Raw genomic sequence first — 132,184 nt, 5'->3', positions numbered from 1 at the left:
CTCCCTGCTCCGCGGGAAGCCTGCTTCTCCCTCTCCCTCTCCCCCTGCTTGTGTTCCCTCTCTGTTGTGTTTCTCTCTGTCATATAAATAAATAAAGTCTTTTTAAAAAAGTAAAAACGTTATCTCTCTCTCCTGGGACTGTTGCAAGGATGAAGTGAGGAACACAGGGGAGGTGCCCAGCACGGGGGTCTGGCACTCAGTAAGCCCTCAGGAATGGAACAGGCTGGAATGGCCTGGCCTAGAGTGTGGCTAGGACAGACCTGTCTTTTTTTTTTTTTTTTTAAGATTTTATTTATTTATTTGACAGAGAGAGAGAGAGCACGAGCACAAGCAGGGGGGAGAGGAAGGCAGAGGAAGAGGGAGAAGCAAGCTCTCCACTGAGCAGGGAGCCCAACGCGGGCTCCATCCCATCCCAGGACCCTGAGATCATGACCTGAGCCGAAGGCAGATGCTTAACCGACTGAGCCACCCAGGCACCCCAAGGACAGACCTTTCACAGAAAAGCAAGAGGAACTGATGATACTGAGCACCATTTCTCCAAGGAAGGGGAAAGAGAACAGGGTTTCTGAGAAGGAAGTGTATGTCTGTGTGTGCTTCACACAGAGTCCGTCAGAGCTGAAAGGAGGGCCCATGGCTTCTCTCAAGCTGGCAAGCATTAACCAATACGCTCTTTGCCTCTCTTGGCTGTGGTTCTCCCAGCTGTGAAATGAGACTGTTGTTTGGATGATTTCTAAAGTCCAATCCAGCACTAACATCTCTTCAGAGTAGGGGGTCCCTTCTTTCTTACAGAGTCCAAGCCTGCTTTTGTAGATAATGATTTATTGGAACACAGACACATCATTGTTTATGTATTGCCTGTGGCTGTGCTCATGATTCAGTGACATGGTTGAATAGTTGGAGACAATATGGCCCACAAGGCCTAAAATATTTACATCTAGCCCTTTAAGAAAAAGCTTGTTGATCCCTGCGGTAAAATGATTCCTGGAGTTAGGGATAGAAGTTGACTTTTGTTTTTATCTGCACCTCTTGGTCCAAGTGAGTCTTGCAGGGGTATCTAGATTTCTAATTCTGCGTCAGGTACTGGAAGCAAGGGATTTCTTTTTTCTGGAGAGGGGAAGCTATTGTAGCTGTCAATCGAGCCACAAAACCACATGTGGGGAATCTCACTAAAAACCACACACAATTTCCTGGAGAAAATACGTTACTCCCAACCCCATGCAAAAAATGGACTTCTGAGGTGATCTGCCAAGTCGGCTGTACCTGGGTACAAATCTACTTCTCCGTGACTGACCCCTCTCCCAGGGCATTTGCATCTCGGTCTTATATTCAATTTGTGTTGCGGGGTTTGAGTTCTGTAAGGAAGAAGGGGAGAAAAGTGAAGGAGTGTGAGCATGCGGTGTGAGTGTGTGCGTGTGTGAGTGTGTGTGTTCATTCTCAGAGGACTGAGTAGACATTATTTTGGAGGGCCCAGGACCTTCCGAGCATCTTTCAACTGTATACCTGGTGCCTGACTGTTCTTGGTACACCAAGTTGTTTCACAATGCAGCGGAAACTTCTCTGGCACCGAAAGCTTGAGGGCATTAGAGGCTGGGTTTTCTACAGAGTGGTTGATGCTGTTCTTAGTAACTTGGCTGACTTGAAGACGCTCTCCACTGTCTTGAGTGGGGAAGGATGCATGTGGCCACAAGGTGGCGCTCCAGCCCTGGAAGTCTGACTCTCTCCCCAGTCTGGTCAGAGGAGGCCTTTGGCTTAATTAACTTCAGTGAATGCCCGCCTCAGAGCAAACTCCCATTAGCGATGCTGGTCTGGCTGAAACTGTCTGTCTAATCCCAAAAGGAACACGGTTCTCTCAGGAACTGAGACACAACAGAACAAATCTCCTTCCTTCCAAAATCTGCAGAAAAGAATCTCTTATTTGACTGAGGGATATTAGTAATCCAAATTACAGGATGAGAGAGTGACCCGAGGAGACAAGAAGTCATCTTTCAAGCTTCTCATATAGTGTTCTATTTCCAAACTCACTAAAATTTTAATTTTTTTCTGCTTTCAAAAATAACAATGCTTTCTGCAGACAACTCAGAAAATACAGAAAATTGTAAAAAAGAAAATAAAAGTCACATCGTTTGATTTTTCAGAGATAGCAACTGTTAAGATTTGGCACATTTTCTTCTAGTCTTTCCCCAGTGTATTTATGTAATAAAATTAAAATAGCACATATGTACCATTTTGTATCTGTTTTTTTCTCACTTAACATTATATTATGTGCGTTTTTCTATTCTGTTAAACTTCTTCGAAAACATTAATTCTAATAGCAGCATAATATTCTTAGAGAAAATGTATCAACATTTATTTTATCATTCCTTTTTTTCTGGACATGTAATTTGTTATTGATTTTTCATTATTATAAAAATGGCACATGACGATCTCTGTTTTATATAAGTTGTTTGTGTCTGTCACATTTTTTAAAGCCAAGTGGCATAGCAAGGTGAGAGTTTATTTCTGGAGACTAAAGACAGATTACACTGGATCCAATAGTTAGAAATGGTCTTTGCTGGTTCAGGTGGGGCATCTATGGTTTTGTTAGTGTCAGAAGGGACTCAGGGGGGTGGATTTTGTGGAAGGTAACAGAAGGTGGCTCAGTAGGTATGTGATCAGCAGCATTTCTGTTTGGGCCTGGCCCTGGCAGAGGTTGGGATGGTCAAAATGCTCGTTTCTAACCAAGGAGGGGAGTGATGATGGAAGGGACGCCAGACAGAAGGAAGGGGAGAGAGCCCAGTGCCAGAGTCAGGGAGCCTTGATGCTGCACAGAGGGCTCGGTGGGTGGACTGCCTCAGAGGGCTGCCTGACTAATTCCATGAGGACATGTCTGTGGAAGCCGGTCAGGTGAGGGGGGTACAGATCCACAGTACCTTATCCAGAACACTTGGGGCAGGAATGATTTAGCTTTCAGGATCTTCCAGCAATTTTAGATAAGTTATGGTCTACGTGTATTATGTAACATCACCAGCAGGGGCTGGGGCAGGAAACTGTCATCAACACATCAATATCTCTGCAGAAAAATATATGACTATTTCCACTAAATGGGATCACTGAACACCATAAATAACTTCACATAAGTTCAGATCAGGTTTTGCTACCAAATTAGTTGAGAAAAGTCAGTGTGCTGCCTAGTCGCTCATAAAGAATGTTGAGAGTATCTTGGGTTTTAGAGGTAGGCCAAAGAATTGTGGACCTGTCTCATCACTAAGGGGAATAATTTCATTTCAAACTATTTTAAATGTGGGCTACAGCATTCCCTGTCTTTTAACTTGTTCTTAAAAGATCACCCCCCAAAGCCTACGGGAAGCTGGGATTTCCTGCAGCAGAGGAAATGGCCAGCATGTGCCGTGTCTCTCAAACGAAGCCAGATCGTGATGCCAGGCTCCCCCCGAGACTAAACCCCAAAGTCCAAACCTTCAGCTAGCTTATCTCAGAGAACCAGAAAACCTTGAAGGGCATTTAAACTGTTCATACAGGCCCCCGACCACACAACCCTCTTCCTCCCTGATCCTGGTCCTCTTTACAGCACAGCATCTACATTTATGGAAGAGATAATGTCAGAACACAGTTGCCGGAACGCCAAAGGTGTCCCTGTGGTTCTCTTCGCAGTAGGAACACTGCAGTGGTGATCCGACACAGTACTTTCACTCACACATAACTTTCCAGCTGGTGTTCAGGGTGGTATCCCCATTGGGTTAAGTGAGAAGCCGCAAACCTATCACCTTTTGTACCCCCCCCACCCCCCCACAGCAGTCAAATTGCCTCAAAAGGCTCTGGCCTGAGGAATTTGAAGCTTCTTCCCTCACATGAGTTGGGGGCCATTCAGCGTTCTCCTGCAGAATGACTCTGAACCCTGGTTCTGAAACTCTCCCGACGCAGCTCCAGCTTCTCCAAGTGCACCGTCACATTCTCAATGAACTTTTAAGTAGCTTTAATTTCTTAAATTAAAAATTCTTTGTAGAGGGGCACCTGGGTGGGTGGCTCAGCCGGGTAAGCGTCTGCCTTCAGCTCAGGTCATGATCCCAGGATCCTGGGATCGAGTCCCGCGTCCAGCTCTCTGCTCGGTGGGAGCCTGCTTCTCCCTCTCCCTCTGCCTGCCTCTCCCCCTGCTTGTGCTCTCTCTCCCTCTCTCTGTCAAATAAATAAATAAATTCTTTTTTTTTTATTTTATTATTTAAATTTTTTATTGTTATGTTAATCCCCATACATTACATCATTAGTTTTAGATATAGTGTTCCATGATTCATTGTTTGTGCATAACACCCAGTGCTCCATGCAGAACGTGCCCTCCTCAATACCCATCACCAGGCTAACCCATCCTCCCAACCCCCTCCCCTCTAGAACCCTCAGTTTGTTTTTCAGAGTCCATTGTCTCTCATGGTTCTTCTCCCCCTCCGATTTCCCCCCCTTCATTCTTCCCCTCCTGCTACATTCTTCTTCTTTTTTTCTTTCTTAACATATATTGCATTATTTGTTTCAGAGGTACAGATCTGAGATTCAACAGTCCTGCACAATTCACAGCGCTTACCAGAACACATACCCTCCCCAGTGTCCATCACCCAGTCACCCCATCCCTCCCACCCCACCCCCCACTCCAGCAACCCTCAGTTTGTTTCCTGAGATTAAGAATTCCTCATATCAGTGAGGTCATATGATACATGTCTTTCTCTGTTTGACTTATTTCGCTCAGCATAATACCCTCCAGTTCCATCCACGTCGTTGCAAATGGCAAGATCTCATTCCTTTTGATGGCTGCATAATATTCCATTGTATATATATACCACATCTTCTTTATCCATTCATCTGTTGATGGACATCTTGGCTCTTTCCACAGTTTGGCTATTGTGGACATTGCTGCTATAAACATCGGGGTGCACGTACCCTTTTGGGTCCCTACTTTTGTATCTTTGGGGTAAATACCCAGGAGTGCAATTGCTGGATCATATGGTAGCTCTATTTTCAACTTTTTGAGGAACCTCCATACTGTTTTCCAGAGTGGCTGCACCAGCTTGCATTCCCACCAACAGTGTAGGAGGGTTCCCCTTTCTCCGCAGCCCCGCCAACATCTGTCATTTCCTGACTTGTTAATTTTAGCCATTCTGACTGGTGTGAGGTGGTATCTCATTGAGGTTTTGATTTGGATTTCCCTGATGCCGAGCGATATTGAACACTTTTTCATGTGTCTGTTGGCCGTTTGGATGTCTTCTTTGGAAAAATGTCTGTTCATGTCTTCTGCCCATTTCTTGATTGGATTCTTTGTTCTTTTGGTGTTGAGTTTGATGAGTTCTTTATAGATTTTGGATACTAGCCCTTTATCTGATATGTCATTTGCAAATATCTTCTCCCATTCTGTCAGTTGTCTTTTGGTTTTGTTGACTGTTTCCTTTGCTTTGCAAAAGCTTTTTATCTTGATGAAGTCCCAATAGTTCATTTTTGCCCTTGCTTCCCTTGCCTTTGGCGATGTTTCTAGGAAGAAGTTGCTGCGGCTGAGGTCGAAGAGGTTGCTGCCTGTGTTCTCCTTTAGGATTTGGATGGACTCCTGTCTCACATTGAGGTCTTTCAACCATTTGGAGTCTATTTTTGTGTGCGGTGTAAGGAAATGGTCCAGTTTCATTCTTCTGCATGTGGCTGTCCAATTTTCCCAACACCATTTGTTGAAGAGACTGTCTTTTTTCCATTGGACATTCTTTCCTGCTTTGTCAAAGATTAGTTGACCATATAGTTGAGGGTCCATTTCTGGGCTCTCTATTCTGTTCCATTGATCTATGTGTCTTTTTGTGCCAGTACCATACTGTCTTGATGATGACAGCTTTGTAATAGAGCTGGAAGTCCGGAATTGTGATGCCGCCAGCTTTGCTTTTCTTTTTCAACATTCCTCTGGCTATGCGGGGTCTTTTCTGGTTCCATACAAATTTTAGGATTATTTGTTCCATTTCTTTGAAGAAAGTGGATGGTATTTTGATGGGGATTGCATTGAATGTGTAGATTGCTCTAGGTAGGATTGACATCTTCACAATATTTGTTCTTCCAATCCATGAGCATGGAACGTTTTTCCATTTCTTTGTGTCTTCCTCAATTTCTTTCATGAGTATTTTATAGTTTTCTGAGTACAGATCCTTTGCCTCTGTGGTTAGATTTATTCCTAGGTATCTTATGGTTTTGGGTGCAATTGTAAATGGGATCGACTCCTTAATTTCTCTTTCTTCTGACTTGTTGTTGGTGTATAGGAATGCCACTGACTTCTGTGCATTGATTTTATATCCTGCCACTTGACTGAATTCCTGTATGAGTTCTAGCAGTTTTGGGGTGGAGTCTTTGGGATTTTCCACATAAAGTATCATATCATCTGCAAAGAGTGAGAGTTTGACTTCTTCTTTGCCAATTTGGATGCCTTTGATTTCTTTTTGTTGTCTGATTGCTGTGGCTAGGACTTCCAATACTATGTTGAATAGCAGTGGTGATAGTGGACATCCCTGCCACGTTCCTGACCTTAGGGGGAAAGCTCTCAGTTTTTCCCCATTGAGAATGATATTCGCTGTAGGTTTTTCATAGATGGCTTTTATGATATTGAGGTATGTGCCCTCTATCCCTATACTCTGAAGAGTTTTGATCAAGAAAGGATGCTGTACTTTGTCAAATGCTTTTTCTGCATCTATTGAGAGGATCATATGATTCTTGTTCTTTCTTTTGTTAATGTATTGTATCACGTTGATTGATTTGCGGATGTTGAACCAACCTTGCAGCCCAGGGATAAATCCGACTTGGTCGTGGTGAATAATCCTTTTAATGTACTGTTGGATCCTATTGGCTAGTATTTTGGTGAGAATTTTTGCATCCATGTTCATCAGGGATATTGGTCTGTAATTCTCCTTTTTGATGGGGTCTTTGTCTGGTTTTGGGATCAAGGTAATGCTGGCCTCATAAAATGAGTTTGGAAGTTTTCCTTCCATTTCTATTTTTTGGAACAGTTTCAGAAGGATAGGTATTAATTCTTCTTGAAATGTTTGGTAGAATTCCCCTGGGAAGCCATCTGGCCCTGGGCTTTTGTGTTTTGGGAGATTTTTGATGACTGCTTCTATTTCCTTAGTGGTTATAGGTCTGTTCAGGTTTTCTATTTCTTCCTGGTTCAGTTTTGGTAGTTGATACATCTCTAGGAATGCATCCATTACTTCCAGGTTATCTAATTTGCTGGCATAGAGTTGCTCATAATATGTTCTTATAATTGTTTGTATTTCTTTGGTGTTGGTTGTGATTTCTCCTCTTTCATTCATGATTTTGTTGATTTGGGTCATTTCTCTTTTCTTTTTGATAAGTCTGGCCAGGGGCTTATCAATCTTGTTAATTCTTTCAAAGAACCAGCTCCTAGTTTCGTTGATCTGTTCTACTGTTCTTTTGGTTTCTATTTCATTGATTTCTGCTCTGATCTTTATTATTTCTCTTCTCCTGCTGGGTTTAGGCTTTATTTGCTGTTCTTTCTCCAGCTCCTTTAGGTGTAGGGTTAGGTTGTGTACTTGAGACCTTTCTTGTTTCTTGAGAAAGGCTTGTATTGCTATATACTTTCCTCTTAGGACTGCCTTTGCTGTATCCCAAAGATTTTGAATAGTTGTGTTTTCATTTTCATTGGTTTCCATGAATTTTTTTAATTCTTCTTTAATTTCCTGGTTGACCCATTCATTCTTCAGTAGGATGCTCTTTAGCCTCCATGTATTTGAGTTCTTTCTGACTTTCCTCTTGTGATTGAGTTCTAGTTTCAAAGCATTGTGGTCTGAAAATATGCAGGGGATGATCCCAATCTTCTGGTACCGGTTGAGACCTGATTTATGACCTAGGATGTGATCTATTCTGGAGAATGTTCCATGGGCACTAGAGAAGAATGTGTATTCCGTTGCTTTGGGATGGAATGTTCTGAATATGTCTGTGAAGCCCATTTGGTCCAGTGTGTCATTTAAGGTCTTTATTTCCTTGTTGATCTTTTGCTTAGACGATCTGCCCATTTCAGTGAGGGGGGTGTTAAAGTCCCCCACTATTATTGTATTGTTGTCAATGTGTTTCTTTGCTTTTGTTATTAGTTGCCTTATATAATTGGCTGCTCCCATGTTAGGGGCATAGATATTTACAATTGTTAGATCTTCTTGTTGGATAGACCCTTTAAGTAGGATATAGTGTCCTTCCTCCTCTCTTATTACAGTATTTGGTTTAAAATCTAATTTGTCTGATATAAGGATTGCCACCATAAATAAATTCTTTAAAAACAATCTTTGTAGAGGATTTTTGGGGGAACACAGTGTTCAATGAGCAAGCACAAGTGTTTGTAAGTTCTAAAATTCAGTTTTGCTTCAAGGATGGAAGTTCATTCTCTGATTCATTTGTTAAACCATCTATTGACTCATCATTCAGTTATTCATCTATTCGTTCATCAATCCTTCACTTATCCATTCCACAAGCTTGATTTTTAGCGTCAGCACTGATGGTACATTTGTGGGCTTCTCTCCTGGGTGTTTTCCTGTCAGGGCGGTCCAGGCTCCCAAGGCTGCCATTGGTCCTTTTCGGTTTGTGACTGGGTCTGTGTCAAGCCAGGGCAAGAGGGACCATCTAAGCATTTAATTAAAGTGAAACCCAGAGGCTCCACAGCGGGTGAAGGCAAGGAGCTTGAGGCGAGGCCAAGGTGAAGGGAGGAAAGTGGAACGAGAAGGAGGGAAGGGACTCCATGGTATCTTTGTATATTTCCAGCTTCACATTTCCTACGCCATACTGTAATTGTCTTACTTACTAGTTTTCTCTTGGCTCTGAGAGACTTGCAACTCATCTTTGTCCTGGTGTCTGGCACAGGTTAGGTGACCAACAAGTATTGATTGACTAAATGAGTAAAAAAGGTAATTGATGACATCACTATAAGAAAAGGGAAATAAATATGTGCATAGGTTGGAGAGTGGTAAGAACCAGCAACTGGTGATTCGTGGACGAGAGGTTGTCCACTTCTGGGAGAGGAGGTGAGGCAGGCCGTGGATGGTGCTGAGAATAGCTGAGCCAGGATGGGATGTGCTCTCTGTGTGAGAGGATGTAGTGGCCTAGGATCCGGCCCAGAGGAGAAGGAGCTGGGCAGTGCCAAACAACAACCATTTTTGGCTCTTTAGGCATCAAGTGGCAAGTGTTTATTGATGAATGACGTTGAAGTTAGTGCAATGAATGAATGATGCTGAAGTTATTGGAGGCAATCTTGGTTCTTGGGGGGAAGTCACAGACAGTGCATCTGAGGACCACTCTTCTTTTCAAAGAGCACTTTCCTTGTCCCCTGAGCAACAAACTCTAGGCGGTTGAAGCTCTCAACCCTGGGAAATGGTTCTGGATAGATCTCTAAAAAGGGAAAAGAAAAACAAAACCCTAAACTAAAAATAGGCAATTTATTACTCATCTGGGTGGGCCAGGCAGAAAAAAATGTCTGCTCTTTCCTAAACAAGGCTCAGCATCCCTTAATGGGGAGTGTCTGCAGGCCGGGGGGTTCCCTGCCCCCCTTGTGTATTTGCTGGGTGGTCCTTTCAGGCCTTGGGACAAGGCTAGGGTAGCCCTGGGCCAGCCCCACCATTGTTCTTGGAAGGCACATGAAACCTTTTCTGGGCTTAGAAGCGAAATTTACAGTGGCTCATCGGAAAGGAGAGGACTGGTAGGGGCCTAGTTTGCGTCTTCCTCTCCCATAAGCAAAAAAGGGAAAAGAACTGTGACAGGAAGTCTACAGTATTTTAATATCTGTTGACAGTAGACAAAGGAGTCCACTACCAACCTGTCCTCCCCGCCAACAATCTCCAGGCTTAGGAGGGGAAGGCTTCCCTTTGGAGTTGCTCCGAGTAGGGACGTGGAGAGCCAAGAGAGGCTCCGAGGTGAAAATAGGTTTGTGCACCACAGTGAACAAAACCGCCCTCTGTTGCCCAGGGAATGGGTTGGGTGAGGGTGGGGCTGGGGTGATGAAAACGGAAGGGACACAGGGGAACTCTCTCTCTCTGTCTCTCTGGATTTTAGAAATATTCCTAGAAACCTAAACCATGAAGTCAGATAATGCTGGATTTCATCCCTCCCTGTGCCACTGACTAGTTGTGGGAACTTGAGCAAGTCACTTGATTTTTCTGGCCCTAGTTCCCCTCCTCACAAGGGGCTGATGGGAGGACCAAAAGATGGAAAGCCCAAAGAGCACTTTGGATAGTCCTTGGCAGACAGTAAGTGCTCAATAAACAGTAGCTGTAAATATTATTGGGAATAATTCCTGCCCTTGCCTCCTTCATATGGCACCCCAAGTTCTGTGGGGTCCCCAGGGTGCTCTGGGTCTCCCCTGACGTGCCCACCCACTTGTGGCCTTCTGGACTGCAGGTTCATCCTACCCTGACTATCCTCTGCTGTGGTCTTGTCCCTGCCCAGCTCCCTTTGCCCACCACTAGATGGCAGGATGAGCCTTCCATTAGAAAAGTTGACATCAGCCTTGACCCACATGGATTTCTCCAGGAGCTTTCTTTGAGAACAAGGCTCCAGGAGACAGTTAGATGGTGCATAATACAGCCCTTTGGTCTCTCTCTTTTAGGCTCTCTCAGTCCCCCTCCAAGGTCATTTCAACAAACATGTGCTGGACACTGTCTCTGCACCTGGCACTGTGGGATTAAGTGCCTTCTCTGTGCCTACTTTGGGATTAAGGAAAGGAAAGGAAGAGCCAGGGTATTATCCAAAGGCTCCAGCACTGGCCTGACCCACCACCATGGAGAGAGGCTTTCGGGTGGAGGGTGAACCTTTTATGGAAAGAGGGCTCCTGCCCCAGGAGCACAGAGCACTGCTCTCCAGCCCAGTGGTGAGGGGGCAGAGCCTGGGTGGTGCTCCTGCAGCTGGCTTCAATGTCATTCTGTCTCCTGCCTAGGGGACCCTTCCAACTCTGTACACCAAAACTGTAAAAGGGGCAGAAACAATTCCCCCAAAGGAATTCAGGGCATTGTTAGGGAAAGAAAGTGCATGCCGGGCAGCCCCTCCGCCCCCTTCCCCCCAAACTGTGCACTCTACAAAGTTACCATCCCCTGGCCATAGAGTCAACTCATGGGCTCCCTGCACAAGTGAATAGGAAAGCAACAGCATGAATTTTAAAACACTCCAGAGAATAAGTTGTAATAGAATTTCTGAAGGAAATACTGAGCTGCTTGTTGCAAGAGGATTAGAAATGTACATCCCTTTTGACTTAGCAATATTACTTCTAGGAAGCTATTTTAAGTAAGTAAACACAAATATTGATAAAATAAAAGTTGCAGGATTTTATATGGAAGTATTGTTCATGAGAGTAAGAAAATGGAAATAATCTAAATGTTCAGCTCTAAAGGAATGGATAAATAAACTATTGAATAGTTTAAAAATTTCCTTGAATTTAAAATTCTTTAAAACTAGCATTTGTGGGGTGCCTGGGTGGCTCAGTAGGTTAAGCCTCTGACTTCCGGCTCAGGTCCTGATCTCAGGGTCTTGGGACCCGCAGGCTCGGCACTCAGCAAGGAGTCTGCTTCTCCCTCTCCCCCCATTCATTCTCACTCTCCCTTTCAAATAAATAAATAAAATCTTTAAAAAAACTAGCATTTGTAAAGAATTTTTACTGCAAAAATGCTTACTATGTTTTAAGTGGAAAATGTTGGATGTGAAACATTATAGTTAGCTTAATTCCAATGATGTAAAGGATACATGTACATAGTAAAATCCTGAGAGGAAAACCACCAAGATGGTAATAGTGGTTTTTATTGAATAGTATGGTTTTTGGATGATTTCTATTTTCTCCTTTTAAGTTTCTCCTTTCCTCTAGTTTTCCATAGTAAACCTAGGTTAATTATATGTTGAAACTTTATGGAAAAAAGGTGACTTTAAAAATTTAACAAATAATCTAAAAAAACAAAACAAACAAAACAAAACAGAAACAGACTCATAAATACACGGGACTGGTGGTTTCCAGAGCAGAGGGTGGGGGGATGGGCAAAATAGGTGAAAGGGGTTAAGAGGTATAAACTTCCAGTTATAAATAAGTCACATATTTATAAAATAAATATGCAAAGTACAGCATAGAGAATATAGTCAATAATACCGTAATGACTATGTATGGTGACGGATGGTAACTGCACTTATCGTGGGGATCATTTCATAATATATATAAATGTCAAATCACTATGTTGTACACCTAAAACTAACATAACATTGTATGTCAGTTATACATCAATAAAAAAAAGTAAAAAATGAAACTTAATAAACAGCATAGATCAACCTAGTGCTTCCTTACGTTAGGCAAGCTATAATAATTGTTATTTATGAGTGTTTACTTGGTATCATCACTATGCTCTGAGCTGTATATACATGCTTTCACGAAGTCTTTGTACCAACACTCTAAACAAGACTATCTCCTCAATTTACAGAGAAAGAAACATGCTTAAGAGAGTTTAGATAATCTGCCCAAAGTCATACAATTAGAAGGTGACAGAGCCAGGATTTAAATTGAAGTCCGTATGTCTCTGAAGTCTGTGAGCTTTCCACCATATAAGAACTTTGATCAACGCAATTCTCAAGTTATGAAAGGCTTGGATCATAACATTCATTCCGAATTCATTTGGCATTTGGGACACATTTGCTCTTAGAAACAAGGTAAAAACGCTAACCGGCCACACTGTACAAAGATCAACCCTCTAGAAGCTGGTGACACCTCATCCACTCCTATGCTCCGAAACCACAATATTCAGTAAGATGTTGCTCGCGAACCCTTTCGCCCAGATGAATAATGAAACCGATGCTAAGGTGAGGACAAGGCAATACTTGGGAAAGTCACGAGCAGGGTATCCCTGAAGCCGTGTGTATGTACAGAAAGAGAAAGCGGAGACAAGGTGTGACTCAGGGTACAGGCAAAACCCGTGAGGTCTGAGGGGCCGACTGGGAATGCATCCAAGAAAAGGGTGCTGGGCTTGAGAGTGGCAGCCCTGCATGGAGACCCAGGGAGCCCCCAGGAGGTCTTGGGGGGCATCAAATCCAAAGGTTCCCAGGAACCAGGCAGGTCAACCAATGAGCCAGGCCGATGTCATCAACAGGAAAGGGTGGGGACTGCGGCAGTGAGAGACTGCATACCCACCTGCAGGCATGAAGAATAAAATTTAACAGAAACACAGTACCACCACCGGTAACTTACCTCACCTGGTCCTTAAGTGATGATTTTCTGACCCTGCATTTAACAGCTGCAATTTCCAATTTCATGGAAGAGTAGGGACCTGGTGAAGCTGTGAAGGCTGTGGGGAGAGTGCTGGAAGATGCGGGGAAGGAGCAGGAGCACGATTTCAGGGTCTCCCGCGTTGGCAATGGGGAAATGTCGGGCGAGGGCGGTGGGTGGGGGTCAGGAGCTTGTTGGCACCAGCTGTTCCTGTTGTGAGTCATTACAAATGAAGATTCTCTCATTGCTTCGAGCAAAAGTTTGGCCCTGGAGAAGGAGAAAGAGAAAAGGAAACAGCCTGTGTTGAGAGCTGCCTTATTTCATAGTCATTATTTCCTTTAGTCCCATTATTGCCCTGAAAAGTTGGTGTAGGTGGCAAAGACTAGGTAGATGGTCACCAAACCTGTTTCCCCATCTTCCTGGGCACACATCTGGACCTCAGTTCTAAGTGTTCTTTGCAATTAATCGCAGCCACATACCTGTGCTATAGCCACTAGTCCGTGAGTGGAAGTGCTGTGTGATGTTTCTAGGCGTAGTATAAAACTCTTCCACTGGCCACAGTCCTCCATCATCTTCCTCCCACCTTTGGATTGACGTCTACAAAGCCTGATGACCTGGAGGCCATTTAGAAAATGGGGAAGCCAGACAGAGAAAGGACGTAGGCATGTAACTCCTCTCCTGCAGGAGAGTAGCCTGCAGATTAGGAATACCTGTTTTGTACTTTATGCGAATCAGAAACGAACTTCCACAATGTTAGAGCCAAGTAACTTTGTGTGTGTGTGTTTATTACAGCAGTTAGCATTGCCTTAACCAATATGCTGTTTTTATGCCCATTTTATAGCAGAAAAAACTGAGGCTCAGAGAGGTCAAGTAATTTGCCCAAGGTCACACAACTGAAAATAAATGAATTTGAACCCAGGTTTATCCAACTCCCAAACCCAGGCTCTTTCTATAATAGCATACTGCTTCCAAGGTAGCCAGTAAATTCTGTAGTGTTTAGTTTGTGATTTCTCATTCTATTGTAACTAAGCTACCCACCCCCAAATTTGATGGGTGCCTCCAAAATGCAAGCAAGTGGGAAGAAAAACGGGGGCCGGGGGAGGGCTGGATCACCATCTCCCTCTAATAGCTCGTTGCAGAAGAAGACATGCACAGGGGGCTCCCAGGTCTTTCTCCCAAGAGCCAGGAGGGGCCGCTGACAGAGCAGAGTGTGGCCTGACAATCCTGGGGAAGTGTTTTGATTCCCAGTGGCACTCTTGCTTGCTCCCCTTGTTCATTAACATCTGTGTCCCTCCAATTTGGGCTCTGGCTTGAACTCTGTGAACTGCTCAAAGAGGCCCTTGCTACCTCTTTGTTCAAACAGACAATGGTTGCAATAACAAAGAGGAAAATCAGATGCAGGTGAAAGCTTATTTTTAACATTTCCGAGGCCAAATGGGGATTTAACATGAAAATCAGAGCCCTCACTTCCGCCTGCCCTCTCCAAAAGTGGCTTGGGTACTTTGGGCTGGCCAGGACTCCAACACGCTTGGCCCCCTTCCAAGCAAGTGCACCACTTGATGAAGTCGACAGTTCAGGCCTTCTAGGGCCTTCTTTTGGCCAGAAAGGGATGTTTTGTTTGGAGATGGTGTTAAACTTGGGCCCACAGAGTGTGATAAGCTTAGGAAGACGTGCTGCTCGGGCCTCTCCAAATTTGTGAGGTCTCTCTACATTTTAGTCAGATGAGACTGAAGTCGGAAAAAATGTAATAATAAAGTGAAAATTCTTGGAAACCATTAGGTAGAAAGCTCCCTTGGGAGCGGGTCCCTAGCTTGTGTCCCTGTGTGGCTCCCCTAGAGGCCTGCAGAGAGCAGAGGCTTGGCGGTTCCTGGGACAAGCAGCAAGGACCACCGGGCCTGTCTTCAGGGAGCGCCGAAGTTGGGCCAAGTCGCTGACCACGTTACACCATCATCATACCGTCTCCCGAGGGCAGTCATTCTCACTGTGTTGGATCAGTGGAGCCAGCAGCTCTGAAGCACAACGAGTCAGTTGTGAATCTAAGAGTATTAGATTCCAGAGTCGATCTTCCCTGCATTGTCTCGTAGTGTGGATGAGCAGTAGCTTTCTTTCCGCGGATTTTCCACCTACCACAGGGAGGCAGAAACATGCAGAAACGGCTCTGTGCCTTCTCTCTTCTGAGAACCCCACTAGAGGCAGTTTTCCTGCAGAAAGGAAGCAGTGAGATGTTGTGGGTTCACAGCAGCCACAATTTGAAATAAAATGTTGCAAGGAAATGAAACAAAAATTAAATGGCGTGTTCTTCTTTTTGTGCGCTTTAAGCAAAATTGGTTTTCTGGTACAAATGGCTTTCCTTTCTGATTCAGTTCTTTCATCGGCAGGTCTTGGGCAAGTATGGACTGAGGAGAAAAGGAAGAGGAGACTAAGTGGTTGCAAGAGCTAAGCACTGCCTTTCTCTAGGACACTTGGTAAATGTGCCTTCCTCTTGCTTGTATTTTACGATTTTCTTGGTAAAGCAGAGAAAAGATGGGGTGACTGCTGGAGGGGAGGGAGGAGCGGAGAAGGGCAGGGAGAGGAGGTAGAGTGAAAGAGGACATCGGGCAGGACCAAGAGTTGGTAAAGCCAGCTCCACCAGATGGATTGGGCTGCCTGGGGCAAAAATGAGGCAATACAGCCTGGGAATGATGGTCCTATTGCTCCATCCAGGGCTCCTCACCATCCACCTCTTTCCTCTCTGCTCTATGCCTTCTTAGACTGGGCAGTCCCTACCCGCTCCTTCTGCTGCCCCTTTCCCAGAAGAAGAGTCACTCATTGAACCCCCACCTCTAGCCGGTACCTCTCACGCCATACTGTCTCGTATGACTCCATTTGCATCACCAGCAACTTCTATGAAGCTCAACAAGGCAAAGTTATGGCTGGATCTTCTCTCACGAACCAACGTCTCCTTCTTTCTTTCCATTTTTAAAGGGTCATTGCCAGTGTCTGGGACCCCGGGGCTGGAGTCCACTTTGACCTTCCTTTCCTGTGAACTCCCACAGTCCCTCATTCACAAAGCCCTATCTGTCCTTTCTTTCGCATGCTTCTCACGTTTCTTATTTTTTCCTAACTCCCTCTCCCGTCCTAACCCAGAGTCTTGCATCTGCCTCTTGCACCTGCTTCTTGGCTGGTCTCTGTATAGACTCTTTCCTCTCCAAACTGTCATTCCACTGGGTGTCATTTATTATTCGTTCATCAGGAAGATATTCACTGAGTACCCACCAGGTGCCAGACAGTGTACTAGATGCCAGATGCACCAGTGAGGAAGACAAGCATGGTCCAGCCGGGGAGGCAGGCAAGGATCAGGCACTTACAGTGCTTTGGGGTGAGTGTGGTGACGGGAGAAGTGCAGGCAGCTGGGGCAGCCCACGGATGGGGTCCTAGTCCACACAGGGAAATGTGTGCGGGGATCCCTGCGGACGCCAGCCACACTCATTGTCATACCACAAACACTTTTATCCTGTTTTAATTAAAATTGGCCTCCTGTTACTCTTTTTCCTTCAGGTTTGCAATGAGCCAAATGTGTCCCACCAAAATTCATATGTTGAAACCCTAACTCCCAATGTGATGTTATTAGGTGGCGGGGCCTTTTGGAGGTCATGAAGTCATGGGGGTGGAGCCCTCAGGAATGGGATTAGTGCCCTTGTCAAAGGGACCCCAGACAGCCTCTCACCGTCTTTCTGCCACGTGAGGATACCACGAGAAGTCAGCAGTCTGCAACCCAGAAGAAGATCCCCACCAGAACCCGACCGTGCCGGCACCTTGACCCCAGACTTCCAGCCTCCAGAATTGTGAGGGAGACACTTCTGTTGTTATAAACAAGCCGCTCAGTCTGTGGCGCTTTCTTATAGCTGTCCGAACAGGCTGAGATGAGGTTCAAACTTCACAAGCTGAGATTCCGACCTTTTCCTCCCCAGGACTCGCTGATGGTAGTCGTAGTGGTAACAACAGTAACAATGGGGCAACAGCAAAACTGCCTGAAGATCCTACGTGCCCGGGACCCTCTCCTCAGCACTTCTCCCATGCTCACTCTTCACAGCATTCTCTGTGGAGGAGGGAAGGTTACTGTCAGCGCCGACAGATGAGGAAACTGAGGCACGGCCGGCTAAATGGCAGAATCTGGGTTCAAATCCTAGTGGCGTGGCTCCAGGCCTGACACATACGACCACAGCACCATCGCACAGCCGAGTAACCTGCACGCGTGGACCTTGGGCTCTCTATCATACACCATAAAGTCTCCCTGAGGGCCTTTTTCCCTGTCTTCTTTCTCCTGAGAATGCTCTTCTCTTTCTTTCTTTCTTTCTTTCTTTCTTTCTTTCTTTCTTTCTTTCTTTCTTTCTTCCCTTCTTTCTTTCTTCTTTCTTTCTTTCTTTCCTTCTTTCTTTCTTTCTTTCCTTCTTTCTTTCTTTCTTCTTTCTTTCTTTCTTTCTTTCTTTCTTTCTTTCTTTCTTTCTTTCTTTCAGAGAGAGAGAGAGAGAGTGAGTAAGCGGGGGTGCGGAGAGGGCCAGAGGGAGAGAGAATCTCAAGCAGATTCCATGCCCAGTGAGGAGCTGGATCCAGGGCTGGATCTCATGACTCTGAGATCATGACCTGAGCCAAAACCAAGAGTCGGACACTTAACCAACTGAGCCACCCAAGCGCCCCCTCTTCTCTTTCTTAGCATACCCTATGTTTTTTACAGAGCCTCACTCTTTGGAAGAGGAGCTGAGTCTGGACGCAGTTCAATGTTCAACTCCCTTCTCCCTGACCCTCAGTTCTCCCATCTCTGCGATGGGACTATCACCATCCTCTTCACTGGGCCTTCCTGAGTGTGCCATGAGAATAATGGATATGAGGGTGCCTTGCAAACTCTACAGTCATATACAAAAGTAAGGGAATTGGCATCATTTTTTCTTTCTGTTTTCCAAGTCGGTCAGAATATTTCTTCCATATGGTCTGCACTTCACTGTGATGAAGTTTGCTTACACATTCCCTTGGCCACATGACTTCATCTTTCTAAACCTCAGCTCTGTCATCTGTGAAATGGGCATAACATTTGCCTTCTAGAGTGATTTGTAGCGATTAGATGCAATGGTCTTTCTAAAGGATTACATGCATTATAGCCACACAAGAATGTGCTTCACATTCGCACCTTGACTTTTCTCAAGCTGCCGGGGTTAAATCATTTATGTCTCTCACTCGAAGACCAAATCATGCCTTCTCTCATTCTCCATTCTTTTAATAAATGAATGAAACCCGTCTTCTTCGAGGCTCACATAATTCGGCGTCAACAGCGGAATATTTACTTAGCAAAGAAAACTCCTCTTTTCACTCTTCTTGCCTGTGTCACACGTACGCACTGCCACACGCCCCAGCTGCCGCCCCAAGCCTGTTCCCCAGCGGCAGGACGTTTTGTGAGCACAGCAATACTCCGTGACCCTCTGAGTGCTTGTTCAGCTGGAATTACTTGTGTCTGGCACAGACCTTCTCTTTTGATTTTGGCAGAACTTCAGGGAGTGAAAAAGCTGGGTTAGTGTGAGGGCTGGGATTAGAATTTGAGACTCAACAGATCATACTGTTAACACTTCTTCTCTTTGCTAACTTTATGAAGTTCAAGAAAAGCTTTCTGGGGAACGGCACCAATTTATTTGCCAAAAGCTGAGATGGGCCAAGGAAGATGTAGTCAGCATTTGGAATCTCCTTGCTTTAGAATTTAACAGCTAAGGAGGGAAGAAGGATATGCTGGGGAGCCGGGGAGCTGGGGGGCTGTGGGGGTAGGTGTGTAAAAGGGATTTGGAAGGATTCACAATGCTGAACAGGCTTGGCTCCTTGTGCTTCCACCCCCAACATCTCTCAAGCCGTCCCTTCCTGTCCTCTCTAGCACAGCCCCCTGTCCTGGCCCTCGTCACCCTCACCAATGACATGTGTACTTTCTGATCTGCCTTCCTGTCCCTCTGGTTCTTCCTAAACACTGCTGTTGTCCAAAGCTCCCTAGTGTTTATCAGATAAAAGCCTTGCCTTTAGCACTGTGTTCAGGCGACCCCAAACTCCCAGCTGTCCCCACCTCATCCTTTACCCTGCACAAACCTCACACCCCCAGGTGGGTAGGTGCTACCCCCCAGTGGGCCAGTATGGTCTAATCTGTGAGCCTTTGCCCTGGCTGCATCCTCTGCCCGGATTGCTCTCACCTGGTTCCCATCTTTGCCAGGTGGATTCCTCCTGGTCCTCGAGGACACAGTTCTAATATAGCTCTTTCTGAGAAGCCTTTCTCCCTTCCTCCAGGCAAAGCTGATGCCGCCTCATCTCTCCTCCATGGGACTGTGTACTGCATTTGCGTATGGGTGCCACTGGTGACTTTGGGGCCAGGACTAAGCTTTATTTATGTCTTCCCCATCCCCACCTAGTGTGTTCAGTGTATTCTACTTTATTTGAACTTTTGAAAGCTGATGGGACAAACTCCCATGATGCTAGGGAGGAGCCAGAGCAGTAGACTGAATTTTTGGCTGGGTCGGGCTCACTGATTCTGCCTTCCAGATGAGTCTCCAGAGAAGTTTAGCACATGGGGTAAGTGCCTCCCCATTTACCATGGGTAACTGCTCCCTGAGAATGTGTCTGTCTCCGAGAAGGTGTTCCAATTGGCAGACATTCTCCTGGGGAAGGGGGGTGTTCTACTGTATCTGCAGCTACTCCTACCATGGCTTTCAGTAGGTGCATCCCAGGAAAATGGCCAGAAATGCAAATTTTAAGACCCCACCCCAGATCTCCTGAATCAGGAGCTCTGGGGGTGAGATCCAGCAATGGCCACCAGCTTCTGATGCACACTGAAGTCTGAGAACTACTGGGCCCCACTCATATAAGAATGAAAACGAAATGCCATGGTGGCTCAAGGAAGGAGAAATAATGTTTGATTAGAAGATGAGGAAAGCCTTAAGAGGCCTTTCAAGAAATAACAAGTGTTCATGAATATGTGGAGAAAAGGGAACCCTGGAGCACTGTTGCTGGAAATGCAGACGGGTTCAGCCACTGTGGGAAACAGGATGGAAGTCCTTCAAAAAGTTAAAAATAGAACTACCCTATGATCCAGTGATTCCACTACTGGGTATTTACCCAAAGAAAATGAAAACACTAATTCAAAAAGATATATGCATCCCTATGTTTATTGCAGCATTATTTATAATAATCAAAATATGGAAGCAACCTAAGTGTCCATCAATAGATAAGTGGATAAAGAAGATGTGGCATATATCTACAATGGAATATTACTCAGCCATAGAAAAGAAGGAAATCTGGCCATTTGTGACAACATGGATGGACCAAGAGGGTATTATGCTAAGTGAAATAAAGTAGACATAGAAAGACAATATCATATGATTTCACTTATATGTGGAATCTAACAAACAAAACAAGCAAACAAACAAAGCAGAAACAGACTCATAAATACAGAGAACAAACTGGTGGTTGCCAGAGGGAAGGTGGGTAGGAGGGTGGGCAATGTAGATGAAGGGAATTAGGAGGTACAAACTTCCAGTTATAAAATAAATAAGTCACGGAGATGAAATAGGGAATGGGAAATATAGTCAATATATAGTCACTACAGCATAGGGAATATAGTCAACAATATTGGAATAACATTGAGTGGTGACAGATGGTGACTACACTTATTGTGGTAAGCATGGTGTAATGTATAGAATCGTCAAATTACTATGTTGTACACCTGAAACTAATATAGCATTACCTCTTAATTATACTTCAATAATAAGAAAAAAAAGGAGAGAAAAGAAAAGTTCTTTGAGGTGGGTTTTGAAGATTGGGTAGGTTGCTTGAAATAACTACAAGTTCACACATAATATTATAATTAATTGTAGTATTGTAAATATAAAAATCTTTTACCCCAAAACATCAACAGTTTGCTTTTACTGATGGTCTTTTCCATTCCTGGTCCGTGAGAAAACTTACACTTTATTTTTTTATAACTAACACAAATACAATTTTCTTATTACCAGTTTTCTTCCTGATACACTATGGTTTTTCTTATTCAAGCGTTTTGACCACTTACAATGAATGGCTTTAGGGAAATTCATTTAAAACAACTTTAGAAATTATCTACGGACTCATCACTGTAACCCAATCATCATGATCATTTCCTTCTAGTCCTTTTCCCGTGGAAATTGTTTCCGCAAGAAGGATGGAAGCAGAGATGTATTACCCACACATACTTTACATTCTAGTGTAAGCATTCTTTTTCATTACTGAGCTGCTTCATTCTGTGTGAGAGGCCAACAAATCAATGTATCATAACTTATTTAATGCATCTCCTATTATTGAACATTTTGGTTGTTTCCAGCTTCTGCTATGATAAACATTTTTGTGTATGAAGTGCTTCCTCCCACATTTTGAGTTATTTCCTTAGAATAGATTTCCAGAAGTGGAATTACAGGGTCACAGGAACAAACTCTTTTATGGCTCTTGATGCATGTTGCCAAATTCCTTCCAAAAGGTTTGTACCGATTTACATTGCCACCAGCAATGTGTGACAGTGCCAGTTTTCCCATATCCTTGGCAGTTTGGGGCATTTTAATTAAAAAAAAAATTTTTTTTTTTTGGCCAATTTAACAGGGGAAGAACTTTACCTTGTTTTAATTTGCAATTTATTACTTTACTTAATATTACTTAATAAATGTCTTGCCATGTTGCTTTAGTGTTCTTAATATGCTCTTTTATGGTTGCAATGTCTTTTTTATGGTTTAAATTTGATGAGTGGTGGGCATTCCAGCTTGGAGACCACCATGAGTCAGAGTGCAGGGCCAGGCAGCTCAAAGATAGCCTGTCAGGAATCGGACTCATTGTTCTCAGCACTTTCCTCCTTCCGGGTTCCCCATCTCAATAACTAGTACCACTAGCCATGTAGTCATTCAAGCCAAAGCCTGGGTGTCATTGATGACTTCTCCCTGCTCTTTATCACCTACATTCAATCAATAACCAAGTCCTCTAAATTGCTCTTGAAACCCTACTGCTACTGCTTGAGTTCAGGCTATATCATCTCTTTTCAAAACGATCGCAGAAGCCTCCTGATGAGTCTTGTTCCCCTCTCGGACATGCTTCATCTTGCAGGCAGACCTATTGTTCTCATATCCAAATATGATTCAAGTCAAGTCTAACAACTTCCCATTACTTTCGGGATGAAGTCCCAACATTTCTTAGTTCATTTGCATGGCCTCCGTGATCTGAACCCTGCCCTACTCTTTTCCAAGTGGTGCAGTTAGAGGGTTGTGTATGTCTCTTTCCCACTGAGCTGTGCAGAGACCATGGCCCAGATCTTTGAGGACCCAACCATGGCTGGCTGGGCTGGGATTAAAAGGTGGGAAGCATTACCTGGTTCATATGAGTGGTCTCACTCTCATGCCCTATATCCAGACCAACCACCTGGATGGTGCTTTATCTGGAGCTACTCAGAGTAGCTCCAAGACTTGTTCATGAAGTGTGTATTACTGGTTCACAATGGGGTGAACACAGGAATAGAAAGTAGGTGGTTAAAAACTGTTCTAGCAATTTGATAGAGTAATTTTATGTTTAGAATCTAATAATTAGGGGCGCCTGGGTGGCTCAGTCGTTAAGCGTCTGCCTTCGGCTCAGGTCATGATCCCAGGGTCCTGGGATCGAGCCCCGCATCGGGCTCCCTGCTCGGCGGGAAGCCTGCTTCTCCCTCTCCCCCTCCCTCTGCTTGTGTTCCCTCTCTCGCTGTGTCTCTCTCTGTCAAATAAATAAAATCTTAAAAAAAAAAAGAATCTAATAATTAAAAAGTTGTACTTTGTGAGTCTTTTAAAAATTCAATTTGTCTCTTACTTGGATTTTCTTGTATTTTACAAATTATTGGTCTATCAGAAGATTCATTGGAAATTTCAAAATAAAAGCTCTTGACCACAGATAGTTTGACTTGAATTCTCCTGGAAATCTTCCCTTAAGTGTGTAAATGCACTTTTTGGAGTAAAGAGATGTTTGAATGCCCACCTGGGAGAGTGTGTTTCAAAGACTGAAGAAAAGCACAGAAAGAAAGAAATCACAACCTTAATTTAGGTTTTAACTTCATGATTTTCATAGAGAAACTGGTTAAAATAAAGAGCCCTGGCTTCTGACTGTCAAGATGTAACAGTACTTGATATAATGAATGGGATGGTAACTGGGAACACCTAAGAGGGGAAATTGGTTTTAAGAAATTCCTCATTTTCCTGGCCTGTAAAATGAAGGGGTGGGATGAAAAAAACTTCTGATATTCCTTTCTGCTCTAGGACCATGTGGTTTTCTTAATTCTATGCTTAACTATTTAGTTTAAAACTTTTCTAATAAAGGTATGTAACATGGAGAAACGAGGGCTTGGAAAAAGCAGCCAATAGAGAATCATTATTCTTACTTACAATTTTTCTTTTCCATTCTACAAATTCAACAACTCTTTAATGGAAGAAGCTGCCAAACACTGAATCATTTATCAGAGACTTGGGTTCTCCACCCCTAACTAGCTGTGTGACTGAGGACAGATGACTTCACTTGTTTGTGTCTTCTGCTTTGTAATCAGGAGATTGGACTGTTACCAGCACCCCTAGAGTGTTGAGGGGTCTTACAGAGGGTGTGAGGGAGGAGGGTGGGGAGAAGATTGGGTCCTTCTTGGCATTTTCCCATTCTCAGCCAGATCAACTTCTCTTTGTATTTAAAGATCAGGCCTTGTGTAAGATTTCATTAGAAGAAACACTTCACTGCTATGAAAGGTTTGGAAAAGCTATCTATCAGTCTACACGATTGCCAATGTTCCTTTTAGATTTATGTCTACCTATTGGCATTGTACCATTTCGTGGGAGATGCCTGACTTGCAGTCATGATGTCTAGGTGGAGGGGTAGAAAATTCAAATGGAAGGAGACAAGCAAGCTGTGAAGAAGGCTGGAGTATAAGCTCAATAGGGAGCAGTGAGGATTGTGGTGAAGTAGGAAGTGCATGCCTTATCTAAAGAGAACCTCAGTAATTCAGCCTCTGCCCATTGTTGCCATGTGGGGATGTGGACACTGGCCTGTGCATTCAGTATGATTTCTGGGAGCAAAATGTGACTCATCTGCGTCCAGACTATGGCCACCTGAAATTCTTAAAATTTTTCATGGTAATTAAGTAGCACACATGAACTCGCAGGATAGTGGCCTGATCATCTTCCCAACTGTTTAGCACTGTAACTGGAACACAGTAAACAGACTTTGGATGTTAGCTATCATTACTATTATCATCATCTTCATTACCTAATAATGATGTAGCAGACTGGGATCTGTTAATAATTGCAACGGAATTGTAACATAATTATACAATTCTGTGCTATTCAAGCTTAATTCCTTTAAAAGCCATATCATAAAACGAGCATTTCGGAGCATTGCTGACAAGAGGAGAAGGGCAATAAAGGACGCCTCACTATGAACTTGAGTCATGTCCAAGATAGGTCCTATACTGTTCTGCCAAGTGTGGTCCTTCAGACTCATCATGGCTCACAGTGAAAAATGTGTGGGTGTCCAGCACCATTAAAGACTTGGATGTACTCGCTGTGTGTGTGTTTTCAAGTCAGACCTATTCCAGTGATAATAAAACAACACAGTCACACTCAGTGAGGTGTTGGGGTTCTTGGCTTCTCTCTCACTCACATAATAACGATAGCTTTAAAGGAAGTTATAATATCTATAAAATAAGGCCCTCTTCCTTACTTTTCTCCAAAAATGTCTTGGCTTGTCATTTAAGCTTATAAATTTATTTTTCCAGATAAACTTGCTTACTCATATGGGACATAAATACCCAAAGCCTGATTTCAGATATCACGGTGAAATCCTATCCAGGCAATTGAGATTCTGCCTTAAAAAAAATTGTAAAACAAAACATAAAAGAAAAATATTTTTTAAAAATGTTCTATCAGTTTCACCAGCCTAACACAATTATTGTCATTTCTTTGCATTCCCCTCATCACATATTCGTACATTGTTAAGTAAATAAAGAATCATGACTGTATCGAATTTTGTTAGTGGCTGGTGAAGGGGTAGGTGGTTACAAAACTGAGTAGGACATAGTTTCTACCTCAAAGGGAAGGAGATGAAGAGGTAAAAAAAATCTTAAAATAGAATAAATAGAGCAGAGGATGACAAGGGTGGGAGGTGGCTAGGGAGAAGGAAGCATAGAAGAGAAGAGCCATGGAATTACCTAGCCTAACGTTTGCCAAATCACTTTGAAACCTGTTCTAGTTGAAGGTTTCTGACGCTGGAGTCCCACCTGGGACCAGGGACTAGAGTTATATTTATTATCATGTACTGTTTTGTGTTTTCCTCTTATTAAATTTTATATTAACAAGTAAATCATTTCTCATGTTGCTACAGAGACTTTCCAATTATTTTTTGTAATCTACTGAAACCTCCCCTTGTATTAGGTATGTATGTCATATTCAGTTTCTCACTAATATAAATGACAGTGACAAATACCTTTAGACATGTAGCTTTTTTTCTTCATTACAATTTCTTCCTTAGGATAAATTCCATGGAATTGGGATCCTGGATTTAGAAGGATAACTATTGTTTTGAATTGTGTCATATTGCCCCATTGTCTTCCTGGAGTCTTGTATAAATTTACATTGCTACTAGATGAGGTGGAGTTTTTAATTTTTCTGTAGACTTCCGAGAATTGGGTTTTATAAGTTTTTGTTTTCATTGCTTTGATTTTGTGTTTTGAAGACTAATGAAATAGAGGATCTTTGAAAACTTCCTGTTTGTTACTCTTTTTTTCTTGTGTTAATTGCTTCATGTCCCTCACCATTTGTCAAATGGGGTTGAGGTGATGTTCTTGTATATATCTGACCCTAGGATAAATAATAGCTCTTTGGTCATTATTTTTACAAATAGTTATACTTTTTAAATCTTAGTGTGACTGCCAAATATCCGCTGGGCTTTCTTGTACTTTGCTCCTGTCTCATTACGGTTCTTATCAGGTTGTGTTGCAATTACTGCTTTATGTACCTCTCTCCCCTATTGAACAATGAGCTCCTTTCCGTACGCCCACCTCACACAGAATCTGGCACATCATTATTTGCTCAGAATTGCTTGTTGGGTTTGGAAGAAAAAGAACGCTTGATTGAAAGAAGTAAATGAAGAATGCTTTGCAGTGATACTACCATTTTGAATTTCTAGAACTACAGGGAGACCGGGTTTTCTTCCTTCAGTCAGGAAGAGCAAAGGAGAAACTTTGGCTGACCCTTGGGGAGGGCTAGCGGTTGGAGAGCAGGTCTTCCTCTCTCCCCTGGGGCTTCACCCAAGACTCTGGTCTTACTTGAAGAGACCCTGGGGGTCTGGGTGGGCAGCTGCTTTCCTTTGGTGCCACTTTCTGGGCAAAAGGTTCCAGTGTTTGGATTTTATTAGCCAGTAAAATTAAGGGGGAAATGCTGGAAAAAAATCACAGCACACTGCTGTTACTCTTGTGAATGAATAACATAACTCGCAACTAGACTATTAATGTCTAAATGGATTTTCTGTGCTCCAAGCCAAAACACATTTCATAAAGTTGCACAGAGATGGATGGTATCCCAGTTAATAAAAACACTTGTGGGCAAAAGATGCATGGTCTGATGGAAGGGAAGCTGATTGATGCTAGGCTGGGGGGATTGTTGCATTTCACTAGCATTTTATTTATTTTTAAATTGAAAAAAGACAACTTTATTAAATAATTGAACTTAAATATTATTATCAAAACTTAACTCAAAAAAGTGAATTTACAGAGCAAGTGTTTAAAGATACAAATACATAGATGGAATTTTATAAGCTATCTTGAGTAATTTTCAACATTGTATTATCAGCCATTTTAATCCAAATCCTAGTTTGTTTCTTTTTTAAAAAATTTTTTTATTGTTATGTTAATCCCCATACATTACATCATTAGTTTTAGATGTAGTGTTCCATGATTCATTGTTTGTGCATAACACCCAGTGCTCCATGCAGAACGTGCCCTCCTCAATACCCATCACCAGGCTAACCCCTCCTCCACCCCCCTCCCCTCTAGAACCCTCAGTTTGTTTTTCAGTGTCCATCGTCTCTCATGGTTCGTCTACCCCTCTGATTTCCCCTCCTTCATTCTTCCCCTCCTGCTACCTTCTTCTTTTTTTTTTTTTCTTAACATATATTGCATTATTTGTTTCAGAGGTACAGATCTGAGATTCAACAGTCCTGCACAATTCACAGCACTCACCAGAGCACATACCCTCCCCAGTGTCCATCACCCAGTCACCCCATCCCTCCCACCCCACCCCCCACTCCAGCAACCCTCAGTTTGTTTCCTGAGATTAAGAATTCCTCATATCAGTGAGGTCGTATGATACATGTCTTTCTCTGTTTGACTTATTTCGCTCAGCATAATACCCTCCAGTTCCATCCACATCGTTGCAAATGGCAAGATCTCATTCCTTTTGATGGCTGCATAATATTCCATTGTATATATATACCACATCTTCTTTATCCATTCATCTGTCGATGGACATCTTGGCTCTTTCCACAGTTTGGCTATTGTGGACATTGCTGCTATAAACATTAGGGTGCACGTACCCTTTCGGATCCCTACTTTTGTATCTTTGGGGTAAATACCCAGTAGTGCAATTGCTGGATCATATGGTAGCTCTATTTTCAACTTTTTGAGGAACCTCCACACTGTTTTCCAGAGTGGCTGCACCAGCTTGCATTCCCACCAACAGTGTAGGAGGGTTCCCCTTTCTCTGCATCCCCGCCAACATCTGTCATTTCCTGACTTGTTAATTTTAGCCATTCTGACTGGTGTGAGGTGGTATCTCATTGAGGTTTTGATTTGGATTTCCCTGATGCCGAGCGATACTGAGCACTTTTTCATGTGTCTGTTGGCCATTTGGATGTCTTCTTTGGAAAAATGTCTGTTCATGTCTTCTGCCCATTTCTCCTAGTTTGTTTCTAATCGTAAGTAGGGATATTTCTTTTTTTTTTTTTTTAAGATTTTATTTATTTATTTGACAGAGAAAGACATAGCGAGAGCAGGAACACAAGCAAGGGGAGAGGGAGAGGGAGAAGCAGGCCTCCCGCAGAGCAGGGAGCCCAATGTGGGGCACGATCCCAGGACCCTGGGATCATGACCTGAGCCGAAGGCAGACGCTTAACCAACTGAGCCACCCAGGTGCCCGGGGTGTTTCTTTTAAATTCACATTTAGGAGCACCTGCGTGGCTCCATCAGTTGGGCTTGATCTCACCTCAGGTCTTAATCTCACCTCAGGTCTTGATCTCAGGGTCATGAGTTCAAGCCCCATGTTGGGCTCCATGCTGGGTGTGGAGCCTACTTAAAAAATAAAATTTAAGGGGTGCCTGGGTGGCTCAGTCACTAAGCGTCTGCCTTCAGCTCAGGTCATGATCCCAGGGTCCTGGGATCGAGCCCCGCATCAGGCTCCCTGCTCAGTGGGAAGCCTGCTCCTCCCTCTCCTGCTCCCCCTGCTTGTGTTCCCTCTCTTGCTGTGTCTCTCTCTGTCATATAAATAAAAATAAAATCTTTAAAAAAATAAAAATAAAATTTAAAAATAAAAAATAAATTCATGTTTATTTGGTGGAGTAATATCTCTCCCAGAATTGATGTGCAGCTCCAGAATTTTAGTCAATACTTAAAAATAAACAACTCTACAGATTCTGATAGCTGCAGATACCTTAGCTCAAAGAATTATTTTGGTGATTATCTTCCTTTACAACCTATTGTGATAATACATTTCAGAGTTTGATTTCTTTAGAGCCTCCATTATGGTGAGCTGAAGGAGGAAAAAAAGAATGCAAGTCACTGTACAGAAAGCCGAAAAAACCTGGGGCTTTCATCTGAAAAGGTAACTTTTCATTCTATTCTTAGAAAACTTCCCATTCCAGTGGATCTCCATGGTGGTTGGTGGCTTGTGGCTGGATTATCACTTGCAATTGCACCTGCCTCTTCCAACAAGGCTGTTTGTAACGAGACTAAGAAATATGTGGTATGGGACACTGCTTAGACAAAATAGTTAGAATCATATATACGTATATGATATATATACATATATATCATATACATTGTTTTCCTTTATCATTACATATGTAGTACAGGCATAATGTAAAAAAAGTGATAAAATATGAAAAATAAATGATGTATATGTGGAAATGCACCAAATGTGAACAGTGGGTTACTTCTATGTCATGGAATTAGGAGTGATATTTGTTTGTTGTTTGTTTGTTCCTATTTTTTCTGCATTAAACCTGAAGTTCTTATATTAGAGAAAAGGGAGCTATTTTTCCTTTTCTTTAATTTTGGAAAATTTTAGACTTGACTAATAAAGCTAGACTGTCACCTAGAGCTGTGCAGTGGATTTCAGACTCGCTTGGGACCCGTGACCCCTTTATGCTTTCGCCCTCTTCTTTCTCCCTTTTGGACTGAGAATACCTATCCCATGCCTGTCCCACCACTGTATTTTGGAAATAGAATTGTTTTCTGGTTTCACAGCTCCACAGACAGAGTGGAATTTTGCGTCAGGACGTACTATATCCCAAGTCTCACCCGTAAATGACTTAGATGATGAAATTTGGGCTTTTCGGAGTTGATGATATTTAGATGAGATTTTGGATTTAGAGCTGATTCTGGAATGACTTAAAACCTTTGGGGACTTTTGGGGATATTTAGTATGTGGGACAGATGTGAATTTTGGGGAGCCCGAGGGCAGACTATACTAGGTTGGCTAGTGTCTCCCCCAAATTCATGTCCTTCCTAGAGCCACAGAATTTGACCTTATTTGGAAATAGGGTCATTGCAGATATAGTTAAGACGTAAGTTAAGACAAGGTCATGTTGGAGCAGTGTGGGTCTGTGATCCAGTATGACTGGTGTCTTTATAACAAGGGAATATATACGTAGAGAGAGACACAGGGAGAAGACCACGTGACAGGGGCAGAGGAAGGAAGAGCAAGGACTGCCATTAATACCAGAACCAGAGAGAAAGGCATGGAACAGATTCTCCCCTAGACCCTTGCGAGAGAGATCATGACCCTTGCCCACACTTTGCCTTCAGAACTGTGAGACAATACATTTCTGAGGTTCTCAGCTGTGCAGTTAGTGGTACTTTGTTACAGTAGCCCTAAGAAACTAATATAATTTGCACATAGGCTCCTGTATGGGTATATTATGCACATTACAAAACGTACACAGAAATAGATATTGAAGGGGCGCCTGGGTAGCTCAGTTGTTAAGCGTCTGCCTTCGGCTCAGGTCATGATCTCAGGGTCCTGGGATCGAGCCCCACATCGGGCTCCCTGCTCCGCGGGAAGCCTGCTTCTCCCTCTCCCACTCCTCCTGCTTGTGTTCCCTCTCTTGCGGTCGCTCTCTCTGTGTCAAATAAATAAAATCTTAAAAAAAAAAAAGAAATAGATATTGAAGAATGTGTAAAGATGAAAAAAACTAACATTTTAAACCTTTTCTTCCTTTTTTTTTTTTAAAGTAATCTCTACATCCAACATGGGGTTCCAACTCACGACCCCGAGATCAAGAGTCGCAGGTTCTCCCGACTCAGCCAGCCAGGTGCCCTGAATAAACTAGCATTTAAAAAATAATTTCAACTTACTTATTGTTCACAAAGAGTTTGGCATAAGAGAGCAGTGGTACTATTTGCCGTTTTTAAATAAACTTATCTTGGGATAATTTTACAGGTACAGAAAAATTGCAAAACAGTGCAGAGAGTTGGCCAGAGACTTGGCTGGTGTGGCTGGGGGTGGGGGCAGGAGACAGGGCCTGCTGGACGACAAGCAGCTGTGATATCTAGGAGAGAACACTGACCTTGGAGCAGGAGACCCACGTGAAAGCCTCACTCTGCCGCCCACCATCTTCCTGCCTCCCTCAGTTTCCTCATGAGGGAGAACACGGGCGACAAAGCTACTGACAGAGTTGTGAGGGTAAACTAAATCCTCACTCTGCCCTGTGTTAGCTAAATGAACCCGGAGAAGATATTCGACCCCACAGTGTCCTCCTCTGTTAAAGTGGGGAGAGTCCTGTCTTCTCTATAAGGTTATAAGGGGGTGAGAGGTTGTTCAACTCTAGGCCACCTGGTCGTCTGTTCTTCCCTTTCTTTGTCCACTCAGCCACGTTTCCTAGGCTTTCCCTTAAACAGAGTTCTTGGTTACAGTTGCAAAAATGCCAAAAGGCAGCTCAAATATTTGCATGGAATGTTCAGACATACCATGAAAACTTGCTCCGAAACATACAGCTTGTGGCACTAACATTATTGACGTGTGTGTGTGTGTCCGGGGGTGGGTTGGTGACCCCTTAAAGACCTTCCAGTCTTAGGATGCTTTGTTTCAAGAGAAGCAGAATCTAGGCTTGTTGCTTTTATGCTGCGAGTAGTCTTCAGCTCTGTCTGGAAAATTCCAGGAGGAGGCTTCTTTAGTACATATGTCGGAGAAGAGCTGATTTGTTCTAAAACTAGCAAGTGCGTGGGATGCTACGCACCATTGCTCCTCAGCACCCGCCCCTCGCCCCCACTTCTGCGACACCAGCCTTGCCTTCAGCTGAGGAACCTCTGCCACCCCCGCTCCTTTCTCCCCAGACTCCCTCAGGGGGAGGGGGCACCCTCCAGGGTCTGGACTTCAGCCCTTTCCTCCTTTTTTCCCTTGACGACAAAGATCACTGAACAGGGATTTTAGAGCAGGTTGTTCTTACATCAGTTAGTCTCTGTTTCTCAATCCTGGCTACACTTTAGAATCTCTTGGTGAATATTGTAAAGCATACAGATTCCTGGGTCTCACCTTCAGAGAATCTGGGGAGAAGCACAGACACTGGTATGTTTGAAAAACCTCAGGTGATGGGGCACCTGGCTGGCTCCATGGGCGGAGCGTGTGACTCTTGATCTCGGGGTTGTGGGTTCCAGCCCCATGTTGGATGTAGAGATTACTTAAAAATAAAATCTTAAAAAAATAATAAAAAGCTTCTCAGGTGATTTTAAAGCCCAGCCAGGATTGAGAGCCAGTCCAGAGTTTTCTGAGCACCCCTCACTGAAGGCAGAAACCTTGTGTCTCTTGTGTACCACCGTATCCACTAGCAGCACAAATATTTGTTGAATTAATGAATGAAACAGACTCCTCAGAGCCGTGGGAAGTTCCTTGGATGCCCCAGAGTGTTGGGAAGAAGAGGGCTACTTTACTGGGCTCCAGGCCCCCATCCTTACTTCACCTGGAGCGCTCACATTTATCTGTTGAATTTTAAATATATACTTGCACATAAGGCATGGAAACCCCTCATTTACCGATGAATTCTGGTTGTTTTAGATAAAAGAGTGGGGACAATGTCTCCTGATGCAGCACAATGGCCTAAGAACAAGTGTTCTCACGATAAAATAAAACTCCAGCACATGTTCATGAACAAGTTTTATAATTTAATAACACATTTGTGGAGTTCAATACAACCTTATAGCCATTTTTCCAAACACTTTAATTTTTAGAATAGTTTTAGATTTACAGAAGAATTGTGGAGACAGTACAGAGTTCCTACGTACCCTGTACCCAGTTTTCCCTTACTATTAATATCTTACATTAGTAATATACTCGGTAGCAATTAATGACCCAATATTGATACATAATCATTAACTAAAGTTCATCACTTTATTCTAATTTCCTTAGTTTTTACCTAATGTCCTTTTTCTGTTTCAGGATCCCACCCAGGATCCCACACTACATTTAGTTTGTCATGTACCCTTATATTTTTCTTGATTGTGACAATTTCTCACATTTTCTTCTTTTTAAAGACTTTGACTAGTTTTGAGGTGTGCTGTTTGGGTTTTTTAGAGTGGTCCTCTATTGGAATCTATTTTTCTCATGGATGGACTGGGGTTATGGGTTTTGGGGAGGAAGGCCACAGAGGTAAAGTACCATTCTCATCCCATCATACGAAGGGCACAGACTCTCAACATGACTTCTCACTGTTGATGGTGACCTCCATCACCTGGCTGAGGTGGTGTTTGTCTGGTTTCTCCACTGTTCAGTTATTCCTCCCATCCCTGCCCTTGCCCTACTGTTTTCTTTGGAAGGCAATCACTTTGTGCAGCCCACACTTGAGGGGTGGGGAGTTATGTAACCCTCCTTGAGGGGGTAGTATCTACATAAATTATTTGGAATTCTTCTACTCGGGAGATTTCTCTTTTTCTTTCTTTTTATTTATTCAATCATTTATTTATAACAGTATATCATATATATACTCTGGATATTTATTTTATGCTTTGGGCTATAATCCAATACTTCTTTATTTTGTTTTGCAGAATGTTCCAGCTTTGGCCATTGGGAGCTCTTTCAGTTGGCTCAAGTGTCCCTCTGACATATGACCATCAGTTTTTTTTCTTTTTTTTAAACACTTCCTTACTTTTTGGCACCACAACATGCCACAGGCTCATCATGTCCTAGATTGTAGCCATCTAAAAATGTACTTATATTGTTGTTGTGCACTCCTTGATTTCAGATTAATGTATATTTTTCTCAGAATAATTGAAAAATTTAAAAAGTATTAGACAAGTGTGTCAGGCTGTTAGAGATTTTACGATGTTGGTCAGCTTTTAAAATTCGTAATTTGCTGTGCTTTCTTTCCTTGGTCAAAATAAATATTATTTTTGTACCTAATTCGGTATTCATGATTTTGTTTGTTTTTCTTTTAAAAAGTCCCTCCAATTATAAAAGTTTTAGGCCCTGGGGAGCCCTTGGTGCCCCTTGCTTCTTCAAGTGAGCCAAGACATTTAGGAATGAAATCTAAGTCTTCAATAGTCAAGGTCAAGTGAGAGAATGACAAAATACGAACATGGGAAAAAGCTGGTCCAGCCCATGGGCCAGGACAGCTGAGCCTTCTCTTAAACTGGTTGCTGACCATGGGCCTTTGCTAAGAGCACTTCTTTGCCAATAATGTAATTCAGTTGTTATTTTACTAAGCACATGGTTCTAGTGACTCATTCAATAAGTACTCAGTGAGAACATTTATGTGTTAGGCATCTTTCTGCATAGCTGGAGATAATAAGACAAAGTCTCCAACTCAAAAGATGGGAGGCACATGAATAATTACAAATGGAATGTGACAGGTGTTCTGGGGCCATAAAATTCTCCAGGAGAGACTTATTCTCTCTTGAGGTTAGGGAAGGTTCCATAGAGCAAGGGATATTTGGATTGGGTCTTGACAGATGGGTAGAAGTTTACCAGGCAAAGAAAGGGTCATTTAGGTTAAGGCGTAGGGTGGCTGCATGAATAAGACTTAGGGTTGTGACAGGGCTTGCCAACCACAGTAGGAACCTTAGGGAGTCTAGCGAGCCCAAAGTATAATTACTGATTCTTTCAGTGTCCTTGACTCGATTAACAGGCCCTGTGCCAGATTCATCGTTGTAAATTTAGCATCTACATGGTTCACGGTGAAGAGTAGGTGCTCAAGAGCAGTGGTTGAGTGAAGAAATATGGCACTCGTTCTAAACTGACTCCTTCAATGTATGTGAATATTTGGCTATAAAGATGTCCAGTGTAGCATTATATATAATAATAAAAATCTCAAAAGAACTTAGATGCCCAAAAAAGTGGATTGGTTAGACCAAGCATGGTATCTTCACTAATGCAATAGAATTCTATATAGCCATTAATAACAATAAAGATAATACTTATGAATATGGAGCAATAGTTATAACATGTTGAGTGGAATAGGAGATTACAAAAACAAAATATACAATATGAACCCAGTTTTGTAAATTATGTGTGTGTATAGGTGTGTATATGAAAATTGGGCAAGGATTTTTACAAATTATAGATTATTCCAATTTTCTCCTTTTGGTTATCCACTCTTCCTAATTTCTCTATAATGCATGTATGTTAAATATGTAATAAGAAAAATGTTTCCAGAAGACTCAAATTTTGAGAAAAAATGTTTCTTGAACAGCCATAAAGCAGTAACCAAAACGAGTTCTCTGTTGAAATGCAAATCCTTGTGTGTGCACGTGTGTCCGCATGCAGGGGCGTATGCTGGTGTAGATGGTGTGGATGTACCAATATTTTAACACCTTGTTGCCCCACATTGAATGGTCTTTTCTTAACCATTGTCTGATTGCATTCTTGCTGCAGTCCTTGGTTAGAGGCCAGGCTGGCATTACTGTGGGTGGGATTCTGTAAATGTTATAAACTCACACTCGCAGCCTCAGCCCTGCCTCGGCGCACAGAGCACTAATTACCTGGCTGAGCTGAAACTCGTCCAGGGCCTTCTGATGCCTGGGAGCCAAAGCATTCTTCTTTCCCGGTCCGGAGATTATCTGATTGGGAGGGGGGCAAAAACCAGCCATATTAATATCCCAGGGCTTTTTCCTGCATTGTAGCCTTTAAAAGTCATACCGTAGAATATTTGATCATACACAGACATGTCCATAAAACATGTTTAAGTGAAAAAAGCCCAATTACCAAAGTGTGATCCTGTTTTAGTAAAAACTAAAATGTTTGCAGAAACACAGGAAAATATCTGAACTAAGATTTACGATCAAGAGCAAAAAGCAAGATGCAGTATATGTGGTCTGATGCCTCTTATGGTAAGAAAGGTGTAAAACAGGAAGTTATGTTTGTACTTGAATTCGCATTCAGGAGCCCTACAAGGATACACAAACAACCTAAAAGACTTCACCTGAGAGGGTGGCAGGGGGTGGGAAACGTAGCTGGGGTGGGGGCAACACTTCTCAAGGAATATCTAGTCAATACCACTTTGTTTTGAACATTCAAAAAAAACGAAAATTACATTAAAAAAACACGAGAAGACATACCAAAATGCTAATTTTGGGTGCTGGAGAAACATGTCATGTTTATTTCCTTCTTTTAGTGCATCTGCATTTTCTCAATGTTTTTCATGTGTTCGAAAAGGAGTTATTTAAAAATCTTTTTTTCTAAACTTATTAAAGTCTTTGTACCCTTGGTTGAAAAGAGGAGCTGAACGAGATTTCTAACGGATTTTGGGGAAAAGTGGTTGTGTCGGATACCATAAATGCGAATCCTTCTTTCACCTGACGCTGTTTATTACTTCAGGCTGCCAGGCTGCAAAGAAACATTCTGGACATGGTTTCCATTGTAAGAAGAGCAGTAGGCCCCAGAATTCTCTCCAGAATTGCATTTGAAATCCAGCTCTGGCTACAAGATGAAATGCAGATTTTCCACCGCAGGCCCGTCCTTCCCACTCTCCGCCCCCAAAAGTTGATTCAGATGATACTTGAAAAAGAATCCCACACCACCTCCTTTCAGGGAAATGCAAGAAGTCTAGTCCAGAGACATTCTCTGGGCCTTTAGCATTTTTGATTGATTGTGAATTTAATATATTTTTAACTCAATTCAAGTGCTTCTCTCTCAAGAGACTGCTCCTCTTTTTTCTCGTCTGTGTTGTCTGGATTGTAGTCAGTGGAGTTTGGCTGCGTGTTTGTTGACACATTTTCTGGGCAAGGCTATTTGAGAAATACTGACATTTCCTCTAACTTTCTCTTTAGGCATCAACCCAGTTTGTCTCCCCATCCCTGTTGGGGCTCCAGTCTCTCTTTCTTGGAAGAGAAGAATCCGCTTTCGTCTTCACAATCATTTTCAGATTTTTTTCCTCTTTCTTTCTTTCCTTCTCCAGACTTGTCTCTATTCCATGGCCTGGGCATCTGCCCAGCCAGCTTCCAAACCATGCTGTGTCCTGAAGCACGGGGTCCTCTGCTCTCAGATGTGGAAGGGACCTCAGAGATCCTTTTAATTTGCATATTAGGAATCTCCTCTACTACATCCTTGCCAGATAGTCACTCAATGTCTTTTTAAACACCTCTAGTGACAGAGGACTCACTACCTTTCAGACCAGTTGGCCATCTATTGTTGGTGTTAGAAAGTTGTTTCCTCAGGAAGCTGAGAGCAAGCTTGTGGTCCTCTTACTTGCTCTTTGGGTGATTTCTGATCCGAAAAGAATCACCTGAGACAGGAGGATGGGGAACAGAGATCATTGCCCAGCCTGGACCAAAGGGACCAGAAGTCTGGCATTTGCCCCGAGGGCAATGGTGAGAGTGGGGGTGGGGCGGAGGGGAGGTCAAATCTTCTGGATTTGGCCTTAGAAGACAGGGCTTCATCCCTGCGCCATCTTTCACTTACTGACCAAGTTATCTGGAGAAGTCATTTGTACTCTGAATCTAGTTTCTCTCATTTGTAAAACTGGAGTTGTAATAACTACTTCCCTGGGCTAATGGGACCACTGAATGAAATAACCCAGGCGAAAATGCTTTGTAGCTATAGACTTTTATGGAAAGCACAGTTGTCATCTAAATTCTAGATGCATAGCTTAGTAAGTCCGTGAACCAGCCCAGCCTGAGGAGGTTACAAAGTGGAGGGTTTGGGGATTAACTTTGCCTACATGTGTGTATCATTGGCAGGATCAGCTCGTGACCGTTGTTTGTTACCTCTGGGGGGCCAACCCAATGTGATGACAGAATCTGGGCATGTCAGAGGCTGAAGGATGTGAGTTCCCATCTGGTAGAAAATGCTCATTTTCAAGACGAATGAGAATTGGTGCCTTGCCCAGTCACATGGCTCAGTAATGGTGGGCTGGCTGACCATTGACCCCAGAAGCCTGATTTTTAGGCATAGCTCTTGTCAGTTTTTCCGGTATTTTGGACAGTACAATCTTCATTGTGTAGGATTTCCTGGATCACTGTAGCAAGTTTAACATCTCTGCTCCCCATCCACTGAATGACGGCAGCGTCTTGTCGTCTTTTTTTTTTTTTTAGATTTTATTTATTTATTTGAGAGAAAGAGTGAGAGAGAGAGAGAGAGAGTGAGCACGAGAGTGGGGGGGGGTAGAGGCAGAGGGAGAAGCAGACTCTCCGCTGAGCATGACCCCAGCCAAAGGCAGACAATTAACCGACTAAGCCACCCAGGCGTCCCTCAACCTTGTACATTTATTCTCTTTTACAGTCTCAAGCAATTCCTCATCTTCTGTTCTTACTCTCACACTTGTTTGCTCTTCCTCACTCTCGTGCACACTCTCTCCCCCATTTACCACCCACTCCTCACTACTGCTGTCTGTATTTAACTATACTTAAGTTTCTCTCATTAAAAATACCCCTGGGGGTGCCTGGCTGGCTCAGTCCGTGGAGCATGTGACTCTTGATCTCAGGGTTGTGAGCTGGAGCCTCACGTTGGGTGTAGATATTACTTAAAAATAAAAAAATCTTAAAAAAAATACTCCCAAACCCCCAATCCTTTGACCAACTTCTCTCTCCTTCCTCATCACAATCAAGGCTGTTTAGGAAATGACAAGAGTAGTACAAAGACTTCCCACATACTTTTTGCTCAGACTTCCCAAATGTTTCCATATTACCACATTTGCTTTCTCTCTCTGCATCTAATTTCATCTAAACATATAAATGATATGTTTGTATTTATATATTTTATTATTTTCTCCTTAATTTATTTATTATGTTTTTATTTATTCTTATTTCTACTATTTTTCTGTGTTCTAACACATTGATTTATTCTTTTTTTTTTTTTTTTTTTTTTTTTTTTTTTACAGGGGGTGGCAGAGCAGAGGGAGAGAGAGAATCCTCAATAGGCTCCACACCCAGTGCAGAACCTGAAGTGGGGCTCAATCCCAGGACCCTGAGATCATGACGTGAGCTGAAATCAAGAGTCTGACGCTCAACCCACTGAGCCACCCAGGTGTCCCGCACATTGATTTATTCCTGCATATATATTTTTTTCTGAACTGTTGCACACAGGATGCTCATTTACCGCTATACATTTCAGTGTGTATTTTCTAGAAACATAAGTCAATGGTCAAAATCAGGAAATCAGGGGCATCTGGGTGGCTCAGTGGGTTGAGCGTCAGACTCTTGATTTCTGCTAAGGTTATGATCCCGGGGTCATGAGATTGAGCCACGCTGAGGGTTCCATGCTCAGCAGGAAGTCTGCTTGTGATTTTCTCTCTCCCTCTGCCCTCCCCCAACCCCACTCAAGTGTGCTCGCTCTCTCTCTCCCTCCCTTTGAAATAAATAAATAAATCTTTGAAAAAAAAATCAGGAAATTAACATTAATATAATGTTATCTGATCTATAGATCTTATTCAGATTTATCCATTGTCCCAATAATGTCGTTTATAGCAAAGGAAACTTCATTTGTCACGTTTTAGTTGTGTTTTTTTTTTAAATCTGAAACAGTTCCTCAGTTTTTTCTTACTGTTTTATGACGCTGACATTTTTAGAGTAGAGGCCAGTCTTTTTAGTAGAAAATCCTTTAGTTTAAGTTTGTCTGATGTTTCCTCATGATTAGGAGTTCTGTAGGAATACTACAGAAGGGAGGCTGTGTTTTCTTAGTGCATCATATCAGGAGACATGGGGTGTTGATTTGTCTTATTATCGGTGACATTAACTTTCATCACTTGATAGTGTTAAGCAGGTTTTCCTCTGTAAAGTTACTATTTTTTTCCATTGCAATTAATAAGTATCTTTGGGGAGATACTCTGAGACTCTGCAAATATCCTTTAGTCCTCAAACTTTTCACTTACTAATTTTGGCACTCACTGATGGTTCTTAGCTTGCATTAATTATATTATTGTAATGGTTGCTGAATTATGATTTTCTAATTCCTTTATTCCTTCTACATTTATTAGTGATTTAAATGCATGCTCTTTTGTCAAATGCCTTTTCAGCGTAATGGGAATGATCATATTATTTTTCTTCTTAGATCTAGTAATATGAATTATACTGATTGATTTTCTAGTATTGAACCATCCATGCATTCATAGAGTATCCTCATGTAGTCTTTTTTTTTTAATTCTGCTGGGTCTATTTGTTAATATTTCATTTAGGATTTTTATATCTATATTTATAAATTAGCTTGACCTGTAAATTTTGTGTATGCAATCCTTGTTATTTGTCTGTATCAATGTTAAATTCTCATTGTAAGAGACATTTACAAGGTTTTTATTTTTTCCAAAGCTGTGGAACTGTTTAAATAACATTGGCATTAGCAGCTCTCAAGAAGTGTAGTAAAAATTCCCTGTGTGTACGTGTGTGTGTGGGGGAGATTCCCTGTGAAATTCTCTGAGTTTGCTGCTTTTTGAGGGAGTAGCTCTCTGATAAATTTCTCACCTCCTTTTATGGAAATTGGTCTATTTTTATTTTCTACCTGTTCTGAGGTTGATTTTAGGGAATCATATTTTCCTAGAAGTTGGTCAGGTTTTCAAAGTTAGAAAATCAGTCTCATGACCTTTTAGTGTTCTCTAATTTAGGTGTATTTCTCCCTTGTCATTTCTTATTTTGTGAAATTGAACTTCCTCATTGTATTCGTTTTGTTTGGTTGCTGTAACAAATTACCACAAGCGTAGTGGCCTATTATCTCACATTTTAGTAGGTGGAAGTCTGACTTGGGGACTGCCAGGCTAAAATGAGGATGCTGACAGGGCTGCATTCCTTTCCAGAGGCTCTGGGAGAGAAGCTCTTTCTCTGCCTTTTCTAGTTTCTATAGCTGCCTGCATTCCTTGGCTTATGGTCTTCTACTTCCATCTTCAAGCCAGCAATAGCACACCAAATTCTCACATACATCTCTTGGACCCTTCACCCATCGTTACATTTCTCACTGACCTCAACAGGGAAAGGTTCTCTGATTTTAAGGACTCCTATGATTAGGTTGAGCCCACCTGGATAATCCAGGATGCTCTTCTATCTCAAGGTCCTTCAGCTTAATCAATATGTGAAGTCCCTTTTTGCCATGTAAAGTAACATATTCCTAGGTCCTATGGATGAGAGTGTAGACATCTTTGGGGGGGCCATTATTCTGCCTACTATACCCGTTTTTTCCCTTAATAAGATTGGCAAATTTTAATCTATTTTATTATTTTCCCCTTATTTATTCATTGTGTCTTAATTTATTCTTATTTCTATTTTTTCTGTTTTCCAACTTGGATTTATTTTTCTTTCTAGTTTCCTATAGTTTATGTTGTTGTTCTTTTTTAAATTTTGGAGTCAGATGTTCAATTAATTTGTTTTTCTTCTATCTTCTTTATCAGTTTAAATAAAATTATGAAATTTTCACTGAACACTCTTTTAATACTAGTCCATAGGTGCTGCTATGTTGTTTTCGTTGTTATTGCTTTTAGATGGACTAGAACTTTAGTAGTTACTTTTCCTTAAACCCAAGAAATGTTTAAGACAAAATTCTAATATTTTTTTAATTTTTTTATTTTTTAAAAATATTTTATTTATTTATTCATGAGAGACAGAGAGAGAGGCAGAGGGAGAAGCAGGCTCCCAAGGAGCAGGGAGCCTGATGCGGGACTCGATCCCAGGACCCTGGGATCATGGCCTGAGCCGAAGGCAGATGCTTAACCATCCGAGCCACCTGGGCACCCCAGAATTCTAATATTTTAAAAAAATTTCTGAAGGTGGGGGGCTCTTGGGTGGCTCAGTTTAGCATCTGCCTTCAGCTCAGGTCATGGTCCTGGGACCCTGGGATCGAGCCCCAAGTTGGTCTCCTTGCTCGGCGGGGAGCCTGCTTCTCCCTCTCCCCTGCCTGCCGCTCCCCCTGCTTGTGCTCTCTCTCTCTCTGTCAAATAAATACACAAAATCTATGGGTATTAAAGAGGGCGCGTTCTGCATGGAACACTGGGTGTTATACGCAAACAATGAATCATGGAACACTACATCAAAAACTAATGATGTAATGTATGGTGATTAACATAACATAATAATAAAAAAAAAAAAAAAGAAATTAGGGCCTCCATGCAAAGAAGGGTCTGAGGTGAGATTAAAACTCTCCAAGAAGTATTTCCAGCTATATTCTACAAAGCTTTTGACCTCTGTTACATTTTTCTTAGTATATGGTCTGTAGAGTTCCTAAAGTGTGCTTATTTAAGGAATCTCAACCTTTCTGAAATAAAAGAACCTACCAGTTAGTGTGATTAAAAAAATAAAATAAAATAAATACACAAAATCTTTTTTAAAAAGAGTTTATTTAGAAAAATTTCTGAAGGTGGAAGGGTCTTTTTATTTTCTGATTTTTTATTACTGGTATTACTGTACATTGGTCTGAGAATGCTTTCCTATGGTCCAATACCTGATCAAGTTTCATGAATGTTTCAGGGGCCCTTGTGGGGAACAGGAATGTGTTCTTTATTTTCAGGGTATAGAGTTGAAATTTTATCTATCAGAACTTGTTTATGAATAATTACATATGTAAGGTCTTATCTGTCATTGCTTATCTATCATCGTTTATCCACTTGACCTGTCATGGACTGAGAGAGGTGAATTAAAGTCTCCTACTAAAGTATTTGTGTTTATTTCTTCTTGTATCTTTTCTGACTTCTGCTACATGATGGTCATTATTACATTTCTTGGTGTATAGATTTTCATAACTATTAGATCTTCATTGTAGATCTTCCTTACCTCATTCAGTGTGGTATTTTTGATGTATAAAAGCTTTTAAGCTTTTATGTAGTCAAGTTTTATCAATATTATCCTTTTCGGTTTCTGTGTTTTGTGTCATGCTTAAAAAGGCTATCTCTATTCCCAGTTTTTAAAATTATTCAGTCATGCTTTCTTCCAGTACTCTTGTGGTTTTGTTTTTTGCATAAAAATTTAAAAAATCATCTGGAATTTATTTTGATGTAAAGAGTGAATAGGTGCCTAGCTTTGCTTCCTACTCTTGAACGCTGGTCTTTTCAGATGGCTTATCAGATGTCTAAACATCTTTATTGGATAATCAGTTATAGGAGACATCTGTTGTTTCTGCCTCCTGCCCAGCATCCTCTGCCTCGCTCTTTAATAACAGCCCGTCCATTTTCCCTGGGGAACTACCTCTCAGTCCATATGGTTTGTCTGGAACTGGTACTAACTCCTGCTGCAGGGCTGGGTATATAAATCAAACTTGGTGTCATCTCCCTGGCCGCAGTCACTGACTTGCGGATGGGGCATGACCTAAGCTAAGACAATCAGATCCAAGAAGACTTAGTTCTAAGACTTTTATTGATATTATTTCAGAAGACATCATCTTTTTCTATTGGACTTGAAGCTCTGCAAGTGTAAGCCTGGGTTTAAAGGGACCACCATCAGGTATAATCCAAGAACGAAACCAACAAAATGAAAAGCAGAGCCTTGTGTGATAGAAAGAGAATAGGTACTGGTGAATCTATCTGAGCCTCTGGATTCAACTTTGGCTTAGTCCTGGACTTTTCTGTGATGTGAGCCAAGAGGTCTACTCACCTTTTAAGATATACCAGAAAATTAACATCTGACAACCACCAATGTGTATATTGATTTACTCAGGCAAGATCATCAGAGGATGATAAAATCATCAGGGGAAATTTAATTGGGGAATGGTCTACTTATTAATCCCATAGGGGAAAGAGTAATTTTAAAATAGAAAGAACTAATGTGCCATGGTGAGCGCTGTGAATTCTGTAAGACTGATGAATCACAGACCTGTACCCCTAAAACAAATAATACATTATATGTCAATAAAAATAAATACATAAAATAGAAAGAACTGGTGTTACCACCTTAACCACGTGATCAGCTTCAGGCTCAGCCCTCTCAGGGTAAGCTGACATCATGTGCCTCTCAAGGTGATGGGATAGGAAGTACACCAACACTTAAGTAGTAATTCCTGCCCAAAATGTTTAGTAGAATCTAATCACGAGAGACTATCAGACAAATCCAGCTTGTGATGTATTTTCCTAGTCAATAGGCTTGGTAAAGTTCTTACAACTTAGGCACTTTCATTTTATATACTTTTATAAATAGGTAGAAGGTTAGATGAATTTAAGTGAAATGTTTGCATGTGTCTATTATATTACTCTTTCATCTTGTCATAGATTTGAAATTAAAAAAAAAAGACAAATTTGCAAACAAAGTATCCTTCATGCAAGCACACTGAAATAGGTACTATATAAAAATCTCATGGGCTTTCAAATTTGGTATGCCTCGTTCAATAAAATAGTTCAAACCTCTTTTGTCAAATCATATTATGAAATGTGCATTGCAATTACAGTCAATACTCATCTTATTTCAGCTTATAATAAGATTTTCCAGTTCTTATTAACAAAAAATAAAATTATACGCTAGCCGCTGGACCAATTAGTTTTAGCAGTATATACCTTTCTTTTTCATTAAATACATGGGAAATTTAATCATAATGTCTAATGAAATTAATGGAGCTATTTTGGCCTTTTTAATGCATTATTTTATTGCATTATCCCCCCAAAGCTGTCCACCAGAGTTCAATACCCACGTGAACACACATTTACTGAAGGAATATCTTGTTTTCAGTAATACTCATCACATTAATAGTAATTGATAACTTTAGTCACACATCACACTGAATAATTATAAAGTAATGAGTACTACCATTATCATCTCGTTCTGGTAACTCAGACGTGATCAATTATATTAGACATGCATCAGTTTGATCTCGACTGATTTTAGTAATCTTTCTTACCATACGTGCTATAAAATGTATTATTTCAAGTTTTTATGTATTTCTTAAATTCTGTATTAACACATTTATCTGAGCTGAAAAATGACATCTGACGTTTACTGACAGAAAGTAAGTCATAATCTGGTTTGGCTGGTGGGTTTACCACGAGACCCAGCTTTGCAAAAAATTATTCTAGTAAATATTTTTCAGCATGTTTATTATTGAATGATCTAAAGGGAACCTCTGAAGTTCTATCAAATAGAGTTCAAGCAAGTGATGCAACAAAGGCACATAAACAAAAAGTCCTGAGTGATGCAGCAGACAGTTTAGGGCACTTCCCTGGTATTCTTGCCCCCGTGTAATATCTTCCCCTTCTGTGTGGGCGGGACCTAGAACTTGCTTTTAGCTAAGGGAATATGGCAAAATGATGGGATGTACATGACTACGTTTATATGATTTTGTTACATAAAAGCATAACTCCAGTTTTATTAGAACAGACTTTGCCTTGCTGGCTTTGAACCAGCAAATGGCCGTACTGGGCTGACGTCAGTGTGGCAAGGAGCTGAGGGTGGCCTCTAGCTGGTTGACAACAGAGAATTTTCTCTGTGAATTTAGAAGGGAATCCTGTTCCATTTATGCTTCCGATGAGACTTCTGTCTCTTCTGGCACTTTGCAGCCTTATGGGACCCTGAAGTAGAGGACCCAGTTTAAGTCATGCCTGGACTCCTGACCCACAGAAATTGGGAGAAAATAAATGTGTGTTGTTTGAAGCCACTAAGTTTGAGGGTAATATTGTCATGCGCTAATAGGTAACTAATACAAATGGCAAAGATATGTTGAAATTCATATTTCAATATTTGAATGCTTTTGGAAACTATCAGATTAAATACAGGTCCAGGCAAAAGAATTACAGGTATAACACACAGTAGTAATTCTCAAACTGGAGCTTCAGAATCACCCAGAGGGCTTGTTTGGTAAAACACAGACTGCAGGTCTCATCCCCAGAATTTCTGATTCAGTAGGTCTCGGTGGGGCCTAAAATTTCTAACATTTTCTAACATAGAAATTCTAACATTTCTAACAAGTTGCCAGATGATGCTGATGCACTTGTCTGGAATCCACACTTTGAGAACCACTGATGTAGAAGCATTTGGTAGCTAAGTCTTGGTAAAACCTTTTCGGTATACTTACCAGAAATGGAGGAAATGATTAGACTCTAGTGACTGGTAACTTCCAGTTTGTTTGTTTTTTTTAAAGATTTTATTTATTTATTTGATAGAGAGCACAAGCAGGGGGAACAATAGAGGGAGAAGGAGAAGCAGGCTCCCCGCCAAGCAGGGAGCCCAATGCGGGGCTCGATCCCAGGACCCAGGGATCATGACCTGAGCCGAAGGCAGATGCTTAACCATCTGAGCCACCCAGGCACCCACAGTTTTGTAAGTTAAATTGATTCCAATCTTTCCTTTTCAACGAAATTGAAGGAGGACCTAATGGAATTGTCAATTGATAGATCATTTAAAATAATTTCTGATGAAGATCAGTATGTGGACTTTGGCATATAATGTGGAAGGACTATTCTATAATGGAGTGGCATTTCAATTAAATACACACACACACACAGCTTATTCCATTCTTAAGGATTTGTTTAAGTGAACAAGATATATTAGTTAGGGTAAGTTAAACTGCGGTTACAGATAGACTTAAACATGGTTCAAACATTATCAAAGTTTGTTTCTTAACTGGTGGGTGCTCTTCAGCATGTGGTGAGTCAGAGACCCAGGCTTCTCCCATCTTGTGCCTCCGCCATCCGCCAGGGCCTTGTCATCATCTACATCCAACTGGAAGAGGGCATCGAGGAGGTACTCACGCTTTTCTAATAGCCCTAATCCAGAGGTAGCTTACATGTCCACTGTATCTATCTGGGTCCAATCAGAGGAGAGAAACCATAAGGTAATTTGAATAAGGAGAGTTTAATATGAAGAATTACTAACCAATACAGGAGACTGGAATAACGGGATTGGCAGTTCAGAAGTAAAGGAATAGCAGATACAAAGAGTGAGTACTAGCCCTAGGATGAGATAGAGCACCAAGGAAGGGTCCCAACACCCTCCTCTCCCCTCAGGGTTGAGATTCAGACTTTACTGGAAAGGCATATATATATTTATTTTTAAAGATTTTATTTATTTATTTGAGAGAGAAGAGAGCACAAGCAGGGGGAGTGGCAGAGGGAGAGGGAGAAGCAGGCTTCCCGCCAAGCAGGGGCCCCGATGCGGGGCTCGATCCCAGGACCCTGGGATCATGACCTGAGCCGAAGGCAGATGCCCAACTGACTGAGCCACCCAGGCATCCCTACTGGAAAGGTATATTTGAGAGTTCCCAAGATCACCCTCAGGTTTCATGATTTGTGAGAAGGACTAACAGAACTCAGAAAAGCTGTTATACTTAAGGTTATGGTTGATCACAGTGAAAGGCTACAGATTAAAATAAGCAAAGGGAAAAGGCACACAGGGCACTGAGTCCAGGAGAGACCAGGCACACTCTTCCAGTTGTCCTCTCCCAGAGGGACAGCACATCATTCTCCCAGCAGTGATGTGTGAAAAACACTCATGGAACATTGCCAACTCAGGAAGCTCACCTGAGCCTTGTTGTCCAGGGTTTCCACTGGGGGCTGATCATGTATGCTTGGCTTACTGCCCATATGGCTGACCTCAGTTAACCCTCCAGAGGTCAACTGAGTCTACATGGTCCAAAGCCCCCCAAGTATAAATCACATTGTTAGCATAGACTATGTGGCTTGGCCCAAGGTCCTAGGTAAACAAAGACACTCTTCTCAGGCAGGATATTCCAAGGGCTTAGAGGTTATCTCAGGAGCCAGGCAAAGGCCAAACCATTTTTTGGAACGTGCAAGGTTTGGAGAATGCAAGCCTGCTAAGGTAATTCTTTACTGTCTTAGAGGGTATGGCGATGGCTCACTGTAGGACAGAGAGTTCCTGACTGGTAGAACTTGCTGGAAATCCACCCTCTTGGGTGCCAGAGAGAGCTGCTCAAGGTCCTTCGCTACAGAGCTGACCGGGAGGGTACAGTACCGAGGGAAGCTTCTGGCCGCTGGTTGCTGCTGGCTACTGGGCACCACGGGAGCCTGCGCAGGGCCTGGAGGAAGTGTGAGCACGGTGGGAGTTGCAAACATTCTGCTATAAAACCACTGAAGGTAGGGGCGCCAGAAGAAACCGCTGGAAGCTGCTTGCTACGCAGCAGCTAGGTGCTAGAGAAGCTGGGATAATGTCGGGAGCCCACACGCAGGAACTGGGAAGCAAAAACTTTCTCCTTCAGGGTCACTCCGGGTCACACAGCCTTCTGCTGACAAAGCATCACTGCCTCCTGGCAAAAAAGGAATGCATGTGGGGCCCAGATTCATTTCACAAAGCAAACAAAAGGGATGAACTTGAGCTGAGAAACAACATATTGATAATGGGCACGGCAATGGCAAGGGATGCTGGGGAATGTAGTGTAGCCACGTTATGGCGACAATCTTATTACCAACGGAGAAGAAGAAAATGACTTTGGTGGACAGCTAGCACCGTCTGTCCCACAGTGTATCTTTGCACTTACTTAAAATTGAAAATCAGGACTAGAATTGACACTAAAACCCATCTCATTCATACAGTGAACTAATGGAAAAACAGGAGTACCCCCATCTCAGGGTTCGCTGACAGATTCATTTTTGATAAATTTTTACTTTTTAATTTTAATAAATATATCCCAGATTTGGTTATATAGTTATATTGTTTTGATCAATTGTGAACTATTAATTTAGTAATCACTCAATACAGAATAATTTTTCAACATGTAAAGCCTTGTTGCCAAAGGAAATTATTTAAAACAATTTATGGTATATAGGTATGACAGAGTAAGATTAAAAGGCAGGATAAAGACTTCCCAGCATAAAAATAGATTATATCGGGATAAAATTCTTTTGGGGGTGTACATGGAAATAGGATTCAAGCATAAAAAAGAGTGACATCAGGGCATCTGGGTGGTAGGTTGCTTAAATGTCCAAGTCTTGCTTTCAGCTCAGGTCATGATCGCAAGGTTGTGAGATCGAGCCCTGTGTTGTGCTCTGTGCGGGCTCAGGATTCTCCCTCTCCTTATGCCCTTCCCCACTCTCTAAAAAAAAAGAGTGACATAAAAGTCTGTGAAAGAGATTGTATAGTTTGGTGATAATCAATGATGAAATTTAGTAATGGTGGTAATTAAATTGGTAGCATTATTGAATCCATTGTTAAATTGGAATAATTATATTTTAAAATGTCAGAATTTACAATAAATTGGAGATTATATCCTTTTCAACTTTTCATAATATGATAGAAAATATTAAATGTTGACTTAAGACAGTGCTAACAGGTGTCTGGTTTTTAAAAATTCTTTTCTATGGTATGTGAGCAAAAAATGTGAAAACTACTGATATCATTCATCACTGAATTCTAAGTAGCTGGCTTGGTGCATGGTATGTAATAGGTGCTCAATAAATAATATCTGAATAAATAAATTAAAGAAAAGAAAGAGGGAATGGCAAATTGAGGTGTAAGCATAAACAATGTCTTGCCTAGACAAAGGGTATAAGAATCAAGTACGAATCACAGTCTTTTTGGTGAACCTTTTGCAGTTCACACAAATAACCTTGAAATATGCCTATCCTTTGCTTAAACGTCCATCTTCTAGGAATTTATCCTGAAAGTCATAAAAGAACAAAGACGCTGATTACTGTATTTACTTGTTCAATAGATCTTTTTTTGTTTGTTTAAATTTTATTTATTTATTTGACAGAGAGAGAGAGAGGGAACACAAGCAGGGGGAGTGGGAGAGGGAGAAGCAGGCTTCCCGCCGAGCAGGGAGCCCAACGATGCAACGATGCAGGGCTAGATCCCAGGACCCTGAGATCATGACTTGATAGAAGGCAGATGCTTAACCAACTGAACCACCCAGGCGCCCCTCAATAGATCTTTCTTAATCACCCCCTCTGTATTGGAGATAAAGCCGTTAGCAAAGTATACAGGGTCCTGCTTTCATGGAATTTACAGTCTATTGGGAAAGACAATCAACTAATCTTGCAAAGAAATGAATAAGAATTGTGAGAAGTGCCATGAAAAAAAGATAGTGTGGGAAACGTGGACAATGGGAGATGAGAGCAAAGGTAGGAAGGCCAGGAAATTGAAATTACTCACTTACTTGTGAGCGTAGTTGATTGTTTTCCCCTGGGGTGACTTTTGAATTGAGATTAAGGTCTGTGTTGAGGTTAAGCTGGTTGGAGGTCAGGGATGGTTTTGAAAGCAGTGTCACATTTCAGGTCCAGGGAATCGTTTGTGTCTGGCTGGAGCGGGACGGGGCAAGGTATGGTTGAAGCACCAGGAGGCCTGGTGGGGGGCTGGAACATCTACAATAAGAGAGAATGGGGCAAGATGAAGCTGAAGAGATAGGCAAGGACTCACGTTGTAAGGCCAAGTTAAGGATTTTGGTTTATCCCAAGAAATGACTAGAAACATTCTTTTGAGGACTACTTCACGTGACATAAAAAGCGCAGACTTCAGGTGTTCAGTTTGCCAAGTGCTGACAAATGGACGCGTAACAGCCCCCGAAACCAACATCTAGAGCATTTCTACCACCCCAGAGCATTCCCTCCACCCCTTTCCAACCAGTTCCTGCCCATCCACACCTTGCTGTCACTTTCTGATTTCTATCTCCACAGCTCATTCTTCTTCTTCTTTTTTTAATTGCTGAGTAGCATTTTGTTGTATGGATACCACAACCTGTTTATCCGATCTTCCCTTGATGGACCCTTGGGTTCCTTTGGTGGCTATTGTGAATCAAGCTTCTCTAAATGTTAGCGCAGAGGTCTTTTTGTGAACACATGTCTATATCTCTCTTGGCTAAATACTTATGATTAGAATTGCTAGATCATAAAATGGATGCATGTTTACCTTTATAAGAAACCACCAGTTTTCCAAAAGAGTCGCACCATTTTATATGCCCTCAGCACGGTATTCTCGCCAACATCTGGTGGTATTAGGCTTTTAAAATTTTAGGTGTTCCAGTGGTTGTCGATGGAAAGGCGCAAGTGAGGGAGTGACTTGGGCTTAAAAATCATCACTCTGACTACAGTAGGGAGAAGGGGTTGGGGGAGGTAAGGGTGGATGTGGCAAGGTGTGTTACGGGGTGATGGCAATAGTCCAGTGAGAGGTGATTGTGGATCAGTTATGACAGTGATGGTGGATGTGGATTTGAGAGATATCTAGAAGGTAAAATTAGTAGGAGTTGGTTGTTAATTGGGAACATGAGAAAAAGCCCCAATTCTTTTTCTTTAAATTTTTAAAATTAACATATAATGTATTATTTGTTTCAGGGGTACAGGTCTGTGATTCATCAGTCTTACACAATTCACAGCGCTCACCATAGTACATACCCTCCCCAGTGTCCATCACCCAGCCACCATATCCCTCCCACCCACCTCCACTCCAGCAACCCCCAGTTTGTTTCCTGAGATTAAGAGTCTCTTACAGTTTGTCTCCCTCTCTGGTTTCATCTTGTTTCATTTTTCCCTCCCTTCTCCTACGATCCTCAGTCTTGTTTCTCAAATTCCTCATATCAGTGAGATCATATGATACTTGTCTTTCTCTGATTGACTTATTTCGCTTAGCATAATACCCTCTAGTTCCATCCACATTGTTGCAAATGGCAAGATTTCATTTTTTTTTTTAAAGATTTTATTTATTTATTCATGAGAGACAGGGAGAGAGAGAGAGAGGCAGAGGCAGAGAGAAGCAGGCTCCCCGCCGAGCAGGGAGCCCGATGCGGTACTTGATCCCAGGACCCTGGGATCATGACCTGAGCCGAAAGCAGATGCTTAACCATCTGAGCCACCCAGGTGCCTGAAGATTTCATTTTTTGATGGCTGCATAATATTCCATTGTGTATATATACCACATCTTCTTTATCCATTCATCTGTTGATGGACATCTGGGCTCTTTCCATAGTTTGGCTATTGTGGACATTGCTGCTATAAACATCGGGGTGCCCGTACCCCTTTGGATCCCTACATTTGTATCTTTGGGGTAAATACCCAGTAGTGCAGTTGCTGGGTCATAGGGTAGTTCTATTTTCAACTTTTTGAGGAACCTCCATACTAAAAGCCCCAATTCTTGTTTTTTGTTTGTTTGATTTTTGAGGATAGAGATCACTTGGCTTGGTTTTGGATATATATTTGTGCTGCCTTAATCTTCAGCAAAGGGACTGCTCAAAAATGGTATAGTACATATGTACTGTGGAATATGATGCAGGCACTAAAAATGATACTGTAGGAAAAGACTTCCTGATCTGGAAAGATATTAAAAATATACTATTTAAATAAGTTAGAAATCTATGTTCACTGTACAGCATGACCTTATTTTTATAAATAAATAACAATACAGAGAAAAGTCATGTGGATGGGGCTCCTGGGTGGCTAAGTTGGTTAAGTGACTGACTCTTGATTTCAGCTCAGGTCATGATCTCAGGGTCCTGGGATTGAGCCCCATGTTGGGCTCCTCGCTCAGTGGGGAGTCTGCTTGAGGATTCTCTCTCTCTCTCTCTCTCCCTCTTCCTCTGCCCCTCCCCCTGCTCATGTTCTCTCTGTCTCTCTCTCAAATAAATTAATTAAAAAAAAAAAAAGAAAAGCCATGTGGAAGGATGTATGATAAAGTGTTAACTGTGATTTCTAGGTGGAGTTTTCAGAATAATTTTAAATATGGGCTAAGGTTTTTCTGTTTTTCTACAAAGAACATATGCTAATTGTGTAATATGAAAAAAGGTTATTTAAAAACACTTAACATTTCAAAAAAAGAAATTTAAGAGCACAGAACAAGAACAGAGTCCCATAGGAATGGCAAAGATGGTGGTGACAGCAATGTAATCTCTCCTCCTCTATCCCCGAATCGCTCACCAATACCTTCGGGGCAGGACACCTGGCAGGGATACCCAGGGCTCTTTCAGACTTTGAGAGTCAGGGAATAGAAGGGCTAGTGAGAGAGTCTGAGCTGAACTCAAGCCCAGGATTCTGAATCCATGGAGCCTTCTCTGATCCCTGCCTCAAACCGCCTTCGAATCATTCGGTTGTGTCTCTTTCTCTCACTCCGTGGAAATGAGCAAGTAATCCATGACCTCCATGTTGCTAATTCCGTCCTCACCCTACTGACAGGTTATCAGAAGCATCTGCCATATTGATTTCTCCTTTCTCCTGGAAATACTGTTCTGATTGTCCCTACCTGACTAGCCACTTTCCCCCCTTCTCCTCTGACGGTTCTTCTCCATCGCCTCAACCTCTTAATCTTGAAGTCCTTAGGGCTCAGTCCTGGGAACTTTTCTTTTTTCTATCTAGACACATTCCCTTAGTGATCTCATCCAGCTTCAGCTTTAAATACACACTGACGACTTCTTTGTCTCTACAGTCTGGATCTTTCCCCTGAACTCCTGACTTGTATATCTGAATTGATGTTCCCATTTGGATTTCTAATAGGCATCTCAAAGTTAATATGTTCAAAACAGGATGCCTGTTCTTCCCCCACTCACACCCCCAATTTCTCCTCTTCTATCTCAGTAAGTAGCTGTAAATGGCAACTTCGCAATTCCTTGTACTCAGGCCAAAAATCCTTGGAGCCATAACTGACCCCTCCCTTTCTCTCACTCTACACATCTAAAACCTATTGGCTCTACCTTAAAAATATACCCAGACTATGGCCCCTTGGTGCCCTGGACCAAACCACATGTGACCTCGCCTGCATTACCATATAGCCTACTACTTGGTTGTGTTTCCTTCCCTGTTCCCCTAGGACCTATTTTCAACTCAGCGGCCAGAGTGGTCCTTTAAAATATAGGTCAGATTATGTCACTTCTCTCTCAAAACCTCTAACAGCTAAACATTAACAGAGCAAAGGTCAGAGTCTTTAAAGAGCCTGCCTGGCCCTAGATAATACAACCACAATTTCTTCTTTCTGTCTTTGTCTCTTAGTACGCTCCCCATCTCCCTCCCTCTGATCTGGAGTCACAGGCCTTGCTATTCCTAAATATTCCACATGTATTCAAAGTTTCAGGGCCTTGCACTTGCTCTTCCCTCTGTCTACATGCTTTTCCTTCAGATATCCATCTGGCTACTTTATTTTTTTCAAGTCTTTGCCCAGCCGCGAGGTCTTCCCTGACATCCCTACTGAAAATCGCAACCCCCACACTTCACCATTCACTATTTCCCTTTCCTACTTTATTTTTCCCCCTAGTACTTAACACCATCTAATGAATACTGTGACTATTTGTTTCATGGGTTTTTTACCCCCTTCCCCAGATGTAAGATCCCTGAGATCAGAGACTGGTACCTATTTTTTTCCCTCCACTAATCCTAGAGCTGTGCCTGGCATAGCATAGGCCCAACTTATTGGATGAGTAATAGTAAGTTATAACTTGTATTCTAGCTTCACATAGACAACCATTTTCCCCACTAGCCTGTGAGCTGTTTAAGGGGAGGGTGGGTTTCCCTGTGTGACCCTCACCCCCACCCCTGCCTCAGGGCATCTATTGCAGGGTCTTATACAAAAGAAATGCTTGCTATATGTTTGTTAACAGAATGAGGGAAGCAAAGAATCACCCACCTTAAGTATGGAGACCACAAAACCAAGGTCATCCAGGAGAGCCCTGCTCATGTGAGAAGTAGGTGTAGCCACCTGCCCCCTACCTGCTCCATGTCCCCTCAGCCCACCTGAGTTACTACGTCTACCGACAGCTCTCTGCACACAGACCCCTGGGCCTACCCTCTGCTCCTCCTGGTAGGAAGTACACCGAAGAGTTCACATCCCTGGGAACAACCCTCAGCCAGCTGGGGCAGGAGTTGGTGGAGAAATGCCCACCCTCCTCAGCCTCTGGTCAGTGTGGTCCAAAGAAGGTGGGGTCAGCGTCTTTTGAGTCTGAGCCGCCCTGAGCTGGCGACTACAGCATATAAGGAGTCACTGAGGTATTACCGTGCCACGAACAGGGCTTTATTTGAAAAATGCCATCTGAAATCATTTGTTTTCAGCATCCAGCAGTGCCTGGCTTCTCGCAGGTGCTCAGTAGAGGCTTGGGAAATGAACGAACATATATCTTTGATGGTGGGACTCAGCAATCTTCAGAGCTTCCTTAAAGGTAATGACTTGAGGATGTTTTTAGCTGTTAAACCTTAGCAGACATGTGTACGCAGACACACACACACACACACACACACACACACCCTTTGAATTCCCAAAGGAACTCCTTTCTCCCATACCTCCTAAGAGATCCCGAATATCGGCTCGTCTCGTCAGTGCCCTCACTGATCTGGGAGGTTAGGCCAGGATGGCCCTGAGATCACTGAGTTAATCCAGTCAGTCCCGGAGCTGGGGCCAGAAGCCCCATGTCTAGTCCTCGTCCCACTGTAGCTACTGTGAACATTCCAAGAAAGTACTTTGGGAGGCTCACAGCCATATTTTCAGATTCAATTTCAACAGAGTGTTACCATTTAAGAAAGTCTGCCAAAAAGATAATGGGGACAAAGAAGTGCTCTGTAAACTGTTAAGTGCCATTCAAAGGTTAGCTATCTGAGCTTCACTGCCAAGGTCAATAAACCAAGGCTTGGGTATCGATTCAGGTCTTAAACTGGAGGAGCTGAAGAAAGGCTGGTCGCTCAAGGCCTGGTGTCTGGGACGTCGGTGTATTTGCCGGGATCAGAACCCCCGGGCTGGTTTGTGCTCCACTCTCACTCCCACCGCCTACTTCAAGTACAGTGCACTTACGCTAAATAAAATCAATGCTTACATATATATGTACTAAAACTGATGCTTTTCTGGCCTTTTTCCCTTTTGCTTGTGTTCCAGAAGCCACACACGGAGCACCAGCCACCTGCACCACCAGGCATCGGATTGTGTAAGGTGTCCAACCGTCTGGGGACATGAGTGTTTTTCTTCCACATCAGTTTACGTTTGTCCCAGCTGCGTTAGAATTTAGATTCTGCGCATACCCTGGCTCTCATGACCACATTCTTTTGCCCTCACACTACCTCTTTGTCATCTACCAACTGAGTAAGCATTGTTTGCCTGGCCTGGCTCATGAAAGGGGACCTCGATGAAGAGTAAACTTCACATTTTCTGGGCTTCCTTATCCTAGTGCCCAACGCTAGAAGGGCGGCCCAGTGTTTGGTGACCTCCCGCATTAGGTTAACGATCTGGGTCTGGGCCCGGGCTGGATAATGAGCCCGTGAATAATGGGTAACTGATTGTCATAGCCTTATCGTGGTGAAGCTCGCTTTGTCCTCGGCTCCCCTGCCTTCTCTCCAAGCATCTTTTCTTAATCTGTCGAAGCTAATGGGTTTATGTGGCAGGCATTCAGGCCTCACAAGCTCCAATTCGAGCCGCTGTGCACGGATTCAGTCTCAGATGTTTGTACACTTACGGGCTTGTAAAAGAGTGAAAGAAAGATGGTAGATAAACTTACAGAAAGCCTTCTGTTAGAGGCCTGAAAAAAGGTTCTACTTATTTCTCTCCTGTAACAGGAGTCTTGAAAAGCCCAAAGGAAGGTGCGGAAAAGCGTGAAAGAGGAACACGGCATGGTCCCGCCCTGCACACAGCCCGGCACCCTGTATTTCCTTCCACCACACCTGCCCCACGCAATCAACCGATACATGCCCACCAGGAGGAGATGCACTGGGAAAAAAAATTCCTTCTGCTGCACGTCTAGGAAAATCACAGGCCAAGACTTTCTGAAGTCTTTGTTGTCCTTCCCAAAGGAACAGCCTGATATTGGTAAAAATTTTACTTGTTATGATTAAAGCTTGTTGGGGGAAAATTAGTAACGAAGAATTTCTTAGGTGCTTACTGTTTTTGCAAGTATATATCCAAGGGGATGAGCTAGAATCACTCTGGAACTCACAATCCTAGCCTAATTAGTAATCTTACACACAGTCCAGGGTCCAAACAGGAGCTAGGCTTTAAAAAATGGTTACTAATTTTGAGCAGGTAGGTGGGCTCAAGGAGATGGGGTGGTCTCAGCTCACCATTGGCTGAGGAAGAGGACCTCTCTACCTCCTAGTGCTTCGGATTCAGTTTTTATCCAGAGTTTAAGAGGTAAGGCCAAAGAGCACTATGCACTTCTATTTCCAGGTAACAGTTCCTTTAATTAGTCTCTACTCCAGTCCACTGGTAAGGCTAAACAGGCTGAGAGGGACAGAGGGAGAATGGGGTGGGGGGGGGGGAGAGGAAGAGAGAAAGAGAGAGATAGAGAGGGAATTAGAGAGAGGAAGCCAGGTGGCTTCTGCTTGCTTTCAAATTAGACCACAGAGGGCAAGAAAGAGGCAGGTTTCAGGCACTTGGTAAACTGAAAGCAAACTTCTTTATTGTACACAGTACAGAATATAACGCAGCTTGGCAGGATGCATACGGCCCTGCGCAGGGGAAAGTACTTCAAATCAACTGGCAGGTTAAAGCCTTTCTGCACTGTAGACTTTCCACACTCTGGAAAAGAAGCAAAAAAAACCCAAAACAAATAAAAAACCAAAACCATCCGGGAGGTGCATGAGTCCAATGGGAATGCAACGGTGATGCGCCATCCTGTGTCCCGTGACAGTACAGGCCCCATAGTTATGGGGGGGCGGGGGGGGGAGCTCAGGCTACAGAGGGTTATTTTCATACTTGCTAAGACAGCATAAATTCATCAAAAAAAGAAAACCCAAACCAGGATAAGAAAGAAAACAAAACAAAACAAAAACAAAAAAACCAAAATCCTATACAGCATTTACAACAAATAAATCTCTAGCCAGCTGGGGGTAAAATATGCATCTATATATAGACTATGTGTAGGTTAGAGAGCTATAAATATGGTTGGGAAAGAGTCCTTTGATTAGAGTACAATGCTAATTAAGGCCCAAGCTAGAGGTTCAATACCTTGGCGGGCTAATTAGCTTCCAGTAGAGGAAAACCTCGTGTGTTCGTTGCTATAAAACGCACCCCTTCTCCCTATGAACCTCTTCACAGACGTGCGGCTGCTGGTCAGAAGGGGGACTGGCGGAGACGGGCGCGCGCCCCAGTCAGAGGCAAACAACTCAAAGCGTGTTTCTTCCCCTCACCGAGTCGGCACTGTGCGGCGCGGCGGCAGACCAGCGGTCATTCTCAGCGTGCTAAGTGCCGCGGGGGGCGCGGGGTCCCACAGCGGAGCAGGCAGCAAGACTCTACCGCTTCCTAGGAACTTCTCCTCTACTCTGAGGCCGACTTGCACATCGCTTTAGCTGGGTGGTGGAAAACTTTTCCAATATCATACAGCAACCGGAGTAAACCTTTTTCTTTTTCTTTTTTTCTTTTTTTTTTTAAGGTGGTGGGAAACTAAAATGCTAGCACTGTTTTTTTACCTGTCAGTGTCACACATACATCTCAAACCCTATTGAATCATATGCAGGGTTTAAAGTCCAAGGATTAAAGAAAAAAAAAAAAGAAAAGAAAACAAACTGATGAAATGGAAGTTGTCATCGGTCATGCCCGGGGAGACATCCCCAGGGTTCCCACCAGGTGGCCAGGTGTCAAATGGACATGACGCGTATTATGTACATATGCTTTCCAGAGAGGGCGTGTTAGAGGACACGGGGAACTATACACATAGAATCTAAGCGGTGTGTCCGGGCTGCCCTGCACACCTCAAAAATGTACAACTCAGGTGCAAATGTTCCGTCAGGCTGTCTGGTGCAGAAAGCACAAAGCAGGCAATAGAGTGGGCTTGTGCGCGGCTAAGGGGGCGCCCCCAGCAAAGCCCCTTTCAAGCTGCAGCGTCTTCATCAGTCGGCACTGCCCTGCTAAGGACGCAGTGCACAGTTACCAAAAGGTTTGTTTTTTTTTTTTTGCTTTAAATACCAAAACTACAAAAATCAGTTTATAAACTGTTTTTCCAAAACAACCACCAAAACAAAATGATCCCCCGAATCAAAGCAAAACAAAATACTGTCAAAAGTGTAAATCACCCTTCTAAAATGAAAGCCATCGACACACAGCCGTGTGACTGGGAAGAGAAAGGGGGCTTGTTCTACTTGGTGACCACATGGCTAGAAGGTTCCCAAGAGTAGCAACGGTTTATTATTTGAGAACCATGGAGTGGGTAACAGCTGTTCTGACTTTCCCCCCTTCTTTCTAGACCGAGGGGGAAAACATTTCAGCTTGAGCTAGAAGAACTCTCCGAATTTTAAGATCTACTTTTAACCCTTCGCGGGTTGAGCCTCCCCAGCTTCTTAGCCGACCGTTCTACAGGTTTGTCATTTCTTTTTCAATAAATTGTGCAAATCAGAGCCCTTCTATGTAAAGGCAATTAGTAGTCCATGATCAATGCAGATTGTCACACACTCTTGTCCTGGTTTGTGGGCACTAACCTGAACAAGGTATTGCTTTGCATATATTGTCCATGGGAAGGAGGCTCCATTGCAATCTCTTCCCAGAAACCTTGTCAGGATCAGAGCTGAGGCACCAGCCTTTTGATGGCTTTTCCGCCCCTGCCCTGTTCCCACTCCCCAGCCAAGGTATCTGTCTTTAAGGGTGCCAATCCAGAGACAGCTTGGGTTCTCCCGATAATACTCAAAGGGCAAGCTTTAGGAACAGCCAAAAACACAAACAAAACCACTGCCCTCGTTTGCCTGAATGGGAACTGCTAGCTCTAGGGTTCGGCCGCTCAGCCACTCAGAAACTTAGTAAGCAAAGCCCTCGGCGTAGGGGAGGCTGCTGCAGCGATCCATGTCCAGGAGGTAAGCCGGGTTGTCTTCAAAGTGGGTCAGCGGCAGGGTATCCTCCTCGCTGAGGTGACACTCGGACTCTGCTTTCAGGAACGGACGCTGGTTGTCGGGGAAGGCCATGGAGAAAAGGGCATCCGGGTCACAGACAAATTTATAGACGTATCGCTCCCCAGCCACCTGAGAGAGAGAAAACACACCTTCTCAGGCCCAGCTGGAACAGGGCACGGGGCGAAGGGGAAACCCAGGGAAGGATGACGAGGTATTTTTACGTCATCAGGTTCTCAAGGAGCCAGGGACCAAAGGAGGCTCATTAGTAACTGATTGTCCAAATCATTCAGATTTATTTTGATAAATCTCGGGGACCTGTTATCTGCCAAGTGTTTTGTTGACACCATCGCTTAGCAGTTGAAGACATCTGAATTTCAAATTCACAGTAGATAGGCTCGACATTTATTTATTTATTTATTTATTTATTTATTTATTTAGGTCCTTTTAGAGGAAAATTCTCACTGTGTCGTACTCACAGCTTAGAAAGAAAGGTTATGTCGAGGCTGGTGCTTGGTGTTACAAGGAGGATTGAAAAGTGAAAGGCAGAAGTCAGACCCTGTTTTCAGTTACCACCGAAGTTCACAGTCCTCACAGTACTGCTTTGTTATTTGGAAGGGCTAGGAATTTGATCAGTAGAGCCTATGTAGAAATTTAAATGTGTTCCAAAGCCAAATAAAATTGCTTTTTGGCTTAGCTGCAGTTTTAAATTATGCATTCCATGGTTCTGCTACACCGAAGAGCTGCTAACTACCTTTTTATGAATTTTATGCATTATAATATTATTAGAATCAAAGGTTTTGATTCGAAGGCCTCATGATGTAGTTGATGAGCCATCCAGGTCAATGGGATCACTTATTCTCTGCTGGTCATTTAGCATCAGTGCAAGAGGACCCAACCACTGAAAATCAAACCTGATAACGCGCTTTGCTTGGGTAATGCAAAGGGGCAAGGGAAGGCAGCTGAAATTACTGATAAAATATTTTTAGGCTCAAAAATTCAAAAGGTTGAAGTTAACCCTGCCCTTTGGTCATTCTGTTGTGATTCTAAAATCTCTTTTAATTGCAGAAATATGGCTTTGCTTCCAAATCTTGGGTTTAAAAAAATCCGTTGCTACAGTGGCAGCTTGTAGAGGTAACAGCAGAATTCTCCTAATAGGTCCGAAAGCTTATTTTATGGTGACATGTCTGTCTAGTCACCAGAACATGGCTGTCTGCGCCAACGTTCTTTGGAATTCAAACACTAGGAATCAGGGGCTGTGGGAGTGAAACGGGACAAGCAACATCTTCGCCAAAGCAAGTCTTAAGGGTAGCAGATGTACACGATCCATCAACCCTATTTAGTTTTTTAAGCTACACACTTACCCTAAATCTCTTGATGCCCCACCCCAAAAGCCAGTACATATACACAGCAGAGGGAGGCAAAAGGGCATAGTGGAAATAATATGAGATCAGGGGCCAGGAGTGGATGGCTTCCCCTCCTCGTTCAGTCACTAATGAGTCTTAACCTCTGTGCACTTCAATCTTCCCTTTCAAAAGCTGAGGGTTTGGGACCACAGCTTTTCTACCTCTCTCCCCACACGGGCATGCTATCATTCACCTTTAATCAGTTCTCTTTCACTCACGGGTCATGTCATAAATATAACAACAACCCTTTACATTGGGTAGCACAGTATTATCTCTGGAACATTTTCACATATATTACCCTGTGAAATTACAGCAGGGTTTTTTTTTTTTTTTTAATCTCCACTTTTATTAGGAAGAGAGGCTTTGGGAGGTTAATATAAAGCACCCAACTAATAAATGAGAGCATTAGGATCTGAACCCATCCAAGCCTCATTCTTGTGCCTTCCTGTACTCTTTGCCTGTCTTGTTCTCAGAAATGAAGTTCTCTTCTACTTCCCGAAACAACTGACGACCTAGTCACAGGGACAACTCACTGTCGGTAGTTCAAGTGATTATGTCTTGTCACATTCCCTCAGGTTGGATCTGGAGTTGGGAACAGCAAAGGAATAATAGCACTTCTTCCTGAATTTTAGGATTCCACCTAATAGTATTAACATTAAAAGGGGAGTGAGTGTGTGTGTGTGTGTGTGTGTGTGTATGTGTGTGAGAAGTTTGGGGGAAATGGAAAGTGATTGCTAATGGGTTTGGGGTTTCTTTCTGGGGTGATAAGATCTAAAATTGATTGTGGTGATGGTTGCACAACTCTGTGAATATATTTAAAAAACCACTGAATTGTACACCTTACAAAAAGGGGAAATCAAGCAACCACCCTTCCTAGATTATCTATCAACTCTGTGCCAAGCACTGAAGTCAAACCCTCCGCTCTGCCCCACAGGAGCTTACATTACAGTACAGAGAGAAGGGCTGTGATAGAGAGGTGTGCAGGTGCCACTGGAAGGAGGAAAGGACACCCAGTCCCAGGACTTCAGATTCTTGGGAGTGATGCAGTGATGATCGGCAGGCCAGGTAATGAAGGCATTCGAAATGTTCTGGTTCTTAAATAGGATGATAGCTTAATAGGTGGGTTTTTTTTTTCATTTTCAAATATGCTTGATGACTTCCATGCACATGGTGTATATTCTTTGGTAAACAAATCCTACATTAATTAAGAGAAGATGACCGTGCCAGCGAGAGCAGTCAAGTGTGGGTGAGGAAACAGGAATTGGGTGATGGTGCCCAGACTGGGAATAGCCTTACGGTCTGTATGAAGCACTAGGAAGTCCGTAAGACTTTATCTTTATCTTCACCTTTCTTCTTTATCCAGAGGACCGTGGCAAGCTGTTTAATAATTTTTCAGATGGTGAGAGGAATATGGGGTCACATTACCACCTGCCTATGAGAAAGATCAGCCTGGCTTCGGCATAGACAAGTTCTCAGCGGCAATGGCCATATGCTTCTGCCAAGTGCATCTTATTGGCCACCCACCACACAGACTGCCTAAATGTGTAAATGTTAGAATCTGGGTAACAGTACGGCATAAAATATGGTGGCTTAAGAAAGATGAACCAGTGATTAACCATTCCCAACTTCTGCCTATCCACGGGGTTTTCAGATTTTGTGCCAGTTTCCTCAAAATACGCCTTATCCTTTATTTTGCAAAGAGCGAGCTGGTACTAGGTGATTCTGCTGCCATTTTACAAACCTTGGGTTTTTTTTTAACTTGCGTTCCAGTTTTTTCTGTAAGTTCTGAAAGAGAAATAGGATTTCCTGACTCCTCTAATGCTATTGAGAGTCTTTAACCAAGATATTTAGAGGTCTGGGTGTTTTGACAGCTAAAGACTTCAACTCAGCTCTTATGGCAGCGGAGGCCTTCAGGTTGATTCCTTCATGTACTCCTTTATGGATGTAATTGTTGGCCTGTGTTTCTGGACATTTCTGTAATTAGAGGCAGTTTAAGTAAAACCAGGGAGCCTAATTTTCCTATAGTGTGTTCCACGTGCAACCTCTGGTGTTCGTTTTCCCAAGAGCATTAAAGTATCCTTTATATCTCATTTGACTCTTAAGTTTGTTCTCCCAAGATTTTTTCCTACCACAGAATCACTTACAAGGCTAACATTTTCTCCTAGCCATTATAAACAGTCACATTACAGAAGCCCTTGACATTTTCTTTGAAAGTGGTCAGAGTGGTCTAGGTGCTTCTTATAATGGCTCACCTTCTGCATGATGCCCTTTTCGTAGTAATAGCGTAGAGAACGGCTGAGCTTGTCATAGTTCATGGCTGGCCGGTTCTTTTGGATGCCCCAACGCCGAGCAACCTAAAGAGACAGGAAAGTAGAGAGCAATGCAAACTCATTCCCTGGGCCTAGTGGTATTCTCCCAATCCCAGGAGCGCCAGCTCTGTGATTTGACTGCTTTGGTCAATGGTCCACTTCCCTGACCTGGAAGCAAAAATACTTAATTCCCTCAAGACCCAACATTCAACAAAGGTGATGATTCAGTCACAACCGCTAAGAGAGGTGAGATCCAGAGGTGGAAGAATCCTAGCACTTTAAGATTGCAGAGGGCTTGGCTAATGTCCCAGAGGAAGCAGGCTCTCTACTGTTTCTCCACATATGAATTATTGACCAATACCCATAGACCATTAACATGTTGCCATTAAGTGCTATGGTTTCTGTAGCAGTCAATAAGGAATAATTAGAATGGTCATTCCTGAAACATTAGGAACACACTAGTGAGTTGCTAATGGGCCAGCAGAGCAAAAGTTCAATTCTAATAAGATTGGCGAGGGGCTGGGAGCTGTTTACTTACTGCAGCTCATGGAGTAAGGGGGAACCAGATCATTCCAGCCCACTGCCATCCAATCCCCTGCTCCCAGCAGACTTGCAGAATGGACATTAAAACATGCAGCACCATTATCCACTTAATGAAAAATTAACAGGGCTTCCCAAACAGTTCTGAAGTGCATTATATCCAACCCAGTCCACCTGAGGTGCAGTGATGGGGAGATGTAATTGGAGCTTTGGGCAAAGAAGCCTTATAGCAAGAAAACTTCCTAGTGGACTTTACCCAATTGTCAGGACAGCCAAGCAATTTCTGTTCTCAAGTATCTCAACATCCAAATCCTACTTGTAAGGACGACCGTCCGTGTAGGAGAAGAGTAACTCTAGAAATGGGAGTCTCCTCAGAGGTCTTTAAATGTATGGAAACCAGGGGTCATGTTTTGAATATTTGAGGTCACTTTTGGAAACTTAAAAAAAACACACACAAAATAACTATATTCCTTTCAGCTTTAAAAAAACAGATGTTACACATGGAATGGGTAGTAGGGAGACTGCAAATGGGAAAAGCGGATCATGAAAAAGCATTTCACTTAAAATACTTCCTTAAAGCATCTGGGCAGAATGAAAGCAACATCTTCTGAAATCAGGATTCTAAAATGACCTTTAAAAATACCAGAAATGATCTGATAAGCAAGGAAGAATGCGTCTGTCCTAATTACATTAGAATAATTCAATAGGCATGATTCCTCTCTGCCTTGCAACAGACCGTGTGAAAGCGAAGTTTCCATTCGTTTGCCCTGGGCCCCGTATGGCACGCATGATGTCCCTGGCTCTCCTTTCTCCATACTGCACCCATTCCAGTGTCTCTTCGAAATAGCCAAAAAGGCACAATTCACCAAAAATCCATCCCTTGGTTAGAGAAGATAAACATTTTAAACCAACAGAAACAGCGGTGCAAGGGAGACCTGCTCAACCAATACATGTCCTTCCACCCTGTTCCAAAGAAATGACACTACGAAGCTGTCCTTGAACTGCTGTGAGCCCGCAAGTGATGCAGGGCACCCGAAAGGAAGCCTGGCCTCATCGCCTTACTGGATTCAGTGGTGGAAATCAATTCTGGAATATTCTTCGACTTCAGCCTTGACCTCTCTTTGCCGTCACTTGCATAGGCAATGGCTTACTGGAGCGAGGTTCTGTACATGCACCGACTTCCAAGCAGTTCTGGTAGCCATAGTTACTGACTCATCCTCTTGGGCCGGGGCCCTGTGATTCAGTAGCCTTCCCCAGAGCTGCTCCTCCTGCAGTAATGCATGATGCGGCACAACCGTAAGCTGCTGGAAATGAGGGCTGCCCTACTTCTGGGGGGAGGGGAGCAGGCAAGAGCTTGTTAGCAGCTCTTTCTTTCATTTTCCCATTCATTACTTCGATCACACGCATCTTGAGGACAGAGGCCGAGAAAGAGTTAAAAAAAAAAAACACCTCACATTTTTTTTCCCTCCCTTTTCAAGAGAGAGCAAGCCACAGCACGGGGAGCAGCTCTTTCTCGCAGCCCATCCTTTTAAACCTCCCCATGGCATCAGTTATCTGCCACATGTTCAACAAACAACCCTACCCCCCAAAATATTCATTAATGCAGATTCACAGTTAAAATGGCTCCAGATTAAAGCCGAGTCAGTCATAATTGAGAGGGTGCTAAGCTGGATGACTATCAAAAGACATTTGATTAGGGGGCCTGCCAAAACGCAGTTCTAAAACCACAATTTCCATGCACAGTGTAATGGATATTATGGATAATTACCCAGAGTGCACTACTCAGCCACACAGCTGCCTACAATTACGTCCCAAACAGCTTCCTCCTCCGCTTCACCCTTCAAGCTCCCCCCATGACAACGTCTTCCAGCTTTCTCGAGGAGTTGGTATCATCCTGACTTTAACAAAGAGTGGGGACGGCAAAGTTATACAACCAGTAGGGAAAGAGCTCAACCAACGCTGCACGCTGCATGTCCTGCGGCCAAAGTGCGCACACGGAACAGAAGCGGTTCTGGAACGTCAGAGAACCGAACACTCAGAGCTCGTGGAGCGCTGGGGGATTTCAAGGTGGGGTGGAAAGAAGTACTTCCTGCAGGAACGAAGCGGTCCCGTCAGCCGAGGGAGGTGCAAGGCCACCACAGGCGTCTCGTGTGACTTGGCTACTTGGCATTTATGAGCATTTTGGATTAATATTAGTTTCTCTATGAAGTACGAAAGCAGGCGCCCTTTACCACCTGTTCATCATTGTCTTTCCTGCTGGTAGGAGAGCAGAAGATTCAATAACAGCTTTACAGAGGGTCATAACCAGGTTTACCTGCAACAGCGCAGGCTCTGCTTAGGCCCGAGGCAGTGGCAATAAAGTAATAAAAGCTCCTGTTTGTGAAATGAGATAAATCAATAAGGACTGCCCCCATGACAGATGTGCTTGCAGCAAGCCTCAGTGGGTCCAGGCAACACGCTTTCTTCAAGCCGCCTACCAGCCAGGCCAAGAAGGTGGGGGGGATGGCTCTCGAGCATGGCGCCATTTCCACCTGACTTGCCCCAGGAGAAAACTTCGAGAAACACAGGCGTACCAAACTCTGGCTTTGAAGGGAGACTCAGTCTTAACGGAAACGGCTGATGATAGGAGAAGTTGACACACTTTCATTTTTATGAAGGATACAAGACAGGGAACACCACAGATCCTTCTTTTATAACTGCCTTTAGTGAAGCCTTCCTTACCCTCCTACCAGCCAGGATTCTTTAGACTTTCCAATCCACATAGTCTCCTTTTCTCATTTTAACTTTCAGACCATTTTCTTCTTCCAAATCAAGTGCCAAGTGGCTACTTCCTGCTGTTAACCCCCCGGGCCAACTGATACCCTTGGTGGGCTGAAGTGAGCCCCGGAGTTAACTGAACATCTAAAACTGCCCTTCTTGCTCAAATGCCTTCCAAGGGGACTGTTCCCATTTCATTTACACCCAACCCAAAGATACCTTTTGCTCTGCTGGTTTAGCATATAATACCTAGGTATACGCTACCAAAAGAAGCCTACATCAGATTTTCAGGGCATTTTTTTTTTCCCATTTATAATCTCTCTAGAGTCTAAATCAAACAGAAATTTAAAATCAACCCCTTTGGAATATGCCTAACTGAGAACATGATTTAATTTACTTTGCTATGTGATATTCAGGAAAGGGGTTCTGTAGATTCTCCCCATTGAAGAAATGGTACTGGTGCTGTCTGTAGGCCTTTCTGTCTATAGTTCTGGTGGTGTTTCTTTTTCTATTAAAATAATGAAGGTTTGGGCTACCTCTCAACTATTGTGATGCCACATAATACACAAGAAAAATCTAGGCTCATAAGATTGACCCATTTCTGATCATTTTCTCGCTCTAGGGCAGAGCCATTTGAAATATATGGTGGGGTGGTTGCGTCTGATATTACCAAAATGTCATACAATATGTTCATGTAGCCTCAAATATAGCCTGTGACATACGAGGACCCACACCAAAACAAGTTGGTATCACTGAAACAACACTTGAAAAAGACTTTCCAAGATGGAAAACAGATGCTATGTGGATGCATGTCTTCATGGCCTCACTCTTCTGATTTTGCAGACGTGTTACTAATACTTTTTGTGTTTTCTACAGTGGAGAACTCTGCCTGTTCCCAAATTGTAAATTGTCCTATTACTAGGAAGAGAACTGCCAAGCCCATTGGCCAGGCCAGAATTTGAATGAGAAGGAAGAGCAAACTTAACACAGTAAAAAGCCTCAGTGGAGAACTAAACAAGAGCAGACATCATCATCATCATCATCACCCAATCAAATATCCTCCAAGCCCAGCACCAGTGCTTACCTCCTCAGGCTCTATCAGCTTAAACTCCATGCCACGGCCCGTCCAGGCAATGAAGTGGGCATTGGCTGGGTCATCAAGCAGGGTAACCAGGAACTGCCACAGCTGAAGAGAACCTCGCCTCTGGTAAGGAGGCCCCTCCCGATACATGGTGGGTTCTTGTTTGACTTTGCCTATTTGGGACGAGGATATACATGCAATACTTTAGTCTTAGGTTTCTTGGACAATCTGGGCATGACGGAGTTGTTAATGCCAACCTGGCGTTCGCAAGACTGAGGCGTTCCGATACCTGTGCCATTCTGGCTCAGCAACAAACTGGAGGGGCTACTCACCTTCCAGTCTCTCAGGAACAACACAAGTGTCGTCAAAGTACAACCGGGGATCTTTTTCATATGAAAAACCTGAAGGAAAATTCAAAAAGAAAGACCATGTTGCTTAACAAATTCTATCTGTATTCTACTAAAACTCCGGCTTTAAGGACTAAAATGGAATTCTACTATTTCAGGTCCTAAGCCCTACTAATTGCCATATGTATGCCAGACTGAATTTGGGGGGCTTCAAAAGGACTTAGGTGTTCGTGTTCTGATGTCTCAGTCAGAGAAGCGTCGATTCCTGCTATTCAAGCTAAGAGTGCAGGGAAGTGCTGAGTCACCAGTAAGTTCCTTCACATCTTGTTAGGAGGTCTGTATAGGTCAGTGTTGCTGTGACTAAGCTTTTATATCTGAGAAGACACCTCATCTATTTCAGTTAGCCTAGCCGGGAGGATTTGGTTGATCTGTACTTAGTCTTGCCATTTTCCTTTTAGCAAATATTAATTTCAACCTTTCTCAGGACTTGTCGAGGCTGCCCGTGTACCTCATTCAATTATGAAAGAGCGTGGAGGGCAGACGATGCTGCCAAAATGAGGAAAGACTTGGGCCTGTGGAGGGTTGTGAGCAGCGGTAAGTTTAAAAGCAAGCTGCAAGTATTATCACCAGACATAATGGAAGAAATCTGAAGAGACTTTCTAGCAATAAAAATGTATTCATTATAGAGACAACAAAACAGAGGTCAAAAAAGGGGAACTGATGGGCTCAACACATGTAAGTGGAAATGAAAGGAAAAGAGGGCAAAAAGTGAAAGGGGTCAAGGAGAAGGAAGGATGAAGGGGGCGCCTGGGTGGCTCAGTCGTTAAGCGTCTGCCTTCGGCTCAGGTCATGATCCCAGTGTCCTGGGATCGAGTCCCGCATCGGGCTCCCTGCTCCGCGGGAAGCCTGCTTCTCCCTCTCCCACTCCCCCTGCTTGTGTTCCCTCTCTCGCTGTCTCTCTCTGACAAATAAATAAATAAAATCTTAAAAAAAAAAAAAGGAGAAGGAAGGACGGCCGGCACTCTCAATCCACACACCCTTAATGTGCACTCCGCGCTGACCACCCAGTCATGTCACCAGGGACCCTGACAAGATCAGCGGTTCAAATCAAAGTCAGTTAATAGGCTTGATGGGGACCCTATCCCTCCCTGTGGTCGAGCCTGCTCCTCTTCCAGCACACTCCTCGGCAGAGAGCCCCGGCAGCTCCCGTGTGCTCAGCCCAGTGCCCTGCTCCATCCACCTGGCTGGGGACTACAGGGGTGTGTGCGTGTGCCTGGGGTGCGGCGGGGACAGGCCGCGAGGCTGCGCTGCAGTGAAGGACTAGCCTGAGATTCTGAGAGGGATTTGCTAGCACTTGAAAAGTCCACGGGTAAAGACGCCAAGAAATAAACGGCTGTTCTTTCTTCACAATTGGCCAAGATCAAGTTCTTCTTGGCAGGACCAGTGCCATGTTTAAAAGGCCTGGGACTGGGAAAGCACTGCCCAACTTGGAAGAAACTGAGATTATCTTGAGGTTTGTATTATGCATTTTTGTTTTCTCAGCCCCAAGCACTATTTCTCTGTTTGCTTCACGATATCAAAGGAAGTATATTTTATTGACATTTATTTATTATTTAATCCAATAAATATTTATGCCAGGCACTAGAAGAGGGTGGATAACAAGAAGAATAGAGACTCGGTTCTTGCTCTCATGGAGCTTGTACCCCAACGGGAGGAGATATAATAATAAAGCAGGGAAAGAAAACTGAGCCTCAGGGTACTGTGGAGCATTATAGAGTGTGGGCCATGGAGCCAGAATGATGGACCTGGATGGGCTGTGTGACCTCTGTGCTCCAGCTTCCTCATTTGCAGACAGCGGAAGATGCTCATTGTATGAGAATTAGTTGTGTGAGAATATTATGAGTTATTAACATATATTCTGTTACACTGATCTGTTTATCTTTATACCTCCATGTCAAGAGTAGTTCCTGGCACATAAGTATAAAATAAATGAATGTTAAAAAAATTAAGATAGTAATTGTACACTGTGATAAGTACTATTAAGAAATGAATTGTAGGGGTGCCTGGGTGGCTCAGTCGGTTAAGCGTCCAACTCTTGATTTTGGCTCAGGTCAGGGTTGTGAGACTGGACCTGAAGATTCTCTCTCTCCCTCTCCCCCTCCCCCAAAAAAGAAATTAATCGGATAATGTGAGAGCTTTATCTTATATAGTCTCCGTTATGGATTCTAAATTCCTTGAGGATAAGGACCATGTCCTGAATATCTTAGTATCCTCATATCACCTCGTACATAATAAGTGCTCAACAAATATTTGAATAAATATGAAAGATTCTCCATTAAAAAAAGATTTAAGAATACAATGCTAGCTTTTAAGTCAGGGTTTCAGTGACTCCTATGATAAATTTATTTTCCAGTCTGGTACTAGGAAACTGACTCTTATGACAAATTGTTGTACTTTATATTATCAACAAGAATTACATAATCCCTTTTTTCTTCCTTCCTTCCTTCCTTCCTTCCTTTTCTTCCCTCCTTCCTCTTTTTTTTTTTTTTGCCTTGGCTTCCAGGAAGCTATAAATTTCCTGACTTTCCATTTGGATTTTGACACTCCAGTGATGTTTTAATTGCCTCATTATGAAGTCATTATAAGTAAACTCCTTCAAAGTTTACACATCTGTCAAACTTGCCATGTTATTTTTAGTGCTCTTCTTCCTGTTCTTCCTCTAGGTAAGGATAATACATTCACAGTATACAGGAAAAAAAATGTAAATCTCAATGAAATTCTAGGTTTGGTTTTCAAACCAATCAGATGAGGGCCTGCCCATGAGTGTCGTTTCAGTGTATCTGCGGTTTCTCGTCACTGCCCCACGAGGTCCTCTAAAACATCTGCAAGATGCTGTTGGCTTAAGTGAAATTAAGTCAGTTGAAGTTGCCCCAGCAGTACAGCAGTTGTGGCCACAGCCATCCCACCACTCAAGGTGGCAGGAAGGAAGGACCTGTTTGAGGAGCCCAGTGGAGAGGAAAGATTTACCCGCCGCGCAGAGATTCCAGGTGAACGAGCACTAAGGCAGGATGGCTATCTTAGTAATCGCAGATGCCAATCAGAAACACTTGTCTCACTAACTGGCATCCGTGGTGAAGCCTATAGAAGAAGGAAGGAGAAGCCACATCATGGTAATTTAGAGTCATTAAGAATGCAGGTCTCTCTGAAACTAGCTTCTCCGATGCATGGGGGGTGGTCAGGGAGAGGAATGGGAAAGAGTAGGGGGGAAACACACAAACTCGCCAGATATTCTGTGTGTTGTAAGCAGTCCAATGCTTTACTAAAAATATTTCCTGTAAGAGCATGCTCCTTTCTAAATGTTGTAATTATGCACAATGTTTTCCTCCCTCTCTTCCCCCACTCCCTCCCAGTTTGCCTGCTGCAGACATCAGTTGCTGCCGCAGAAACATTCGGGAACCTGGAAGAGAGCCCCACACAGCTGTGCCGATCGATCACAGTCAGAGGTCCGGTAGACAGCTCTTCCTTCCCAGGGCTGGACACACATTCAGAATATTCTCAGGCACCCAGTGCAACCCCATTGGGTGTCCCCTCTTACCAGGTCAGCGGGAAGCAGCTACCCATAGAAATCACGCTTGTGAACCAATCACTTAAAAAACGAGCAGATGCTTCCTAGTACTGTTTTATGAGCTTTTCAATCCTCCTTGGATACACACTGGAATCACCTGGGGACCTTGAAAAAGGACTAATGCCTAAGCCCCACCCCAGAATTTCTGATTTACTTGTTCTGGGTGAAGCCCGGACACCAAAAGTTTTAAAAGCTCCCAGCTGATTCTAACGTGCAACCAAAGCTGCGACTCTCCATGCTAGAGCAGTTCTCAAAACTGAGCGTGCATCAGGACCCCCTGGAAGGCGTGTCACAACCCAGAGTGCTGGGCCCCTGGAGCCTCTGAGTCAGCAGTGTGGGGTGGGTCCCGAGAACCTACATTTCCAACAGATCCCAGGTGAAGCTGATGCCATGGGTTTGGGGAATCACACTGCCCTGGGTATTTAAGGACAGATGTATAGGACAAAAAGCAACTCAGTCGTTAGGCGTCTGCCTTCGGCTCGGGTCATGATCCCAGGGTCCTGGGATCGAGCCCCGCATCGGGCTCCCTGCTCAGCAGGAAGCCTGCTACTCCCTCTCCCACTCCCCCTGCTTGTGTTCCCTCTCTTGCTGTGTTTCTCTCTGTCAAATAAATAAATAAATAAATAAATCTTTAGGACAAAAAACAAGATGTACTTCTGGGAAAAATGTTGTAAGAAAAAAATCCCTTCCCCGTTTCAGTGTTCAGAGAAGAAGTCCTAAACGTACCATCTCAAGTATTCACACAGTTCCCAAGTTCTAGTTCAGGCTGATAATGTTATAAACAGCTACATACACCTCCCTGGATGGAAATGGGGGAACCAGATTGGTTTATTTTTTCTTCATATTATCCTGTGACCTCTGAAAAGTGAGAGCCATTACTATTGAAAATGATGGTGGCCCTCACTGCATTCAGGAGTGTGCCTCAAAATAACTGAAGGTTACCATCAATTAGCTCTCATTTTCATGACTTAAGAAAGGTTTAACCTATCTATGATCCCAAATCTTAGCCTGGAAGCTGAGAAATTTTAAGTTTGCTTGAATATTATCTTTTTTTAAAAGTTACTTACCTTCATGGCTGCTGGAGAAATACCCCCCTCTGATATAGGACGACTGGCAGTTAGGCACTTCTGAAAGAGAAACAGACACATACTCTGTCAGTAGCTTCTGTACGTGAGTCAGCACATCTCTTGAACTGCAGCCCCGTAGTGAAGCCCCTAGACCTTCTCCTGCTCCCAGGTCATGTCTTTCTGGTCTTGACCTGGGAGAGAGGTGCCACCCTAACTGGCAACATGGGCAACACCATCACCCACCATTTGAAAGTAGGACTCTTGGCTCCTGATCAAGAGAACGAGAAGGAAAAAATGATGCTTCATTCTTATAACTTGTTCATTTTAGAAATTAGTTAACACCAAATCTGGGGAGAGAGTTAATGGTATAAAAAGAAACTGGCTTTCAAAAGGCCGAGCTTGGCCTTCTGTCTCTACTGACTCAGGGGCTTTGGGGGTTAGAGTGGGATGAGGGGTGCTTTAGATCTTTCCCAATTTGCTCCCCTTTACAGCTGGTGGTCACATCCAATTCTGTGCCAATGGATGAGGGTGCTTTTTAGGCCAAAGAGGTTAGGGGATTTGAGGTTAGGAGCGAGGGCAAGGCCATTTGCAAGGACGTTTCCCCATGTTGGAAGTGTTGGAATGAAACCCGAACTCAAGTGAGCTCTTTTTCAAGCATCAGGTTATCCAGGTGTCCACTGAGAGGAAAGCTGGTAGGTTGAGTTGTGCCCATGCGGGACACATGAATTACAGATATGGTAACATCTGCTGAGTGTCTTGCTTTAAGTGGGGTGGGGTGGGGTGGGGTGGGGTAGGGTGGGGTGGGGTGGGGTGGGGTGGGGTGAAAAAACTCTTCAGGACGGATTAAAATGTCAATCCCCAAGGAAAAATATTGCTGGTCATGCCTGTTCCTGAGAAAAATACATCAAAGCTTTTAGGAGGAATGCCAGTGAGAATTTTACAAGCTATCAATACCTATACGCTTGGTAATTTTTTTTATCATAAAGCAACAGATGTCTCCCTTCTGTCTACCTCCCAGCCTTTCCCATAATCCATTTCTGCCTGAATTGAGCAATCTATGTATTATCTCCCAGAAGGCCAAGAGCAAACTATATAGCCTATTTGCAAAAGTCATTCAAATACATACTGCCCCACCCTTCCCCAGGGTCTTCAAGAAAAACTGCCATGGAAAAGGCTGAAAACCTACCCACCACCCTCAAATTCCTTTAGCACCAACTGCAAGAAAAGAGTGAGAAAGTTTAAGTAATTTCTGAAAGAAGAGGAAAAGAAGAGGAGGAAACAGTTTCTAAATGTGCCAAATGCAGAATTCCAACTCTTCTTACCCCTAATGATCTCATTTAATATGCCTGGCCTATAAGATACGTAGTTCGTGAATGAGTGTGTGTGGTGGTGGCAGAGGAGGGGGGAACCCCCAAGCACAGCTTAAACTTCTTGATATGCTTATGTTTCTAGACAAGAGGTAACCCACAACCAGACAAGGGTGCCCTAACATGTTACCTCTCCCCGTGTACATCAGCAGCCTCTGAAGGACACCAGCAGCCTCCTTGCCCAGAAAAGGAATGCAATAGGGCAGTGAATCCCATGAGGCAATCAACAAGACAGCCTTTTCCATGGTGTACCCAGCACCCCATATAGTCATGACGTACCAGATGATTTCTCAGAATACCATTCATTTCAAGAATAGAAAGAATCCCATTCTACGTGTAGACTCTCTTCCTTATGCTCATATTGGGAGTTTGTGAGTCTACCCTATTCAAAAGGAAAGCCGTAAAGCTAGGGGCAAGGACTAAAATGCAGAAATGATATTTCCTAGGTCCAGTGACCCTTAGATAATAGGTCTTAAAAAGGGCATCGCCACGATTGGATCTTTAGGCTTGGACTCAGAGGTGTGCTCCCCACCACTTTTGAATAACTACTGCACTTCCTCCCACTGGATGGCTTTTCTGTTTTGTTTTGTATTTAGTTATGAATAAACAAGTCGGCTTTAGTAGCTCCTAAGTTCTTTGAGGGTGATTTTTTATAAAACTATTCCCTAAAGCCCTGCACACAGAAGACAATAACAACCAGACAGATCAATGAGAGAATGAAGGAAGAAATGGCATGACTTTGTGCTAACCTGAATCAACGCAGTAATCCCGGGGCTCCTGCTTGATTCCCATTGGTGACTGGAACCCATGTGCCGGGGGGCCTGGCATGCCTGGGACCCCATGTTCATAGAGTGGATCATGGTATTCTTGTTTGAATCCCTGAGGGGGCGGGGGAGCTGCAGGGACAATCGGTTCTGACATTTGCCGGTGGTAATTGGGGCGATTATCTCCAGGAACTCCCGACTGAGGAGGGAAGGGGTGGCAGGGTTCAGACAGTTGTCTCTGAAATCTGCAAGAAGAAAGTAGTTATAGTTTTTAGCTAAGAACATGATATATGCCTACTCTGATTTAGCACTGGGAATTAGAAGTTCAGATAAATGAAATTATTTGCAAAGCACTTATTAATGCCTATTTCTGAACATTTTACCCTCTTTCCAAAATTATAGGGCATATTTCAGACCTCTTGAGTCAGGGAGTGGCAAAAAAGCAATCAAAGCAATGACACGGTAGCCTCTTGTCTCCCATGCATGTTTATTTCATACAGTCCCTCTGTACAGTTGGGCCAGGTTATGTGTCTAAATATATAAGACCACTTATTTGCAAATAGGACTAACATATACATATATTTATTAGTTCATTCCTTCTTTTACCTGTAGATAGAATCAAATTTTAAAGACCAAAGAGTACAAATTGACCAGTTAGAAAATGTAATTTAAAAAATCCCATTCGTAATAGCAATGAAAAACAGAAAATCTCTAGGAATAATCAGGAAATGTGTAGGCCATATAAGAATAAAACCTTAAAACTGTTTTCTTTTTTTTTTTAAAAGATTTTATTTATTTATTTGAGAGAGAGAACGAGAGAGACAGCATGAGAGGGGGGATGGTCAGAGGGAGAAGCAGACTCCCCGCCGAGCAGGGAGCCTGATGAGGGACTCGATCCCGGGACTCCAGGATCATGACCTGAGCCGAAGGCAGTCGCTTAACCAACTGAGCCACCCAGGCACCCCAAAACTCTTTTCTGAGGAAAAGAAAGAAAATTTAGTTAAAGAGAAAACATTTAGAGGACTTTGAAGCTATTGGTTCACTGACAATTATTCTTTAAAAGCAATGCCTTCCCAATCAACTTGATAAAATGATTCTATACTTTATTTAAAATAGCAAACAATTTTTGAAAAGAAATAACGATCTTTTAGATATATTCACAAATTTTCTAAAACTGCAATAATTAAAACAGCAATATAAGGAATGAAAGATAGGCATATCTAAGGAATTGAATGGGAAGTCAAAAACTGTCAGGTATATTCTAAAATTTACTACTTGTTAAAGTTAGCATTTCAAATTAGTGGGGGGAAGGTCCCTGTTTTATACCACATGTCAAAATAAATTTCATATGGATTCAAGATTTCAATGTGAAACCTTAATGACAGAGAAAATATATGTGGAAACATATAATCTGAGAGTGAGGGAAAACCTTTTTACACATCATACCAACAGTGGAAATTATCAAGATAAATATGGATATTCCTCATTGTATAAATTTCTACAGTTCAAAAAACACCAGAAACAAAATCAAAAGAAAACAAACCGAGGAGAATGTCTCTAACAGTCAGAAAACATCAGAAACAAAAACCAAAAACAAAACAAGCTGGAGAAAAATCTCTAACAGGTACAGCAATATTGCTGACATAAGCAGCTTTTAAAAATCAGTAGAGAATGAATATCCCAGCAGAAAAAAATGGGTAACAGACATAAATAGGAAAATCACTAAAGAAGAAATACTAATGATCGTAAACAAACAAGAAGTTCAACGTCATTAGTGATCAAAAAAGTACTAAGAGAGAAAAGGTTTGTCCTGGTTACTTGGAGGATGAATCGGTAGTTAATAGATCTGTGCCTGGCACATAAAAAGCACTGAAATCATAAATATGATGAGATCTAGTTACAAGGATGGTCACCAGTGCAAGCCTCCAACAAGGGAACTGGCTAAGCACATTGTGATATAGCTCTTTAGTTGAGAGCAACAATCAAATATGATGTAATACACAAATATGTAAGAACCTGGAAAGATATTTTTGACATACTGTGGAAGTTACAAAGAACATCAAATTTTTGCAAAAATAAAAATTATTTATGAAAAAAAGTACGGTGTCATACAAATCTTGGGAGAGAGCTGCATAACTAAATGTGAACACTGTTTATCTTTGGTTGGTTATGATATTAGGGGATTTTCTTTTTTTGCTCATCTGCAGTTTAATAAATATACACTACCATATAATAAGACAGAGCAATAAAAGCCTTTTGTTATTAATTGGGTAGCATTAATATCCTTCAGCTGTCAGAAAAATCCAAAAGTATGTCAACTGCACCTTCTCTGTTGGAAGGGTGGTATAGTAAAAGGGAAAGTGATAGAGGGCAAATTTTCTTGGCTTCAGTTTCCTCATCTGTAACATGGGGGTGTATTATGCATCAAAATGCTACTGGAATGATAAAATAAAATCATGTCTACAAAGCATGGTTTGCACCACAGCTGGAGGATAGGTGTAGAAGTTAGAGATGGTAACCCTCAAGGTGAGGTCTCGATCCATGAAATATGTATAAGACACTCATCTCTGTGTATAAAGAAAAGCATCTGTGAATATATGCCCTCAGGTAGAAAGCAGGAGCCGAGGTTCAGGTTCAAAAATCAAAAATTTACAACAATGAATTCCAGTGGGTTATTTAAAATCAACAATAGAATCCTGTAATATTAAGGTCTTACTCTAACTTTCACTTGAATCCTATGAATAGCTTTCATAAAATAACTTGAATTTGATTTGAATCAATCTGTGGCAACAGGTGGCCAACAGATTTCTAGAATATCAAGATTCAAAATCTTTAACTGAAGAGATTTGGATGCAGAAGAAACACTGTTTAGATCAGGGTTTAGCAAGGCACTCACTCTGTGGGGATCTTTACTACCTTACCAAAAGCAGTACCGCAAGATCATGTCATAACATGAAGATCATCAAACAGTTTTACATATGCTTATCCTTTTATCCCAGACACCAAAGGCATCAGAATCTGCCTGGCCAATGTATTAAACAAGTTGTACAAACTATTTAAGGTTCACGGGGTTGAGAGCCTTTCCCAGCGGCGCTGAATGCATTACAGCGGAACTTCTTCAGGAATGCGGATTTTCAAGGTTGCTGTTATTTAAGGAAACCCTTCCAGGGTCTTTGAAGAAGTGTAAATTTGAAACCCGGGTTTAGGCTTGACATTTAGAATACAGGCAGCAGCGGCCCACTGCAAACCTGATTTTTGAAGCGAATTCTGAAGAAGTGGGCAGAAAAGAAAGATGAAGATATTCTCAAGGCCTTATTTTTATAAAGTACCAAACCTCCCAGCCAAGTACTAACGAGGCCCGACCCTGCTTAGCTTCCGAGATCAGACCTTACACTAGCAGGAAGGAACAGTAACAGAGGCACCCATCTTCCACATTCTCTCCCCTCTGCCACCATCTTGGCTCCTTCAAAGGTGACCTCCACAAATCACTTCCTTTGATGGCTCTGGGAGGGTGCAGAACCGCTCAGTTCTGTAACCAGAGCCCCTGCAGCTGACAGGCCCAAGCCCTTCACTTCCTCCTGGTGCCTAGCTTCTCACCTTCCAGAATGAAACTCTAGAGTCGGCTTCAGGAAGAGGTACTTCCATATGGGTACCAGCCAGCAGCCCCTGCCCCTCCCCCAAGCCCCACTTTAAGGGTGCTTGGAGCTTAGGGGCCGGGGATCTGCAGAACAGATTCTATAACTGGGATGGTTCAGTCCTGGTTTGTTTTGAGGGAGTGGCATGGCAAAGGGGATCTTAAGGGTAGGTCACAAAACCAACATGTTTGGAGAAAGATTCGCTCAGAGCTTGCTGCTGATAATGGCTTTTATTTGCAGAGATTAGTAAAGTAATTCCGCTCTTGTCCTCAAAATACATTCTGTGAACTTTACTCACTGACCTTCATTTGAACCCCCTTCCCCTTTCCGCAATCCTTTTGAAGTATCTAAGAATGTGTTGTATATATAATACAGCTAGGACAAAGATGCCTCTTGTTTACTGAGGCAGGCAATCATTTTCAGTGGAGGAGCGGCTTGGTTCCTCACAAACCCCTTCTGCTCACCCCCCTCCCTTCTCCCTCCCACACCCGCCATCCCAACAGAACTCCTCAGGCCGTAGTGAACTCACAGTTGGTAGTTGGTGAGCAAAAGGAGATTTCTGACTATCAAGTGAGCTTAAATTCAATAGGTTACAGATTAAAGCTTTTTCGGTGCCAGTTTATTTAAAGAACCAGTTATTTATTTATTTGTCAGATTTATATAGCGCCTTTCCTCCCAAGAGCTCACCCACGCTACCAACATTTGGTTTACGTTATGAAAACCGTTAGATGCTTTTTCTGCATTTCCTTTTCGGTTTCTGCTGCCAACACACAGAGTAAACACAATGCTTAGAGGAAGAATGGAGAAAAGTGTGGATTGGAAGAAGGCTACGCAGTGGCTACGGGTGCCAGGTAAAGTAGCCGCGGTTCAGAGGCCGCCGGGAGATGATACATAAAGTCGGCCAAGAAACCAACACCATGTACTTAATGTTTCCATTAAGGCTAAGAGAAGATAGAACAGGGAAGCAGCATAGCCGGGTAAGAGGCTGTGGCTGTGAAGGCAGAAGATCCTGGGCTGAAATCCAATCTTTACCACTTACTGGCTGTGTGACCTTGGGTGAGTTATGTAACTGTTCTGAGCCTCATTTTCCTTATCAATAAAGTAAGGACAACCAGGATACCTGTCCAAAGGTTTGTTGTAAAGGTTACAAAAGCTAATGCATGAAACAGGGCCTGGCTCGTTGTTCTCAGTATACGTTACCTTCAAACACCACCATCAACTGCCCATCTCCTCCCCCACCCCCCAACAAGCGAAATTCAGAAGCTGGACAACCATAAGGGGAGATTAAGGAATTGGGAGAAAACTCTCACACACATATAACAGAGTCCACTAGTTGCCTACCCAATATCCACTCTCCTTTCTCAGAATGAAAATGCTGATTTTTATTCACATTTATTTCACACTAATGTTTACTTTCCTGCCATATTCCAAGAGCCAGACACTGTTACCAAACAGAACTCGAACACTCCCTAAAAGCCCACCACAGAACTCTGAGAAAGCTCGCAGGGCTCTGTGAGGTCTGTCAGCACTGCCTCGACTCAAATTTGGCCCATCTAAACTGTGATAAAACACTGATAGATGAGGAACAAAATATGTCCTTTAAAGGCCTAGATGTTTGTCTGATTTCCTAACATCAAACACAGAAGAAGGACGGGGATGGAAATACAGGATGTCCTCAGAATATCAGCTGGTGAGAGTATTATTAGCTTTATATGTACAACACTAATACGTCTGATGATGAAAAGATTAGGAATAAAGGGAGCTTTACATGGTAAAAACTTACCCTTAACCAGTGAAGCAACAGAAGTTTCTACGCTGTGCTATCTGCATCATTTTAGGAAGATTCCTTTATGGAATACGAGAGTGATCTTTAAAAAGTGTCACAGAAGCTAGCATTTACTGAGCACCTTCTCTGTGCCAGTACGACGTCATTTAATCCACCCGATGATTCTAGGTGGTAAGTAACTACCATTCTCCCATTTCCAGATGAAGAAACCAAAGCTCAGACAAAGTTAAGTGTCTGCCTGAGGTCATACAGATAGGAAGTAGCAGAGGTGGGATTCAATCCCAGGCCCAACTCCAGAGCCTACACTGTTTCTATAACTACTTTTAAATACTCTCTTGATGATATTTAAATAAAAATCATATAGTCCAGACAACTAGAAAACTCCCATATGTTTGGAAATTAAGAAATATATTTTTAAAGAACTACAGGATTGAGAGAAAAAAAGAAAACACTTAGAACTGAGCTTTTAAATTAAATCAGAATTTTAATTTAAATCAGAACTTGAGGGATGCAGCTAAAAAGCAGGACTTGGGTAGGGAAATCAAATAACTGATTGTCCAAATCAGGACATCTGGGGGAGTAAAAAGGAAAGCTATGAGCAATAACTTCCATTAGGCATAAACTATAAGTGACCTGGGACAAACTCCAATATCTGGTCATTCCAGCCTTAGGAGAAGTTTTATTTGGTTATATGTTATACTATAAAGAAAAAAAGCTAAAAAATTAATGAGTGAATCATCCAACCAAAGCAGCTAGGAAAAGAAAAACAATGAAAGAAAGTAGAAAGAATAAAAGATTTTAGTAAGAGCAGAGAGAAATCAACGAAAAAACATCTAATAGAGAGGATGAACAAAACCGAAGTTGATTTGTTGAAAAGACAGATGATATTGTCTGCCAAGGACTAACTAGAGATTTTATGGCAATTAATTGTAAAACTCAGACAAAATGGAAAAATTCCCAGAAAAAGTAATTTATTAAATTCACTCAACTAAACAGAAATTCAGAGCAACACCAGAAAAGTGAAGATTCTTAACTGGTAATTAAAAATCTGCCCACAAGGAAAATATCAGGCCCAAATGATTTTACTTATAAATTCTTCCAAAAATTCAAGGAATAAAGAATTCCAATTTCACATGCGCTATTCTGGTATACATAAAAAGGAGGACACCCTCTACTCATTTGAGGAGAATAACTTCAATGCTAAAACCCAACAAGGATAATATAAGAAAAAAAAATTATACCTTATTCTCAATCATAAATACGGATGCAGACGTTCTCAATATATGTTAGAATAAAAAGTCCAGCAAAAAAGGTAACATATAACAAAAAAGTTAGGTTTAGCACATGAATACAAGGTTGGTTTCATATAAACCAATGTAGCTCACTACATTAAGAAATGGAAGGAGCAAATTCATTTGATGATGTCAACAGACAGAAAACATGTCTGATAAAATTCAATATCCATTCATATTAAAAACTCTGAGTAAACTAGGAATAGAAGGAAATTTCCTTTAGCTTGATATAAGGTAACAAGCTAAAAACAATCCCTCTTAAGATTCAAAACTAAAAACACCCCTCACTCTAACCATTAGAAATACATCATTCAGTCTGTCAAAGAAGGTTCTATTAAGCATCTCCAAAACTCAGTTTCGGATCCCAAGTGAATTTGTGCTGCCATACATAACATGCTATTAACAGCAGCGCGTGGAGAGGGGATGCGTCAGACACATTCACTTCATTCCAGGCCAGGCTACAGATATGACTCACAGTCAGGTTCTTCCCTCTCTAAAAACTACAAAATCTGAAGGACAAAAATGAATGGCAATTTATTGGGGATGGACTTTAAGGGAGGAAGTAGAAACAACAGAAAGCCTCGAGGATATTAAATCTCTTAAATCTGTACAGCATCTTCAGGGAATGAATACTTATCTATCAAATCACAATTCCACCAAATGTAAGCTCATTCCTTTAAGCTTTGAAGATGTGATCATAACGACTGAGGGAGAGAATTTTCTCAAACAGGTTAGGTTATTCACATAACTGACCCTTTCTTGATGACTCTGGGGCGTTCTATTCTATCAATTCAGCAGGACAGCCTATGACAATACTGATCCCTTGGGGAACATCAAGAAGCAGAGGATTTTTCCACCAGCAGTACTGTCTTAAATGCTGTCATTTCTTGAGATCTGCCTCTTGATGCTGAGTGAGAGAGCAGCAGATCCCAAAATTTTTAGATGATAAATTTCCTAGCGGAGCCTCTTCAGTTGAATTGTGGGGACTCCTTCAACTTGAGATGTAATGAGAAATGGTATAACAGAGGACAAAATCATACCTGGCCAGTACGATGGGTATAACATAGGAACATTTTCTAAATTCCTCCACTTAGCCCATGTAAACATCGTAAGCAGCACGATGAAAAAACTTTTGAGATCGGGATGGCTGAACGAAAAATACGCCTCCTCTTTAAGGAGCAGCTGGTCTTTAAGGATAAATGGAACATGTCTCAACATGCCAAATTACATGGTTTTTTTTTTTTTTCCTCCTTGAGGGGGAGGAAATCACGAATATAAATCATGGCTTCCAAACACAGTATTTATCTTCTAAAAATAACTTATGACTTGTGAAAAATTATATACTAAGATTATATAGAACATTACGAATGTACTTTTGAATAGATTATATTTTATTTGTTTAAAGTATAATTCTAGCAAACTGTTATCACTATCAATAAACATACACTGAGAACAAGTAAGATACTGGGCTGAGAAGGTTCTAAATCATGGTTTTTAAACCTCAAAAAGTTTATTCAACTGCAGAGGCATACTGTGAGCAAAACAAAAAAGATAACTGTCACAACATGAGTTTAGACGAGTGAAATAGGAATTTAGTAGGATTTTGTAATGTAAAACAAGGACAGAGTTCTGGTGGTTTAAGAGAATGTTAGCAACCCCCCCACCCCCCAAATCATAACCAAAACAAATGGTGCAGTTATAAATGCTTTGGTTTCTAAATGTAGGCCCCTGTAGTTGGCTATGTGACCATTAGGAAGTCCCTTAGCTGCTCTGAGGCCTGATATTCTTATCTGTGGAATAGGGTTTTTTACTCTGCTTTGGTTAGAGGATTGTTAAAAAGCTCAAATAAGACTATTTCCTGGGGTGCCTGGGTGGCTCAGTTGGTTAAGCATCTGACTTCGGCTCAGGTCATGATCTCAGGGTCCTGGGATCAGGGCCCCATGTCAGGCCCCGTACTCAGCAGAGAGTCTACTTCTCTCTCTCCCTTTGTCCCTCCTCCGCTCATGCTCTCTCTGTCTCTCTCTCAAATAAATAAACAAAATCTTAAAAAAAAAAAGACTATTTCCTTCATATCTTACAAAATACCATATATTTTTTGGTAGGGGGTTATTTTTGAAGTAATATTCTTAGATTGCATTTAATAAAAAGTTAGCAAAGAACAAACTCTAATTACCAAAAAAAGTAATCTGCTCCATTTTAGGCAGGCATAATAATTAGGAGAGGTGGGATTATGAGGCTTGTTATCATACACAAGTGCAATTACTATTACTTTTACAAAATCAGACCAAGGCTTTTAGTTTGCCTCATTTTCTGTGTGCTCTCTAGTATCTACAAGCAAAATCATTTGTCACGTCTTTGATGTACTTTGCATCACCCAAATAGCACATGGATACCATCATTAATAATAGACAAGGGCAATAAGAACAAAATTCAGAGTCCTGGGTATTTGATACTTGAGGAAAAGGTGGGCTGGAGTAACGATGGAGTAGAAGAAACAGCTGGATCATGATTTCTCAAAGTATGACAATAAAATATCCAGGCCATGCCCCCAGACCCACCAACTCAAAATCTGGGGCAGAGTAAGGAACCTGCATTTTTAATAAGCCCCTGTGGGAACTCCTGTACACTTGCAACTTTGCGATTACAGTGCCCTAGGGTAGAAGACTGAGTGTCCCAGTGTTGCTTTTCTTTTATCGATTCAGGACTCTGCCCTTCACCCCAGTTCTCTCAAGGATCTCTGTATCAGCCCAGTGTGTGTGAGGTCTTTTTATTCTAGACCCACAGTCCTAATGGCAGAGTGCAGGGGAAGTAAGTCTAAGATACACAGGCAGATGTCAGGGAGGAATCGCCCCCTAAAAAGAAATACCTGGTTTCTGGTTCCTACCTGTCTCTTTGGACACCTGAGGGCAGATAGTCCTACATGTCAGGGATCAAACCTTCCCCTTTTGGGGGGAGGGGGCTGGGTAGCCTGGTGACAAACCTATTTCACCACTGAGACTAAGGCTTCCTGTCTGCCAGGGCTGCAAGAGGCCAAACATTCTCCTTACACAAGCCCTCTGGGTAAGAAACAGGGATTGAGGGGGAACTAGGAATAAAAGGGATTTAACATGAAGTAATTTCCCTTTACACGCGGTATAACAAATACAAGGTTTGTTAAGTATTTCAAGGACCAAATATATGTCCCCCTTCATCCCTCCTCCTCAATTAATAATCCTTGCAGGAAATCAGGAAGATACTATTAAAAAGCACAAAACCAAAAAACTATTGAAATAGAAATGGTATCCAGGCCCGAGTGCACAAACTGGCAGCCTTGCAGAGTGATTTTGCCCAGAGAGGTTTTGTTTAGTCTGCAAAGTGCTGCTGTTGTTTTTAATTTGAATTAGTTGCCAACTTAAAAAACAAAACAAAACCACACAGCCTGGAATTTTTACATGAAAATCCAATTTCCGAATTCTCCTGAAGAAGTGCAAGGCTGTTAACAAGGTAATAAACTGGCAAAGCTTGGTGGTAGCTGTCTCCTTCAGATGAACTCCCTCTTGAAACCAAGGCCCACCATTGAGCCAGCCCCCGAGTCAACGCTCACCCCTTGGGCCCTATGTGTCATTGGTGTTCATGGCTCTTGGCCTCCCTAGGGGAATAAAGACTACCAGCCAAATTATGTAGTTCTTCATGGTGACTTTCACAGCCAGGGGGACAGGGGATCAGAATCAGACAAGAATGTCTGCTTTCTTTTCTGTATTTCATCTAGAAATAAAGTGACCCCTGAGAAAATACCAGGAGGTATTTGGGTTGGACCAGGCCTGAGGAAAGTATACTCATACATCCTCCCTCTCCGGCCCCTCAGCCCCACCCCCAGCCAATGCAGAACAAGAAAGAGAGGAAGGAAATGCAACGGTCACCATCTTTCGACCCTTGGTAACATCACTGACAACTGCCCACCTATGTATGTCCCAGACAGACTCGAAATAAAAAGATGGGTCTCCAGAACAGCCTATATAAAGGAAGGCCACAGGCATCCAAACTTCTAGAATACCCAGATAATGGACTTACAAGGCTGGGACCTAAGAGGTTATTAAGTTTGGTGTTAGAGTAGGTTGCCTTTCCACTTTAGTTTGTTTGATGAGTGAAAGACTCTGGGCAAGTTATTCCTGATGCCTCAGTTTCCTTATTAGGAACATAGAACCTACCTGGAGCAAAACCAGAAGATTTCTCTCTCAAACGTAGGTAATTACAAATAAGGTTTTTAGCTAATTTCCTGTTAAAATGTGTTAAAATCAGATGAGTAATAATACGTTTTGTAATTTAGCGATTTTCCCTAATATGTAAATAAAATGCTAATTAAGTATTTGTGGGTAGCATAAAGCCAAGTTCAATGCTAGTAGGCAGATTCCAGTGAGAAGCCAGGAAACCAGCCCTCGATGAGCATGGACAGACTGTCTAACCTGGTCAAGTCTCTCTTCTACCTCCATAATGGGGGGATGGTACTAACCATCTCTCCTTTATCTACTTCATAAATTGTCTAGAGTACAACAACAGAGTGCTATATAAACAGGTCATATTCCTATTATTCGTCTTACCTCACAAGACGCCTCAACGCAATGGGAACTTTACAGGTACCTGGTAAATATGACTAACTGCTTCCTCTCTCCCCGTGGGGTAAAGGGGAGGGGATGGAGGCAGCGAAAGAAGCCCAGATCAGCACCCACCTCTGTTCTGATGGATACTGGTTTTCAGGCATCATCTTTGGCATCTGCAGGGGCTGATGTGGTGGCCGGGGGACCGCAAAGGTTTGCTGCTGTGGTCCAGGTTCAGGAAGTGAGTGAGGGGCGGGGGCGGGGCCCACACCTGGGACCGGGCCAGCTGCAGGGGCGTGTGCAGAGGTGGGCAGAGTTGCCTGGGGTGGGGGGAATAGGGAGTTCTGATGGGTGGGTGACAGGGGGGTGGTGGGAGGGGTTAATGGCTTGAACCCAGAGGGAGGCTTCCTATCATAGGCACTGTAAACAGAAAGAGAGAAGGAACCATTAAGCTGCGATGAAGCCATGAGCATGGTCGCCAGGTCCAGCAAGATGGCTAGGCTAGGTTGCAGACCCAATCGCCAGGAAATGACAGCATTAACATAGTTAAATTGCTGGCAGCCCCGAGGGAATATTTGTACCTCCGAAAAGTGACAAACACTCTGCGTCACAGGGACTTGTTTAACACTTCTAGTGATTCTTCTCCAAGATAATTTTAGCCTCTGTTTCCGGTTTCCTTTTCCCCCCTTCTAAAAGCATTCTCCATGTATGCGTGTGGAGGGATGGATGGGGTGGGGGGGCAGAGTTTATGCCCTGGGGGGGTTTCTGGCCCCCTCTCCCAAGTACTCCAGGGTCCCCAGGAAGTAGTCAGGATCTCTGTGGAAGATAAATTTCTGCTGTAACAGGACTTGAATTAACGACTCTTCTCCCCCTTTCCCAGGCAGTCTGTGTTTATCTTCTAGAGCAAAGAATGATTTAAAATTAAAGCTTCATTCCTGGGGCCTGGATATTCTTAAGTAAAGGGCACAGGCACGGGTACTTTTTCATATATTCTGATTTGAAGATTACTTCTTTGGTGCTTAAAGTTCACATTAACATATGATAGACATGAAGAAGTATATATTCCCTCCCTAGAAGCCACAGATCAAATATCCCAGTATTCAAGGTTCTTTCCCTCAGGAGGGCTCAGTACCCCACGCGCCCAGTTCCCCCGTGGAGCCGGCTTCACAGTTTTGCTTTTCATGTTTTGCACAAAGGCCCCCGGTCTGTACTGGCCTACACCTAGAGGACGACATTGCCGTGGGAGAGGACTCTGAGCGCTGCCTCTGAGTGTCTGCTGGAGTCCTGGCAGCAGCCGGCCCCACGGCTCCTCTCCAGCCAGCCTTTCTCTGGTGTCACTTACCAATAGCTGAAGAGGCACTTTTCTCCATAGTTAGCACCGAGAGCCTGCTCGTGGCTGCAGGATGACAGCTCGGAGGAGGGGCTGTGCAGCTCCCGTTTGATCTTGGTTGGAGGTGGGGCATGAAGCACCACTGCAATCAGAAGAGGGATTGGGGGGGGGGGGGGCGGAGAGAGAGAGGAGAGCCGATTAGCAGGGAGCGAAAGGCTTTCCTTCTGCAGCCCCTGTCACTAGTGGATGGCTCTTGGAAGTCATGCCGAGTCACATGCCCAAGAAAGCCAAACACTGAAACACAGAGCCTTCCATCTAAAACCAATGAAAAGTTCTTTCAAAGTCGGAAGTCATCATCTGACACTTTTAATTAGCTGTGGGTTTTTTTCCCCATTTCTTTCGTGTTGGGTCTACTACCTCAAAATTCCTGCAGGTGATGGTTCGTCAAGAAAAATGCAGGTGCGATAGAATACCAAGGGTTGCAGACATGAAGAATTTTGTTTCCAAAAGGGACAAAACAGTCAGAGATACATTGGTAGACATTACACATTAACTTGTCAAAGGCTTGAAACTGCTCTGGCAAATACATTTCTTATTCAGAGGCATATAAATTAAATACAGGACTTTTTAAAAGTCCTTTCTCAAGCAGCTCTAAATATCAGCTCTGAGTAAGAAATACTTAACTATAAGGCATTTCAAAAAATTTAAGAGCAAAGGAATAAATACAACAATGGACCAAAGCACAACCTAGCTTAGGCTAACTGCGTAAGGACAAGTCCTGGAAACCTTTGAGCTTATGCCGGCTCTCTGTGCCTTTCCTGCCCCAGGAAGGGCAGGTTTTCATAACCAATCTTTTCAGATAAGTGCCAATTACTTCTCCAAAACTGATGAAATAGTACACAGAGCTCTTGCATAACGTTTGGAAATCAAGTGCATATTCCATATGTGGTTCTGAGAGGGGAAAGTTTTTCAAATCAAGGTGACTTACATGGGAGTGAAATGAAACGAAATAAAACCAGGTTTGCCTTTTCTGTCTTATCTAGGAGCTGACTCATTTTAAAATGAGAGGGCATTTTACCCAAAGTAGAAGGACAAACTCTAAAAGATGCTACACCATTGGGCTGTCTACTACTCATGAATTAGGATTGTTGTTCTCTGCCCAGCTCTCATGAAGGGTGGGGGAGAGACGAGTTAAGTTTTGTGCCAGCAACTCTCCACTCTATCCAAGGTCTCATTAGATAGCTAACCACAATCAGTGCGCTGGTGCCCCACTAAAATTTCGGTCTGACTCAATGCTTACTCCTAGAACACTTTCAGGAGCTTAGTTCATTCTTAGTGATTATACTAGGCAGAATGAGTGAAACGATCATCTGTTTTCTGCTGAGAAGACTGAACAATCTTCTGGACAACTGCTTGCTCAGGTGCCACCTCCAACCCCAAGTTCAGGTCTCAGAAGTGAACAAATGCGACAGATGACTCTATCACAGATGACAAGTTTATAAAGCAAAGTGCTGTCAGTGACTGACTGGAAAAGCTACGTTTTTATAATCCCTTTCCTACATAATGCCAACTGCTTTTCCTAAATACATGGAGTAAGTTTGGAGCTGGAAGATTTTATTTAGAAGTCATTAGAGTCTCTCTCGTGATTTTTTGATGGTGACATCATGGCAGCCAACCCTCAATTGTTATCAAATGTTTTCAGACATTCAGACACAGAAAATGGCTAAGCTTGTTGTTGTTAGAACGTTGTTAGTAAATGAAAAGGCAGAGTCAGACAGCTTGACACAGAAAAGCACTTCTCCAATGAAGTGGATATTCTGGTGGTTCTCAGCACGATCCCTTTGTCATCGCCTTTCCTCTCATTAGCCTTCTGCCATCAAAGTTTTGGGAAAATCATGAGGAAAGGTTGATGATGCCCCAGTGTAAACAAAAGTTAACATGTCCTTGAAAAGTCTACTTTTCTTTATCTAAAGAAAATCCCTTATAATCACGACTTTACCTACATTTAGAAAGTAAACAATTATGGTATCACTCAATTTTCTTATTTCAGGTTTTGGAAATGTATTGACATTTTCACAGGATTATTTAAAAAGTTACCAGTTCCAACACCAGAAGGTAAGCCAAAGTTGTCCAGAAAGAAACATTTTCTAATGGCTTTAGGAACAGCATATACCCATTTTGAAAGAGAATCTAAACTGACCGCTGAGTCTGATGTCCTGCTTTCTTTAGATCTACGCAGTACTCTTAGTGTGTGTCCTATCATTTTGCCTCTAAAGTAAATGGTATCTTCTATCACCCCCAAACTGTCTTATACCTGGAATCTTATGTTCTCCACACACAGGAGGAGTTCAAGAAATATCTGGTGAGTGCTACGGTCTGAATGTTTGTGTCCCCCCCAAATTCGTATGTTGAAATCCTAATCCCCAATGTGATGGTATTAGGAGTGGGGGGCTTTGGGAGGTGATTAGGTCACAAGCGCAGAGCTATGTGAGGACAAAACGAGAAGAGAGCCTTCACCTGACCATACTGGCACCCTGATCTCAAACTTCCAGCCTCCAGAACTTTAAAAATAAATGTCTGTTGTTTATATGTTACCCTGTCTGTGGTATTTTGTTATAGCAGCCTGAATGGACTAAGACAATGAGTGACTGATTGGATTGTGTTTCCAATTAATTCTTAACCTTGAAGGCTGGGACCGCATCTACCCTACAAGGCGAGGCAGTGTTAGTCATAAATATTTTTTCCCCAGGAATGAGCCATTCGAAAGAGAGAGAAGAAAGTGGAACACGGCCAGAGCGAGAATTGAAAGTTTCACAGATCAGTGACAAGAAAACCATTAGGGGCCGTTGGAGTGGTAAGGAAGGAGGCTCAGCTCTCCAAAGGGACTGCTGGGCCAGAGGATGTGTGAAGGAACCTAATTATGGCATACATTAGTCAGAGATAGTGGTGTATTTAAAGCAGGAACTTAGAAGCCCAAGGAATGTCCTTGCTTTCAGTCTGTTCCCTCCTTTGTAAAATGAGATATGTGATGCTGCCTCGAGAAATACAGAAAATGGCACAGCACCTTGCAGATGGTGCTATGATGTTGTGTAATTATACACTGTGCTTTCAAAAATAGAGTATTTAACTTCGCACAGGCAACTTCCTAAATGATGACAGAGACCTAGGAGTACAAAGCGTGGCAACGGATTGGAAAGAAAAAGGGTCATGAACTGCTAAGAAAGTTGGAAAAGAAATGCCAAGAAAGTTGACTATGTAAGTTGATAAATACTACAATTAGAAATTTTTTTAAAGATTTTATTTATTTATGAGAGAGAGAGAGAGCACAAGCAGGGGGGAAGGGTAGTGGGAGAATTAAGTTTTAAGCTCAGAGTTTAAGCTCAGAGTTATAAAAATAGGCCCATGACAATAATGGTGCCCTGACAATAATTCCCACTGAATATAGATGACCTTTGTTATTATAAAGATAACATTCATTCATTCATCCATTCACCCACTCACTGAGCATCTTCTATGGGCCAGGCATCCTAGAGATGCTCGGGACAGGATGGTATGCCCAATAGCCATGGCCCTTTCTTCATGGCATGCACAATTTAGTGAGGAATCGGGACTTTTAGCCTCATCTCCTAGATGCACTCACAGTTAGACCAGGGCCTCACAGTCCTCTTCATTCAGGACCCTACATTTATAAGGACCGTGAGGCCCAAAGGAATTAAAGTAATTGCTCAAGGTCTTGGAGCTGCTATTAGAGGGGACAGAAATCAAGTGCTTCTGTCATTTCGGTAATCTACTGCACTGACAGAAATGGGAGACATTTCACTCACCCACTTTGTACACTAAAAATAGAGGACATAAACCTTTTTTTTTTTAACAAAACAACAAAAGTATCACATTACACCTGGTTGAAAGTACTCTAGAACAAAGAAAAAAATGAATAAAAACTAAGACCTCTGGAAAACAACAAGGTAGACAGACAAGAAAGAGGCAGCCAGACAGAACCCTTAGCATTTACTTTGTGACAAGTTGCTCTAGCATACATTATTTTAGTCCATCTTCCCAACCCAATGAGAAAGCTACTTCTAGTATCCCCTTCTCATAGGACAGAAAACCCAGTCTCGAAAAGGTAAGTAATCTGGCACAGTCTCATACCTGTAAGTGGTCAAGATTCCTACCTAAACAGTGCTTAGTGATTCTATCACATTGCCTCCTGAGAGAATCTGAGAGAAAAAGACTAAATTAAAAAGGCATTAAAAGAAATAGGGAAAGATGGAGAAGAAAGACAACACCAGAGAAGAGAGTGGAAGAATACTTTTTGCCAGCTCTCAGGGTCTGTATCCTCATGTTTACTCAGCACTCTCCAGCTGGAAGCACACCTGATACACCTGCATCCACCCGACTCCCACCTTTCCTGTCCCTAGGCCACCAAAATGCCCAGGATCCCTCTTTCACTCCTACTGGCAACCAACATCTCTTGACTCCAGTAGCCTTTACTTCTTATCAGTCCTTGCCTTCTATTCCCCTAAAAGATCTCCCCTCCCTTCTATAATCCAGCTGACCAATATCTTCTGCTTATTAAGACAGCTATAGGAGTTTGAAGAGCTGGTATCTTCCACAGCCAGTCACTGACTGGCCAGATCCCACATTATTGCCATGGATATCATCTCTCTCTCTAAATGCCCTGCCTCTCCTGAAAGTGCTTCTAGACAATTCCCTCTCAATGCCACCTGTGAGACAAGAACACTTTGAGTGAGCTGTCTGGACTCTTACTGAACTTCAAGAACTCTGTTAAGGATCCTTACACAAATACGTATGAGAGTCTCTGCTTGTTAGGGGTAGGAAAGACAAGGATGCCTGTCTGACCAGATTTAAGTCTGTATCTGTGGTCGTGTACCACAAAGTATAATATATTGCTTTGTAGACCACCATAACACCATTTTAAATCTAGATCTTATGTTCACAGATCAACCAACTTAACTTTATAGTTGGTTTTCTTATTAGGGAACTCCTTGGGAGATTTTTCTATCTGACACAAAAATCAGGCCTGAGGGACTCCTGGGTGGCTCAGTCGGTTAAGTGTCAGCTGTTGGCTCAGGGCATGATCCCAGGGTCCTGGGATCAAGTCCCGCATCTGGCTCCTTGCTCAGGGGGAGCCTGCTTCTCCCTCTCCCTCTGTCTGCTGCTCCCCCTGCTTGTGCTCTTTCTCTCTGATAAATAAATAAATAAATAAATTAATTAATTTAAAAAATCAGGCCTGATCCTAGCCAATGCAATAAGTCAAGAAAAAAATAAATAAAAAGCAAATGGATTAGAAAGGAAGAAATACAACTGTCATTATTCAAAGATGGCCTGATTTGGTATGTAGAAGGTATAAAAGTATCCTCAAAATATAGGAATCAATAAGCTAATTTACCAAGATCAATGGCTACAAGCCTAATATAAAAAAGAATCATTTCTGTATACATGTGAAATTTTAAAAAATTTACAATAGCAACATATGACATCAAATACCTAGGAACACATCTGATAAAAGACATATAAGATGCTTAAACCGAGAACTACAAAACACAAGAACATTAAAGAACTCTCAATATATGGAAGGATATATCATATTCATGGGTTAGAAAGCTTAACATTATAGAGATATCAATTCTGCCCAAATTTGGCTCGATGCAACCCCAAACTAAATCTCAGCACTACACAGAAATGAGAATAAAGAAATTACAATTACATTGAACAACACGGAAATTTCACAAATATGCTGAGTAAAAGCCAGACACAAAAGAGTACATACTGTGTGAATCCACTTAGGTAACATTCAAAAGGACAGGAAACTAATATATGGTGTTTAATGTCAGACTGGAGCTTACCCTGAGGGTAGTGCCTGTTCAGGGGGCACAAGGAATCTTCTTGTACTCTGATAAGTTCTGGGTCTTGATCTAAATGCTTGTACAGTTTGTCAAGTTGTACCCTTAACAACTGCTATACATTATATCAATTAAAAGTTTCTCTTTTCTTGTATTAAGTTTTTTATTTTAATTCCAGTATTGTTAACATACAGAGTTATTTTAGGAAAAATATGGAACGCTTCACGAATTTGCGTGTCATCCTTGTGCAGGAACCATGCTAATCTTCTCTGTATCGTTCCAATTTTAGTATATGTGCTGCTGAAGGGAGCACAGGTTTCTCGTTTTTAAAGCAAGCAGCCCAGTTAAACAGGATTCCTGAGTTAATACTTATTAAGATTTCTCAAATTTTAGAAAATCTTTCTTCTGTGATGGTATAGAAATAGTCTTCCAAAGAACCCCAATTGTTTTGAAATAGAAAAAACAGACAAACTGGCCCATTCAAGAGAAATGATAATTCCCTCTGCTGACAAAATCTGTTTCCTGCACACAAGTCCAGGCTTGTGGACTCTGTCCAAGGCAGCTACCCCATGCCCCTGCTGGCTATTACAGCACATACGATCAAAACAAAGGAAAACCCTTTTGTTGAATGTTATGATGAACGACAGTTCGATTTAAAAGGAATTTTTTTTTTACTAAGACAAAACCCACCTCCTCTAATAAGGCTTTCCTGGGGTGTTCCCATAATCATCAAAGTTTCAATTTGCCACTAACTTTGTTGTGCATACATATAACATTTATGTAGCTGCTGAGTGTTAAAGAAATTGCTGATCAGTGACACTGCAGTCTGAGCGGGAGAAAGACTAAGCCCGTCGTTATTTCTTTCGCTTTACACACAGGCTTTGCCTACTTTCCCCCAGTGGTTGTGGCTCAGGTTGTTTTGGAGTTTTCCTCCCTCCTTCTTCAGTTTCAGTACCTTCATCTGGGGCAGACTCATCTTTCCCAAATCAGCTGTGCGGGCCTGCCCTCGGGAGAGGACCTTATTTGGTCACACTCAACAGCCATGACCTTCTTACTTTACATGGAAAGTTGTGTCTTATGATGGAAGTTGACCAGAACACCAACACCTGCCTCCAAATGGCATGTCCATGAGGCTATGTCTAGGTGGCCCAAGCTTATGTCTCTAGAGCCTCTCACAGCACTTCTGAACGTGGAATGTATGTAGTCATGGTAAGAGACTTCTTGAGATTCCAGAGTGATATTCCTACAGTGAAGGTCTATTCTTGAGCTTTACTATTCCCTTTGCCCCAGCTTTGGGCACTGTTCCTCTCTTAGGCCACTACCATCTCATCTCATTTCCCTCCAGAGTAAGGAAATATGTACTGTTTAGTTCAAGAGTGGGGGGCAGGAGAGCCCAAGACATCTGCCCATACTGTTCTTTGGTTATGGCAGTGAGTAGAGCATGAGGAAAGAAGGCAGGGGGAAAAACCATCAAGCAGAAGGACATGTGAATATAAACATGATGCAAAATAGAACCAAACAAGCCACCCAGAAAGAGCAGGTGTGACCTCTTCTCTCCTCATGTATTCTTAACTTGTCAGAGTACCCCACTAGCAAAGACCAAAGGGCTTTAAGTCACCAGATGTAGTGTCCCTTGGGACTTGTGGTTTGAAGAGCACAACAAAGCCAACAGGCCTACTTTCCAATATACTGCTGCCTTTCCTTAGCTCTGACCTTTTTTGGACAAATTTTGAGACAAAGTGCAAATAGCCAGTTAGTAAGAAAAAAGAAGTAGATAGAATGAGGCTTATTTTTTAAGTTCTACCATATTACCAGAAGAGGTCAGAAATAGGTCTTTATTTTAGGGTTGAGTAGATTAAAAATTCATTTCAAGCATAAAATATATTCCTAATGTCTTAATAGTCTTTGTAAGTGCTATAGCAGTACTAGTGAATGACAGGGACAGGTGATGATACTCTGTTCTGGGAACCAAGAAGGTTCAAGGGAGATAGATAAAGTAAGTGGATAGGTTCTGGCACTTAAAAAGAGCATCTGGAAAAGGAGATGCCTTTTGGATTTCCAAACCAAGTAAGAAACATGCTCAAACCCATTTGAACAGTTAACATTAATTCTGCCTGGCAACAGTTTCCAAAAATAAAAATCTGAAGTGTTATCAAATGTAGTTAGGGGGCACAAGTTCTAAAAGCAGAATTGGAGGAGGTATGGGAGAATGCGCCGTTTTCTTTAATATCTGACACAGCCAACCTTGCTAAGCATAAATTTAAAAATTGAATATAGTGAAAAATCATCCATAAATAGTAAAATGAACTATTTAGTAAGCTGTGCTAAAAAAATTTGAATGCTTCCCTCAAAAGCCCTCTCCTCAAACATGCAAAAACTATCTCCGACCCAAATATCTAAATCTGACTCTGTTCTTTTACACTAGTATTTTAAGGTCAATGCAATAACATGGATATAAGAGTAAGGGAATCAGCAACATAGGACATTTCTGGGCCTAAGGCCAGCATTTTTGTGTGTTGTTTGCATTGCTATGTATCCTTTAAAAATGTACCCCCCAGGGGGACTTGGGCGGCTCAGTTGGTTGAGCATCCAACTCTTGTTTTCGGCTCAGGTCCTGATCTCTCGTGACATCGAGCCCCGTGTTGGGTTCCACGCTTAGCATGGAGTCTGCTTCAGATTCTCTCTCCCTCTCCCTCCACCCTTCCCCCTACTTATGCACACAACACACCTGTGTTCTCTTTCTTTCAAATAAATAAAATCTTAAAAAAAAAATGTACCCCCCCAAAACAACTGTCTAGGACCCTTCAAAAAAAGGTCAATGTTATGGGGCAAAAAAAAGACAGAGTGTTATAAAGAAGATAAAAGACAACAAGAAATGCAATATGGGATTCTTAATTGAATCCTAGATCAAAATAATATTAATATCAGCTATAAAATACATTTGGGGGACAACTGGGGAATTCTGAATATTACTGTATAAAAGTTAATTTTCCTAGGCTATGTAGAATATCCTTAATCTTTGGAGATGCACACTGAAGTATTTGGGGGTGAAATATCATAAGACATTTGGGCAACAACTGGGGAATTCTGAATATTACTGTATAAAAGTTAATTTTCCTAGGCTATGTAGAATAGCCTTAATCTTTGGAGATGCACACCCTAAAGTATTTGGGGGTAAAATATCATGTCTGCAACTTGCTTTTCAATGGTTCAGAAAGAAAAAAATAATCTATACACAGAGAAATGAAGCAAATGTAGGAATATGTTTTAAAAATCAATCAACACGGGGGTGCCTGGGTGGGTTAGTCGAATGAGTGTCTGACTCTTGATTTTGGCTCAGGTCATGATCTCAGGGTCAGGAGATCAAGCCCCATGTTGGGCTCCATGCTCAGTGGGGAGTCTGTTTGGGATTCTCTCTTTCCCTTGGCCTCTGCCCCTCCCCACCGTGTGCTCTCTAATAAAGAAATCTTTAAAAAAATAAAAAATGACACTACAGATAAAGGGCTAGTATCCAAGATCTATAAAGAACTTCTCAAACTCAACACCCAAAAGACAAATAATCAAGTCAAAAAGTGGGCAGAAGATATGAAAAGACACTTCTCTGAAGAAGACATACAAATGGCTAACAGACACATGAAAAAATGTTCATCATCATTAGCCATTAGGGAAATCCAAATTAAAACCACATTGAGATACCACCTTACACCAGTTAGAATGGCAAAAATGGACGGGGAAAGAAACAAATGTTGGAGAGGTTGTGGAGAAAGGGGAACCCTCTTACACTGTTGGTGGGAATGCAAGTTGGTACAGCCACTCTGGAAAACAGTGAGGAGGTTCCTCAAAAATTTAAAAATAGAGCTACCCTATGACCCAGCAATTGCACTACTGGGTATTTACCCCAAAGACACAGATGTAGTGAAAAGAAGGGCCATATGCACCCCAATGTTCATAGCAGCAATGTCCGCAATAGCCAAACTGTGGAAAGAGCCGAGATGCCCTTCAACAGATGAATGGATAAAGAAGATGTGGTCCATATATACAATGGAATATTACTCAGCCATCAGAAAAGATGACTACCCAACTTTTACATCAACATGGATGAGACTGTAGGAGATTATGCTAAGTGAAATAAGTCAAGCAGAGAAAGTCAATTATCATATGGTTTCACTTATTTGTGGAACATAAGGAATAACATGGAGGACATTAGGAGAAGGAAAGGAAAAATGGGGAGGGGGAATTGGAGGGAGAGATGAACCATGAGAAACTATAGACTCTGAGAAACAAACAGGGTTTTAGAGGGGAGGGGGGAGGGGGGATTGGTTAGCCCGGTGATGGGTATTAAGGAGGGCACGTTCTGCATGGAGCACTGGGGGTTATATGAAAACAATGGATCGTGGATCACCACATCAAAAACCAATGATGTATTGTATGGTGACTAACATAACACAATAAAATTAAAAATAAATAAATAAAAAATAATAAAATAAAAATAAATCAGTAAGACAGATATTATAGTCCATCTCCTCTGAGATACTTGGAGAAAAAAAAAAGCCTTTGTCTTATGGTTGACTAACAGGTCAAAAGTAGATGTGCTAAGAACTTTAAAACCTGGCCCATTACCAAATTGGAAGGATACTATCCTGTTTATCCTTTACCATGTTTGGATAATACAACCCCAGGAACTAAAATTACACAAAGGCAAATGTTGGTCACATTCTAACATCTAAGCCTGTGGTTCTCAAATACTTTTTTGGCCCTGGTCCACTTAGAAAGGAGAAAGGAACACCCAAGAGAGGGCAAAATGAAAATCGCCACTGCTATCAACAGGAGTATGGCCCATGGCCACCTTTACCATTGCCTGGGTAAAAAGACAGTAATTACACAAGTAAAAAATATTAATAAAAGTAAAATCTATCAGTAATTCCACATACATATCAATACACACGTAACAGAAACTAAAACATATGCCCAACTCAAGACCACAAAGCATTCTTGGAAAAAGATGGGGAATGTCTACCCCTTGTAAATATATGTGCACAACAGGTTTAGAACATTACCAGAACAGCTGGACAACTCCTTAGATTTTATCCCCAGAGTCCTCAAGAGGACACAATGTAGTCATCACCAATCTGTGAAGGTTGGCAAAATAAAAAAGAATTACAGTCCTCTTCCTTGAGGTTCTCCTTTGTTTTTTTCCTCTCTAAGCAGCTGGTTTGGCTCCTTCTGTCCATAAAGGCTGAGCAGAGCCAGAAGAAGCAGCTTGAAATGGGTGGCCTTGGCTTTTGGTGCTCTGAGCCTTAGGGAAAAAAGGCACAAGAGTTTCTGAAGGCCTCAACTGGACCAACCTAGCTTACCTGGCTAGATTAGAACGGGATGCGGACTAAAGCCCTAAATTGTGTTTTAAAAGTATGCTGGCTTGGAGAATCCCCTGTGCATTTATGTTTTGGGAATCAAAGATTCCCAAAACATAGCAAGCAGTAGGACTCTGGTGTGGAATGAAAGCTCTCTACACAACTCATGGGAGATGTGACAAACAATCTGAAGCAGACAACACCTAGGTGAACATACACTACTTCAGGGCAGACTCTTTCTGCAATCTCAGCAAGAATAGTTTCATTTGTCCTGGGCAAAGTCCTACATGAAGAAAGCAAGGCTTCCTCCCTGGGATAGAATCTGGTATCAGTAGGTACAAGGAAAGTTCTCTTTAGGATTGGCACGGTGGCAATATTTAGGACTTTAGATTGGTGATTAATCATGGTGGTGGTGGGGGGGTTATGGTGTTGATTACTCCAGGTTATTTTTTACTACTTGTCCTGTTGCTAGTCAGGGACGAGAGGACTGAGTATCATCACCCTGGTGGTATATTTATGGGCCCCAGGGTACAGAATCAACCATGAGGTAGCATAATTCATCAATTAACAATTCTAGAAGCCCTTCCTATATGGCCAATATTATCTTCTGTACGATAAATATCACAAGAGCCAAATTAGGAACTGATAAAGCTAGTTCCCGGAACATCTGGCTTCAGGAATCAGATTTCTTCTATGCAGTGGGAAAAACCTACAGTCAGCAAAAGAGAGGCTTCAGGAATTAGTGTGTGGACAAAAAAAAAACAAAAACAAAAACAAAAAAAAACCCCCAAAACCCCCACTCTATTTTTCATGATTGAGAGCTAGAAACTTGGGGTAATATAATAAGTTCAAAAAAAAAAAAAGGACTTTGACCTTGCCATCATGACATGGACTATGGGAAAAAGCAGATCCAACAAATAGGGTTGGGGTTACACTGGTATTCAGAAAGGATCATCCAAAAGTGAGATTCAAGTCATCTGACCCTGCATGAACATGGTCGGGGAATACCAGAGCAAAAGAATAACCAGTGAAACCACAGCAGGTCTTGCTCAAGGAAAAGAAGTGAGGGAAGAAGATACCCTTTTTCGCCCGTAAGATAGATGAGGTTACACCAAGTATTTGGAAATTAAGAGCTGGCAACTTTTTTGGGATGCAAGCCCAGGGATTCACATTGGTGAGCTCCTATTAAACATGAGAGGCACTTACTTGAAAGATGGTGTGGAGACTACATCTCCAGAGAGACCACTCTCAATTCACAAAGGGGGCGGCGGAAAAACAGGGTTAGCGGGGACATCAGAAGATTACTTCAGACTTCTGAAAATGGCAACCCAGAGGCCTTGAATACAAGAGTTAGAAATTAAAGGGAAGAAAAGGAGCTTAGAAAAGCACTGGCCCAACTTTGAAAATGTATAAATATAGCATTAGTGGAAAGTGGTATCTGAAATATCTCTAAGTGGCTACCTGCAAAGGCAGGAGAATTCCTCCCAGGATACAGGAATGAGAGTTATTGATAGAATTTCTCCCACCTAGGTTTTAAATTAGACAACGGAGTTGATACCATGAAGCAGTTAAAACCATGAAACCATGCTCTGTAAGCCTCTCCATCTTCTGTTTACCTGGGATAGCCCTAAATCTCTGCTATGGACTGGAGCTGACAGCAACATGGGTCTAGGCTGGGCCATAGATACATACTGAGCTCGCAGAACATTGCTTTCTCTGGGGAAATGCTGGCTGTTTATAGGGTTGCTGTTGGATCAACGACAAGAGGCTGCAGCGCTCACCCTGGCTCTGGAAAGTAAAGTGTTTCTAAATTTTGTCTTGTATAGGGCCGGTGTTATGGCATTTTATGTCCTTACTGCTCCCTGGAATGTGGAATATATGACAGGACACAGATTCAACAACAGAGAAATCCAGCTTCAAAGATGCCAAAGCACATCTGCAGTTCCAGCTCAAGGGGCCCCCGGGTGGAAGCTTCTGTTAGAACTCCCAACAAAGCCCTTCTGGCAAGGGTAAAAGCAGGAAAAGATAAAAACTGGTGGTTTTACACTTACAAAAGGATTTACATTTCTCTGTGATTGACCTGACAAGGGGTCATACTTTACAGGAAAGGGCTTTATCGGGGGTATTCTTACACTGCTGGGATCATATTATTTGAACTATAATGTTTGTATCATCTAGTGACTTCACATAATGGGGAGGGGAATGGGATGATTTGGAGGTTTGCCTCTGCTAGGCTCAGAGCCATGATTACAACATCCCACAAAAAATTTCCTCCCCCCCCACCCCCAGTCTCTTCCAGCAATGGCAGCAGCTGGCCGGCAGAACTCGCACACGGTATCCCAGAATCAAATCACCAGCTGGAATACTCTTGGTCAAAAGATGAAAAACTCAATTTTGCCCATGAAAATCAGTTTGGGAGGTCACTGTGTAATGCACAACTGCAACCCAAAAGGTGGGATATTACCATGCAAGCTGACCACTCAGAATATGGGGGGGCACCCCCACCTCTGGGGGGGCTCAAGGCTTTCCCTACCTCTTTATTTCCCCTCCAGAGAGGAGAAAATGTGATCCAAGCCAAGGATGACATCCAGGTTCTAAAGGAGAGACAGTTGGGGGGATGGGGAGAGCTTTCACTAGGAAGAGCCAAAGTGGTCCTCACGGCTATTTGCCTCTTCTGTTACAAGGGGCTGGAAAGTGCCCCCCACCTTCAAAGGCAGTGTGGGCTCTGGGAAGAGCTCAGGGTAATAACCGGCCTGTTGTAGGCCTTAGGAGCAAGAGTCCTCACGGGCTGACCTATGGTCCAGTGGCAAGTTTGCCAGGGTAAAAAAGTTGGCTGGTCATGTCTTTCCTCGGTCATCAAGTAAGAGGACCAGTTGCTAAATAGAATTAGGGATACTGACCTTGCCCTTTCTTTAAACTTTATCAGTACTAACAAGAATGACACTGGTGATTTTTGAAGGTTTCTATTCCAAGTCTGGCTAAAATAGAAGGAAAGAGAGTCTTTGTATGGATCCTCCTTGAAAGAAGTGGTCGTGTTAGTAAGAGGGACCCACTTTGGACATCGGTACTGAATCAGGGATGTCCTGACTCACAGATGCGGAAGTGTGGGTAAGAAAAAGTGTCTATCCCAGAACAGCTCCTTCTTGTTCTCGGTACAAAATCGCAAATCTTTCAAGTAGTCGTTTCCAAACAGAAAACCGCTGTTATCAAATTGGGAAGGTAATTTAATGCCAACGGTAGCAGAGAGGTGTTTGTTTTTTTTTTTTCCTTCTGACCCAGATGAACTAGTTTCAGATTTACCTCAAGTTCACACTCTCCACACCTCAGTATTATTTTTGAAACGGCTCGGATCTGTGCAGTTTCTTTTCTTCAAAGGACTCATTTATCCTAACAACTTAGGATTATTACTTTAGAATTTGAAAATGGAAACCCAGAAGCCTTGAATAGAAGAGCTAGAAATTAAAGAGAGGACAAGCAGGGTGCCTGGGTGGCTCAGCCTGCGTCTGCCTTCGGCTCAGGTTATGATCCCAGGATCCTGGGATCGAGCCCTGCATCGGGCTCCCTGCTCAGTGGAGAGCCTGCTTCTCCCTCTCCCTCTGCTTGTGTTCCCTCTCTCGCTCTCTGTCAAATAAATAAATAAAATCTTTAAAAAAAAAAAAAAAGAGAGAGGGCAAGCTTCGAAAAGAACCGGCCCCACCCTGACTGAGGTAAGGCTTGTGTATTAACTAAGATGGGGCTCTTCCACCAAAATATTTTGTACAGAATGCATATATCTAATTGCATCAATGTGTCACATCCCCAAATTTTGGGCGATTGGAGAAACCAGAGCATGTGACAGTCAAGGAAAAGGCTTGTGCGAGTGTACAGAGCTGACTCAGAGGAGAGTCAAGATAAAAATAAGTGGTTCCCCTGGCTTTGAATGAACATCCCATTTCGACTACCACCGGGTGGGGCTTTTTAGACCCACAGCCTGGAGAGCTGGTTTCCACCTGGGGCGACTGGTTACTTTCAAGCTTAAAGAGACTAGTAGGATGAAACGGTGACTTACTGGCCTGCTTACCACAAAAGGAAAATTTGAGCATTATTCATCCTAATTCCTTTCCTGGGGGAGCTGCCCAAAGAATTTCAATATTCAACTTTCACCAATGTGATAGACAACTATTTGTTTGATTTTCACTTGTGAGAAACAGGTCTGAAGAGAGCCTCTGCAGTAGAGATGACAGGATGGTTTCCTCTCCTGTGGGCCTTACGTCAACCACAGATTTTACCATGAAGGGCTGCTCACAAGGGGGCCCACACCGTCAAGAAAAGGGGAAACAGGGCATTTTTCCTGAATGGGGAAAAAAACCCGCAAAACTACACTTTCTTTAACATCCTTCCTATAATTTATTCCCAATTTACATGATTCTCATCTGAACTAGCGTTTAAGGAAAGTGTTAATGATACTTGAAACAGGACTTAAGCACGGTGGAAAATTTTATCTTTGACTTCAAACTTAAAAATCTGACAGGAGAAAACCCAAACTCTAGAGAAATTAGGGAAATCAGCTTCTCTGAGAACCATTCCTCTATTTATGGCCCTCCTTCTCCTAAAAGCAGAAACTCGGCAAACGTGTCAAGGGTGTTTACACCGTGACTCGACTCTAGCACGTGCAGTCTTACTGGGAAACAGAGCATTAGCTGCAAGAAGTCTAAACGCAGCCTAGGAAGACTTGGCTTGTGTACGGGCTTAAAGGAGGAATCAGAAAATGAGAACTAGTCCTAACTAGTTTTTTGTCCTATATATCTCTAAGGTCATCCCAAGGACTCTCAGAACTCTGGTTTTGAGATCCTCGGCTTCTCTGAGCAGTTAGAAGCTGGTGTTGGGGGCTGTTGAAAGATGGGGCGGGAAGGGAACCTGACAGAGAATGTGGTGTGCAGAATACATTCACCAAGGACTGACCGTGTGCAGAATACATTCACCAAGGACTGGCTGTGTGCAGAGCTCAGTGCTAGAGCTGCAGCAGAGAGAAACAGAACACAGGGCTTCTCTGCTTTGGGAGAGATTGTTTCCCGTTTTAACAAGAATGTAAATTGGGAAGCAGGGATGAAGTTTAATATTTGTCAAAATAGAGATGACATTAAGGCCCTCTGCGGCTGTCTCCTTACTCCTCAAGAAAGAGCCCATGGAGAGGGAAGGAAAAGAAAAGGGAGTTGAGGGGCAGAAATCTTCTGACCTGAGGAATCCTTCGGCACAGGGAAGCTATCCCTACTAAGTTATTCCCCATTAAGATTCTGATTAGGACAACTGGGGTAGGTATTCCAGGATCTGGTCTTTCCTGTGGGCGGGGCAGCCGCGTAGAAGACACATCCCCTTCTTCCACTCGACCTTTTCTATGGGAAAAGTACCAAGGACCCTCATTAATTGCCCTTTCAGGCAGTCACAAAGCCTTTCCAGGCACTCAGCTGAAAAGTGTTTCTGGAAGCTGAAGTCCTCCTCAGCCCCACTAGAAAAGCACAAATATCAGCATCCTCTTACACAGCTGATATCTAGGGTTACGTCCTGAGAGGTTTCAAACTCTCTCACAAAAGGACGATCTGCCCAGGCCTGTTCTTTTTTTAATAGGGAAAGGAAGACATTCTTGCAGGCTCAATTTATAACAAAGGAAATACTTCAGAAAAACAACAACAACAACAACAAACCTTGTAGTGAAACACAAATGCCAACAGCCTCATTTCAGGTGTGAGGATGAGGAGCAGGAACTCACAAGAGCTCTTTAAAACTCCGAGGAAGCTGCACTGAATCAGTATTATTAAATTTTGTTTTGCTTTTTAACTGATTGTCCTTTTCATGCTTATCCCATGGCCCTGGTCTAGCGCACATAGCCCTTTCGGGGTGGGTCTGTGAGCTGTTGGCCAAGATGGTGGAGGATGTTTCGAGTGGATACTGAGGCAAGCGTACCCCTAGAACCTGGCCTCATCTGGGGTGAGGAGGCCGCTCTGGTTTTGGGGTTGCTCAGAGGCTGGGTTCTTTCTGGTACTTCCTGGGATGCTCGTGGGGAGGCAAGGCATTTGACGAGTGCCCGGGCGGAAGGGTCACAGCCAGAGTGAGGCTCCCCTGGAGCTGAGTAACAGTCCGAGAAGTATCATTTTAAAATGACATGGATCTGACCACAGTGGGAAATTAAACAGGACAGAGAAGGCCAAGGAGTAGGGAAATTACAGCTTTGTCATTCCCGAGTCAAAATGCACGCCTAACCAAGAGATCTCTGCGCTGCCGCAGACATCGATCCTCGGGCCTGGAGTCCGGGCTGGAGCTGACAGCAGAAGATCAGGCAGGAATCTTCAGTGGGAGCTAAAGCCACCGCCCCACGGCAAGTGGCAGATAAAAGGGTAATATCTTCAGATCAAGTCTCAACACCTCTCTCTCCAGGGAAGCTAAACCACCCTCTTCTATTAGCAGCCCCTTTGGACAGCTCCAGTGTAAAACGGGAGGAAAAAAGTGGGGGGGGTGTGTGGCCTCATTGGTCAGTAGCAGCCCTACCCCAGAAGCCCAGACCATCTGCCTGGCAGTTGCAGGGTTAAAGCCAGGACTTAAAAGAAAACTGGAACCCCATTAAGCCCAGGCTCATTAAGCCCAGGCTCAGAGAACAGGGAGCAGCAGGGAAGCCAAAGGAAACTAATTTTGGAGGTTCTCCAAGCTGCCAATCACAAGCATATTTCTAACAGTCCCAGTGTTGTTTGAGTTGGTTGTTTTTCCACAGGCTGCACAATAGGGTCTGGTTATTCATTGAAAAAGTCTGCAAGGGAGCCCCGCCCTCCATTCACAACCAATTTGGAATGCTCCATTCAGGCAGGAGGGGGACTCAGCAGCTCAGCTCGCTGGGGCAGACGGAGCAGAGCCCAGCTGTCGCCACAGGGACGCTAGCTCGCCCAGTGCGCTGTGTTTATGTAAGAAATTCAGACACTGCAGGCGCCTGCCTGCTCTGCACCCTCCCTAAGATTCAGATGGCCAAGACCCTGGCTGAAATCTGCAAGGATGTGCAAGTCAGCTCCAAGTAAGGTCGGCAAGTGCCCTCTGGCAAAAGGGGGAAAGGCAAAAGAAAACTATCTAGTGCTGCCCTGTTCAGAATCTGACTGTAGCTACCAGCTGAGAGAAAAAGACTTCACTGTATTTCTCCTGCCCCCAGGCAAGCTGGTTTGCCTTAGAGGACAGCTCTCTATGGAAGTCAGCCTTTCCAGACTCCTTGCTTTTCCATTCACTGCCAATAGCTACATGGGGAGCCACCTGGCATCCTCCCCAAGGGAGAGGGTCTCTGGAGACACTACTAGATTCTCTGGCTGCAGAGGGGGGAGGGTGCGAGCTACCTATTATGAACAGCTTCACAGTTCCTTTACCGCTTCACATCCGGCTTGAAAGCTTTATAATCCTCCCTCCCCACCCCCCCCCCCACCCATGCCCATGAGACATCAAAAGGGAAGAGCATGGATATCTTGGGGTTGGCGGGTGAAATCTACTCCAAGGACAACGCAAAGTACAAGGCTAAAAACTGGTTTGGTTTCTTAGAGATTTTTTTCAAATCTTCAATAATTACCCTGAAGAAGATCTGATGAAGCCAGTCTGACAGCCAGAGTTTATTTCAAGAAAAGCATACTACTTTGTGAAAATCAAATCCAGGAGATAAATTAGCTCTTGGGTTGGTTCTTTTTTTTCATAACATATTTGGCTATTTTCAAATATCTTCTGTTTACCTCTTCTCATTGCCTGCCCCACCCTGCCCACCAAGCTAGTGAGCTCAGAGGGCGACATGGGAAGAATTTCTCTATAGTTTTTCTGACCACAGAATCTCCATTCAATGTCTTGGCTGCTCTGCAGACCAGTGGCAAACTCCTGGCCTCTTGATAGCTAGATCTTATCCTGCTCCCTGGAGTCTTTGTGCCCTGTGCTGCAACTTTCTACCAATGCTTCCTCATTCTGGGCAGGGGAACACCCTTTATTTGCTTTGTGGGGGCTCTTCTCCCTGAGAAGAGCTGCTACTCCCTTGCCAAGCCTAAAGGAGTACTTACATTGTGGTTACACACACACACACACACACACACACACACACACACTCTCTCTCTCTCTCTCTCTCTCTCTCTCTCAGGCGCGCCCACCCGCATATACACTAGGGACCTAGTATTTGGCCTCTCCTCCAAGCTGAGCCTCTTAGAGGGCTGGGACAATGATAGAAACTGACGACCAAAGCCTCTGTTAAATGAGCTTGATGAGTTCACAAAATGAATTTTTAAAAAAGCAACCTAATCCCATACTGGCATCAGCATGCCTGGCGCTTGTCCAAGAGCTGGGAGCTGCAACATGACAAGACTCCGAGCTCCTTGGATTCCGAGTGGAGAAGCACTGTGTGCCAGGGCACAGATGGGGCCCAAGCTGCCTCAAGGGCAGCCGTGCGCCTGAGAGGGGGCTGTCAGCCTCTGAGGCTGGATCTACTCTACCACCATTAAAACTCGAGTAACATGTGGAGGGGACAGTCTCTTGGTAGAGAAGCACACACCCCACCCAAACCCCCCCTCCAACGAACATTTTTTTCTGAGACTGAAATTAAAACAGTGATATTCCTAGATGGTAGAAATGGCAGATAATACAAATCCCCAGCTTTATCATGCTACCCATGTCTTAATCTTATAAAAGTAAAGAATGCTGAAACGGGGTAGATGGTGAGTTCTTGAATGATACCAGGATTTTGTTAGCTCTGGAATCTACATCAGTGGTCTGCCGGGCAGACACACATGTAATTCCCTGTCCCAAGTTCTTGCCAAACACAAAGGACTGGAAAGGTTACTGGGTTTTATTAGAGGGCTAAGAGCAGAAAGACATCAAAGAGGAAGAGAAAAAGTCATTGTCTGTAATAAGCCTAACTGAATTAATGTTAGAGAAAATAGATTTTGTGGGAACACTTGGCTCTCTTAGATAAACGGGGACTCTAGGTCTTAGAGCCTTAAGAGTCCAGGTCTAAGGATCTTGGAGGCTATCAAAACAGGAAGGATTTCAAGTCACTTAGCACCTCTCAGTGGTAAGGTAGTGGGCTAGCTAACAAAGACTTTGAAAGATACACTGTAGCCTGGAGTCAAATGACCTCTCCCCTCCACATCCCCCCGCCCCCCCCCCCAGCAGCACTCCTCTGTCTTCTCCTACCTTCAGAACCTCTGGCTCTCAAAAAGGACAAACTGATAACCTTGACTCCCTCACATCTCTCCTTTTCCAAGTGCCTACTGTTACTTTCTTACCAAACAAAAGACTTTGGGACAACCTTTTCAAATAGAAATGGCCCATGACCACAAAGCAAGTAAACTCAAGAGTTTTGCTCCAAACTGGGCCCCAAATGATGTACCCTCTCCAAAAGGAAGGCCCGGCCTCTACTCTATCAACTTCATATGTAGTTAAAAAAAAAAAAAGTCCAGCTGAATAATCTCCTACTAAAACAGGATTAAGATCAATGTGTTTTAGGCTCAAGGGCTGCCATAACAGTTAATTCTATTTCCCGAGTCACCTATTACAATGTATTTATGAAAAGTCGATTTTATCAGTTAATTAGCCAGTCCTTAGGAAATTACTAGTACTTCCTTCAATCGGTCCATTCTTTTTGAAACACAGATTTAAAAAAGAACACTTCAAGGGGAACATAAGGTCATTTGGATTTTCAAACAGTTCTCTAAATTATATTTGCTTTGGAGGCCACGGTTTTAAAATAAGATTTTTATCATGACTTTTCCCCAGTGTAAAATATTTCTGTTATTCAAGATGCTGACAGGTAAACATTCACAATATCACAACTGAAACAAATGAGTGTGATTAAAAGAAAATTAGAACTGAAATCTCCATTTAAAAAGTACTATTTTTATATGCTAAAATCTAGTAATACCTTTAAGTGCCAAGTTAGTCCAGAAAAATTAATGTAAGCTCCCCAAACCTAAGCACTTTGAGTTCCAATCTTATCCATGGTTTTGATTTGTAGTTAATTCTATGAAAATGTACAGTGAAAATGTAGAGTAAAAATGTATACACATCTAACCACTGACTCAGATTTCCAGGTTTGTAGCTCTGTGTTAATACACATACACACACTTATTTATATTATATAAGATATATACATACACACAGTTTTATCTGTATGTACACCAGTATGTCTTATAATAAAGATGTCAGTTTTATAGTTTTTCTGTTTTATAGGCTTCTTCCAAATCCTAGATGGAAAAACTCAAAGCACCAAGATACTTAATAAGTTTTTCAGGATCATGGAATGAAAAGAACTGAGGTGACAAACTGGGTGGCCAACAGTCTCCCTAAGTCTTCCCTGAGGGTTGGCTCTAGGTTTTTGAAATCATGAGAGAGAGCCTGGACCACACCTGCATGTGCCAGCACCCCCGGCTCTGCAGCTCTGTGAGAGCTTCTTTAAGGATAATATTTTACAATTTCTTTTTCTCATTTCACCTAACCCCTCCCATTTGCCCCAAACCACCAGTCAGTCTCTCCAGTTATCTGGACCTTATATTATCCCCTCTGTAAAACGAAGGGGTTGGGAAGACTATCTCTACAAGGTACCTGCAGCCCAGTCTGGGATCTTCAAGGTTACTTCTCAGGACCAGGGGACAATGGGGGGCACTGGCAGAACCCCTCTTGTCTATAGGTTGCACTTTCTGTTGCCTTGAATTTGACCTTTAAGAATTTCCAGATGGGGGGATACTTTATACTAATGTCTGTATTTGTGAGGTAAGGTGAAGTCTATATAGCTAGAAGTAAGTTGAACATTTCTATAAGACTTAGAAGAACACTGGTTTAATTTATTCAAATCACACTCATAGATAGATGCCTATGGTTAGGAACCCAAATCAGGAAAATTTACAAAATATAATCTCTTTAGAAGCTGAGCTCATAGCACTTACTGAAAAAAGTAAGCCATAATCTTCAAAACTGACATTCTAAAATAAAAATTACCACATTACTTAGTATTTCTTTTTCTCTTACACACACACACACACACACACATACACATACACACCCCCCCACACACACATATAGAAAATTAATCAAATCATCATTAAAAGGACAGATTAGAATCAGTGTGTCAGGCCACAGAAGAATATTTGTTACAAATGCTTTTGCTACTACAGGGAAAAGGTTTGCTTTACTGGGCAAGTGCAAGTTTGGTTTACAGTTCATTGATTGGCTGACTCAAATCAACTCATAAGGTTTTATTAAATTTGAATGAGTTTCTCCCCCTCCCCTGGGATAATCATGGGCTCTTCCAGAAGGTGACTGCGGTGAAAGCTGATCCTCAATCCAAGGCTGGGAGACGTGCTCACAGAGAAGTCTGCCCAGCCCCGGGCTCTGCCAGCTTCCATGCATCTACACGGTCAGTCACAACTGCAGGAAAACCAGTCACACATACCAGTAAGGATGAACGGCTCCAGAACATACCACCGCATCCTTGTACTCTTACTGAACCTCTAAGGCAAGCTGATCTATTTGAAGCCCTCCTTCTTAAACCTCCATCTCCCAAAATAAGAGTCAGAGAAGGGGAAAGAATTATTAAAACACTTTTGAGGCTACTCAACCATCTGTTTTATCCTTAAAGGACAGAAAAGCTCAACCTTAAGAAGTTAAAGCAAAAAGCAAACAAAGTAAAAAACACATCACACTTGGTAAGCAGAAATATCTCTGAAAGCATCTCCATTTTAGGTAGGTATGGCAATTTAATTAAAGAATTTAGCACATTCTATTGGCTGAGTGGGAATTATTTCTAAGGAGCCAAAACACATTTATTGATTCCTTCACTTTAGCCTATTCCTGCAGAGAAACATCTCTCCAAATATAAATCTTGTTTACTGACATCTTTCTCTAAAGAGCATACCTTTGCTTCAGCACATGAAATCAATCTGAATGCAGTCATCTCAACTCCCTTTTAACTCTTTGGGTTACAGAGAAACAAACAAAAGTGTCATAAAAGCATTTCAAAGAACTTCTGCCAAGAAAGCCACCTCCCAAACAGACTGCAGTTTTTGCTGCTCTGAGTAGGAAATGGAAACGCTGGGCCAAATTGTCAACACAGAACAAAGTGGGATTACAAATCCCGTCTTTTATCTTGCAACACACACACACACACACACACACACACACAGGCACACACACAATATTTGGGTTATCTTTATTTAGCCTTTTAGTGGCAAGCTTCCCAATCACTTGTAAGCAATCAAAGGGCAATAATTAACATACATTTACTTTCTTATAGAAAAAACAATAGCAAGCTGTGACATCGCTAAGGTAACTATGCATTTGTGGGTTACAGTTTATTCCCTTTTAAAGTTTCATGGCATTGTGCCTTGAATAGGAGGTATATCATTAAAGAATGTTTAGCTGGTACCTCTAGGCTTTCATCTAATGACTTAGAACAGTCAGCTTTTACTTAAATACAAAGATACCCTCTCTCTCCTGTGGCATTTACACACATAAACACACACACACATACACACACACAAGATCAAACAAAGCGGGAAGAACTTGTTGGGCAAAATGAGAAATCGAGTCCTTGCCTGGCTCAGGTGCTTGCTATTATAAACTATGACTAAGAGACATGAATTTCTCTATGATGCAACTCTCAAGAGAGGCAGCATTTTCTGCAGGCCTCTCTTAAACCAGCTCACTCGCCAGTGACTAATGCTCTCTAGAGCTGCCCCGTGCTGCTCACATTTCATCAGCCAGCTTTGTCCTTGAGAGCTCTGCCTGGACCATAAAAGCTCCCAGACCTGTTGAGGACAGCCCGGAAAGATCAGTAAAAAGCTAACCATGCCCTTGCCAGCACCGAGAGCCATCTTTTGAGCTTCCCACTGCATTTATTAACTCAGTGATAGGTGCACTTAATGATCATTTGAAGAATAAGTTTTTACTCCTCTCTGAAAGATAAAGTCCTGACAATTACATGAAAAATAAGAGTAAATCAGGTCACACTGTGACCACCCTGTGTCAACTTAGAAGTAGAGACAAAATTGACAACATGTTGGGTGAAGCCACAATTAACTGGAATCTTCCATTAACTATTTTCTGCACCTTTAAAAGAGAAAAAAATGTCAGACTCATGATCTGCATCAAGGACTTAATTTATAAAACAAACAAACAAAAAAAACACCATAAAATAACGTCTGGTTAAAGGATGTTAAGTCCAACATCCTATACATATAATGTCAGCTGATCTTTAATTTTGAGCTTGAAGCCTTGCAATATTCTTAGGCAAAAAGAAATTTAGGATGAAGTTATGTTCAGTAAATCTTATCTGCAATAGAGTAAAAGCATTTTAGAAATAACTCCAATAAAGAATTAAACAAAAGTTTTGAGGGTTAACTTTGAACTATTTAAAGAAACTAAATGCATTCCACTGTCCAAATATGCTGGCAATGGCTGAAAAAAGTCTTCCAGACATGGATGTTCCAAGACCAAACGTTTTCAGAACAAATGTGCCACCACCAGAAAGGTACTTACAGTTATCAGACTGGAAATCTGGGACAAACTGTTCATCATCAGGAACTTGTGCTGGAAAAGAGATTTTTATTTTAGACATTTAAGTTTTATTACAAAACGCAGTAAAATGTTTTATATGGAAAATCGGACAGCCAAGAAACTTGCCTTCAGCTAACCAAGCCTCTTGAAGTTGACTGAGATCCTGAAACAACTCTGGAATTGAAAACAGAAGACACCAGAATGAGAACTCCTGTGCTGGGGAGAACACGGAGGATGAGTCTACATGCGGCTCTCACAGGGGGCCATTTGAAGAAGCCACAAACCAAAGGGAAAGCTTTACTACCTTCAGAATCATGGGCCAGATCTGTGTCCAAAAACTTCCTCTTTCTGTCAATCACAGGCCGCCCTCTACATTCCTCTGAGCGAGATTTCTGAAAGAGGCCAAAAGACAGTGAAGGCTCAGGGGTAATAAAGGGGTCAAAGGGGGTTGTGCCACTAAACCAATGAGGAGAAGACTCATATTCGAAGAGGGAGAACAAAACAAACCAAAGCCACATAAACTTACCCCTGGGACCATAAAAGGGACTTGCTGATCATAAAACCCATCCATGGTGCTTCCAATGCCTTGAATATCACTTTGAAAGGTTTCAGCATTGAGTAATTTCTGGGGGGAAAGGGGTCCTCCTGTAATAGGAATTTGGGAGATTTTTAACTGAGAGGGAGCAAAGAAGAGAAATGAAGTAATTTTTACTGCTCTTTCTTTAGGACCTGTGCAAAATTGCTACCTTTCTCTGAGGTACTTAAAGCCCACTCAGAGTGTAAGCTTTACAGACTAAAGGTGTGCTTGATTAAGGGCATCAAAAGTTCATAGTGTACTTAGTGTCAAATCCATTTACCTAGCCCTCCTACCCTCTCTCTCTAATCATAAGTTTGCTACTATCTGTTCCCTATAAAAACGAAAACCAAAACCCCTTATTTTCATTACAAAAGGGTGATTTCAAGATTCTCTCCAATAGAAGATTCTCCAGAGCATTTGTAATGTTAGGTCTTTTTTTTTTTTTTTTTTTAAGAGATAATTTAATTTTTGACAGTACAGTGACAGGAAGTAGAGAAAATGGGTTTAAGCATTCCAAATTATTGGCAATTAAGAATTTGACATACATAGTGTTTCTAAAAGTAGTTTGTAGGTCAGTGGTAAGACACCATATATAGTTCCAGGAATATATCGATCAGAGATATACTTATCTTCACAGAACACTCTTTTAAAACCTAATTCTTCTGTTCAAACAGACATAGGGTCTGTATTGTCACAAATATTCCTATGGCAACTTACAGAGATATCTGTGCTATCAACAACTTCTAAAATAAATAAAATAGCCATGAAAAGTAATGGATCAAGGAAACTAAATTCCATCACACAGACTTTAAATGCATCTCTACCACAGATCTTAAAAAAATATTAAAAGCAAAAGATCCATGTAAAGAAAATTCAGTTTGTTTCTTACAGTGAAGTAATTTTCCCCAAACTTGCCCCCCCCCCCCCCAATTAAACTTGTTCCGGCACTGTCAGGTCTTGGGGCTGGGAAGAGAGGTTGAGGGTCAAATGTAAAGGAGGGAACGCTTTCTAATTTGGGAGGAATAAAGTAACAATTTTAGGAAGGTACCATCTTCCTGAACCCTTTGTTTCATTCTCCAAATAGAAATGCAGTTAAATCAACAAAATGGGGAAAACAGTAATTTCATTTATCCCCAGCTCTAAACAAAGCAAACTGCTTAAGGATAATTCTTTTGTTTACCCTGCATACAAATTTTAAATAGGGAACTTTTTCTCAGTGGACAATTCCACGCAACTTGTTTTTCTTAAGTGAGCAGGATACAAGAAAACCCTTCGTGGTCAACCTCCTTTCAGCACTCTGGCCCAACTAGTCAGAAATTTTCAAAGTCAAAGAGAGAGAGAGAGGAGCAAAACTGCACACAGTCCATAATTTCCTAGAAAAACATGCCCGCTAGCTTGCCTGTATGCCTTCCAAACAGCGCTAAACGTTCAGAATAAAGCCTCTTTCTCAAATGTCATCAACCCGTATACAAAATCTGAGAAACGTCGGCAGTGAGTTGAGGGCCATGAAAATGAGTCCTCTGTAGACTTCAAAATCTGTCCGATTAAATCGTGACCTTAGAAATTCTGTCAGTGTCTATGGGGGAAAGGGACAACGGGGAAGAGATAGGAGGGGGGACATATTTCCGAGCCTCACGATGAAATACGTTGCAAAACACTTCACCACGAAGAGCAAAAATACCTTTTTAAAAATGAAATAAAAGAAGCTGCCATACGCGAACCAGAAAGAGGCATAGAGGATTTTTAAAGCAGCTCTCAGAGTTCAAGGGCTAGGAAAATCTTGTTTAAAGTATAATTTTTTTTAAAGCCTTAAGGGAGTTTAAACCACTTCCTTTGTGGTCCCCCCTTCCCGGTGCCCCCAGGAAAACTTTAACGCGGCGCAGCGGCGCGATCGAGGCCCCTCCCCCGCGGCGCGCAGCGGGCCTGGTTTTATGAATGGGAGAGCGAGCCGCGGCCGCCACATCAGGTAAAGGCTGTAACTGGATCCCTAGCGCTGGGCCCCATTCACAAAACAAGACACACTTCCACCCAATTCCCAGCCTTCCCCATTCATGAAAACTCCTTCAGATGCGCCCCCGCCCCCACTTCCAACACGCCCAGCCTCCGACGCAGGCCCCTCACCCCCAGAGATTTCGGAAGAAAGCTCAATGCTTCATTCACAAAAAGGGAAAGAAAAAAAAAAAAGCCGCAGGGAGCAGCGAGCCAACGAAAAGAAACCCGCTTCATTCATAAAGTCATCCACATTCATAAAACCGAGCTGCGGCGCCGGGCGCTACCAACCACCCCCAACCTCCAAACATCTCTCCTTGGCACTCCTCAACCAGGAGTTCGGTTCCCTCCAGAGCTCTCCTCTCCTCTGAAAATGCGGACAGATCGCTAATCCAGTGAGAGGCTCCAGCATCTCTCCATCCCCCCACCCTCCGCACCCGTTTTTTCCCCTACTATCCCCAGGCCGCTGCTCTGATGCTCCCCGACTTCTCGAGAACCGCGATGCAGCCTGACGCCCTCAGGCTGCTGGGGTGGGAGTTGGGGGATTGAGTGTCCACTTCCCACAATTTGAAACTTGCAAGGCCTGCATAAGTTCCTGGCCAACCCCCAACCCCTCAGGCTGCACATGCCTGTGTCACTTAACCCCTCCTGGTGCTTTGGGGGGGCATCACCTCTCAAATATTCCCCTTCAAGCTGCTTCCCGCCCCCTCCTCCCCACTGCAAAGCTCCGCCGGGCGTCTCTTCTCGCGAGCCTCCAAGGCTCCTCCGGGCTCTCAGACCTCCAGAGACTGTAAAGCCCCGCAACTCCGCGTCCCTCTCCCCCCATCCCCACCCGAGAGCCCCCGCACCTCGCGCCCGGCCGCGCCTCCCCGCGACGTGCGGAAACCCGCTCTCCGAGCGCTCCGGAACCGTTAGCTACCCCCACCCTACGCCTCCCAAGAACCGAACCGGACCGGGCCACGAGAGCAGGGGGTGGCCAGCCCGGGGGGGGGGGTACCTCAGTCCAGATAGAAAGTGCACCCGGACTTTGAGGATTCTGAATCAGCCAGTGAACTCTTGCGGGCTGAGCCCTTCGGAACGGCTCCTGAACACCCCTTCCGATGCCCTCCTGCCTCCTCGACGCCCCCTCACCTGAGGCAGCCGCTCTCCTCCGGTTGCAGCGGCCCCGGGGCGCAGGCGCGCTCACGCACGCGCGCACCGGGCCTGGGCGCCTGGGCGAATGGCTGGGCCGAACCGCTCGGGGGACGCTGAACCGCTCCGCGCACCAGCGGCTGGACTCTGCGCCGCAGCTGCCAACCAGGCTGGAGCGCTGGCCCGGCCCCCCGGGGCCTGCTGCTCCGCCTGCCACCATTGGCCCGCGGTCCTAGCTCAGCCTGGTTCTCATTGGCCCGAGGCCGCTCCTGCGCCTGTCCATCACGTCTTGTTTACCCTGTCTGCGGGCAAATCCAGCCTAGCCGCCCCATCCACTCCAGCCCCCATTGGTCAATATCGCTTTCCTCTCCACCCCCTCAGGGGTCTGTTTTACATAATTTATGCACCGGGGGCCATTGGCCAATCAGCACAGGCTTGTTTATATAATGAATGTAAGGACGTTTTTCATTCATAAAAAACGCGACCTGAGGGGGAAGCTTAGCTGAGTCAGTGAAGCACTTAAAGGGGCCGAAGCCGCGGAGAGTCGCGTTTACTTCCCTCCTCGCAGCTCTCCCAACTTTTCACCGAGGCATGGCTCTTCCCCGTCTCCATTCACCCCTATTACCCCACCCCCACTCCCCGCCCCGCAACGCCACCGCCAGGATGGGCCACTGGGCGCCAGACGTTCGCAGCTGCAGCACCAAGCAAAGTTATCATTTTAGAATTCAGGCGAGAGGAATTCGTCATTCCACCCAGAGAGAAACTCGCTGACCGACCTGGGCGTTCGGCCCACAGAAACACAGAAAACGGAAACCGAGCCCTCTAATCTTAGTTACCTTTAAGAGAGGCCTTAATTTCCTTTAACCAGGTTTCCAGTGGGGAAGAATAAGCAGTATCTCCCTTTAAAATCTGAGCTCTCAAACAGATTTTGGTTACTATTTTATCCTGGCAAGGCCTAAGGCCCAAACAAATTCCGTTTGCTCCCCCTGTTTAATTGCAGTTTACAACCTCCGCCAGAATAGGTTCTGGACCCGAGATGAGATGAGAGAGGGTCGGAGCTCAAAGAAATCCTCTCCGGGGATGGCACCAACCAGTCAACCGACCTAGAAACGTAAATCCCTCCGAAACGGGCCTGCAGAGTTAGACCGCCTGCCTCCCTTCCGGGACTGCTTGTTTTCCATTTAAGTGTTGAATGCAAGATGGTGCATTTGCGAATTAGATCCCGTGCAGCTGGGAACGGCGAGAAGCTATTCTGCCTGCCAAACGATCGGGCACTAACTGCAATTGCTGAGATTCTTAACAGGGTGTTCCAGGAAACAAATAAATAAGCAAACCTCTCCCCACTCTGCCCCCTCTACCCCCTCCTGTGAAGGCGGGGCAGCTCTCTGCGCTCCCCCAGGATGTTGGGGTGCCCTGCCATTCACCCTGCGTGCCCGTGGTAGGGAGGAAAGACGCCAAATGTTAGGAGAGAGCCCCTAGTGAAGGGGGTAGCCGACTGTGGGGTACCACCACCCCTGCCTGGGGAATGCAATGTGGATGTTGAGGGGAAAAATTTTTTTTTAAGTCAAAATTTGCCCACCTTCTTTTCGGCTTCCATTTGTGTATCTTAAAGAGAGAAGCCACTTGGTTTGTCATTTATAGCCCAAGAAATGTTGGGGTTCACCAAAGGAACCTGGAGTACCCTGCTTGAGTCCCGGACCCAGCACTGGTCCTTCGTGAGCTGTTGGCTTTTGCAAGAGACTCGGGGAACATGAGTTGATGGGTGGGAAGGTGCTCTGAACTTTCAACAAGCAGTTCCATGATACTTAATTTCCTAATAGAGCATTTTGCTTCTGACGCCAGCTCAAGGACAGTTTTTCCCTTAGTGCCTCTCTTCATTCCCCAGATAGTACCGTTTCTGTTTGGTGGCTGGAGATTTTACCCCAGTCCTGCTGTGCTGCCACTGGGTTGCTACCAGCCCTGAGGGCTTTTTCTCTCCAGCTAGACTCCCAGCCCAGGTTAGCTCCCCAACCACTTCCTCCCCTAAGGCAGGCAGGCCCCAGAGTCCCTATGTGAGAGAAATAGCATGTGCCTCTGTTGCTCAGCAAACCACCAGGAAATATCATTTGAACCCCAAATGATGGAGGACAGAACAGGTTGACACCACAGGGAAACAGATTTTAGCTTAGTGTAGCATGAGGAAGGACTTTGGGATGTTTGGAGTGGCCAGTGAAGGAACACTCCCACTGGTAATGAGTGTCCTGCCACAGGACACATTTATGCAGAAAGATTTAAGGATAGAGCAGAGGGACCACTGCAGTGGGTGGGATAGATGCACGCAGAGGATTGTTCTAGCTCTAAGAGTCTATGATTCTGGAATTTGGAGCTTGTGTTGGAGAGGGAGGTCCTTGGGCCCAGGCACCGTATCTGCAGTGTGAAATGTGATGGTATAACTCATGATGACCAACCTTGGCAGGCTGACTCCTGGGCACAGAGTTGGTTCCTTTTTGTTTAGTGTTTCTGATGTCTTTTCTCCACACCTCTTCCTTCTTTTTTTCTGCTTCTCCTTCTTGGTGACTTATGTCCTCTGCTCCCATCCCTATTCCACTCCCCATCTTCTCTTGTTATCTTTGCTTTATAAGAGTTCCTTAACTCTTAGGGGGTGCCCGGGTGGCTCAGTCGGTTAGGGCTCTTGATTTCGGCTCAGGTCATGATCTCAGGGTGGTGGGATCAAGCCCTGCATCAGGTTCCATGCTCAGTGCAGAGTCTGCTTGTCCCTCTCCCTCTGCTCCTCACCACCCCCCACTCACTCTCTCTCTCTCAAATAAATAAATAAATAAAATCTTTTAAAAAGAGTTAAGTGTCAGTATTTAGAAGTTCTTTGTCTAGTACATTGAGTCTTTCCTCCTTAGAACATTACTTACAGCATATGTTCTAATGTACAATTTCTTCTCTTCCAGGAGAGTAACAGGACTGGAAAAGATAACAAAAAGAGTGACCAGCCCTCTGGAACATTCATCTAGGGGCAACCTAGCTTTTGTCCTCCAGTGGTAGCCAAACTCACTTAATTACAACAGGATAACTTGCACCTTGTTCTTCAATGTGCAGTGTGTCTTCAGGGAAACAACATGGAAAAATGGAAAAACAAGTCCCTTGCCCCAAGCCTGAAAACGTCTGTTCCCTTAGAGGACAGCTTTTAAAATTTTCCCTAAAATCCCCAAAGCAGTTTAAAGTGTAAAGCAGGCAACTCTGCCTCCAGCCGATCACCAAGATGGCAGTGGGAAATGTGGCCGTGTCCTGCTCTCGGTCCCTCACCTTGAGAAACTGCCTCCCATTCCGCTATTAGAACTGTTGTGGTGAGTGTAGCCCTGGGTGGAGGCTGGAGCGTGGGCTACATGGTCCCTTCCGGTATACTATGGAGGAAGGGACTTGAGGGCAATGGCAAAAAGGTAAGGAAATGTTTGTTCGTTTGCTTGTTTTGTCTTCAAGGGAGAGATAAAGAACTCTATTTGGCTAGCACCTCTTCCTTTCTCAAATTCAGGAGTAAATACCCTAAAAATGGAAGAGAGAAAAGAAAATTTTTTAGATTCAATGTCTCTTTAAACAAACAGGGGCCATATTGCCTTCAGGGTTCCTTATAGCCAGGGAATAATAACAGCTGACATTTACTGAGTGCTTAATATGAGCCAGACACTTTCCCAAACCCTTCGCATGTGTTAAGCACATTTAGTCCCAACAACCGTCCTCTGAGGGAGGTACAATTATTACCACCTCCACTTTTCACAGATGAGGAATTTTCAGTCCGGGAAGGTTCCATAAATCACTCCAGGTCACAAGAGCCAGCACCCAGTGAGAGGGAGAGTGTACCTAAGGGGGCCCCTCCGGAGCCCGCCAGTCCCCACTCTGCTGGGCCGCCTCAGCCCCAGGGAAGGAAGCTGCAGGACCACAGCCAGCGATGAAAGAGTACCTCGCTGCCGCAGGCTGGTTAGGGGATTTGCTTGTACTAAGCCACTTGACCTTCCTAACAGCCCTGTGATGTCCACACCATTCCTATACCGGTTTTACAGACGAGGAAGCTGAGGCACAGAGAGGTTAGGGAATTTGTCTAAGATCTAAGAGTAGGAGTGGGGAGTCAGGAGCTGAAAGCAGATCTTGAATGGAGTCCTTGCTCTGAAACACTTCGCTATGAAGTCTCCGTTCTGGCTGTTTTCCCTCTGTGCCTTTCCCTCATTTGCCTTCGGGGCTCTTATTGGCCACTCCCACGGAAGTCCTGGTGCTTCCTTGGGAACTCGCTCCAGCAACTCCCACCTGACTTATGAATGACTCTCCTGGGCCAAAAAGACTTGGTCTTCAGTGAAACCACTTTTAGAAAGAGAATGGAAATTTCGTTCACTGAGCATCACCTAGATGCCAAGCTCCATGATAGACGCTTCATGTACATTGTCTTGGTTGATACTCCCAATCCTCTTCAGAGGGAGCAACAATACCCAATTTGCAGCTGTGAAAACTGAGGGTCAAAGCGAGAGGTTAACAAACACGTCTGAGGTGTCATAGTGAGGAAGGAACAAGCCAGGCCTCTGACCCACGGGCCTAGTGGGAACTTACTCCTCTCCTGGTCCATTTCCTAAGCTTGAGGACATCCTCTGTCCTGCCTCCTTCTCTTAACTTTCAATTCTTAGATTGTAGAAAACATCTATTCTCCAGGAAACCTGGGGACACATGTCATATTTAGATACCTGTTGGCTGAGGGATTTCTTCCTTGAGCCCAAAACCTTAAAAAGAAAAAAACAGTAGAGTGAAGTCTTCAGAAACTTCCTAGGCCTCCCATAGCCTCCAGGAAGGAGTCAGCTCTGCAGTGGGCTCTCCACTGTGTACGAGTGCCCCTGCTGTCTCTCCCGAGCCTCCTGGGCCCTCTGGTCGGACCAGTCACAGCCCCACATCCTGCTCTACCTCCCAGGCCCAAGAAGGAGCCCCCCAAGCTGCTGGAATCTGGGGGAGGGGGGAATCCCGAGTCTTATCTTTCAAGTTTTCTTGCTCCTGTGCCACATTAGTGTGTCAGTCAGAACTTGTCCGTATATTAAGAACATGCTTCTCCAGCAGCCCTTCACAGCTACTGTAATTTTTTGCCTCTGATCCGCCAAGGGAAAGCCACCAACCAAGTGAGTTTGAATTGGGCGTAGAGAAAGGGTCCGTGGGTTCTGGGTGAGAGCCACAGGGCCCCCTCCAATGAGGAAGTGGATGAACTTGAATGTGTCGACTTGTCAAAATCTATTTTGACCACTCAGAGTCCTCTTTTTGCTTCCCTTCTGCCATTAGTGGAGAGTTCCTTATGGCCGGGGGTTGACACTTACTGCGACATTCCCAGTTCAGCCCCCCACGTATGAGTAGCAGGCTCAGAACTTGCCCGCCTCAGGCTCTGCAAGGCCTCGCTTTGGCATCACCCCTTGGGCCCGCTGGAAGAGCAGGCTGGTGGGGCTGGAATGTGGATTCTCTCAGGGGCCTGCTTCAGCGTGGCAGCTGGAGAGCGGGTGGTAAGGAGGGTGGTCCTTTCAGCTCTTGGCTTGGCTTGTTAAGCGCCCACCTCTGCTTCAGCTCTGTCAGGCCTGTGGAGGGGGCTGCATTTAGTTTGAGTTGGACAAAGGAAAGATCAGGCATGGCCACTGGTAAGGGAGCCCCCAGGTGAAATGTCCCATCCGTGGATTTGATCATATGACTTCACCTGGGCATCCGGCCTGCCCCTTCAACCTGAGGCAGTCCTTCCCCTTTATTACCACACGGAGCCAAACAATCAGAGTGTTTAAAAACAGGTAACGTCCCCTTCTGTCTCTCCTCCACCATGATTCTTGCTAGTAGTCTGTCCCCTGCCCCTTACCTCTGGGACATAAGGCAGCTTCTATTTAAACCAGAGCCTGCCTAAAAACCTCTCCTCCTCCCTGCCCCTCTCCCTTCTCCATATTCTCTCCCATTAAGTAGCCAAATTACATAAGCAAAACTGCAAAATATGAGAACAGCTTCCCATCCCAGGAAAGCTCGGACTTCTCTGCCCCATGGAAGGGGCTCCAGTCCTCTGTCTGTTCCTCCTTGCACGTGGGGTCTTCCTCGGGGCAGGACACAGGTGCTCATACAGTTTGGCTCCCATCTCTGTGGTCCCATCGCTGAATGTCTAGGAGGCTGGAAGGTCGACATCTTGCTCTTAAGAGAGATTATCAGCTTGAAGTAAGGGAGTGCTTGGACATCTCAACTGTGACCTATTTTGTGTGTTTGTTTACTTTTTACTGAAGCATGTATACAGGCAAGTACACAAATCATAAGTGTAGAACTCGATGAATTTTCACAAAGCAAACACCTCTGTGCATCTAGACCCAGATCACAAGACAGAACGTTATCAGCTCCCTGCTCCCAAAAGACCTCCTCATGCCCCCTTCTACTCATTGACTCCCTCTCCCCACTCCCCACAAAGGTAGCCACCATCCTGGCTTCTACTCTCATAGATCAATATTGCCTATTTCTCTTTTTTATAGATGGAATTGTACAGTACAAACTCTTCTGCGTCCGGTTTCTTTTCTTTACTATATTTGGAAGAGTCATTCATTTTGTAGTGTGTAGCTGTGTTGCATTCAGTCTTTGCTGCATAGTTTCCCATCGTATGAATATATTACAGCTGATTGATCCATTTTACTGCTCGTGGACATTCGTGCAGTTTCTAGTTTTTGCTCTTACTATTGACACGGCTATGAATATTCTAGTGAGACTGTAGTTATTAACCTAGTTTGAATCGGTTCATTTAAAATGTGGTCATAAGGGGCACCTGGCTGGCTCAGTCAGAAGGGCATGCAACTCTAGATGTCAGGGTTGTGAGTTGGGTACAGAGATTACTCAAAAATAAATTAAAAACTTAAAAAAATTTTTTTAAAATGTAGTCAGAAGATTCATTTTCATGTCTTATTTCTTTGAAAAGTGACAGAGACTCATGACAAAAATTCTCAACATCCCAGAAAGGTGTGGAAAACAAAAGCCCCTTCATCACTTCCTTTACCCGTAATCCAGAATCATGCTCTATTAACAGTGTCTTGTGTATCAGTCTAGGTATTTTCTACTGCTCAGACAATCATATCTAAGGATATGCTTCATACCCTTAAAAAACTCCATAAACTGGATTTTATTACACTCCATTTCTGCCCCTGCCTCTCCCCGCTGAGCGTTACAGAGTCCGGGCAATCAGTGGATGCCGGGGAAGGTGAATGGCCTATCCCTCCTGTCAGACGCGAACCTGGGCTATCACTTTGAATGCGCTCTTATTAAGGTAAGACATGGGAGTTTGTGCAGCAGGAACTTCCATTTCTACTTCCGTACACATTTCTTGAGGGGCTGGTGTCCCCCGCATGGAGCTTGTCTGAGAAGAGCTCCCAGTCTGGTGGGAGGTGGGTGCAAGGCACAGGAACAAATAGCTACGATATGATGTTTACAGGCGTGGTAACAGGGACCCGTAAATGGGTTCTGAGAGTACAAAGGAGGGAGCAGTGAGTACTTCCTGTTAGGGTCAAGGGAGGCATCAGAGAGAGTTGACATTTGGGCCAGCTGGAATGTTTAATTACTAGGACTTGGCTGGGCAGAGCAAGAAGGGAAAGGCCTTCCAGGCAGAAGGAAGGACCCTCACAGACATAGCGAGGCTGGGCAGTAACTGGCATGTTCAGGGACTGGCCATTGCTTCTGTGTGGCTAGACCACTGGATGGAAGGATGGTAGGGCCAGGAGATGACTGAGACAGGGTGAAATAGGGATTGGGGAGATAAGATATCAGGGGTCTTATACAGTCATTACGGGGGTGATCATCCATATTTTGGAATTGTGGGCTACATCTCTTCGGTGCTTAAAAACAAACAGCCGAAAGACACGGAGTGATTGGTTCCAACATCACCTCCTCCGAAATACCCTTGATTAAAGTATTGATCACATTGTTCCTGTGTTTGTGTTGTCCATGGGACAAACTCCTCTCATAGGGACCCCCTTGCATGCTTGTCTGAATTGCCCAGCCCCGAACACAGCACCTGCACTTAGCAGGAGGTCACCAAAGGATGAATGAGTACGTGAATGAGCAGCAAGTGATTTTGACTGCCCGGCAAAACTGTGCTTGAGAAAGGGGGTGGCTGGGTGAGCGTCTCTTGGTGGATTTGTTTTTAGGCACGCCCAGCTTCTGCCTGCCCACATGGTGGGAGAGGAATGAGGAGCTGGTGACCTTGGCCTCTGGACCAGCTCAGGCTGTCTGCTGAGGGAAGTGCTTCATTTCCTTAGCAACACTACCTGCACCCAACATGGGGCTTCAGTTCAGCCAGACTGGGGATGGCATGGAGCTTGGTGAAACCCTCCAGCCTCACCTCTGCCTTTGGCAACCCAGGGGGAATTCATACTGCACTAAAATGCCCACATCTTCCATTTCCATTTTGGAAATCTGGGCCTTGCTCAGAAAAAGGGGATCAGCCTCCTCATTGACTCCTTCAACCTAGATCCTCCCCTGCAGACAGCCCCTTAGCCACTGGGCTGGTGACATGAAACAGGTTGGAAGAACCACTTTCCCTTTCTCCTCAGTCTGCCTGGCCTTCCTAAGTGTGGCCGGCTCTCTGGAAGAGACCCCCACCCCCACCCCTGAAGGCCCCCTTTAGGCAGGCCAGAAAAATCAGCATTTCCACCTGACCTTCGAGGAATTTTTTTTTTACCAGGTAGCACCCTGGGTGGGAGAATTCTCCATGCCTTTTGACTTGAACTGCCCTTGCAATCTTTCCTCATTCCTGCTGCTCTTTTCTGCATACCTAATTGCTTTGTCTATTTATCTGGGTTTCATCTGGACCTTCCCACTTAGGAATGTTCATTTTGTACTTGGAAACTGACCCCAGGGCCTGTTCCGACAGGGTCGTCTCAACCACAGTAGAATATAAATGCTAAATATGGTCTTCCTCTTCCTCCTTATGTGTTAGACTGCCTTCCATGTGGAGATGTAATTTTTCATTCCAGGATCCGTGTTTTACCCTTTCCAACCCACACATTGCCAAAAGCATGCGGGCAGCATTCATTTACAACTCTGTGTACACCGTGCAGATGTAAATGGTTGTGAGGTAATCCATCAGGTAATAATGGTAATGGCTCTGTATAGACTCATGTCTGGAAGAAGCTCTTTGTTTATTAAAAAATCTTCAGTGGGCTAGATTACCTCTCGAGCTTCCCAGACTCACTGTCTTCTCTTGCAGTTACTAAGTTACACCTGCCCTCCCTTGTGTGGTGAGCAGAGGGAACAGAGGGGAAATCCGGAGCCAAAGCCCCAGTTCATACTTCAGCTCCATCGCTATTAATTATGTGACTCTTGGTTCAGGCCACTTCACTTCTCCGCATGTGAGTCTCCTGTCAAAAAAATGGGAATAATAACAGAGTAGTTTGACTGTTCAGTGAGATTGGGTGTGAAGGTGTCCAGTGCCGAGTAGGCAGGAGCAGTGGGACTGGGTTTTCATCATGGCTCTGCCACTTGCTAAGTGGGTGAATTTGAGCAAATTTAATCTCTCCGAGCCTCAGTTTTATCACTGTAAGATAGGGATCCTAATGCAAACCTTAGGGTTTCCAAGAAGGAATAAATAGGATATTTGAAAAGCATCTAGCGCAGTGGGATAGATTAGAAACATAACACATCCGTCTCCGTCCCTTCTTCTCTGTGTAAATTCAGGGGCTGGATGAACCTTTCATGACCACTCCTGACCTTTGCAATACTTCCTGGGATAAATGAAAGAGTTTCTAATGTCTCACTTCTCAATGTGGTATTTTCCTTTCTTGTAGATCTCATTAGTGTTTTCTTCCTAACTACTTTTCTCTGATGTCTAGTGTTTCTCTCTCCATTGATTTCTGAAGGAACTAAAGGAGTTCTGTTGGATCTTAGGACAGAGGGCAGAATGCCTTCATGAAGGATGTATTATATGAATGGGATCTTGCAGAATGCTGAGGAGGTATTTTTTTTTAAATTTTTTTAAATTTAATTTTATTATGTTATGTTGGTCACCGTACAATACATCATTAGTTTTTGATGTAGTGTTCCATGATTCATTGTTTGCATATAACACCCAGTGCTCCATGCAATACGTGCCCTCCTTAATACCCATCACCAGGCTTACCCATCCCCCCATGCCCTCCCCTCTAGAACCCTCAGTTTGTTTCTCAGAGTCCATAGTCTCTCATGGTTTGTCTCCCCCTCTGATGCCCCCCCTTCATTTTTCCCTTCCTGCTATCTTCTTCTTCTTCTTCTTTTTTTTAACATATAATGTATTATTTGTTTCAGAGGTGCAGGTCTGTGATTCATCAGTCTTACACAATTCACAGCGCTCACCATAGCACATACCCTCCCCAGTGTCTATCACCCAGCCACCCCATCCCTCCCACCCCCCACCACTCCAGCAACCCTCAGTTTGTTTCCTGAGATTAAGAATTCCTCATATCAGTGAGATCATATGATACTTGTCTTTCTCTGATTGACTTATTTCGCTCAGCATAACACCCTCCAGTTCCATCCACGTCGTTGCAAATGGCAAGATCTCATTCCTTTTGATGGCTGCATAATATTCCATTGTATATATATACCACATCTTCTTTATCCATTCATCTGTTGATGGACATCTTGGCTCTTTCCATAGTTTGGCTATTGTGGACTTTGCTGCTATAAACATTGGGGTGCACGTACCCCTTCGGATCCCTACATTTGCATCTTTGGTGTGAATACCCAGTAGAGCAATTGCTGGGTCATAGGGTAGCTCTATTTTCAACCTTTTGAGGAACCTCCATACTGTTTTCCAGAGTGGCTGCTGAGGAGGTATTCTTTGGCGGAGAAGGGGGTGTGGCGAGCACGGGCAGAACAGAATGATAAAAGCACAAATACGCATGAGTGTGTGGTATTGGGGAAGGAGGGGTGTAATGGGTCTGAAGCAGTGGTTTACAAAGTCACCCAGGTGTCCTGGCTCACAGCATTCAGAATTTTCTTATGCAAAGAACATTACGATTTTTTTTTTAAAGGTGATCACAAAAGCACGTGGTATAGAATTCTCTCACATGCACCCAAGCAATTTAATTAGTAGAAAATGGGAATCTATTTTTTGTGTACATATAAAACCACAACGTGAGCACATGTCTGTGAAATAAACAAGCTACTGAAGACACACAACGGGCTGTTCCTGAGGCTTTTCCACAATTTTTTGCCAGGGACTGTTTTTACGCTCCGCCATCCGCGGGCTCTCACTAGAGATAGGCAGAGCTGCTGGTGCCAAAGGTTTAACAAAAGTTGATGGGAGAAAACTTAACATGGAGAAAATTGTATCTTTGAGCATAATTTGGACAAGACTCCATTATTCTATTTTAGTGAAGGAACATTTCTTTCCAATGGATGAGACTTCTGAGGTTCCACTGAAGTGCAGCCTGCAGGATGGGGAGGGCTGGGCTGGATGCTAGGGTGGGGGGTAGGGAGGATGCGGAGGGGCAGTGTGGAGGGGAAGCAGAGCAGAGGATGGTGAGTTTGGAGGGGCTGGGTAGGGACCGGGAGTTGGGTAGTGAAGATCTGAGGAGTCTGGATCTGATTCCTTGAGCGAGAGGGAACTAAGGTAAGTTCTAGAGTAAGGGAGTGACACGTGAAAAGGGGAAATTTGGGAAAGACACATCTAATGGGTATGAAGGGTGGCTTGAAGTACATCAGAACAGAGAGGTAAGAGAAAAAAAGAGCTCGGATGCCAGATGAAGAGATGGGGGGCGGGGAGTGGGGAATCAAAAAAAGCATTCATTCTAGATGTCTCTTTGTCCTGGCCCAGAATGCTCCAAAGTGCCAATGAACAGGACGGGGTCTGCAAGAAGAATGGGGAAGGCTGGCCATGGGCTACTGGCCCTCTAGTGCCTCCGAACAATTGTAATCAACCCAGCATGTCCTTCTGCTGACGCTTTCTGCCCCCGCTAGCTTGCACAGTGGAAGGCGAACAGAGTTCTGAATTCCTCCAGTAAGTGACTAAGCTCGTACTGGGCTGGAGAGGAGGCTCACACTTGCTTATGCCCCTGCCAACCTTGCCCCCCACCCCAACAGGGATTTCATCCAAGAGCCCCTCATGAAGACTGACCCTGAATGGTAGAGGTCAATGCAAGCCATTTTGAGCTCAAGTCCAGGACTGACAAGGAACAGAATGCTGAAGGCTGTTACATTTGTTATTTTAAAAGATTTGGTACATTATTACTTGTCAGGGAGTAGGATCGGAAGTAGAAATTGTTCTTTCAACTGGCAGGCGTGCATATGTACATTGATACTTTAAAAATTTTTAAATTTATGGCCCAATTCCAATCAGATATTTAGTAGTCTCACTTTTTTACAGTTTCCCCAAAATTGTTTGTTACTGTAAATTTTTTTTTTTTATCAGTCTTCTTAATTCACCAACATTGGGGATTTGGTCCTTGAAAACTTCCCAAACATTTCGAATTATGAAATCATTATACACTCATTGTGTACAATTAGGAAAATACAAAAATGATTCAAAATTAACAGGCACCCATAATTCTAGAAATGAATACTGTTAACATTTAAACATATTTCTTCCCTGGCTTTTTTCTTCACTGTTTTACATAATGGAGATATATTTTTTAATATATAACTTTGCATTTTGCCTGAGATTATAGGCATGTCCCCAGGGCATTAAACACTCTTCATAAACTCCATTTTTAAGGTTTGCCTAGTATGCCTTCTTATGGCTATAACATCATTTACTTGTTTCCCTGCTGTTGGAGATTAGGCTGTTTCCAATTTTTTGAGGTTAAACACAACACTACCATGACAATCTGTGTGTGTGTGTGTGTGTGTGTGTGTGTGTGTGTTTTAGTTTTAGTATAGGTATGACTGCTGGAGAGGGGTCAGACCCTGGTGCCTATGTCAGAGGAGGTTCCCCTGCCCCCTTCCCACTGTGAATGACAGTGGTCAGCTGAAGGAGGGGCTGCTCTGGAGGTGTCCACCTGGCCCCTGCAAGAGGCAGTAATGCCCAGGGCTTTACAACAGGGCTGTTGTAAAGGAATCAGAGAGGTCTTGCGATTCTACTTTGTAATGGGGGAATCTAAAAGGGAATTCATTTTCAAAGGAAACATAGAGGCTTTCAAAAAGTCTTTTGAATTGATTGGGTTAGTATTGTGTTGCTTTTACATGTGTTAAAATTTTTAAAATTGCATGTGTTAAAAAATAGAGGATCTAATGAGGGAGAGAATAGCAGTTGCTTTGAATAACAAACTAGTAGGGATAAGAAGACATTGGCTTCCTGAAGTTCTGTGCAGGCTGGCTTTCTTGGTGAAGCAGTCCCCTGGGAAGGAGTTTTGGGGTCAGCAAATCAGAATTCCCAGTCTAGCTGGGCTACGCTGGGCAAGTTGCTTGGCCTCTCTGAGCCTCAGATTCCCCCATTGTGAAATGAAGCAGAGGATGACACTACTATTTTTCACCTGCAGTTTGTGGAAAGGCTTCAAACACCAAGTAAGGATCTGCAAATGGCAGCTAAGACGGTGCCCCAGGAAGGGGGCTGAGGCTTGTTCTGGAACTGGAATCGTAGATCGGTGTGCCTGACCTCAGACAGCTCAGCCTGGAAGACTCAAACCTCCAGAGCGTGGAGATGCAGGTTATATTTTCAGAATCTACTGCAGGGACTGAAGTCATCCCTCTTCAGGCATTTACTAAATGGTTGCACTTGTGCACCCTGGATTTCCTTAACTGATAGTTCGACGCTGTGCTTTTTTGGCCCAGCCTGTAAACAGGGACAGGGCTGGGCTAAGCGAACACTGAAACATTGCATTCCGGGGTCAGATGTTTAAAAACCCTGCAATCAAACCTGAGGCCATATTCGGAAACAACTGTATCCGATGACAGCTTATTATGGAAGGTTCTGAACTTCTAAGAATTCCTTAGTAGGAAACAAACAAAATACAAAGCTCTCTTCCTAATGTTCTGCTGCTAGGAATTTTTTTTCTTCCTGACTTCTCCAAGCATTCTGCTTGTTGATTAAAACAGAGATCCACGGTGTGTGTGTGATGCTCCGGTGGGCAGAAGGCTAGCTTCAGAGGGCCAGGGAGATGGAGAAGTTCGGTGTCACATGCATTTCTGGGAGGTATACTCTCCATTAGTTAACTGTGGGCATCGAGTAAAGTTTTCTGGTGTGAGTGTGTGGCGATGTGTTTTTGTGGGTTTTTGGCTTTTTTGAGTCTGAGGAACAATGAGAAAGAGAACCTTACGATGACCTGTCAGGCCCACAGGAGGGTTGGTTTTGGTTTTGGTTTTGGTTTTTTTTGAAGATTTTATTCTTCAGTAATCTCTACACCCAACATGGGACTTGAACTCACAACCCCAAGATCGAGAGCCACATGGTGCACCGACTGAGCCAGCCAGGCGCCCCTGGAGGAGGAGGTTTCCTTTAGAAATGTTCAAGGGGAATCTTAATACCCAGTCTTCTTTTGCCCTTGTCTCTGGGAAGGAAAGAGTTACATCTCCTGCCCCCACCGGGACATTTTTATTTTTGCAGTTCTTTGAAGTGCCCTGAGAGCTAAGCATCAGGCCCAAGGCAGCTCTGTGTATCTTTGTAACAGATTAGAACATATTCACATTTTATTTGCTCACAGAACAAATATTTCCCTTGGAATGAAACCGAGGCAGCGAAGCAGGATCAGGCAGGACTAGCCACGAAAGAGAACACCTCCCCCGCCCCCCCTTCCCCCCGGCCCCCAGGGCCAGGCCGGCTCAGGGCCTACACCATTGGTTCTCCCCTCACCTCATTTAGGCCCTACAGACTCACAGTGATTGATTAATTGAGTCATTTATTCATTCAGAAATAATAATTGAGGGGCGCCTGGGTGGCTCAGTCGGTTAAGCATCTGACTTCGGCTCAGGTCATGATCTCAGGGTCGTGGGATCGAGTCCCATGTTCAGCTCTGCACTGAGCATGGAGCCTGCTTAAGATTCTCCCTCTCCCTCTTCCTCTGCCCCTCCCCCTGCTTGTGCTCTCTCGCTCTCTCAAATAAATAGATAAAATCTTAAAAAAAAAAAGGAAATAATTATTGAGCCCCAACCATGGACCAAGAGCTGTGCAGTTTGCAAAAATAAAAAGAGAAACAGACTCTCAGGGGTCTCATAGTCCAGTAGGGAAGCTAAGATGTTTGTATATGAATATCTCTAATCAAGGTGAAAGAGATAAATCTTCAGAACTCAGGAGATCAAATGTTCTGAGGTGGATACTTACTCTGCTTCTGCGTTGGGTGTGCGTAGGGCTGGGGGGACCAGTGGAACGTGTCTGACACAGTTGATGTGTATGTTCCTCTGTGTGTGTGGGCTCTGCGTGTGTGCGTGTGTTTGCGGTGTGGGGGGTGCTGTGTATGTGTGCTCGGGAGTAAGTGTATGTGTAGGTAGTAAGTGATGGTGGTGAATATGGGAGTGAGTGTGTGGGAGTGGTGGTGAAAGCTATGCATGTGTGATGGTGCTGTGTGTGTGTGTGTGTGTGTGTGGTGTGTGTGTGTGTGTGTGGTGTGTGTGTGTGTGTGGTGTGTATTGATCATGCTGGTGGTAGAAGTGAGGTAGGGGTGACTTTTAGGCAAAGGAAGACTTTTGGGGTAAATGTGTATGTGTATATGGTGTGTATGGGGTGTGTGTGTGTGTGTGTGTGTGTGTGGTGTACTTGTTGGTCACGGCGGTGGTAGGACTGAGAGAGGGAAGGCTTAGTGACAAGTGAAGGTGGGGAGGAGCAGGGTGGTGGTGACAGGGGAGGGGGGAGGGCCCAGCAGGCTGAGGAGCTGTGCCAGAAAAGGCCTGGAGCTGAGAAGACTCTCGAGGGGGTGTGTGAGGGGAGGGTGAACAGTCAGAAATAAGCTGGGAGGGAGTGTTTAATTTTGATAACTGCTTTCTTATCCAGACAATGGCAGTTTTGCTTTCCCCAGCTGTCCCTCTTCCTGAGCTCATGTGAGATTCTTGGATAAAGGAACCATTGCCTTCTCTGAGGATCGACCCCAGCTAAGACTCAGGCCTCAGGACGGAATCTCAGTGATTCTCTGAGCGATTCCTGGGCACCTTCTCCACCTGGGTGGTTGCACCAGACGTGGTTCAAAGCGCTTCCAGCCTCCTGAGCTCAGAATAGCAAAAGCAGATTCTACTGGGCTTGGGGCTGAGGAGGTTTAAAGGCTGGAATCCCTGAGGCAAAGGTCAGAAGAAAGGACAGTGCGTAGCTACCTGCCGGAAAAGCAAGGGGATTGCTAGCTTCCTCATAATTCACGGGCTACCCTGGCTAGATCTGCATTTTGTGGAGCTTTTTAA

The 132,184-nt window shown here is 43.4% G+C and overlaps 1 protein-coding gene and 1 non-coding gene across 3 annotated transcripts; both read right to left on the bottom strand.

Moving 5' to 3' along the window:
- Positions 1–57,119: 57,119 nt before the first annotated feature.
- On the bottom strand, positions 57,120–116,057 carry ETV5 (ETS variant transcription factor 5). 2 transcript variants are annotated; one of them, XM_036066659.2, is made up of 13 exons: positions 115,877–116,057; positions 112,706–112,824; positions 112,484–112,571; positions 112,306–112,353; positions 112,162–112,212; positions 87,450–87,579; positions 86,240–86,527; positions 74,806–75,065; positions 72,690–72,749; positions 67,983–68,051; positions 67,654–67,823; positions 63,216–63,317; positions 57,120–59,689 (listed from the first exon to the last, which is right to left on the bottom strand). In XM_036066659.2, the coding sequence occupies exons 2-13, from the start codon at positions 112,748–112,750 to the stop codon at positions 59,468–59,470; spliced, it is 1,533 nt and encodes a 510-aa protein (XP_035922552.1). In that variant the 5' UTR covers positions 112,751–112,824; positions 115,877–116,057; the 3' UTR covers positions 57,120–59,467. The 2 variants fall into 2 exon arrangements, with proteins under 2 accessions (XP_035922552.1, XP_035922553.1); XM_036066660.2 differs by lacking the exon at positions 115,877–116,057 and adding an exon at positions 115,743–115,872.
- On the bottom strand, positions 93,508–93,614 carry LOC118519314 (U6 spliceosomal RNA). Its single transcript, XR_004909098.1, has one exon. It is a non-coding gene; the product is annotated as a U6 spliceosomal RNA (small nuclear RNA).
- Positions 116,058–132,184: the final 16,127 nt, after the last annotated feature.

This window comes from Halichoerus grypus, chromosome 1, assembly GCF_964656455.1.
Source record: "Halichoerus grypus chromosome 1, mHalGry1.hap1.1, whole genome shotgun sequence".
NCBI classification, from domain to species: domain Eukaryota; kingdom Metazoa; phylum Chordata; class Mammalia; order Carnivora; family Phocidae; genus Halichoerus; species Halichoerus grypus.
The sequence above is the reverse complement of the archived record's forward strand: the minus strand, read 5'-3'. Positions and strand labels throughout refer to the sequence as shown.

Excerpts from the sequence above, each read along its gene's own strand:
- ETV5 (XM_036066659.2), bottom strand. The coding sequence starts at position 112,750 with ATGGATGGGTTTTATGATCAGCAAGTCCCTTTTATGGTCCCAGGG. Across the intron at positions 112,213-112,305 it reads AGAGGCTTGGTTAGCTGAAG|CACAAGTTCCTGATGATGAA; the intron begins GCAAGTTTCTTG and ends TCTCTTTTCCAG. Across the intron at positions 67,824-67,982 it reads TGTTCCTGAGAGACTGGAAG|GCAAAGTCAAACAAGAACCC; the intron begins GTGAGTAGCCCC and ends CGTCCCAAATAG.